The sequence below is a fragment of the Homo sapiens genome, chromosome 8 (genome assembly GCF_000001405.40).
Source record: "Homo sapiens chromosome 8, GRCh38.p14 Primary Assembly".
Classification (NCBI taxonomy): Eukaryota; Metazoa; Chordata; class Mammalia; order Primates; family Hominidae; genus Homo; species Homo sapiens.
Genome location: NC_000008.11, coordinates 30,823,613 through 30,967,791, shown reverse-complemented (window position 1 = coordinate 30,967,791; position 144,179 = coordinate 30,823,613). Strand labels below are relative to the sequence as shown.

At 38.8% G+C, this 144,179-nt stretch overlaps 1 protein-coding gene and 1 long non-coding RNA gene across 3 annotated transcripts, besides 5 other annotated features; one reads left to right on the top strand and one right to left on the bottom strand.

The window, feature by feature from the left end:
• Positions 48,411 to 48,912: an enhancer, noted in NCBI's record as "NANOG hESC enhancer chr8:30776396-30776897 (GRCh37/hg19 assembly coordinates)". NCBI's record gives its function as "activates a minimal SCP1, AML or CMV promoter by ChIP-STARR-seq in naive H9 embryonic stem cells {active_cell/tissue: H9 hESC(naive)}" and the evidence as "EXISTENCE:reporter gene assay evidence [ECO:0000049][PMID:30033119]".
• Positions 54,474 to 55,960: a transcriptional cis regulatory region, noted in NCBI's record as "candidate enhancer chr8.1136 targeted for multiplex CRISPR interference". NCBI's record gives its function as "positively regulates TEX15 gene expression with high confidence in K562 cells {active_cell/tissue: K562}" and the evidence as "EXISTENCE:mutant phenotype evidence [ECO:0000015][PMID:30612741]".
• TEX15 (testis expressed 15, meiosis and synapsis associated) lies at positions 54,784 to 136,248 on the top strand. 2 transcript variants are annotated; one of them, NM_001350162.2, is made up of 11 exons: positions 54,784 to 54,913; positions 68,975 to 69,050; positions 80,481 to 80,625; positions 92,690 to 92,855; positions 100,290 to 100,527; positions 107,735 to 107,881; positions 108,962 to 109,124; positions 118,476 to 125,788; positions 127,828 to 127,886; positions 129,731 to 130,989; positions 134,469 to 136,248. In NM_001350162.2, the coding sequence occupies exons 3-11, from the start codon at positions 80,490 to 80,492 to the stop codon at positions 134,504 to 134,506; spliced, it is 9,519 nt and encodes a 3,172-aa protein (NP_001337091.1). In that variant the 5' UTR covers positions 54,784 to 54,913; positions 68,975 to 69,050; positions 80,481 to 80,489; the 3' UTR covers positions 134,507 to 136,248. The 2 variants fall into 2 exon arrangements, 1 of the variants encoding a protein (NP_001337091.1); NR_146525.2 differs by lacking the exons at positions 54,784 to 54,913; positions 68,975 to 69,050; positions 127,828 to 127,886; positions 129,731 to 130,989; positions 134,469 to 136,248 and adding an exon at positions 79,086 to 79,156 and having other exon boundaries at positions 118,476 to 119,065.
• Positions 55,587 to 55,636: a silencer, noted in NCBI's record as "silent region_19090". NCBI's record gives its function as "represses an Ori minimal core promoter by ATAC-STARR-seq in GM12878 lymphoblastoid cells {active_cell/tissue: GM12878}" and the evidence as "EXISTENCE:reporter gene assay evidence [ECO:0000049][PMID:35858748]".
• Positions 55,657 to 55,826: a silencer, noted in NCBI's record as "silent region_19089". NCBI's record gives its function as "represses an Ori minimal core promoter by ATAC-STARR-seq in GM12878 lymphoblastoid cells {active_cell/tissue: GM12878}" and the evidence as "EXISTENCE:reporter gene assay evidence [ECO:0000049][PMID:35858748]".
• Positions 61,968 to 62,199: a silencer, noted in NCBI's record as "fragment chr8:30763109-30763340 (GRCh37/hg19 assembly coordinates)". NCBI's record gives its function as "represses an EF-1alpha promoter that drives an FKBP-Casp9 reporter gene in an ReSE screen in K562 erythroleukemia cells {active_cell/tissue: K562}" and the evidence as "EXISTENCE:reporter gene assay evidence [ECO:0000049][PMID:32094911]".
• LOC105379357 (uncharacterized) lies at positions 66,114 to 78,782 on the bottom strand. Its single transcript, XR_949636.3, has 3 exons — positions 78,695 to 78,782; positions 68,423 to 68,502; positions 66,114 to 66,417 (listed from the first exon to the last, which is right to left on the bottom strand). It is a non-coding gene; the product is annotated as an uncharacterized LOC105379357 (long non-coding RNA).

Sequence of the window (144,179 nt, the reverse complement as noted above, 5' to 3'; positions counted from 1 at the left end):
GGACACTTAGTAGTCTCCGCCATATTACCCTATATGTATTAGGTTGGCACAAAAGTAATTGTGGTTTTTGCCATTACAAGGAGGCCGGGTGCAGTGGCTCACGCCTGTAATTCCAGCACTTTTGGAGGCCAAGGCAGGCAGATCACTTGAGATCAGGAGTTCAAGACCAGCCTGGCCAACATGGTGAAAACCTATCTCTACCAAAAAACAAAAAAAAATTGGCCAGGTGTGGTGGTGGACCCCTGTAATCCCAGATACTTGGGAGGCTGAGGCAGGAGAATTGCTTGAACCCAGGAGGCAGAGTTTGCAGTGAGCTGAGATCACACCACTGCACTCCAGCCTGGGAGACAGAGTGAGACCCTGTCTCAAAAAAAAAAAAAAGAAAAACCGCAATTACTTTTGCACCAACTATACATGCACACACACACACACACACACACACACACACACATAATTCTTAATTTTCCTAAACACACCTAACATGTGGCTGGCTGGAATATTAGTAAGACTAACTTAGGGGAACAATAAAAGAGAAAAAATAAATGCACAATGTACCACAAAATAACATATCCTGCAAGATACAGTTTGCTTGCTGAAGCCCTCAGGCCCCATCTTTTTCCACCCCATAGTCTATTTCATGAGGTAGGTATTATCTCAATCCAGGCTTTTTACGATTGTCAGAGGAAAAAAGAATCACAGTCAAATTAGCTCTAGTCAAAAGACTTTTTTTGGAAAGAACACACAGGTGCTCAAGAATGCACTCACAGGCAGGAAGCAAAGCCGAGCTGATTGAACTACACAGGAACTGGGAAAAGAAAGATCTGAATTATACTCATTCATTCAATAAAGACTTACTGAGCATCTATCCCAAGCTCCTGGCAACTGTTCTAAATGAGGCAGATACAGCAGTAAAAAATGTCCATGAGCAAACCTTTATCAGAGAGTTTACACTATATGGTGGAATCAGACAATAGTCAAAATAAATAAATAAAATACGTATCATATGACATGGTCTTAAATGTCATGGAAGAAAAAGAATTAGAAGTAGGAAATATCAGAGTGTTTGTAATAAGAAAAAAAATGCTCCCCAAACTCACCTTCCTTTACTTCTGGCCACATAGCTAGATTAACCTCCCCAACCTCCCTTTGTAGTTAGCTGTAGCCAAGTGACTAATTCTGCTCAAGGAATAGTAAATATGTCATCCCCCTTTTGAAGGCCTAACCCACAAAAACCACCTATACACAATCAGCTTCTCTTACCCCATGTGATCACTTAGTGAAAAAAACTCCTGAAACTGTCTTTGCAAAAATTAGGACAGTGAAAGAAATCTGACACTGCTGACTCCATGTTGCTTCTAACCTCACAAGCTAACTGTCTTTGTTAACTTTAAAACAAAAATAATAACAGTCCCTTCCTGTTACTACCTCCCTCCCTGCTTGGGGATGGAAATCACTTTTGTAAAACTAATGAAAAGCCACAAGATTAGGATTATAGGAGGGGCCAGAATTCTGCTAGAACATACGAATAGTTAAATGATAACCAGCCATTGCTCCCTAGGTTGCCTTTCTATAATCACTTACTGCTCAAGAGTCAGGTAGCCAGAGGTCACAAGATTTGTAACTTCCCCAGTTGTTCCTATAGAGCTTTCCTATTGTCAAAACCTAAGGGCTGGGAGTAGTGGTTCATGCCTGTAATCCCAGCACTTTAGGAGGATTGCTTGAGGCCAGGAATTCAAGACCAGCCTGGGCAACATGGTGAAACTCTGTCTCTATCATAAACAAACAAACAAATATTAAAAAACAGACCTGGGGCCGGGCGCAGTGGCTCACGCCTGTAATCCCAGCACATTGGGAGGCTGAGGCGGGCAGATCACGAGGTCAGGAGATCAAGACCATCCTGGCTAACATGGTGAACCCCATCTCTACTAAAAATACAAAAAATTAGCTGGGCATGGTGGTGGGTGCCTGTAGTCCCAGCGACTTGGGAGGCTGAGGCAGGAGAATGGCGTGAACCTGGGAGGCGGAGCTTGCAGTGAGCCAAGATCATGCCACTGCACTCCAGCCTGGGTGACAGAGCGAGACTCCATCTCAAAACAAAACAAAACAAAACCTAAGTTTGATCTTTGAGATATTTTTCAGCCTTTTCCATTCTGGTGACTGACTGACTCCACCCAGATCTGTAACTCATACCAAGGAACTGATCTCACCCAGAAACTCCCACCCAGAAACTGACGTGGCACACAAAGACAGTTTGGACATGCCTAAGATTTCATCCCCGACCAATTAGCAGCACCCATTCCCTAGCCCTCTGCCCACCAAATTATCCTTAAACACGTTAGCCTCTTGGCTCTCAGGGAGGTGGATTTGAGGATTCTCTCTCATCTTTCTGCTTGTCTAGCTTTGTGATTATTAAACTTTCTCTACTGCAACACCGCCGTCTCAGTGTATCAGCTTTTCTGTGCAGCTAGCAAGAAGAACCTGTCAGGTAGCTACACTCTAAGGCCTTAGAAGGAGGTGGATCTATAAGATAGAAGGATTCTGTGTCTCAGAATGACCACAGAGATGGCTGTTCTCCACCCAGAAATCCCAAATTGGAGTTTATATGAGTGAGAAGTAAATAACTATTTTGTCAAGCCACTGTGGTGAGAATTTATCTGTTACAGAGCATTATTCACTCTACCCAGCATATGAACTGGTATCAAAAACATAATTATGAGCCACTAGAGGAGAACAGAGCTTCAAGACAAAAGGACCTTAGGTCCCTGAATGATTAAGTGGAAGGCCACCCACCAACCCAGAGCACCCAGTTGGACCTTGTATAGCTAGAAACAAACTTCTACTATATTAAACTATGGAAACGCATCTGTTAAACCACTAAGTTTTTTGTTTGTTTGTTTTTTGAGATGGAGTCTCACTCCGTCACCCAGGCTGGAGTGCAGGGGTGTGATCTTGGCTCACTGCAACCTCTGCCTCCTGGGTTCAAGTGATTCTTGTGCCTCAGCCTCCCAATAGCTGGGATTACAGGTGCCTGCCACCACACCTGGCTAATTTTTGTATTTTTAGTGAATTTGGGTTTTCACCATGTCGGCTAGGCTGGCCTCAAACTCCTGGCCTCAAGTGATCCACCCACCTCGGCCTCCCAAAGTGCTGGGATTACAGGTGTGAGTCACTGCACCCAACCTGGGTTTTATCTATTATAGCGGCTAGCATTGCCTCCCCTAAGTAATTGGGATGCTGTTTAATCTCTGGTCTCTTTTTGCCTGCATTGCTATGCCATTCTCCTGCTTCTCTTTGAAGACCACCTTTAAGGCTCTCTACAATTTTGGCTGCAACAGGGATTTGCCCCACCCTGAAATCAATTCCATCCCTGAGTGTATATGACCTTTTAGTTCAAGTACACATAATCATCTAGTTGACTCACACTCTCATTGTTACAATTTCAACTTCTCTAAAGCAAAAATCGAACTGGCCCATCCACAAGTTAGTTACCCACAACTTGTGCTACAGCTGTGTTGGAACAGTGTCTCAAAAAAAACCACCTTAAATAGGAAAGTGATAAATGCCAAATTTCCTGTAGATACTATCTTTGCATTTCTTACACAGCAGTCCACACCCAAGCACTTGCCTTCCTGAAAATTCTTTTTAAAATCTATCTAAAAAAAAAGCAAACCCAAATGACACACTCTTCAGAGAAAACCCTCACTCTTCACAGGAGTGTGGGCTACTATTCCCCAACATCTGCAACATATCAACCAAATCAGAATTCAGCACACTGACCCCAATATCACAGAAGAACTGTAGAGTAGGCCAGGTGCAGTGGTGCACACCTGTAATCCCAGCACTTTGGGAGGCTCAGGTGGGAGGATCACCTGAACTCAGGACTTTGAGACCAGCCTGGGCAACATGGTGAAACCCCATGTCTACAAAAAAAAAAAAAAAAAGAATGAGCCTGGTGTGGTGGCTTGTACCTCTGGTCCCAGCTACTCAGGAGGATCACTTGAGCCCACGGAGGTTGCAGTGACCCGAGATTGCACCACTGCACTGCTGCCTGGGCAACAGCAAGACCCTGTCTCAGAAAAAAAAAAAAAAAAAAAAATTGTAGAGTAGCAAGCAGGACAGATTTTTTAAATCATTGTGAGTTACTCTTAAGTGCCTTTGATCCCAGTTCCTTCTATTATCCATGAAGACTTGGAAAAAAATTATGCTTACATTATACTCACTATTAATAAGAACTCTTAGGTGGAACCATTATCATTTCTCCTGCATCTTCCATTGAGGGATGCCTGAGGGCTTGAAATACCAGAACTCCTAAAATCACAATAATCCAATATCTACGAGACAATTTCATGTACATATAATATGAGAACATGATTTCTGACCTCCCATGCAGTTAGTCAAGAGATAGAGTAAATCTTGAGTTTCTTTGAGAAATTAAGGTGATTCCTGGCCTAAATGGACCAACTTTGGATTCTAAGGAGCTTTCAGAGCATTCGTACTTGGTGCCTATCACTGCTTCTGGTAGTGAGTGTGGAATTGAGGCAAAGGAAAGGAAGAAAGAAAAAAGGACACATGTGGAAGCAAAAATTGGTCAGAAGATAGGAGAAGAGAGACAACAGAAAGAGAAAAAGAAAGAGATGTATTTGAAGGTTGAGAAGTGAAAAATCACCTCCAGTAATTCCCTGAAGATTCTAAATGAAGGCCACATTGGTTTGTCTACCCAGATGAAATCTGAGCTGGTTCCCTTATTAGCTTTCTCCAAATACTGCTCCCGTACCTGCCCAGCACACACTCAAGCGCACACACACACACACACACACACACACACACACGAGGCCATCTTACTACATTCTAATATGTATTTCCCAGCAACAATTCACTTCAGTGTCTTGTATTCTCCATTGCTCCAAGTTTTTATGTGCTTTCAAAGTCCCTGTTTAAAGATTACAAAGGGTAAGATCAAAGAATCAAGGACTTAGAGTGGTTTGACTTGCCAATGCAAAGTCAATGGTGTTTATACATCCATTTGTGTCTCTGACTTTGACTCTTAATGTAGTTTCATAACTTAATAAGGTTTCTTTGTACTGGGCCCTTCTACAATACTAACATTAGACTAAGAGGTATTCAGGGTGCAACAAGATTGTGTCCACTCAATATGTATCTGGGAGAAATAGCTCCTCTGTGACCTGTGGATGGGTAATTTCTTTGCCCCCACAAGCATTGTTTTTGTAAATTAATTTCACATAATGGTTTTGATCCAGCATTACTGTAATTGACTAAGCCTCTGTGGAAGTAGATTATAAAGAAGAAAATTTAACTGAAATATTCCTTCTTTAAAAAGGCTGAGCTAAATGGATAATTATGATGGTTGTACAACATTGTGAATGCACTCAATGCCATGAGATTGTACACTTAAAATAGTTAAAATGGTAAATTTTGTTATGTATATTTTATTACAATAAAAAAGGCTGAGTTTATATTAAAAATATTGATACAAGCCAAATAGAGCAATGGAAAGGAGAAGACATTGATTAATAAAAGATTATATTAGAACTCTGGTTCTCAAGCACAAGAAAGGCAACTCAAATTTGTTTATAGAAAAGATAAAAGAAAGAAAATGTATGGGATCATGTAACTGAAAAGTCAAGTAATAAATGTTATATTTCAGTCGTGGCTGGATTCAAATATTCAATGTAATCATAACTTCTTCTGTTTCTATTAGTCATGCTTTCCTCTATGTTAATTTCATTGTTATGTGGGTTCACCCCCAGATGATAGTAAAAATGACTACCTGCAGCTCCAAGCTTACCTTCTATCCCCTTAGCAACCACTTCAGAAAGAGAGTGACTCTCTACAAGTTGCTCCAAAATTTCACTGGCCTGACTTGAATTACAGCCAATTCATCAGCCAATTCTGATGACCAGGAGGATAGACTGTTCTGATTACCCAGGCAGAGTAAACCCCACCTAACCCACATAGAGTGAGAGCATAGAGTACAGTAGAGACTGGGACATTTTTGCCAAAAAAATGAAAACCAAGGGAAACATTTAAAGAGTAAAGACAGAACAAAATATCCTAACTTTATTTGATAATATCCCAGTAAGATGGAGTGCTTGCTTGCTTGCTAGTTTTTTAATGCTGCATTCCTTTTTTTTTTTTTTTTTTGGTGACAGAGTCTCATTCTGTTATCCGGGCTGGAGTGCAGTGGCACGATCTCACACCCTCTGCCTCCTGGGTTCAAGCAATCCTCCTGTCTCAGTCTCCCAAGTAGCTGGGATTACAGGCACCCACCACCACCCCTGGCTAATTTTTTGTATTTTTAGTAGAGATGGGGTTTCACCATGTTGGTCAGGCTGGTCTTGAACTCCTGACCTCAAGTGATCCACCTGCCTCGGCCTCCCAAAGTGCTGGGGTTACAGGCGTGAGCCACCACACCGGGCCTGATGCTACATTCCTTTATGGCTATCATTCTACCTCTCTCCTTTCCTTTTTGGCCAAGATTTTTGAGAAACTAATGTGCCCTTGTGATTTCCATTTAGAATTGTTTTCTAAAGTGATACAAGAGTACACTTCCATTCCCTTTCTCCTTTCCCCTACCCCTAATAATAAATGGACCACCATTTAGCATGGGAGTTACAGGCTGAATTTATGTCTTTGGCCCCATACTTCATAACCTCCTCAGATTGTTTCTATGAGTGAAGGAGAAAATTGACTTTCATTGGTTACAATTATATAATTATACCTTCTGTGTCTTTTCTTCATACCTTCTACCTTCCGGTCACCTTAGAAAAAAGCTACCAACCAAGCAGATGTGGCATTAACTCTCAGCTTTTGGAATTCCTAAATGTAGCGTCAATAATGCAAGATGGCTAATGCACTCCAGACTCATTGACTTTGTCTTTGTGTTATCACCACACACACACACACACATTCTTCTTCTTCCTCTCCTTCTCCTTCTTCTTCTCAACTTCTTCTTCTTCTTCTTCTTCTTCTTCTTCTTCTTCTTCTTTTTCTTCTTCTTCTTCTTTTCTTTTCCTTCTCCTTCTCCTTCTCCTCCTCCTCCTCCTCCTCTTTCTCCTCCTCCTCCTCCTTCTCCTTCTGCTTCTTCTTCATGAGATAGAATCTTGCTGTATTGCCCAGGCTGGAGTGCAGTGGTTCAATCACACTGCAGCCTCAAACTCCTGAGCTCAAGTGACCATCCTTCCTCTACCTCCCAAGTAGCTGGGACTAGAGGCACATGCCACCATACCTAGCTAATTATATATATATATATAGTAGAGACTATGTATATATATATATATATGGTAGAGACTATATATATATAGTAGAGAATGTATATATATGGCAGACTCTATATATAGTAGAGACTCTATATATGTAGTAGACTATATATATATAGTAGAGACTCTATATATATATAGTAGAGACTATATATATATAGTAGAGACTATATATATATAGTAGAGACTATATATATATAGTAGAGACTCTCTCTCTCTCTCTCTCTCTATATATATATATATATATATATATAGAGAGAGAGAGAGAGAGACAGAGAGAGTCTCTACTATATATATACATATATATATAGTAGAGAGGGGGGGTCTCACTATGTTTCCCATAGTGAACTCCTGGCCTCAAGTCATCCTTTTGACTCAGCCTCTCAAAGTGTTGAAATTACAGGTGTGATTCACTGCACCCAACCCTTAATAGTTCTCAATGTCTGACTGTGACCAGAAAGCACACAGGTGCCCGAGAGGAGAGTTGTACAACAGTCAGCAGACACTACCTGACTAGTAATAGAGATAGGACTTGAATCCTCCTCAGCATCCCAAATTGCTTTCTTTCCCTTCTTCACAAAACTATCAGGAAATGTAATCCAAGTGATTTAAGTACGGGGCAGAAAATAGCCCCATGCATAGATAGCCTATCACTCTTGCCTCCATGTTAAACTGAGGATCTTGACATCATTATTCTGTTAGGCCAAGCAGTGATCAGGAATTAAAGGCTGACTCTGGAGAGTTGTGTCGAAGGTATATAAATGCTACCTGGGATGTATTTGTCAGGCAGAACAGACAGGGCCTTGTCTTTTCTCATCAACAACCTGCTAACCCATGGAAAAATTTACCTAGCATCACCTTGGAAATCAGAAAAAAGCATAGAATTTTGGGATTATATAATAATATCAGTAAATATTAATCGAGACCATAAATCATCAGAGAATAGGGAAGGAAAGCCCCAAATGAGTTCACAATCATTGGAAAGATTTTTACAAAGAAGAATCAGGTTGAAAAGAGAAAAAGCAGGCAAAGTAGTTAACAAGAAAGAAGCACATATATTTGTAAATCAGTTTAGAAGAGATGGAGAAAATGGAAGCTAATATGGTTTGGCTGTGTCCCCACCCAAATCTCATCTTGAATTGTAGCTCCCACAATTCCCACATGTCATGGGAGGGACCTGGTGGGAGGTAACTGAATCATGGGGGCGGGTCTTTCTCATGCTCTTCTTGCGGTAGTGAATAAGTCTCATGAGATCTGATGGTTTTATAAAGGGGAGTTTTCCTGCCCAAGTTCGCTACTCCCTGCCGCCATGTAAGACGTGCCTTTCACCTTCTGCCATGATTGTGAGGCCTCCCTAACCACTGGAACTGTGAACCCATTAAACCTCTTTCTCTTTATAAATCACCCAGTCTCAGGTATGGTTTTTTGGTTGTTTTTGTTGTTGTTGTTGTTTTGAGATGGAGTTTCGCTCTTGTTGCCCAGGCTGGAGTGAAATGGCCGATCTCGGCTCACTGCAACCTCCAATCTCCGCCTCCCAAATTCAAGCACTTTTCCTGCCTCAGCCTCCCGAGTAGCTGGGATTACAGGCATGCGCCACCACGCCTGGCTAATTTTGTATTTTTAGAAAAGACGGGGTTTCTCCATGTTGGTCAGGCTGGTCTCCAACTCCCAACCTCAGGTAATCCGCCCGCCTCAGCCTCCCAAAGTGCTGGGATTACAGGCGTGAGCCACCGTGCCTGGCCTCTCAGTTATGTCTATCAGCAGCGTGAAAATGGGCTAATACAGTAGCCAAATAGACAGTCTTCCCAAATAGCCTATTAGGGAAAAAGCAACCAAGACGTGGCTAAAGGAAGTTCATAAAGTGAGAGGATTCTGCCCTGCTCTGCCATGAATCCAAAATCCTGTCTGTAACTTAGAGACTGGCAGGCGATGGGAAAAGCAGTCCGGGGAATCCTCCCTAAGTCAAACCAAATTGAAATTGAAGAGAACACATTAGGGCTACTTGATGTTTTTTCCATCTCAAGCTTGCAAAGTTCTCTGCATCTCTTATAATATTGCAGCAGTTCAAAGTAGATCTGAACTACTAGAAGGTGGGAATGGAGAATGTCATGATCAGTTTTTATGTTTCAGAGAAATCACCATGTCTGAGTTATTTTTTATCCTTAGACCTAGCAAAGTGGCAGGCACATTGTAGGTATTTAATAAATATTTGTTAAACGTTGCAGCACATGCAGTCAGTATCTTGATCTTATCCTCTTTGACCATCCTGAGATCACCAGCAGTGCCAGATGAGATGTCGTGGTCTGAGCTGGACCAGGCTGCCCAGCATTTCTCTGTCAGAGGAATTTCTCTGGCTGCAGGGGGTGTTTAGCCTGAGCACAGAGCAGAACAGAAGTGCCACAGGAACAATGCTCACTGAAGAGGGACAAAAGATGGTGGATGAAAAGCTCAACTCTGGGCCGGGTGCAGTGGCTCACGCCTGTAATCCAAGCACTTTGGGAGGCCGAGGCAAGAGGATGGCTTGAGGCCAGAAGTTTGAGATGAGCCCAAGACGAGGGAAGGAAAGCCCCAAATGAGCTAGCAATCATTGGAAAGATATTTACAAAGGAGAATCAGGTTGAAAAGAGAAAAAGCAGGTAAAGTAGTTAACAAGAAAGAAGCACATATATTTGTAAATCAGTTTAGAAGAAATGGAGAAAATGGAAGCTAATATGGTAACGGGCTATGGGCAACATAGCCTGTCCAAACCATATATATATGTGTGTGTGTGTGTGTGTGTGTGTGTGTATGTGTGTGTATATATAGGTGTGTGTGTGCGTATATATATATGTGTGTGTGTATGTGTGTGTGTGTGTGTGTGTGTGTGTGTGTGTGTGTGTGTATAGTATATCGCCCAGACTGGAGTGCAGTGGCATGATCTCAGTTCACTGCAACCTCCACCTCCCAGGTTCAAGTGATTCTCCTGCCTCAGCCTCCCTAATAGCTGGGACCACACGTGCCCACCACCATGCCTGGCTAATTTTTGTATTTTAAATAGAGATGGGGTTTCACCATGTTGGCCAGGCTGGTCTTGAACTCCTGACCTCAAGTGATCTGCCTGCTTTGGCCTCCCAAAGTGCTGGGATAACAGGCGTGAGCCACCATGCCCGGCCAACAAAAAATAATTTTAAAAAAATAGCCAGGTGTTGTGGTGCACACCTGCAGTCCCAGCTACTGGGGAGGCTGAGGCTGAAGTGGGAGGATCCTTTGAGTTCAGGAGGTGGAGGCTGCAGTGAGCTATGATTGTACCACTGCACTCCAGCCTGGGTGACAGAGGCAGACCCTGTCTCTAAAGAAACAAAAAACAAAACAAAACAAAAAACTCCCTTGCCAGTTCTGAGGTCCAGTTCCTCACATGGATAACAGCTGCGGGTGATGGGCTCTGTCTGCTGAGGCTCACAGCTGTTACCCATGTAAGAAACTGGTTATGAACTTTCCTCTCTTATTTCTCCATGCCCTCAACATGCTTCCTGGGATAAACTCTGAATAAATTACTTGCACCCAAATCTTTATCTCAGAAGTTGGAGGCTGGGAGTGGTGGCTCACGCCTGTAATCCCAGCACTTTGGGAGGCCGAAGTGGGAGGATCGCTTCAGGCCAGGACTTTAAGACCAGCCTGTGCAGAATAGCGAGACCTCATCTCTACAAAAGAATGAAAAAATTAGCCAGGCATGGTAGTTCATACACCTGTAATCCCAGCTACCGGGGAGGCTGAGGTGGGAGGATCGCTTGAGCCCAGTTGTTCAAAGTTGCAGTGAGCCGCAATTGCACCACTGCACTCCAACCTAGGCAACAGAGTAAGATCCTGTCTTAAAAAAAAAAAAAATTGCTCATAACCAGTTTAAATCAAGTGACTTTCTCTTATTATTACCCCAATCTTGTAATTCCTTTCATAGAGTCCTGGGCTCTAAAGTTATTAGTCGGAGAGGAAAGTGGATTTAATTCTCATGAGACAGATTTTGTCATTCATCAGTCAGGGTGAATAAAACCTGAATAATAATCAGATTCTGTTGATTATAAAGCCAAAGTAAGATATTCATTTATTAAAATTTTTTGAGACATCTGAACACCAAACTGTGTTGAACCAATCATTTATAACTCATTTCCAAGAGATTTGTATTAATACTAGTTATGAATTCATCATATAGACTCAACCTATTCTCACCCAAATCACTTATCGTCTCTGTGGCTCCATTTTTCTTATTTGTGAAAGGGAGATAATCACACTCACCAGCTCCTTCACAAGGACATTGTAAGGATTAATGAGTTAATGCTGGAGAAGCATGTTTCTGCCTTAGATGAATGTTGCTATATAAATGCAAATTATTGCATTACAGCTGGGCTTACATGTAAAAATGCAGTGACTTTTAGAACCTAGATTCTTTCATAACGCTGAGCAGTAATTCTAATGTGAACACAGCTTCGTTTAGAGGAAAAGCAATCCGTGTGAAGGGTAGCCAGGAATATTAGAATTGCTCCTGATGCCTTCCCCCACATTCTCCCTGTCTCTTAAGTGCTGGTTAGTTATGCATGTTCTTTCTTCGGCCACTGATCAAGTCGTCCTTCCATTACCTTTTTGCTACTGGATGCTCTTGTCATTCCTAAAACCCTTTGAGGCTTATGCAAATGAGCTTCTATTAAAGCAAAAATATTCTAAGGCCAGGCACAGTGGCTTGAGCCTGTAATCCCAGCACTTTGGGAGGCCATGGTGGGAGGATCAGTTGAGGTCAGGAGTTCAAGACCAGCCTGAGTGACATAGCAAGACCCCGTTCCTACAAAAAATTAAAAATTAGCCAGGTGTGGTGGTGTGCCCCTGTAGTCCTAGATACTGGAGAGGCTGGGGCAGGAGAATCACTTGAGCCCAAGAGTTCAAGGTTATGGTGAGCTATGATCATGCCACTGCATTCCAGCCTGGGTGACAGACTGAGACCCTGTCTCTAAAAAAAAATTTAATAATTAAAAAATAATAAAAGACTATATATATTCTACTTTTTCAATTCTTAAAGAATCCTTCTGTAGCCTAAAAGTTGATGTCCCCCCAAAATGCATTAGTTTCTCCCTATATTAGTTTGTAGGGCTGCCAAAACAAAGTATCACAGACTGGGTGGCTTAAACAACAGAAATTTATTGTCTCCCAATTCTGAAGGCTAGATGTTGGAAATATATTGGAACCTAATACCCAATGTAACAATATTAAGAGGTGGGGCCTCTGGGAAGTGATCAAATCACCAGGCTCCATACTAATGATGGGGTTAGTGCCCTTAAGCAGCTCCCTCGCCCCCTTCCACCAAGCAGCAACAAGAGGTCAGCTTTTAAGCAGAACACACTCACCAGACATGGAATCTGCTGGCCAGTCTGCTGCTGCCTTGATCTTAGACTTCCCAGGCTCCAGAACTGTGAGAAATACATTTCTGTTGCTTACTAATTACCCAGTCTGTGGTATTCTGTTACAGCAGCACAAAGGAACCAAGAGCCCGTCTTCTTCCTAATTCACCCCTTGGAATCCTGAGTGGGTAGATTTCTGGGCAGTGGTCAAAAGAGGAAAGGAGACAAGCCCCTACTATTACTGTAATCAAATTCCCCCTGGATAAAACTTGGGCCACTCTTATTATCTGCAGGCTGACATTCACACCACTTTGCCCAACACTGTGCCTAACCCACTCCCAATCCAACCATGAGGCTCTTTCCATCCCTGTCTCTCACTACCATCCCATACAAAAATAAACCCCCTTCTCGTATTCATCTTCACATAGTGGGCTAGTGAAAAAAAGCACTGAGCTTACTCTTCAGAAGACCTGGATTTAGTCCCCTTTTTTAATCCCTTACTAGCAGTGTGAGCGAGTATAAATTCTTTTCTAAGCTAAGTTGTTTTTGTCTACATGAATGCACCTGGTACAAAATTCAAAAGATACAAAATACAAAATGTGTAAAAGCAAGCATCCCCCCCACACCCCCTATTCCTTTCCCCAGAAGCAACATATTGTGAGAAGTTTCTAATTAATCTCTCTAGCTACAGTCTACACATATGCAAATGCATATATATATATATGTCCATAAAATGACTTGGGATTTTGATTGAGATTGCATTGAATCTATAGATCATTGGGAAATTGATCAGTTGGAAATTGAATCAGTTGGGAAAGAACTAACATCTTGATAATATTGAGAAAATCTTCCTATCTATGTATTTGGGATATTTTCCCATTTATTTACATCTTTGATTTCTTTCATCAGATTTTTACAGTTTTTCTCATGTAGATTTTATACGTATTTTGTTAGCTTTATACCTAAGTGCTTCATTTTTTTGGTGCTGATGTAAATACATTGTATTTTACACTTCAAATTCCAGTTGTTCTCTGCTGGCATATAAGAAATCAGTTCACTTTTATATATTATCCTTGTATCCAGAAACCCTGCTATAACCACTTATTCGTTTTTTTGTTGTTAATTATTTGCATCTTCTACATAGAAAATCTTCTCACCTGCAAACAAAGACAATGTTATGTCATCCTTCCAAATGTGTATACACTTTATTTCCTTTTCTTGTCTTATTGCATTAGCTAGGACATTCAGTGAGATGTTGAATGGGAGAAGTGAGAGGGGACATCCTTGCCTTGATCCTGATCTTAGTGAAAAAGCCTCTGGTTTCTCACTGTATTCATTTTCTAGGGCTGCTATAAAAAGTACCACAGACTGGGTGGCTTAAACAACAGAAATTTATTTTCTCCCAATACTGAAGCCTAGAAATTTGAAATCAAGGTGTCAGAAGGGTTTGTTTCTTCTGAGGCCTCTCTCCTTGGCTTGTAGGTGGCTGCCTTCTGCCTATGTCTTCTCATGGCCTTCTCTCGGTACTTCTGTATGTCCTTGTTTCCTCTTTTTATGACACTAGTTGTATTAGATTGGGGCCCATCCTAATGACCTCAATTTAACATAATTATTTCTTTAACAACTCTATCCCCAAATACAGTCACATTCAGAAGTGCTAGGGATTAGGACTTAGCATGTGAATTTAGAGGGGACTCAATTCAATCTATAACGCTCATCATTAAGTATGATATTAGTTTCTTTGTAAATGTTCTTCACCAAGTTGAGGAAGTTCTCCTCTATTCCTAGTTTCCTGAGAGCATATATGTACATATTGTTAAAAATAACATAAATGACATCATCACATGATTTTTTTTTTGTTTGAGATGGAGTTTCGCTCTTGTTGCCCATGTTGAAGTGCAATGGCATGATCTCCGCCTGCCTCAGCCTCCCAAAGGGCTGAGATAACAGGCGTGAGTCACGGCGCCCAGCCCATCACATGATCTTTTAAAAATGGAAAACTGGGCCAGTGCAGTGGCTTATGCCTGTAATCCGGCACTTTGGGAGGTTAAAATGGGAGGGTCACTTGAGCTCAGGAGTTTAAGACCAGCCTGGGCAACATGGCAAGACCCCATCCTTAGAAAAAATTTTAAAATTAGCAGGGTGTGGTGGCACGTGCCTGTAGTCCCAGCTACTTGGGAGGCTGAGGCAGAAGGATCACTTGAGTCCAGAAGTTTCAGACTGCAGTGAGCTATGATCACACCACTGCACTCCCACCTGGGCAACAGAGCAAGATCCCGTCTCTAAATAGAAAACCCAAGAAAAAACAGAAATCTGATCTCATCACTCCCTTGTATAAAACTCTTCAGTATTTCTCATTTCTGTTAGAAAAAGGATGGATCCTAATTACATCCTTCATGGCCCTGCATGCTCTGGCCTTTCCTTAACTCTCCAATCTCATCTTGTTCAACTTTCCCCTTCCCTCTCCGCTTGGAAATGTATCCCCTAAAATTTATGTTGGAAACCTCATCCTTAATGTGGTAGTATTAAATGATGTACACTTTAAGAGGTGATTGGATCATGAGGACTCTGCCTTCATGAATGGATTAATCAATTTGTAGATTAATGGGTTATCATGGGAGAAGAACTGTTGGCTTTATAAGAGGAAGAGAGACCTGAGCTAGCCCATTAGCACACTCAGCTGCCCACCATGTGATGCCCTGTGCTACCTTGGGACTCTGCAGAGAGTCCCCACCAGCAAGAAGGCCCTCACCAGATGCAGCCCCTTGACCTTGGATGTCTCAGCCTTTACAATTGTAAGACATAAATTCCTTTTTTAAAGTAAATTACCCAGTTGTAGGTATTCTGTTGTAAGCAACAGGCAACAAACGAATATACTGGGCATCCTGACCTGCTTCTGTTTCCTCTGAAAGAAGGGCTTCTGTGTCACACAGACCAGATCATGGCCTCCCTGCTATATACTGTGCATGTATGCTATTTATCATAGTTGTGGTTATATGCTTTTAGGATTTTCTATTTAATGTCTCCCTTGCCTTCTATAGTGTAAACAGCATAAGTCAGGGATCATGTCTGTTTTGGCCGTCATAATAACTTGGCAATTATATAATAAATAAATCTATAAAGTTAAGCTAATTATGATTGACCTACTTATTTTATCAAGTTCTCTAGCTATTGAATTCTTCTTGTTCTCTACTTTCTGAATTCTGTTATGTGACTATGTTTGATGACATATTATACAAATGAAAGGTAGCAGGCCGGCCAGGTACGGTGGCTCACGCCTGTAATCCCAGCACTTTGGGAGGCCGAGGCGGGCAGATCACCTGTGGTCAGCAGTTTGAGACCAGCCTGGCCAACATGGTGAAACCCCATCTCTACTAAAAATACAAAAATTAGCCAGGTGGTGGTGGTCCGCACCTGTAATGCCAGCTACTCAGGAGGCTGAGGCAGGAGAATCACTTGAGCCGGGGTGGCGGAGGTTGCAGTGAGCCAAGACTGTGCTACTGTACTCCAGTCTGGGTGACAGAGTGAGACCCTGTCTCAAAAAGAAAGAAAAGAAAGGTAGCAGGCCAGGCATGGCGGCTCATGCCTGTAATCACAGCATTTTGGGAAGCCTAAGCAAGTGAACCATTTAAATGCAGGAGTTTGAGACCAGCCTGGGCAACATGGCGAAATTCTGTATCCACAAAAAAATACAAAAATTAGCTGGGCATGGTGGTGCACACCTATAGTCCCAGCTACTCAGGAGGCTGAGGTGGGCTGAAGCTTAAGTGAGCTGTGATGGCATGACTGCACTCCAGCCTGGGCAACAGAACGAGATCCTTTCTCCCTTCTACCCCCGAAGAAAGAAGGAAAGAAGGAAGGAACGAAGGAGGGAGGGAGGGAAGGGAGGAAGGAGGGAGGGAGGGAGGGAAGGAAGGAAGGAAGGAAGGAAGGAAGGAAGGAAGGAAGGAAGGAAGGGGGAAGGAAGGATGGAAGGAGGAAGGAAGGAAGGTGGGAGGGAGGAAGGAAGGAAGGAGAAAGAGAGAAAGAAAAAGAAAGAGGAAGGAAGGAGGGAGGGAGGAAGGAAGGAGAAAGGAAGAGAGAGAGAGAAAGAAAGAAAGAGAGAGAGGACGGAAGGAAGGAAGGAAGGAAGGAAGGAAGGAAGGAAGGAAGGAAGGAAGGAAGGAATATTGTGGCCTGAATATACCTTGTGTGTAGGTGTGTTTCATTTCTTCAATGCCACACATGTTCTTCCCTACTGCCCCCTAATATCCCAGCTTTATCTCAGGTGTCCCTCATCCTTAGTCACTCTTCTCCAGCCACTTTGGCATTTTAATATTTAATTTTTATTTTAATCTAATAAAAATAAGACTGTATAACTTTTTTTTAAAGTCAAGTAGCACTGCAGTTTTCCAAAACTTAAAACAGCAGTTTCCAATCCACTCTACAGCCCTATTCCACTTTTCTGGTAGTTTACCTATGTAAAGAATTTTAGGTTAAAAGTATTTTTCCCTGAAGATTTCAAGACATTTCTCCTCTGCTTTCTTGCTTCCAGTGTTACGCTTCTAAGTCTGACACATTTCTGCTTCTTGATCCTTTCTAAAAATTTTAGGGTTTTATCTTTGTTCCAGTGTGAGGGGTTCTGGGAAGATAGCAGCAGAAACATGGCTTCTGAATCTCCCCAGATCCCCGCATATAAACAGTCAGAATAATTATATAGCAAAGTCAAAAGCAAAACTAGGTAACAAGATATCTCCATAAATCTGAGTGCACCAGGTGAGGACAAACTCCCAGCAGCCATAGGCCTGCATGGTGTCTGCGTTTATGCTGGAGCTCAGAGGGAAGCAGCAGGTGTCTAATAGGCCTCGAAGCAGGAGAACCTCAGCAGCCAACAACAGATACTCCCTGGAAAGCACAGGGGACCCAATTTACAACAGCTTCAGAAACTGGGAAAAGGTTTACAGGGTCTGCCCCTGTAAAGCAAGCTGGACAGAACAAATATTAAAATCTTTCATTTAGAGCCGGGAACAGTGGCTCACGCCCGTAATCCCAGTGCTTTAGGAGGCCGAGGCAGGCGGATCACCTGAGGTCAGGAGTTTGAGACCAGCCTGGCCAATGTGGTGAAACTCTGTCTCTATTAAAAATACAAAAATTAGTTGGATATGGTGGTGGGCACCTGTAATCCTAGCTACTCAGGAGGCTGAGGCAGGAGAATCACTTGAACCCAGGAGGTAGATGTTGCAGTGAGCCGAGATCACACTGCTGCACTCCAGCCTGGGTGACAGAGCGAGACTCTGTCTTAAAGAAATAAATAAATAAAATAAAATCTGTCATTCAGGAAACCTTGTCTAAAATTTAAAAACACAGTCAGGTGCAGTTGTTCACGCCTATAATCCCACCATTTTGGGAGGCCAAGGCAGGAGGATCACCTGAGCCTAGGAGTTTATAACCAGCCTGAGCAACGTAGTGAGATCCTATCTCTACAAAAATAAAAAAATTAGCCGGGTGAGATGGCACACACCTGTGGTACTAGCTAGTTGGGAGGCTGAGGCAGGAGGATTGCTTGAGCCCAGGAGGTCAAGGTGACAGTGAGCTGTAATCATGCCACTGCACTCAAGCCTGAGCAACAGAGCCAGACCCATCTCCAAAAATAATTTTCATTAAGCTAAATTTTAAAACAATTTAAAACTACAGGTTGAAAGAGCACACCATGTACCCAACTCTATCAACCCGAGACTCACCAACACCAAGACACATTCTTTAAAAATTACCAGACTTTAAGAAAAAATTATTTGGACATCAAGGCAAAAAACAACAAGGGATGGAAAGGCAAGAAAATTAGATGACCATCAAACTTTTGTCAGCAATGGTTTATACCAAAAGAAAATGGAATAACATATTTAAAATACTCAAGGAAAGAAAATGTGAGTCAAAGATTTTATATGCAATAAAACTGATTTTTAAGTATAAAGGAGTATAGGCAAACTATTATTAACACTCAAAGATTTGGAGTTTCTTGTATGTTATTCTCATGGGCCCTTCCTGTAGAATCTACTGAAGAACAAGCTTCAAACAGCCAACATAACTAGAAAGACACAGAGAAGTACCACAAGGACTCAAACATCCTGGTGCTACACTTTGAGTAGGTATTTCCTCATTCATTATCCTAGAAACTTAGGGGATGGTTTCAATCTTGAAACTCAGTAGTTCAGAATATTTTTGTATTGTTCCTTTGAAACTTTTCCTTTTTTTTTTTTTTTTGTTCTGTTTCTGAAACTCCTAAATGTCAGTCCCAACATTACTATTCTCACTTGGGATGCCAATGGCAAACCTCAGGTTGTGGCCTGGGCTTCTGACTGATTGGCTGTGAATCGGGTTCCAATGACTCCCTCCTCAGGCTCAATTAGTTTGCTAGAGCAGATCATAGAACTAAGGAAAATGCTTTACTTCCATTTATCAGTTTATTTTATTTTATTTTTTCAGATGGAGTCCCACGGTGTTGCCCAGGCTGGAGTGCAGTGGTGCAATCTCGGCTCACTGCAACCTCTGCCTCCTGGGTTCTAGCGATTCTCCTGCCTCAGCCTCCCAAGTAGCTGGGACTACAGGCACCCACGACCATGCCCAGCTAATTTTTTTTTTTTTTTTTTTTTTGTATTTTTAGTAGAGATGGTGTTTCACCATGTTGGCCAGGCTGGTCTCAAACTCCTGACCTCAGGTGATCCATATACCCTAGCCTCCCAAAGTGCTGGGATAACAGGTGTGAGCTACTGCACCCCACCCATTTATCAGTTTATTATAAAGGGTATTTCAAAGGATATAGAGAAACAGCCAGATGGAAGAGATGCACAGGACAAGGTGTGTGTGAAGGGCTGAGCTTCCATGCCCTCTCTGCGTGCACCATGCTCCAAAACCCCCCATGTCTTTAGCTATCCAGAAGGTCACTAAACTCAGGCCTTTGGGGCTTTTTAGGAGGCATCATTATGTTAGCAGGACTAATTACATCGTCGACTATTAAGCATCTCTCCCCTCTCTGGAGGTCGGGGGTGGGACTGCAAGTTCCAACCTTCTAATCACATGATTGTTTCCCCTGGCACCAGCCGCCATCCTGAGAGCATGCAGGAGTCCGCCAAGGGCCACATTTTAGACCAAAAGATGCTCCCATCATCTAGGAAATTCCAAGAAATATAGGAGCTCTGTGTCAGACACTCCTATCACCTCCTATCACTCAGGGAATGACAAAGATGTTAGGAGCTCTGTGTCGGGAACTGGGGGTCAAAGACCAAATATTAGAACAAAAGATTCTCCTAGCACCCCTATCTACAAGGGTTTTAGGAACTGTATATCAGAAAACAAGGACAAAGACCAAATATATATTTCACAATGTCAGGGTAGTATTACAAGAGTTTTCATTGCATAATTACTTGTGTATTTCTTTTGTATATACCTTTCGTGAGGGCAGAAATATAGTCATTCACTTGTATATCTTCAGGCACTCACACAGGGCCTTGCATATAGTAATTCCTCCATTCATTCATTCATTCATTCATTCATTCATTATTTTGAAATGTCTTTCTTCATTTTCTTTAATTCTCCCCATCCTTGATGGTATAACTACAAAGCATTTCCTAATTATTCTAACTATCTTCCTGGACATAGTTGATGACCTGGACCTGTAATACTATAATTACTTTTTACGAGTACATAATTTGTCTCTCCAACTCTACTGTAAGGTCTTGGCATTTCATTCATTCATTCGCTCATCCATAAACATTTAGTAAAAACCGCCTATGTAAACTATACTACCAGCTACTGTTAGAGAGACAAGGATACATGATACATGTCTCTATATCCCAAACTCTGCCACTTGAGTTAAAGAGATAGCACAAATTGTACTATAATATATAATGTAATAAATGCCATGGAAGAGTTAGAATGTGCAAGAAAGAAAATTTAGCTGGAGAGACCGGGAAAGCCTTTGTAAAGGAGGTAGACTTTAAGATCCTATTCCACCATAGCATCTATCATGGGGGAGCAAATATTTGTTGGTGGTGATGGTAATAGCTCCTTCAAGGGTTAGCAATAATTTATCAGCTACTATGGTTAAGTTGTCTTCTTTGTCATAAGCCTTGGGAGGCAGTCAGAGCAGAGGCAACATAATTCTCCCATCTCATCTCTACTTGGGGAAAGATCAGTGACTCTAGGGTCTTCTGTGTAATTTTTTTTTTCTTTAGACAGGGTCTCACTCTGTCACCCAGGCTGGAGTACAGTGGCATGATCACGGCTCACTGCAGCCTCAACCTCCCAGGCTCAGGTGATCCTTCCCATCTCAGCCTCCTGAGTATCTGGGACTACAAGCATGCGCCACAACGCCCCAGTGAATTTTTGTATTTTGTAATTTTGGTACAGATGAGATTTCGCCATGTTGCCCAGGCTGGTCTCAAACTCCTGGGCTCAAGCAGTCCACCTACCTTGGCATCCCAAAGTGCTGAGATTACAGGCGTGAGCCACCACGCCGGGTCTTGTGTCTGTAACTTATTTTCTTTCTTTCTCTTTTTCTCTTTCTTTCTTTCTTTCTTTCTTTCTTTCATTCATTCTTTTCTTTCTTTCTTTCTTTCTTTCTTTCTTTCTTTCTTTCTTTCTTTCCTTCCTTCCTTCCTTCCTTTCTTTCTTTCCTTCTTTCTTTCTTCCTTCTTTCTTTCCTTCTCTTCCTTCCTTCCTTCTTTTTTTTTGACATGGAGTCTCACTCCGTCACCCAGGCTGGAGTGCAGTGGTGTGATCTCGGCTCATTGCAACCTCTGCCTTCTGGGTTCAAGCAGTTCTCCTGCCTCATCCTCCCAAATAGCTGGGACTACAGGCGCACATCACCATGCCTGGCTTATTTTTGTATTTTTTTTAGTAGAGACAGGGTTTCACCATATTGGCCAGGCTGGTCTCGAACTCCTGACCTCGTGATCCACCTGCCTTGGACTCCCAAAGTGCTGGAATTATAGGCATGAGCCACCGTGCCCGGACTTTTTTTTTTTTTTTTTGGCAAATTCTCGCTCTCTTACCCAAGCTGGCGTGCAGTGGCACAACCTTGGCTCAGTGCAACCTCTGCCTCCAAGGCTCAAGCGATCTTCCCACCTCAGCCTCTGGAGTAGCTGGAACTACAGGTGCATGCCACCATGCCCAGCTAATTTTTGTCTGTATTTTTTAACTACTGTTTTATGAAGTATTCCCGAGGCTGCAGCAAGGCATCCTCTAAGCAGCTTACTCTGTACCTTTTCTGAACCTGTATATACCTCTATTTTTGCATGCATACAAAAATATAGTGTAGGTGTTATTAATTCATAAGCTCCAGGAAAAGGACCATGTACTATTCACTATGATATGTCTCTCCCTAATGAAATGCCTGGCAGATCATAGGTGTGCAGCATACATTTGCCGAGTAAGTGAAGGTCACTTATCCAACTGTGTCTTATTGCAAAAGTTAATTCTTATTCTGGATAATTTCTAAGAGTTGACCTTTGGTTTTGTTGGATTTTACAAAACTTTTGTTATACGTGTGGTCATCTGGGGCGTCTATAAATCAGGCCTTAAACTAGATGGGTGCTCATAAATTCTCAGATCTGTATCCACTGTTCTATTAATATTTGCTTTGTGTTTCTTTAAATAAGCATGATGTGGCAATTCATCCACTGTGAAGCAAAGGACAGAATTGCTACCCCTTCCTTTATACCACTGATATTAAAAGGTGGACACATTAATCATGATGGCAATAAATACCAGGGAATACAAGCATGGGCCCAGAAGAAGGCTTCCAGCACTGAGGAATCACAAAGTGCACACACACACACACACACACACACACACACACACGAAAGACTCCTTATCACCTCCAATTCCAAAGGTGTGATGCAAAGACATACTGTCTTGACCCTGCTGTTGTCCATGTGTCTCTCATTTATTCTCCTCCCTCATCCAGAGGACCAACTGCTCAATTAATTAGGGAAGTCTCTTGGAAGAGCTGAAAGATTCACCGCTATGATAACCACCCTCTTTGGTCATGGTAGTGGAAATTTTGGGGTTCTCCTCTCAGATCTCTTTGGATTCTTTTTACCATTTCTAAGGACACTCCCCCCAGCTTCTGTGCCCTTTTGCTTTTGACAGCACACTCCAGTGACTCTCTTTAGAGCACTGCCCAAGGACTGCAAGAGCTGATTTGTCCACATTTACAGAGAGGCAGTTGTGCCTGGGAGGTTAACACTCCCTGGAGGGGCCTATAGCCAATGACTAGTGTGGTATGGGTGTGTGTGTGTGTGTGTGTGTGTAAGCCCATGTTCCTAGTCTTGAGATGGCTGAACTTCAAAGGTAATTTTCACTCCAGTGGTTCCAACAGGGACATGCTGATGCTGAGACTTTGCCCCTGATTGCACACTTGCTTCATTTCTTCCACTTGCATGTCCTGCTTCCCCATTTTCTTATGGGTTTCTCCGGGAGCACCTCATAATTAAATCATTTACTCACAAATCCTTGTCTCAGTGTCTGCTTTTGGGGAACTGAGCCTAAGGCAGTTGATTCTAACAGGGGCCCTAGGAAGCCGATTCTGGCATGGGCTTCTGGAGCTGGGCCACTTGCCTGCCATATGGCAACTGGGACTTCCTCCCTGGTGGGCTAAGTGGAGGGTTGATAACCCCTGCCACATTGTAGAACTGCAAACACTTTCACTGTGGCAAAATGGGATGTGACACAGAAGGACAAGAGGCACTGGTGTCTATAATGTCTCTGTTTGAGAAGTAGGAGGGAAATGGTAACTGAAAGAACTATGAAATTAGTTGACTGTTTCTGGGCATCTGATATGATCTGGTTTTGTGTCCCCACCCAAATCTCATCTTGAATTGTAATCCGAATTGTAATTCCTACATGTTGGGGAAGGGACCTGTGGGAGGTGATTATATCATGGGGGCAGGTCCCCCCAACCCATGCTGTTCTCATGATAATGAGCGAGTCTCACAAGATCTGATGGTTTTATAAGCTTCTGGCATTTCCCCCTGCTGACACTTCTCTCTTCTGCCACCATGTGAAGAAGGACGTGTTTGCTTCCCCTTCCACCATGGTTGTAGGTTTCCTGAGACCTACCTAGCCACATTGAACTGTGAGTCAATTAAATCTCTTTCCTTTATAAATTACCCAGTCTCAGGTATGTCTTTTTTAGCAATGTGAGAATGGACAAATACAGCATTGCTGAGGCATTGAAGAGAAAATGATAGGCTCAGGTGTGAAAGTCAGAAGGGCTCTGAAACACCACATAAAGACACATTCATTTCCAGAAACCAGAAGACACAGTGTGCTGAAGACCAGACCCTGAACTGTAGGAGCAACAGAACTTCAGAGAAGGCTGAATTTGCAGCCTCATCAAGTCTCCTAAGCCAGAGGCAAGGCCTTGTCAGGGAAGGAGTGTGAACTTGAGATTTGGGATGACAACATCCAGGTGAATGCACTTGAGATCCTTGAACCGTCTGGGTCTGCAGAAGGGACCACTTCCCCTTGCTAGAGGATAGAGAGGCCCACCCACGCCCACCCTTCCCACCGCTTGTCTGGAGACTATGTAGAGGCCTCAAATGTGGCAGATGACTTGTGCTCCTCAAGACAATACTTACCCTCCTCAAGTTCAGCAGCCCCCTCCCCTCCTGGCCACTAGACCAATAATGCAGCATAAGTCTCACTCTGGCCTGTTTGGGGAAGTGCTGGCCCTGCCAGGAAAAGAAAGGGAGTGGGCCCCAAAAGAGTCTCAAGGCTTGGCAGATATGTCCAGGAGTGGGTCTTGAGGGTGCTCGAACAAGTTGGGGGCAGTCTGCTAAGCTGGATAAAGGAGATTTTTAATATGAGGGCATTATCCTGTGACTTGGGATTCATGTCCAATCTCTTAGCAAAGTGATAAGAGTGGAATTTAAAAAGCTTGGAGACTAGGCACAGTGGCTCATGCCTGTAATCCCAGTGCTTTGGGAGGCCAAGGTAGGAGGATCACTTGAAGCCAGCAGTTCAAGACCAGCCTAAGAAACAAAGTGAGAACCCATCTCTACAAAAAAAAAAAAAAAAAAAAAAAACTTTTTGAAATTAGTCTGGCATGGTGGCAAAACTTGTAGTCCCAGCTATTGGGAGGCTGAGGTGGGAGGATCACTTGAGCCCCGGAGGTTGAGGCTGCAGTGAACGATGCGTGTACCACTGCACTCCAGCCTGGGTAACAGAGCAAGAACCTGTCTCTAAAAAGTACATAAATACATAAAAAGACCCAGAGAAGAGAACCTGTCAGAATGAGTTTATTTAAGACTCGTGGACCCACCATCTCTCTTTGTTCCTTGCAAGGGCCCCGAGCACCTTCCTGTCACTTACATAATAAGGAATGTGCTAATGAGAGGGGCACCGCACTCTTAAGACACTCAGTTGTGGGTCCCTCCATTGCCTAGAGCTGACAGTTTCAGGTGCATTATGAAACTCTTCTCCCTAATAGGGATGATAAGATTTTGGAAAAATAGATGCCAACTGGTAGCTCTTAACCACCAGAGACAGGATGAACTTAGTTACCATATTGGTTGGCAAGACTGGAATCATTCGTGGATGGGCCAGCTCATTGGTGTGAACCACAAATGGACTGGGTTGCACTATAGTTTCATGCAGGAGTGGTTCTGAAAGACAGTGATGAAGGAAAATCCTCCCAGTGGGCTGAGCTTCATGCAGTTCATCCTATTATGCACTTTGTGTGGAGGGAGATTAAGTGTTCTGGAAAAAGGATATCAAAGACTCTTGGGCAGAGAGAAACCAAGTTGCAGAAAAGGGCAGTAGGAAGAGTCTACTCCAGCATGGAGGAATAGTTTCATATTGACATTGTTTAGAATTGCCACTGCACAGTAATAATACCACACTGGCTGACTTGTAGGCATTTTTATTATTTGTAAATTCTCTGCAGACAATACACACCTTTCTTCCCTGCACAAGAGTGAACCACTTCCATCACCATCCCCCTGGCTCGCCACTGCTCAGAAACTCTGGTGAATAATTCACTTGGTTGGTGAGAGGGTTGGAAGAAGCAAGACTGGGAACATGAAAGCTTCGAGGTCTATTGGAGTAGGCTCAAAGTGTGAGGACCTTTGTATGCCCACCAGAGTGGATCAGTTGCAGAAGAGGCATTAAACAACTCAGGACTTCCCTAGACAGCCTGTATTCCTGACCACCTGTGCCTGAACAAAGATAGACTCCCCTCTTCAGTGCTGATTTAGCTATTGTTGCTGCTAAATGTCTTGTCTTTCAGTGGCAGAGACTGACACATCTCTTAATATAATATGGTACTTTCCCTTAAGGAGACTAGCCAGCCCCATTGTGGCAAGTAGATCACCCCAGATTCCTTCTACCCTGAAAAGGGCAGCGATTGTTCTTGACTAAGATTGACAATTCTCTGGATCTGACTTCCTTGCCCATAATACCACAGGATCCCACATAACAGAGCTACAGACCAAGGAACCCACCTAACAGTGAAAGAGTCACAGCATGGGCCCATGACCACAAGATCCATTGATCATACCACAGACTACATCATCCAAGTATGGCTGGCTTGATGGAGCACTGGAATGCTCTTAAAGATGCAACTATGGGGCTGGGTGCAGTGGCTCACACCTGTAATTCCAGCATTTTGGGAGGCCAAGGCAGGAGGATTGCTTGAGCCCAGGATTTTAAGACCAGCCTGGGCAAGATAGCAAGACCCCATCTCTACAAAAGAATGAAAAAAAACAGCCAGGCATGGTGATGCACGGGCCTGTAGTCCCAGCTACCAGGGAGGCTGAGGTGGGAGATCACTTGAGCCTGAGAGATTGAGGCTGCAGTCAACTGTGATTGCACTACCTCACTCCAGCATGGGACAGAGCAAGACCCTGTCTCAAAAACAAACAAACAAACAAAAACAAAAGATGCAACTACGACACTAGCTAAGAGATGATTGGCAAGGTCAGGGCTCTGTTTTTCAGGAGGTGATATATACCTTAAACTAGTGGCCAGTGTATGATATTATGCCCCATAGGTAGAGCAGAGGGGCCCAGAAACCAAAGAGTGAAAATAGAAGTAGTACTGCTATCAGTTTTAAGTGAACCCCCTGGGGAATCTTTCTTGTCTCTACAAGTTTAGAATCTGTGAGTCTAGATATCCTAGTTGCTGAGAGTGGGAATGTTTCCACCAGAGGACACCATAAGAGTCCTAATAAACTTAAAGCTGTGGCTGCCACATGGTCATATAAAGTTTGCTATGGTTTAAGTGTTTGTCCTCTCTAAAACTTCTGTTGAATTTGGTTGCCCTTGTGATGGTGTTGGAGGTGGAACCTTTGGGAGGTGATTGGGTCATGAGAGTTCCATGCTCATGGTGGGATTAATCTGTTATAAAAGGACAAGTTCAGCCCCCTTTTTGCCTCTTTGCCCTTTGACCTTCTGTCATGTGATGACACAACAAGAAAGCTTTTGTCAGATGCTGGTACCTTGATCTTAGACTTCCCAGCATCCAGAACTGTGAGAAAATAAATTTCTGTTTATTATAAATTACCCAGTCTCAGGTATTCTGTTATAGCAACGCAAAACATAGTGAGACTGAGTTCCTTTTGTAATTACTATCCTAGCAGTTAATAATCTAGCAATCGACCCTATTCATCATAAGAAGATAGAGCTGCTGCTACAGAGAGAGGCAAGAGGAATATCTCTGGGACTCAAAGGACCCATTAGGGGCAATTCCTGGTGCTCCTATGCCAAGTCTTAACTCTAAGTGGGCAATTGCAGCAAAAATGGCCTGGTAAAGTTCTGGTAATCATGTGCTCAGACCCTCTGGTTCACCTTATCAGATAAGCCACCAAGACCAGCAGAAATACTCATCGTATGAAAGAATCTAGAATGAGTGGAAGAAGAGAGATGATGAATAACAGTTATGACCTAAAACCAACTTCAGCATTGAGAGCTTCAGATGATCCCAACATCCCTGTGGTAAGTTTCCCACCCCTCGCAGAAATGTGATGACCAACCACCACCATGAAGCACTTCTAACAGGATGGAATGAACTTAAGTGAAACTCAAGTAGGTCCATTAGAATGAGCGACTGGTAGTGATTATCGTTGGTGATTTACCCAAATCCCTTACGATTCCCTTTTTTTTCCTTCTTTCTCTTTTTTCTTTTTTTTTTTTTGAGACAGGATCTTGCTCTGTCACCCAAGCTGGAGTGCAGTGGTACAATCAGGGCTCACTGCAGCCTCAACGTCCTGGGCTCAAGCAACTCTCCTGCCTCAGCCTCTCAAGTAGCTGGGACTACAGGTCCACATGTTTACACCTGGCTAACTTTTGTATTTTTTTCATAGAGATGGGGTTTTGCCATGCTGCCTGGCTGATCTTGAACTCCTGGGCTGAAGCAATCTGCCTGCCTCAGCCTCCCAAAGTGCTGGGATTACAGGTATGAGCCACCTCGCCTGGCCCCCTATGATTCCTTAATTCTGTGTGCTCCTCTCTCATTTTCTGTATTATTTTGTTCTTAATGGCTTGTGCCTGCAACTTTCTTAGTACGACTGCCTGAGAGCTACGGGAGCCACTGCCCATTGGAAAGCCCAATGTGCCTGAGAGTTTACATCCCAGGAGAAGCCCTTAACCAGTGACAGACTGGTGAAAGAACGTGAAAGTCAACCTTGCCTCAAGTTTCCACAAATTCTTAGAGCTCCATATGGGATCATGCTGAGGCTAGTAATATATCTGTGGTAGGCAGAATTCTAAGATGGCAGCCAATGAATGACCCACACCCTTGTATGATCCCCTTCCCTTGAGTGTGTGCAGGACCTGTGAATAGGATGAAATATCACTCCTGTGATTATGTTGCAGTACATGGAAAGAGGGAAAAGATTTTGCAGATGTAATTAAGGTCCCTAATCAGTTGACTTTGAGTTCATAAAAAAGGAAACCATCTGGAGCAGGCCTGACCTACTCAAATGAGTCTTTCAAAGAAGGCTCAGGCCTTTCCTGAGAGTAAAGAGATACTCTTTTGCCTGCCTTGAAGAAACAAGTCACTGTGAGTCCTACAGCTGCAAGGAAATGAATTCTGCCAACAGTCATGTGAGGTTAGAAGAGGACCTCAAGCCTCATATGGGACCACAGCCCCAGATGACACCTTCATTACAGCCTTGTGAGACCCCATGTGGAGAACTCAGTTAACTGTGCCTGGACTTCTGACCTTCAGAAACTGTGACATAATACACCATTATGTCAACCACTAAGTTTGTGGTACACAGCAATAAGAAATTAACATAGTACCTGAATTCTTGCCTTTTCTCAGCTTTCCTTTCCCTGTCCTTTATCCACCACTCCCTTGCCAGTTTCTCCTGGAAGCATTTCTTTAATAAATCACTTACACATGAATCCCTGACACAGGATGTGCTGCTAGGAGCTCAAACCTATAACAGTCACCTCCTTCTCAAGTATATCTTCAGCCACTGCTCAAAAATAGCCTCATCTCATTTTCCTCTCTCCATTCCTTTAATTTAATTTTTTGTCCTCAAATGCTCTCTTCTTGAAAAGTGTAGCTTTGGAAGTACAGTTAGCTAAGGTCACTTGCTGCCTCATTTAAAATCTGTACAAAAGAAGGACATGACAGTGGAGAACTCTGTCCAAGTCCCCTCTCTTGGCAAATAATTCTAAGGCTGAATTGAAAACAGGCCCATCTAAACCAGGCACAGTGATGTGTACCTGTAGTCCCAGCTGCTTGGGAGGCTGAGGTGGGAGGATTGCTTAAGACTAGGAGTTGCAGACCAGCCTGGGCAACATAGTGAGACCCCCATCTCTAAAAAAAAGAAAAGAAAAAGAGAACAAGCCAATCTAGTCTGTCCCAAGGGGCAAAGGCAGAGTTCCATTTCATAATAATATGAGGTATAGGAAGTAGACATCAGAATTGTGTCCAGGGAAATTTTCAGTTTGGGCTGCGTTTTACATCTAAAGTGGGATGTCACATCAATGATACTTGTGGCAAAAATCAGAATTCAAGTAACTGAGCAAAGGAGAAGGCAGACACCAATGAAGGGGAGCTTAAGGAACACCCCATCAAAATTGGCCAAGCAAAAGGAAGTAATCTGAGCCAGGCATGATGACTCATGCCTATAATCCCAGCATTTCGGGAGGCCAAGGCTGGAGGATCACTTGAGTTCAAGACCAGCCTGGGCAACATGGCAAATCCCTCCCTCTACAAAAAATAGAAAAATTAGCTGGGCTTAGCGGCATGCATCTATAATCTCAGCTACTCAGGAGGCTGAGGTGAGATGATCACCTAAGCCTGGGAGCTTGAGGCTACAGTGAGCTGTGTTCTCGTCACTGCACTCTGTCTCAACAATGACAACAACAAAAAACAGGAAGTAATCTGAGTGACTTACATTTGTAGTAGAAGCCAATTTTCTGAAGTTGGTTTTTACCCACTCCTGGAACATCCTATGTGGGTTAGTTTGATTCATTAAAAGGAGCCAGAATAGGATAAAAAGAAAAACACAGTTGACCTGACTTTCTCTGACTTTTTTTCTAGTTCAGTTTCCCACTCAACATAGTAATTCCTTCAATAGCATCCCTCATAGATCTTCAAACAACTAATTCAATACTGAAGTAATGAAGTATTCATTTTGGGAAACCTCTGATTAGCAGAACCCTATTCTCCATAGAGAGCCAAATCGGCCTCCTATGACTGCCATTTAGTCCTCATTCCAGTCTCTGAAATGGTTGCAGAGAAGTCCATTCCCTCTTCCACTTGCCAAGTGGCAGTCATTGCTTACTCAGGTCCTCTGCTGGCTCAGCCTTGCCCATTTCTGAAACCCATGAAAACGCAGCCTGGCAAGAAATGGGATGCTCTTCCCACTCATGAGTGGACTTTGGAAAGGATAAACCAGAGGTGAAGAGAGCCCTGGATGTCTATGTGAGCACTGAGCAGCAGCCTGCCCATGTCCCTTGCCCCCAGCAAACAGACAGCAGACACACTCACACACTGACTGCTCCCTGGATAGCCAGTCTATCTGATTGGTCTACCGAGGTTCTCTGTCTCCATGCATCTTCCCCACTGGAAACGAAGCTTGGTCCTGTTTCCAGCTTGGTAGACTACAATCCAAATTCCCTTCACCAAGTCTATTCCACCCTCTTCCCTTTAGGACTCTTTGTATTCTTTGCAATGGCTCTATTTGACAGTGCAGTGGCTCTATTTGACAGTCCTCCTTGACTTACAATCCTGGAAGCCTACCTGAGCTAAGAGGAGTCACTGCTGCCCAGACATCCTGCCATGATGCCACGCCCATTGCTCTCAGAATCAAATTTTCCCCTTAGGGTGTACTGCGAGCGTAGATTCACCTGGAGTTGCCACATCCCCATGGACTTGCTGCTGTGTCTGCACACCTTTTCCCCAGGGGGAGTTAATGCACCTGCTGGGTCCTCCACGGCACTGCGCTCTTAGCCCCTGGTTCATGGATCCCACTAGTTGAAATGTTCCAGCGTGCCATGCAGCTCCGACTGTGAGTTATGACCCAGGAGTGAGAGGAGGTTAGAACTTGAAGGAATCTTCAAGATCATCTTATCCAGTGGTTTTCAACTTATTCTCTGAACCACATACGTCAAGGAAAAATACAAACAATAGTGGGGCATACTGAAACCAGTGAGTTAAAGAAACTATTGACAAACAGAAATTCTTGAGTTTACAGGATGGTGGAAATTCTTGAGTTTAGAGGATGGCAAAAACAAAACCATTTACTAAAACGCCAAAATTCCCCCTGTTTGTGAGATTTAAGTAACTGGCTGAAATTGGTTAGAACCAATATGGCCAACTAGAGTCTGCACAGAATGAGCTTGCTGATGTCACAGCCCAAATTTCCATCACATATTTCATGCTGACTCCTCCCAAATTTGCATATATGATCCATGAGGTAGCATGAAGAGATAACTGTGCATGCCTGAGGACTTTCTTGACCTCTACCCTTTCCTTCCACCAATCACCTATGAATCTCCAAATGCACCCCTAAACCTTTTCTTTTCTTTTCTTTTCTTTTCTTTTTTTGAGATGGAGTCTCACTCTGTCACCAGGCTGGAATGCAGTGGCACGATCTTGGCTCACTGCAACCTCTGCCTCCTAGGTTCAAGTGATTATCCTGCCCCAGCCTCCTGAGTAGCTGGGATTACAGCCACGCACCACCACACCCAGCTAATTTTTGTATTTCTAGTAGAGACGGGGTTTCACCATGTTGGCCAGGGTGGTCTCAATCTCCTGACTTCGTGATCCACCCACCTCGGCCTCCCAAAGTGCTGGGATTACAGGTATGAGCCACTGCGTCTGGCCTAAACCTTTTCTAATAAAATTACTACCTTAAAGTTATCACAGGGAGATAGATCCAAGCTAGACTCCTGTTTCTTTGTTGCTCACCCTGCAATAAAAAGCTTTTGTTTTCTCAAAAAACTGGCATCATAGTACTGGCTTCTAGCACATCTGGCAGCAAGCGCTTTTGCTCAGTAGCAATATCTTCTTTTTATAGACAAGGAAACAAACCCAGAGGCTAAGTGCCCTGCCAAAAGTCTTACAGCAAGTTTTGATTTAAAACTAATTACATGACACACAGTAGCATTTTGGGTATCATTACTAGTGACATTCATTTGTATCTTTTTTCTATCAACTTATACAAGGAAAACAATGCAAATGTATACAGAAACTAAGGCATTTTGGCAATTTGGTTTTAAACCAGTGTTATAAGCTGGGGTTTTTTTGTTGGTTTGTTTGTTTTGTTTTGTTTTGTTTTGTTTTTTGAGATGGAGCCTTGCTCTGTCACCTAGGCTGGAGTGTACTGGCACAATCTTGGCTCACTGCAACCCCTGCCTCCTGGGTTCAAGCAATTTCTCCTGCCTCAGACTCCCGAGTAGCTGGGATTACAGCCGCACATCACCACACCTGGCTAATTTTTTGTAATTTTAGTAGAAACAGGGTTTCACCATGTTAGCCAGGCTGGTCTCGAACTCCTGACCTCAGGTGATCCACCTGCCTCGGCCTCCCAAAGTGTTGGGATTACAGGCATGAGACACTGCGCCAGGCCTGAGCTGTATTTTTCTTAATCAGTCTTTTTCAAAGAACAAAATCACATTGTACTACATTTTCCTCATTTTCTTACCTAAAGAGCGTAAGATTCTATTTTAATTAAAGCTAGAGATACAGAATGACCAGAAATGATTGAGAGAGAGCAGGACTGAGTTTGAAAGATAGAGATGAGACTGGAAAGTTGAGCAGAATTCCTTGAAAGAAGATAGCAGGAGATCTTGGCTGAATGAAAGAAGGGTCTTAAGAAAAGTGCAAGAGCACCGATTAGCCTGCTAGGGCTGCCGTAACAAAATATCACAGACTGGGTAGCTTCGACAACAGAAATTTAATTTCTCACAATTCTGGAGTCTGGAAGCCCAGGATCAAGGTGCCTGCAGGGTTGGTTTCCACTGAGGCCTCTTTCTGGCTCCCAGATGACCACCTTCTTCCTGTGTCCTCACGTGCCCTTTTCTCTGTGTTTGCGAGGAGAGAGCTCTGGTGTGTAGGGTGCAGTGGCATGATCGTGGCTCACTGCAGCCTCAAATTCCTGGGCTCAAGCGATCCTGCTGCCTCAGCCTCCTGAGTGGTGGGGACTACAGGAGCATGCCACCACACCCAGCTAATTGTTTTGTTTTTTGTAGAGATAAGATATCACTGTGTTACTTATGCTGGTCTTGAACTCCTGGACTCAAGCAATCCTCCAGCCTCAGCCTCCCAAAGTGCTGGGATTACAGGTGTGAGCCACTGTGCCTGGTATTTTCCCCTTCTTATAAGGACACCAGTCCTATCAGATTAGGGTCCCACTCTTATGATCTTATTTAACCTTCTTTGTCTCCTTGAAGGCCTTATCTCCAAATACAGTGGCATTTGGGGTTAGAGTTTCAACGTATGAATTAGCGGGGGCGATTCAGTCCATAGCAGGCACTGTTTCTGCTTTTGTCAACGTTATGCACTAGCTTCACTTCTTTTCTTGAAAGTTGTCTTCTGTGCTTATAGGAGAGAGGCAAAAAAGAATTAGTGTTTGCCAGGGCAACAGCTGTGCCACTGTGATACAGCATGCATTGTAAGAGTACTGGGCTTAGCAGCCTCCAGGGAGCATGCAGTACCTGAATTCACCTCCTATATTCCATTTAAAATGCAATATAGAGGCCTGCCTTGGCCACTCTTCATCTTCTTGTGACAACTCACTCTGCATTTGACCAAATCAATTATTAACAAACTCCCAACCTTACTCATAATTTTGTTCAGGCCTTGCTGTCACTGGATAAATTGGTTTTATTTTCTTTTTTGGCATACTGCAATTTTCCTACGTAGGGCTACATTGACAGCATATATGTTAAAACCAGACCAATGGATTGTTGATATCTGATACAAAAGAAAAATAATAATATTATGAAGGCCACTTGTAAATGTTGGATTAAATTTCTCCTTTGGACACTAAAGTTTATAGCAATAATTATGTTAGTTAATTTTATCAAGCTCTTTATATAGAATATTCTTCTTTTTTATTAAAAAGTTTAGTTGTGAAGGGTGGCAGAATATGCCACTCCAAAATATGCCACTTTGGGCCAGGCGCGGTGGCTCACGACTGTAATCCCAGCACTTTGGGAGGCCGAGGTAGGTGGATGGCCTGAGGTTAGGAGTTCAAGGCCAGCCTGGCCAACAGGGTGAAACCCCATCTCTACTAAAAATACAAAAATTAGCCATTCATGGGGATGGGAGCCTGTAGACCCAGGTACTCGGGAGGCTGGGGCAGGAGATTCACTTGAACCCGGGAGGCAGAGGTTACAGTGAGCCAAGATCGTACCACTGTACTCCAGCCTGGGCAACAAAGTGAGACTCTGTCTTTAAAAAAAAAAAAAAAGTCACTTTGGCATAAGAATTATTTTGAGCTGAAGGCCCATGTAAAGTAGCAGATATAAAAGGGTCACTCTGAGGTCACTCTTTTTTTTCTGTACAGGATAGAAAAAAAAAATTCTTATCACCAGAGGCAGGGAGTCAAGGCTGACAAAAATCTGCATAAACAGATCTTGTTAAAATAACTCTTATCTTATTTTGCCTTCCCATATATTTTAGGTACTTACTCACAATTGCCACTCTTTGTCCAACCTACGATATAAGCATTTGGGATGTGCCTCTTCTTTGGGTCCTCATTTTCTTATGGGAACTTCCATGTACATGTAAAATAAAATCTGTATGCTTTTCTTTTGTTAATGTGTCTTATGACAACTGAATTTTCAGGCCTAACCTGAGACTCCAAGAGGGCAGAAGTAAAGTTTTGCTTCCCTGCAGTTGGAAAGATAATACATGATGTTAAAAAAAACATTCTGGGTGACATCAGCAACATGGCAGAATAGGAAGCTCCTGATTCCATCCACAGACACACCAAATAAACATGTATTCATGGGTTAACTCCTTCTGGGAGAAAGTCGGAGACCAGTTGAGAGACTCCTACCCACCGGGCAACTGAGAAAGTATCTGCATCGTACAGGTAGGAAGAGCTGAGGCACACTTGTGGATGGGCCCCACCACAGGCACTGTGCCATCAAATTGGGAAGGGAATACCCAGCTTTTCCCTGTGGAGAAGAGGGTTTGCACCTCACATACAGCACCCTAACTCTGAGGTTCCCCATGGTTTGATTCTTAATTCATCAATTCTGGGAGCAAAGGGGATTAGATGTGTGCGAGTTTCTCTAGACTGCAGGGAAAAAGCAGCAGTTTTACATGGTTTCTCAAGAACTTCCAAGGACTTCCTACCCTGGGAGAAATGCAGAAAAGGGACTTTAAAATACAACCTTTGTCTCTCCCTGGATGGGGTTCATAACACACTCTCTCAGTGGCTACTTGGCAGTCTGGCTTCCAACTAACTTGCATCAGGGAGTTAAAGGGATACACAAGTATTAAAGCATCCCTGCCTAGCTGAGAAGCAGGTTGGTACTTTCTGAGCTTTCTCACCCAGCTTACCCAGAAATAACTACATGTCTATTAATCCCTCTTGGAAGGAGTTGGTCCACACATCGAGCATCCCAACTTTTATAGCTTCCACCCAAAAAACGTCATCCTAAACTTTCCAGTTCTGGGGGCAGAGGGGACTGGCATACACATGTCTCTTTAGATCACAAAAAAAAGTGACAGTTTTATACAGGCGTGTAAGAACTTCCAGGGGCTTTATCCCCCAGGAGCAGTGCAGAAAAGGGGCTTTAAAATGCAGCTTCTGGCCAAGCACGGTGGCTCACACCTATAATCCCAGCACTTTGGGAGGCTGAGACAGGCTTATCACCTGAGGTCAGGAGTTCGGGACAAGCCTGGCCAACATGGTAAAACCAGGTCTCTACTAAAAATACAAAAAAAAAAAAAAATTAGCCAGGCGTGGTGGCAGTCCCCTGTAATCCCAGCTACTCTGGAGCCTGAGGCAAGAGAATTGTTTGAACCTGGGAATTGGAGGTTGAAGTGAGCCAAGATGGCGCTGTTGCACTCCAGCCTGGATGACAGAGCGGGACTCCATCTCAAAAAAACAAAACAAAACAAAAGCCGCTCTTTGTTTCTCCCAGGCAGGGGTTTATGCCGTGCATCAAGTATCCAAACTATTACAGCTACCTCCCAGAGGACTCCATCCTGAGCCTCTTAGCTCTGGGAGCAGAAGGGATTAGGCATATATGAGTCTCCCTAGATCATGGAACAAAGAGGGGGTTTTAAACAGGTGTGCAAACACTTCCAGGGGCTGCACCCTGTTGGAGTAGTGCAGAAGAGAGGTGGAAATATGCAGCTCTCATTTTCTCTTTGGAAGGGGCTTACGCTATACACCTCCAGTGGCTACTTGATGGCCAGGCTTCTAATGAACTTGCATCAGGAAACTAATAGGACAAACAATAGCCCTTATCAGCCAGAGCCAGATCTTGGCACTTCCTAAGCCTTCCTTCTGGCCCACCCTAGTGATAAATTCAGGCCTATCAATTCTTCCTGGAAGGAGTTTGGCTACACACCGAATGCCACAACTTCTATAGCTTCTCCTAATTTTAATTAATTAATTAATTAATTAATTTTATTTTTTGAAGTGGAGTCTCACTGTGTTGCCCAGGCTGGAGTGCAGTGGTGCAATCTCAGCTCACTCCAACCTCCACCTCCTGGGTTCAAGTGATTCTCTTGCCTCAGCCTCCTAAGGAACTGAGACTACAGGTGCACAACACCATACCTGGCTAATTTTTGTATTTTTAGTAGCGACAGGGTTTCACCATGTTGCTGAACTCCTGACCTCAGGTGATCCATCTGCCTCAGCCTCCCAAAGTGCTAGGATTATATGCATGAGCCACCGTGCTCAACCTATAGCTTCTCTTTAATGACCTAGATCTGGGAGTCAATGGGCTTTGCATTTCTGAGTGATCCTAGACCACAGAACATAAAGGTTAATATACAATGGACCTGCTTCCAGCAGCTATGTTCCCAGGATCAGAGGGTACAACCTGAACATGAATATGGGCATTTGACACAAATTCTCTCCCCATCGTAGTGCAGAGAGAGTAAGAGAAAATGCCTACACTCAGTTTCACGATGAAGACAAAAGGGAATGGAACACACATTCAACATCCCAATTTTCCCAGCTACCTCTAGAGAGTCTAGCTCTTACCTTCTTACCTCACCAGTCTTGAGGTACTGACAGAAAGTAACATATCCTAAGTTCCAGGAGGGGCCACCAAAAACAGAGATAGCAGTCTGGCCAAACACAAAGATTTGACAGGCACTGAGACCCAATCTCTATAAAAGAATAAAAAATTAGCCGGGGGTGGTGGTGTATGATTGTAATCCCGGTTATTTGAAAGGCTGAGGTGGGAGGATCCCTTGAGCCCAGGAGGTCAGGGCTGCTGCCATGAGGTAGGATTGTGCCACTACATTCCAACCTGGGCAACAGAGTGAGACCCTGTCTCAATAAATAAATAAATAAATAAATATGTCTGGCACCTTAAAATCCCCTGCATGAGGCCAATCTGACAAGACTGGGAGAGGTAATTGTCTTATCTAATATGCAGTAACCAACACAGAGAGTAAAGGAAAATGAAGAAATAGGGCAATATATTTCAAATAAATGAAGAAGATAAATCTCCAGAAACTGACCAGAGTGAAGTGGAGATATGTGATTTATCTGACAAGGAATTAAAAATAGTGGTTGTAAAGATGCTCACCAATGTCAGAAAAGCAACACAAGAACAAACTTGTGAGAATTTCCTTTGTTTTTGTTTTGTTTTTTATTCGAGATAGAGTCCGGCTCTGTCACCCAGGCTGGAGTGAAATGGTACAATATGGGCTCAATGCAACCTCCACCTCCCAGCCTCCAACTATCTTCCCATCTCACCCTCCCCAGTAGCTGGTACTACAGGAGCATGCCACCACGCCTAGCTAATTTTTGTATTTTTGGTAGAGATGGGGTTTTTTCATGTTGCCCAGCCTGGTCTCGAACTTCTGGGCTCAAGCAATCCTCCTGCGTCAGCCTCCCAAAGTGCTAAGATTACAGATTTGAGACACTGTGCCCAGCCCAAACTGAGAATTTTAACAAAGAAATAGAAAATATAAAAAAGTACCAAACAGAAATCATACAGCCAAAGAATACTATAACTGAACTAAAAAATTCAGTAGAGGCATTCAACAGCAGACAAGAGCAAGCAAAGCAAGAATTGATAAACTTGAAGACAGGTCACTGGAAATTGTATAATCAGAGGACCAAAAAGAAAAAAGAATTTTAAAAAGTGGGGAAGTGAGGACAGTTTAAGAGACTTATGGGGCACCATCAAGCATAACAACATATGCATTATCAATGTACCAGAAAGAAAAGAGAGAGAGAATGAGACAGAAAACATATCCGAAGAAACAATGATAGAAAACTTCCCACACTTGGGGAGGAAATAGAAATCCAGATCCAGGAAGAACAAAGGACACAAAATAAGATAATTCCAAAAAGACCCACACTGAGACACATCATAATCAAATTATCAAATTAAACACAAAGGGAGTTTTGAAAGCAGCAAGGGAATAGCAAATTGTTACATACAAGGGAACCGCCATAAGATTATCAGTGGATTTATCAGCAGAAGCCTTATAGGCCAGAGGGAGTATGGGGTGATATATTGAAAATCCTGAAAGAAGAGAAAAAGTCAACCAATAATACTATACCTGGCAACCCTGTATTTCAAAACTGAAGACGTGATAAAGACTTTCTCAGACAACCAAAAACTGAGAGTTTATCACCACTAGGGCTGGCTTACAAGAAATGCTAAAGGGAGTTTTCAAACGAAAGAAAGGATGCTAACTGGCAACATGAAAACATTTGAAAGTAAAAGTAAGTACATTGTCAAATGCATAACACTCTAATACTGTAATGGCACTGGGTAAATCAACTACATCTCTAATATAAAGGATAAAAGGCAAAACTGTTAAAAAAAAAAAAACTAAAACTGCAAAACTTTGTTAAGGATATAAACTATTACTACTGCAAATTGTAACATCAAAAACACAAAATATGGGCCAGGCTGGGTACAGTGGCTCATGCCTGTAATCTCAGCAATTTGGGAGGCCAAGACAGGAGGACTGCTTGAGCCCAGGAATTCAAGACCATCCTGGGCAACACAGTGAGACTGTCTCTACAAAAAAAAATCAAAAAATTAGCCAGGTATGGTGGTGCATGCCTGTAGTCCCAGATTCTCAGGAGGCTGAGGAGGGAGGATTGCTTGAGCCCAGGAGGTTGAGGCTACAGCAAGCCATGACTGCACCACTGCACTCCAGCCTGGGCAACAGAGCAAGACCCTGACTCAAAGAGAGAGAGAGAGAGAGAGAGTCAGGAACAGTGGCTCATGTCTGTAATCCCCACACTTTGCGAAGCTGAAGCAGGAAAGTCACTTGAGGCCAGGAGTTCTAGATCAACCTGGTCAACATAGGAAGACCTTGTCTCTATAAAAAACTTAAATATTAGCTGGGTGTGCTGGTGTGCACCTGTAGTCCCAGCTTCTCAGGAGGCTGAGGCAGGAGGCTTGCTTGAGCCCAGGAGTTCAATACTGCAGTGAGCTACAATCATGCTACTGCATTCCAGCCTGAGTGACTAAACAAGACTCCATCTCAAAACACAAAGAAACAAAAACATAAAATGTGGGGCAAAGGGAGATAAAAGTGTAGTGTTTGTGTATGTTATCCAAGTTAAATTGTTATCAGCTTAACATACTAGTTATAAAGTGTTGTATGTAAGTTTCAGGGTAACTACAAAACAAAAGCCTATAATTTAAAAAATCCAAAAATCCAGGAATATAAAGTAAAAAATTAAATCTTTTTTATAAACTTTTAAGTTCAGGGGTGCATGTGCAGCTTTGTTAAAAAAATTAAATCTTACCTACATTCCCTACCCTTAACTACCTCACTCTCATGCACTACGGAAAATTACTGTTAAAAGAATGATGTATTTTCTTCTAGATTTCCTACTAAGGGCACACACACACACACACACACCACACACACACACACACACACACAGGGTTTGTAACTTTTTAAACAAAAATTGGATGGCACTATGTTTATGTGTATGTGTTTTACACCTCAAATCTATCATGAAAAAAAGAGGCAGATAAAATGACAATTCCAGAAAGTTGATAATTGTTGAAGCTGGATAATGGATACATGGAGGCCCATTATTCTCTTTATTTATGGATTTAAAAATATTATAAACATCCTTCAGTGTGTGTGAATACAAAAATATCTATCAATTTTTTTCATGATTATATAGCATTACATAGTATGAATGTGTTATTTATTTATTTATTTATTTATTTATTTATTTATTTTGAGACAGAGTCTTGCACTGTTGCCTGGGCTGGAGTGCAATGGCATGATCTGAGCTCACTGCAACCTCCGCCTCCCAGGTTCAACAGATTCTCCTGCCTCAGCCTCCTGAGTAGCTGGGATTACAGGCGCCCGCCACCACACCCAGCTAATTTTTTTTTGCATTTTTAGTAGAGATGGGGTTTCACTATGTTGGCCAGGTTGGTCTCGAACTCCTGATCTTGTGATCCTCCTGCCTCAGCCTCCCAAAGTGCTGAGATTACAGGTGTGAGCCATTGCGCCCAGCCTGTGTTAGAATTTTTATTCTCTTTCTAATGAATGTTAATTTTTTCTCTCCCCTCCTTTTTTTGTTTTTATAAATTATACCATGATTCTTATTCATTTATTCCTTCATTAATTCAAAAATATTTATAGAGGGCTTACAGTCTGTTAGGCTCAGATTTTCATCATATTTTTCTATATATACATAAAAATATTCTAGTCTTCACTCAGCAAAGTAGGAACTATATTACTATTTATATTTTGGTATAATAGATAAATTTATTAGTTCTATTATCAATGTATTTCAATGTATGAATTGAACATTTAATTATTTTTAATAGAGATAACATACCACTGTATAGCACCATTTACAAAGGGAGGCTTACAATAGGATAATTGGGTTTTCCACGTATTATGTCAGATTATGCCTGGTATCCCTCCTTCCTGCTACCAACCTTCTACCCTAAATCATGAGACACTGCATCACTAGGGTCAATTCTAATTTAGGAAGAAGATATTCAAGGGATTCTAAGCCAAGAATATTGTATTTGATATCATTACATCTACTATTTTGTACCTCTAATATTTTACCTAAGTTGTAATGACTAGCATTCTTCTCTCTTGTTCCACATTCCTGATTCTTATCTTAGTCACCTTTCCAGGCTGGCAATCTTTTTTAGGATTGGAGACCTGAATTGTTCTCCACTGTTGGCTCCAGTGGTTGACATACCTACTCGAATCTGTTTTCCATTGCCTCCAGAATTCACCTGTATTTATTCCACAAGCATCTTAAAGCACAGGTTACTCTGCATTTGGACTACCCTGAGATCAATCCTGTTGGATTTTCCAGCTGTCTTAAAAACTTTATTCTGCCTACTGGTCTGGCCTTCTTCCCATCCTCCCAGCCATGCCGTTGTATCTGTTATTGCAGTGTAGTGGGATTGATAAGGAATTAGAGAGACTGATGGGGTTGAGGAGGATATTTATTATTTAGGTGCACTGGCCCAGTCGGATTAGAATCCAAAGGACTGAGCCCTGGACAAAGAGTTAAGTTACCTTTTAAGCATTTCGTGGGGCAGTACAATATTGGCTCAATGCAACCTCCACCTCCCAGGGTCCAACTATCTTCCCATCTCAGCCTCCCCAGTAGCTGGTACTACAGGGGCATGCCACCATGCCTACCTAATTTTTGTATTTTTGGTAGAGATGGGGTTTTGCCATGTTCCCAGCCTGGTCTTGAACTTCTAGGGGGAGATCTGTGCAGGGGGAAGCATATTACAGAAGCAAGAAACAAAGACAGTCATTCAATTAATTGAGACATGCATTACATCATTTCTTACTTTTCAAGGAAAAACATATTTTATGACTTGAGTTTATCTGTCTAGTGACCTTGCAGCTGCACAGCTAGAGAAACAGGGTCTTCACAATGCCTGGGAAAGGAGGCGACATAAGGCTCACTAGCCACAGAAAAACAGGCAGTTAATTTTTAAAGGACTCCAGCTTTTTCTCTTTCTTAGGGGGAATTGGGTTTTTTACATACAACTGAGTTTGTGCTTACACATTCTTTCATTTCTTTCAATTCCTGTTCCGGCAGGGCCTATACTACCTTTCAGGTCTGGTTCTAGGTCTGTACAGTTTCTTATCTAGCTGCGGTCTGGATCCACAAAAAGACTCTGAAAGGCTCAAAAGACCATTCTCTACATTTATCAAAAGATTTCATACACGTTTCTAGAAATGGAAAGAAAGTATAAAGGCAAAGTTGTTCTGAAGAAAGAGAAGTCAGTAAATATCAAATTACAGTAGTTCAGGTGAGGTTGGGAAAGACTTGATCTGTAAACAGAGATAATGACAGCCGTGAGTGATCTCATGAGGAAGGTTAATGATGAGTTTTCCAGAATAATTGCAATTGCATCATGTTGTTAGTAAATAATAAATTCTACAAGTAGAAATCCTTGACCAAAATAAAATTTAAAATAGAAGCTATCAACAAAAAGATAGCTTTTTAAAAAAGTAATTGCCTGGAGATATTAAATGACATCTCTAACTCCTGGATAAAAGAAAAGTTAAAACTGAATTTACAGATTATTTAGAAAAGCAACAACGATAACTCTCCTTATCAAAACTTTTGGGATACAGCTACAGCCACATTCAGAGAAAAATTCAAATCTGTAAAAAACAGGAAAATGTGAAAATTGATCAATTATCTCAAGAAACAAAAAAAAAATTCTAACAAAAGTAGAGCCAATGAATGTTCTAACTATTACACTAAACTCGGAAAACTTAAAGGAAAATATTGACAGGTTTGATTACAAAACTTATTTTTAAACTCTAGAGCAAAATATGCCATACATAAAAACAAAATACAAATGACAAACTGGGAAAAAACATCCAACATATGTCAAAAACACAATAATGCACTGAATATGTACAAATATATTTTAAATCAATAAAAATGAACAAACACTTCAATAGAAAATAAATGGGGATTAAACAGAAAATTTCCAAGAACAGAAGCTAAGAAGCAATCACACAGATGAAAAGATGCTTAACTTCACTAGCAATCAAAGAAATACAAATATAAATCATACTTTTTTAATTTACGAGGCTAAGAAAAATTCAGAGGAGGGATCCCACTGAGAACTGGCATGAGAATGAGAAAACTGGCACTCTCCTCTGCTGTTGATGGAAGTGTAAACTGATGCAAATTTTATTTTGGAAGGTTGATTTTGACAATATGCCTTAAAATTTAAAACTTGCATATTAACTCATTCAAGATAGTGGTCTAAGCAAATGTGTTTATCTCATACCTGTCAAAATCTCATTCAAGTGACAGAAAATACATAAAAGGAAGTTCCTTGCCCAATGTAGAAACTATAACTAGAAACCTGCGCCCAAAATAAAGGCCTGATGCACAGCTGAGCACCACTCTCCACGAGGGTTTCTAGGAGAAACTCCAAGTTCACAGTGAGTTGGAGTTGGAGTGAGTCATGAAATAAGATAATTAATTTACTGTTTGTATACAGAATACCTGGTTGAGACATTTGCTTTCAAGTTAGGTATGATAAGAATAAATTTCAAAATGAATTGCAAGACCAACGGTGACAGTGAGGCTTTGCAACTCCACAACAGACAAAAAGGAAAAAAGGAAGTGAGGCAATGTGCTGGGTGAAATATACTATACACTCTGTCTCCATGTTAATGTCTTACTACAGTAAATGAAGGGCCTAAGCTTAGCTGGTCTTTATACACCTGTGCAATCCGCACCCACTCTGAAAGGAATCCTGTCTTGTCCACACATTCCTGCCCACTCTCTTCTAGAACCCTGTCTCCCCTCCTCATCATGAGAAAAGCTATCATGGAACAGACCTCCAGAATTGGAGGCGCTCCAGGTCAGCTTGTGTACTGCACAATCTCATCTGTCATTGAAATGTATGCACGAACAACCTAGAGTCCCCAGACGTTCAAAACAAAACAAGAGCATAAATAAAACATTTATGATAAACAAGCAGAGGAACCCCCTCTAGAAGAAAGAAATATTTCAGGAAGAGAAGAGACCTAAAAACTTCTAATTATTGTCCTCAGGGAAATTTGAAAATTCAAAGAACCTGCAAAAGATACAAGCCGCTATAAAAAAAAAAAAAGGATAAAAAGATGGGGCATACACATTTGTACCCATTTAATAAGAACTGGCTGTAAATAAAATCAGAACACATGGCTGGGCATGGTGGCTCACGCCTGTAATCCCAGCACTTTGGGAGGCCGGGGCGGGAGGATCACGAACTCAGGAGATGGAGACCATCCTGGCTAACATGGTGAAACCCTGTCTACTAAAAATACAAAAGAATTAGCCGGGCATGGTGGTGGGCACCTGCAGTCCCAGCTACTTGGGAGGCTGAGGCAGGAGAATGGCGTGAACCCAGGAGGTGGAGCTTGCAATGAGCTGAGAGCGCGCCACTGCACTCCAGCCTGGGTGGCAGAGCAAGACACCGTCTCAAATAATAATAATAAATAAATAAATAAATAAATAAATAAATAAATAAATAAATAAATAAAATCAGAACACGTTATTCCAAATTTAAAGGAAAGGATCTGAACTCTGAGTGAGAGAAACTATAGCTGGGGTAAACAGAATTGCTTTTAGGGAAAGGAACAAAAATAACTCCCAAGGAAACATACCTATGGCATTTATTTTTAATTTAATTTTATTTTTTGAGACGGGGTCTTGCTCTGTCACCCAGGCTAGAGTGCAGTGACACCGTCACAGTTCATTGCAGCCTCGACCTCTCGGGCTCAAGTGATCTTCCCACCTCAGCCTCCTGAGTAGCTGGGACTACAGGCACGTGCCACCACTCCGGGCTAATTTTTGTATCCTATGGCATTTTTAAGAAACTTGTTTTCTGAAGGGTTTCAATGTGAAATCTACCCCCCAGAGTTTTACCTTTCACTTGAAGAATTTGTAGCAGAGTAGAGCTAGAGACAATGTTTGCTGGAGAACCGGAGGATACATCAAATGTGTCCATTGCCTTCTTCTTAGATTTACATTTATTTCCAAAATCTCTTGCTTCTTAGGCATAAGGTCAGTAATTTATGGGTTGGACTAGGATTGGAGAATCAATCCCTAAATCAAAATATTTATTCAGTGCCATGTATATGCTTAGAACTCTGTATAACAAAAAATTTATTCAGTTAGCAGCATTAATACAAGCATTAATACAGCTCTTTCCAAACAGGTGCAAAAAAACCCTATGGACTCTATGGAAAAAGAAATCTTGTGCTAAAACTTCAGTAAGTCTTTTTAAAAAAGTATTTCAGAAATTTTTTCTTTTACGTGGTTGTTTTCAGTGTGTCTTTTGTATTATTTTATCATGATTTTGTAGGTAAAAGGATAACATGCCTCTAAGACTAAGAAATTTAATCCTTTAAACCTATTTTTAGATAAAATTTACACACCATAAAATTCAGCCTTTGAAATTGTATATTTCAGTGGCTTTCAGTATATTCACTATATTGTGCAACTAACAACACTAATTCCAGCAAATTTTTATCATCTCCAAGAGAAACATTATACATTAGCAGTCATTAACCATCCTCTCCTCACCACAACCAGTAATCTACTTTCTGTCTCCCTGGATTTGCCTATTCTGGACATTTCATACAAATAGAATAGTACAATGTATGATTTTTTGTGTCTGGCTCCTATCACTTTGTGTAATGTTTCCCAGGTTCATTCATACTGTAGCAATGTATCAGAACTTCATTCCTTTTTATGCCTGAATAATACCCCATTGTGTAGATATGCCACATTTCGTTTATCCATTTATCAGTTGATGGACATTTGGGTTGTTTCCACTTTTTCGCTATTATAAATAATGCTGCTATGAAAATTCATGTACAAGTTTTGTGTGGATATATGATTCCAATTTTCTCAGATGTACAGTGGGTATATATTGTGGGGTCATATGGTAATTTTATGTTTAGCTTTTTGAGGAACTGCCAGACTGTTTCCAAAACACCTGCACCATATATTTCTTTCTTCCTTCTTTTTTTTTTTTTTTTGTAGAAATCAAAATATTTATTCACATAATTTTAAACTAAAGTTGAAGCTAATAAATCTTCCATGGCAATGATTTAAGTGCAAGTGATGTTTGGCTTTCTTTCACATTCATTTCTTTTCTTCTGAGTGAAGGCCTATCAGTTATTCTTGAACAAGTCAATACAGCTCTGCAAAAGGGAGACATTGTTCCTGGCATGTTTTATTTCCAGTTCAGACATTTCAATTAGATTCTTTCTAAATGCTGCCACTCTCTTCCGTTTGAAATTTATCAGCTCTTCTTTTGCAGATTTGGAAAGTTGTTCAAATTTCTGGCAGCACTCCTGCTGGTGTACCTCAGCCAACTTGACATCTTTGCTCTTTAACCAGGCCTTATCCAGAGCTTCGTTTGAGTTCTCATAGTCGATGAGGGCTTTGGCACCTGCACCGTATATTTCTAACCAGCAGTATATGAGAGTTCAAATTTCTCCACACCCTCATCAATACCTGGAGGTTTTTTTGTTTTGTTTTTAAACTTTTATTTTAGGTTCAGGGTTCCATGTTCAGGTTTGTTATATAGGTAAACTCATGTCACAGGGGTTTTCTGTACAGATTATTTCATCACGCAGGTACTAAGCCTAGTACCCAATAGTTGTTTTTTCTGATTCTCTCCCTCCTCCCACCCTCCACCCTCAAGTAGACCCCAGTGTCTGTTGTTCCCCCTCTTTGTATTCATGTGTTCTTGTTATTTAGCTCCCACTTATAAGTGAGAACATGCTGTATTTGGTTTTCTCTTCCTGCATTAGTTTGCTAAGGATAATGGCCTCCAGCTCCATCCATGTTCCTGCAAAGGACATGACCTTTTTTATGGCTGCATAGTATTCCATGGTGTATATGTACCACATTTTCTTTATCCAACCTGCCATTGATGAGCATTTAGGTTGATTCCATGTCTTTGCTATTGTGAATAGCGGTGCAATGAACATATGCATGCATGTGTCTTTATGATAGAATAATTTATATTCCTTTCTCACCAATACTTATTACTTAATATTTTTATTAAGGAATTTACACTTGTATATAAATTTAAGTTGAAATTTGAAACTGATCATGCAAATGCTCTGCAGGTACAAACTACATTCCTCATAAAGACAGGATTTAGAAATAAGGAACCCAAACCCCTTAAAGGAGACAGTCATATTGATCTTTAAACTGACTTTGGAATTACGGATCTGAGTTTGAACTCTGTAAGCTCTGTGATTTGAGGTAACTGCCTGAACCTCCATTTTGCTTCCCTAATATGATGACAATAATCATTCCTATTTCCAGAATTGGAGCCAGGATTTGGGGTCCTGAATCTCATACAATTTGAGGACCCATATTTAAGGAAAACAATAGAAAATCATGAATACAAAATTAGGTATACATAATGTCTTAGCTCAGGCTGCTATCACAATATATTATAAACTGGATGGCTTAAACAACTGACATTTATTTTCTCATAGTTCTGGAGTTTGGAAGCACAAGATCAGGTTGTCAGCATGGTCAGGTTCTGGTGAGGGCCCTCCTCCTGGCTTACAGACAGCTACCTTCTCACTGTGTCCTCACATGGCAGAGAAAGACAGCACTTTAGGGTCTCTTCCTCTTCTTATAAGGGCGCTAATTACAAAAATTAGCCAGGTGTGGTGGTGTGTGCCTGTAGTCCCAGCTACTTGGGAGGCTGAGGTGGAAGAATCAACTGAGCCCAGGAAGTTGAGGCTGCAGTGAGCCATGATCGCACTATTGCACTCCAGCCTGGACAATGGAACGGGACTCTATCTCAAAAACAAAACAAAACAAAACAAAAAAAGAAAACCACAAAAAGAATAACACCCATAAGGGAGTAATCATGCTTTTTTCCCTTTCATACAATGTATATCAACATGATTACTTCTTTTTTTAGTTTTGTTTATCTCTGATAGGCAGCTTAATATCTGATATGAACCAAAAAGTCATATGGAACTAATTTTTTAAAGATTCTATTAATGGAATATGTTAAAGGGTAATGGCAATGCCTAGAATATTTAGAATTCTACATAGATTTATCAACCTACAATTGTTATTCAAAAAAGAAGAGATCACCTGGTTGGATCTGTTTTTTCTAGTATTTTCAGACAAGAGAGTTTCTGCATTTCTAAAGAGAAGAAAGGATGGGTTGAGATTAGATTAAGCTTTTCAGCAGAACAATAAGAATCTTTGGCACGGGTATGGGGTTAGGGACCACACTGCTGTTAAGCAGCGAGCTGCAGGTAATAGAGATTTTCGAGTTCGAAAGGCTGCTTCACTCAGCACTGATGTGGGGCTTGCTCTCTGCAGTACTGGGTACACAGCTGCCCTCTACTGGATGAAATGACAATTTACCCAAGTTCATCGAAACTGGAGTTAATTTACTCAAGCATTCATTTAGCTTTCAACAAATATTTATGACTATCTCAGGCACCGTGTTGAGCTTCAGGGATACAGAGGTGGGGAAAACACATTGCCTGCCCTCAAATATCTCACAGGGAATTGAAGAAGACTTATAAGAAAATCAGTGATTGCAACGGAGAGTGTTAAATGCTTTAATAAAGAGTGGTAGCATTTAATAAATGCTTTAATAAAGACTGGCACAGATACTATTGGATTACGAAGAAAACACGATTTATTGTCTACTTTGACTTATTAACTGGTGTGACCCCTATTTGAGACCTCATCTGACAAAAAAATTGAAAATATTCGGTAATTTTACCTTGGAGATGAGGTTGACAGATCAAAAACAAGGCATCCAGTTAAATTTGAATTTCAGACAAATACTGCATGAAATATACTTAAAGTTAAAAACTGCAGTAGTTTTATTTACTTATTTATGGATCTGGTAGTCCTACAAGAAGCCTGCCTCCTCAACCCTGAATTGTTTAAGAACCCCAGGTGGGCTTAATAAGTACCAAGGGACCAACTTTGCTTTCCAAAGGCTATGTGAAGTAAGAACAGGAGTGATCAATCTACTACCATACTGTTATTTTCTGTAGCTGGTGCACTTGTTACTGCCATTCTCACTCCTGTCACTTCATTTTACCATTGAAACAGCAGTCCCTGCATTATCTCTGCACCCCTGCTTATGTTTATGGCAGAGCTACTGATCATCCAGCTTCCTGCAGAGGCCATAGAGATTCTTCTAGGGAGAAGAGTCTCTTTCCCCAAGCCTGTGTTTGTAAGGTTACAGCACCATTGATTGCCCATGCTGGAGTGGCTGGTTTTAGGAAGAGCTTCTGGATGCAGCCTGGGCTGAGTACCGATGCTGGCCACCATTGCCACACTCACCCTGACTTCACCGTGTGCTCATTCATGGAGGTCCTTCGGGGAGACATACTGCCAGCTTTTCCCAGCGGGGACCATCTCAGTTCATCAGAGAAGTTTTAATTATGTTGACCCTAAAGTAGGTCAATGCTTCCCTCTCTTTGCTCTCAGAAGCTCATTGGTTCAGGAGTAAATTTGCATATTTTCTCCCCAGTCTCAAGATTTTCACACCAAAAGAGTATTGGGAGATGAAGCCATTTTCAAGTTGCAGAAAAGTTACCATTACAACCTTTCCCTAGGAAACTGGGTGCATATGTGCCTTTCAATTACGTAACTATTCAAGTGATTCTTTCTACATCACTTACTATACAGAGATGATGCTGGAAATGATTAAATGGTAGCTTTCTCATCAATAAATTAATAATTAACCTCTCAATTGAAGATATCTTTTATTTGGACTTAAGTCAAGAGTATTTGCTGAGCAGCACTTTTTATGTGCCCAGCACTGCCTGGAACTACAGCAATTCGCTCAAAAAAATGTTGAAGACGTGATCTTGTGAAGGTTATAACATCGCTAGGAGCTTAAAATTTGACAAATAAATTATCTGTGCTCTTAGAGTTTGATAAGAAAGTTGTTTATTCTTTTCACTTAGCATAGTACAGTGGGGAAAAAGTGAGGTTTAGAGTCAAAGCCCTTGGATTTGAGTTCTCATTCTACCATTTGTTACCTGTATGTACTTCAGAAATGATTTATCTGTGCTTCAGATTGTTCAACTGCAATATGAGATTAATGGCATTGTTCAGAATTGTTCTGAGGATTAAATGAGATATTAATTTCTTAAAGTTTGGGTCTAACATTCCAGATGACATCAACAATTGATATGAAAATTATGCTAATTTCTTTAATCAATTGAGGAGCCAATAGATACTCTTTTCATTTGTATTGATAATTAGAGAGTACTGGTTTTAGTATTATTTGGTTAACAAAAGTATCCATACCTGCCAAAACACTAGAGGAAAGCAAAAGTAAATATAGCCCACATGACAAAAGATATAAAAGAAAAGAAACAGCAAAGATGCATTAAAAATAGCTAAACCAAGATGACTAATGTCAATGTCAGATATACCTATAAAAGCTTTTGCACTCCTGTTAAAAAAGAAATTAAGCCAGGCACGGTGGCTCATGCCCATTATCCCAGCACTTTGGGAGGCTGAGGTGTGAGGATCGCGTGAGCCTAGGACTTTGAGACCAGCCTGGGCAACACAGGGAGACCTCATCTCCATAAAAAAAAATTAGCTGAGTGTGGTGGTGCATGCCTGTATTCCCAGCTACTGTGAGGCTGAGGCAGGAGGATGGCTTGAGCCCAGGAGTTCTAGGCTGCAGTGAGCTATGATCACACCACTGCACTCCAGCCTGGGTGACAGAGCAAGACTCTATCTCAAAAAAAAAAAAAAGAAAGAAAAGAGATTAAAATGGAATAACATTTAATTGTACACTGTTCATTAGAAATACATGGAAACCAAATGGCACAGAAAAGTTAAAAGCAAAAGATTGGACAGAGAAACAAGAAGCAAATGCAAAGACAGAAGGGGGTAACAATAATAATTCGTTAAAGTAGAATTCAAGAGAGGGAAAAAAACATTTAAAATCTGATAAAGGGATTCATTTTATTTTAATACAAGATCCAATATGCACAATACATAGTATTCATAAAGCTTTATGTACTAAATAATATAGCTATACATATATGAAAAAAGTGACTACAAATTTGAGGAGAAATGGACATTTGTCTAAGACTTAGAAAGATAAAAAGACAAAAATACGAAATATGCCAAAAAAAAGTAAGATTTGAATGGTCTGAATAATACAATCAACAAGATAGATATAATGTGTGTATGTTAAACTTTACATGCTACAGAAGGCAGCAAAAGAAAAAATTAAAAATGCAAATACAAATTATTTTTAAAAAACAATCGTGAAAATAATACTATTTATGAAAACTCATAGGATGAAGCCAATGTATGACCTCAGAGGTAGAGCTATAGTCTTAAAAATGTTTTGTTTTTTAAGAAATGAAAAAGAAAATAAAACATAAACTGGCCAATCAATTCTAGAAAAGAATGCAATGAAACCCCATCTCTACTAAAAAAATATATAAAAATTAGCTGGGTGTGGTGGCACATGCTTGTAATCCCAGCTACTTGGGAGGCTGAGGCAGAGAATCGCTTGAACCAGGAGGCAGAGGTTGCAGTGAGCCAATATTGCACCATTGCACTCCAACCCAGGCGACAGGGCAAAACTCCGTCTCAAAAAGAAAAAAGTAAAGAATGCAAAAGAAGATGAACATTAGCCAATCAATTCAAGACAGTAATATAAGAATAAAGTAAATCTAAGAAAATGATAAGGGATAAAAAGTAATGTTTTAGAAAATAAATTGCAGATTATTATAGTTTTTGTTTCTTTTGGAATTTTAAAAAGAAAAGGATGGAGATAAAGGAAATAGGAGTAAACTGAAGTTGTAGATTTGGTATAGTTTTATAGTGTTGTTCACAAGATACCTCTTTTTTTCAATTTTCTTGTGGCACTCGACCTTGATCCTTTTTTATTTATTTTTGAGAGTAACATCTAGTTTTCCCCTGCTGGTTATAAAGAAACACATGTTCATTGTAGATAATTTGGAAATTACAGAAAAGCATAAAGAAAAAATAAAAATTACCTAAAATCCTATAACACACTGATGACAATTTTCTCTAAAAGATAAGCACTATCCTGATTTTCATGAAAATCACTTCCTTGCTTTTCTCTATCCTTTAGACACATAAGTATGCATACTTACATACCAGTTTGGTTTTGTCTATTTTTAAACTATACAATTGGCAACTCACAATGTACATTCTCTTCTGTCTGACTTCTTTCCCTCAATATTGCTTAGGCAATCCATGCATGTTGTTGCATGTAAATGTAGTTTATTCTGTTTTCATTGCTGTTAAATATTCCAATGAATGAATATGCCGCAATTTTAATTCAGGATATTCCAGTTGTTCCTAGTATTCTGCTATTATGAACGGTATTGCTATGAAATTTTTATACATGTCCCTTGGGTGTAAACTCCTAGGAGTACAATTGCTGGGTACCCTAATTCTTAAGTTGAAAAAGACAGATAATGGTCATGAAGAAGAAAATGAAAAATATATAAATTTTGAACTTTCAATTTATTGTCAAAAATAGATTTTTTTAATTTTTTATTTTTAGACGAAGTCTCAGGCTGGAGTGCCGTGGTTTCACTGCAACCTCCGCCTCCCAGATTCAAGCGATTCTCCTGCCTCAGCCTCCCGAGTAGCTGGGATTACAGACGCATGCCACCACACTCAGCTAATTTTTGTATTTTTAGTAGAGACGGGGTTTCACCATGTTGGCCAGGCTGGTCTCAAACTCCTGACCTCAAGTGATCCACCTGCTTCGCTCTCCCAAAGTGTTGGGATTACAGGGCGTCAGCCACCTTGCCCAACCAAAATAGGTTATTAAGAGGAATAATAAAATTTTATTTCACACGCAGTAAAACTGAAACTTAAAATAAGTTTTTAAAATACCATTGGTTTATAGGAGCATAAACAGAAAACAGAAATTCCGACTGTGTTTTGGTGGGGTAGTGTCATTGACATTAGAATTTGATGATAGTTAAAGAACGTCTTTCCACTAAATTGAACTTATAGTGAAAGAAACATTTTAGGCCGGGCGCAGTGGCTCACGCCTGTAATCCCAGCACTTTGGCAGGCCGAGGCGAGCGGATCACGAGGTCAGGAGATCGAGACTCATCCTGGCCAACATGGTAAAACCCCGTCTCTACTAAAAATACAAAAATTAGCTGGGCATGGCGGCGCCTGGCTGTAATCCTAGCTACTCAGGAGGCTGAGGCAGGAAAATCGCTTGAAGCTGGGAGGCGGAAGTTGCAGTGAGCCGAGATCGCGCCAATGCACTCCAGCCTGGCAACAGAGCTAGATTCCGTAAAAAAAAAAAAAAAAAAAAAATTAATTCTCAGATTTACGGTATTCACAGATCCCTGAAGCTCCTCTTTCAATCCAGTTGTAAAATACACTTAAAACTTGCCTTACAGAAAGTGATTATTGGAAAATGGAATAGTGCATCTTTGTGTGTGTGTGTGTGTGTGTGTGTGTGTGAGAGAGAGAGACAGACAGACAGACAGACAGACAGACAGAATCTCACTCCTTTGCCCAGGCTGGAGTGCAGTGGCGTGAGCTTGGCTCACTGCAACCTCCGCCTCCCGGATTCAAGCAATTCTCCCGCCTCAGCCTTTCAAGTAGCTGGGACTACAGGCGCACGCCACCACGCCTGGCTAATTTTTGCATTTTTTAGTAGAGACTGGGATTCGCCATGTTGGCCAGGCTGGTCTGGAACACCTCAGGTGATCCGCCCGTCTCGGCCTTTCAGAGTGCTGGGATTACAGGCATGAGCCACCGCGCCCGGCCGAATACTGCATCTTTTAAGCTGCCTGTCTTCAGCGTCTTCGCCCCTAAAGGATTCACCCACTGAAGGATGAAGTGACTCTCAGGCCTGCAATTGTAAAACTAAATCTGAGTGACTGGACTGGAAGACTTCGATTCTGTAATCTATATAGCCTCTGAATCAGGCTTTCATAAGCCGCGCTATGAAGTAGAATTAATTTTCTGAGTGCAAGGATTTTTTTTGTTTTTGGCAGAGGAGGTCTCACTATGTTGCCCAGGCTGGTCTCAAACTCCTGAACGCACCTTGGTCTCCCAAAGTGCTGAGATCACCGACCACCGCACCCGACAGAATGAGTCTGGTAAAAATCTTCATGCTTTAGATCCCTGAAACTTGGATGTACTTGTTAGCTCCAAGCTGAAGCCTTAGCTAAGGGATTTGGCCATTAGCTGAGCAACATAAAGTCCTCCCCGATCTTCTAACTCCTTTTGAATTAAATTAGAAAGCCATGACAAAACGATCGTTTTGTTGAAGGCCCACTCCGTGTACACGGAGTAGGCACTGAACACACAGTTTGCTTCAGGACATGGAAAGTCTCTCAGGAGTCCGTTCCTGCGCGGGCCCCACCTACGGGCTTCGAGCTTCCACGTGCAGGGCCTCTGGCTCCGCCCCCGGCGCAGTGCGCAAGCGCCGCTGCTTTCCGAGCTGCCTGCTCACTGTGCGCACCTCGCTGGGGGGTGCTGCTGTGTTCCTGAGGCTTCCAGGGAAGGCAGTGGGCGAAGGTCTGTACCGTGCTAAGATTGAGTCTGAGGAACTGACTGAGCAAAGAAGACAGCTCAAGGTTTGTGGGGAATGTGGCAGATGAGGAGAGGAGGGTTAGCAGCTAGTTTGGTGTGAGGTAAATTAAAATTAAGGAGTGAAGAATGTTAATTATGGGGAGTCTCAGACGCTACTCTTCTGGCTCGGAGCTTCCCGATTAAATTTATTTTTAAAAATAATAAATTTTTTAAAAATGTTAATTATCATTGATTCAGGGACTCTGGGGCCAAAGGTGGGCCTCCGAGGGCCAGGGCAGCCGACTCTACAGGTGAAATGTTTAGCTTTCCTCAGATGCGCGGGTTCCCGCGCTTTCGCTCTCCCTCTGCCCCCGCTGAGCCCCACGGAGCTGGCCCTGCGTCCTTGTTTGCAGCTGAGGAGAAACTCGCTGCTCTGAGGCAGCGAGAGGAGAGAGCGCCACAACTTGGTGGTGGCCTCCGCCTCGCCCTGGCTCCCTGGAGGCGCAGTTTGTAGTCAGCAGAAGGCAGCGCGGAGCAGCCGCGTTGCGCAGGGCGCGTGGGGATCTTCGTGGTGCGTGGGGATATCCGCGGGGGCGGGGAGGGGGCGGGAGCCCCGCCGCCCCGGGACCGCAACTCGGGACTCCTGTGGGACTCGCGACCCTGGAGCGCTAGGGCGGGGAACGCCGCCCGGGTGACTGGCAGTCCGCGCGCCTCATTCTCCCCTGCAGAGCCCGCGCTCGGACCATGCCCGCCTGCGCCGGCTGTCTCGCTGCAGGAGCCGGTGGACGCGGGGGAGCCTCGGTAGGTGAGGGCGGCGCGGGGGTAGCTGGGCTCCGACGCGGGCGCCTGAGGGGAGCGTCCCCCGACTGCAGGAGGACTGGCGCGCCCGGGATGCGGTGCCGCGTGTCCCGGCGCTGTGGCTGTTGTAAGGCTGAGTGGAGGTTTTGCAGGGCTGCTTCGCCCTGGTGGCTCTTGGCTTCCTGGCTCGGCTCAGTGAAGGGAGTGAAACCCCTCGGGTCCCGGCGTGGTGCGGGTGCAGGAAGAGACTCCTGCCTCAGTTTCGTGTGAGCCGCGTCCCAAGCCCAGCCCTGCACAGATCCTTTCAGGCAGTTTCCATCCTCTCCGCGCTCGGGGTTGAGTTTCCGCGTTTGGAATGCTCGGTTTGAGGCGCATGGCCACCGCGCTGGCTGTGTCGGGAGACAGTGCCCAGGGATGATGTTCGAGAAAGTGGAGAGGCTGAGGTCGCTGGCAACTCGGAGACTTTGAAGATACCACGGTTCCCTTCAAGTTTAAAAATGGTGAGCTCTAAGTGCAGTGTGAAGCACCCCAACGCCCTAAGTGCACTGATTGCTTTTGGGGGTGATGGGTGAATATGGGGCTGTTTCAAAGTATGAAGTAGAAGTGATACCATTATTCGCTTTTTTTATTTTTGAATTTCCTTTTTGACGACTATGTGTGTTGGTGGAGAAGGAAGAGAAGTGATACAAGCTTTGGCGAGCGCTGTGGCTCAACGCCTGTAGTCCTAGCATTTTGGGAGGCCAAGGCGGGCGGATCGCATGAGCCCAGGAGTTCGAAACCAGCCTGGGCAACATGGGGAAATCCCGTCTCTACAAAAAATAATAATAATAGTAGTAGTAATAATACAAAAAATACGAAAATTAGCTGATGTGTTGCCACGCGCCTGTAATCTCAACTATTCGGGAGGCTGAGGCAGGAGAATCGCTTGAGTCTGGGAGTTTGAGGCTGCAGTGAGCTGAGATTGCACCACTGCACTCCAGCCCGGGCGACAGAGCGAGACTCTGTCTCAAAAAAATAAAAATAAAGTGGTACAAGCTTTAATTAAAATGTCGTTGAGTTCACATTGAGAAAATGGTTAAATTTATTGAATATTTTTAAAAGATTTTAAGGTTCATCCAAAATATATCATCGCTGCTTGAAAGGGAGAGTTCGTTTTAACAGTTGAAGTTAAGGGAACTGGAGGAGTGAAATCAGTATTTAGAGATACGTTTAATGCTTTGTTATTGCCCACTTTCTTAAAGGCCTTTAATTAAAAAACAAAACATAGATCTTTCTTTACCTTATTGCAAAGATATTTTAAAATCTGAACCCTACCTAATCATAAAGATGTCAAAATTTGAGGGAGAGTGCTTAAGCATCAAAACCCATGTATGTTTTCTTTTTTAAATAAATTATTTGGATGAGTGCCAAATAATGCCATGTAATCCTAGGACTTTGGGAGGCCAAGGTGGGAGATTGCTTGAGGCCAGGAGTTCAAGACCAGCCTGGGGCAACATAGTCCCCGTCTCTACCAAAAAAAAAAAAAAAAAAAAAAAGGCCAGGCGTGGTGGTGCAAGCCTTTGGTCCCCAGCTATTTGGGATGCTAAAATGGGAAGATTGCTTGAGCCCGGGTGGTCAAGGCTGCAGGAAACCGTGATCACATCATTGCAGTCCTGGGCAACAGAGTCAGACTCTATGAATTCTGTAAAAGAATTCATGGAACTAGGCAAACATAAGAAATTACCCGTAGGAGTCTTATTGGCCAGTGGGAAGAAAGCATAAGAACTTCCACTGGCACTTTTTGAAATTTTAATCCTAGCAGCTAGTGATAATTTCCGCTTTAGTATATGGCTTTAGTATGTTAAAAAATGTTTTACAAAATCAGTGAAGTATAATTATATTGCTTTTACTCAATTTCAGGAGATCCGAAGGTCACTTTTTCTCCCAGCACACCTACTAGTGTACTTGAGCACTTTAAAGTTTTTTTTTTTTTATTGTACCGAAGGATGATATACTGTACTGGATTACAAAATTTCTTCAAGTTAGAGAAAACAATCATGATTTTCACAGTACCCAAAAATTTTGGAAAATTGGCAGTTTTAATTTTTGGTAAATGTACTGCTTTGGTCTGCTTTTGCTATGTTCCTATTTCTCATTTATTTCAAAATAGCTTGGCTTCATGAAGGATGATAGAGGGGATTTGAAGTGCCTACATGTTATCCTGTTAGGTCTAATGGAATCTCATTAAATCTCCAGCCCCTGAATGTGTTGCACAGTTGGGATTAGTTTTCCTCTGAATCTATTAAATGTGATATCAAAGGTGAAAAATAACCTCATCTTCTTTCCGTTTATATTTTGTTACTTATCTTTATCAAAGAGGAACTAATTTTTTTGTTCAATTAAGCATGTTTAAAATTGATGTTCTGTGGTGATTTACTCTTGCTTTGTAATAATACTTCCAAGCTTTATAAAGTTAGTCAAGTAGTAGGGCAAGATGATCAGAAATTAACTTTTCAGAAATAGCTCTATTTCACAAAGGGAGGTAAACTCACATGACAAACTAAGCAAAGTTCAGAAAATTTAAAACTTGTATGTAAATTTGATGATTGCTTTAATGAACTACTTTGCTTATTAGGATAGTCCCCGAAGTCTGGTAGCAATCCTATATCCTTGGAATGTGCAATCCACATAATGCAAAGCCTTTGTGATTGCTGCCCTTTGAAAATAATGATAGCTAGCTGCTCCTGAGGGGGGAGTGGGGGCGGGGGGGGGTCTGTCTTTAATTACAGCAGCTGAGACTTTGGCACAGATGCAGTTTCTGCTTTCACCAATGTGACTGAATACATGTGGACAATTAAATCCTTATCCAAACCCAGTTTTGCATAGCTCTGTTCGTGCCTATTAGACCCTAGGTATACAAAACATATTTTGATTTTTAAGGTTTATCTGAGGTTTAATTAAGCTACTGTAACTAAATTTGAAGATTTTTTAGGATAATGATTAATAAAATAACTGATTTGAGTATCTAGTTTGTCCTGATATAAATCTAAAACTACACACAATCACTGTTAATATGCCTCAAGGGGGGAAACTTTGCCAATAAAGATAAAACTTCATTTCTTTTATGTGTTTAAAAGTAAGCTTGTGAGCTCTGGTACATTTACACGTTGCACAGCAAGACTTTAAGGGTGTGTGTGAGAAAGAATATGAATGCGGAAATGGCATTTTTATATTAAAACAGCAGGAACCATTGTAATCTAGTATTCTAGAGGGTTCTTAGGATACATGGACTTGTGTGATTACTTGAAGCCCCTAACTGTATGCAAAAATGTGTGGATTGTGTTAATTTTTGTTGAAGAAAAGATCTATGACTTCATCAGATTCTTTAAAGCATGTGAGACACCCCTCTTATCAAAAACAAAGTTAGCAGTAATATCGAGAGATGAACACATTTCAGTTTTATGAACTGAAGTAGCTAAATAGTGAAAGAGCTAGGATTCAAACATAGGTTTTTAACTGCCAATCCTTTGCTTCTTCTGTTAGTCCACAATTATTGTACCTTGTAACCTCTTTTCCGGATGGGGCAGTGTTCTCCACTCTGTGGCTTACAGTAAAGCTTTGTTTAGAGAGAGACTTCAAGCTCATGTAAGCATTTAATGTAGGATCTTAGCAAGAACTATGAGCAAAAAAAATGAATTGTATGTAAAGGAGATATATAGGCAAATATTTTCTCGATATACATAGATGAAAACATTACTATAAATTTTGTGCCATTAATATAATAGAGCAAGTCAAAAGGGAGAAAGCATGCCAGCACAGTGGCTCACACCTGTAATCCTAGTAATTTGGGATGCCGAGGCAGGAGGATCGCTTGAGTCCAGAAGTCGGAGACCACCCTTGGCAATATAGCAATGCCCTGCCTCTACAAAAAATTAAAAAATAGGGTCAGGCACAGTGGCTCATGCCTGCAATTCCAGCACCTTAGAAGGCTGAGGTGGGAGGATCACTGGGACTCAGGAATTCAAGACCAGCCTGGGCAACGTAGTGAGACCCCATCTCTACAAAAAATTTAAGTATTAATGTGATGCGGTGGCACATGCGTATAGTCCCAGCTCCTGGGTAGAGGGGGTAGGTTGCTGAGGTGGGAGGATCACTTGAGCCTGAGAGGTCAAGGCTGCAGTGAGCCATCACTGTGCCTCTGCATCAGCCTGGGCGATGAATTCTTTTATAGAATTCATAGAGTCTGACTCTGTTGCCCAGGAGTGCAGTGATGTGATCACGGTTTCCTGCAGCCTTGATCACCTGGGCTCAAGCAGTCTTCCCATTTCAGCCTCCCAAATAGCTGGGGACTAAAGGCTTGTGCCACCATGCCTGGCTTTTTTTTTTTTTTTTGGTGTAATTATATATAAATTAGATATAAAATTTTATATCTAATTTATATATAAATTTTATATCTAATTTATATGTATTTTATATATAAAATTTTATATATAATTTATATATAAATTATATATAATATATAAATTAGATATAAAATTTATATATAAATTATATGTAATTATATAATTAAATATAATGTATATTAATTTATATATAATAAATTATATATAAATTTTGTATATACATTTTATATATAATTTGTATATACATTTTGTATATAATTTATATATACATTTTATATATAATTTATATATACATTTTGTATATAATTTATATATACATTGTATATATAAATTAGCCAGGCATCCTGGCATGCGCCTGTAGTCCTAGATACTCAAGAGGCTGAGGTGGAAAGATTGCTTGAGCCCAGGAGTTCAAGCGTGCAGAAAACTGTACGCAAATTTTGAATATTATCCAGTCACCAGGAGAAATAAACTGGAGTACTGATCACAGCATTCTAGGCAGAGAAATGAACTTGACTCTTGTGATGCTGTCAGGCACACAATGAGCCATGATTGCACCACTGCACTCCACCCTCCAGCCTTGGCAACACAGCAAGATCTTGTCTCTAAATAAGGAAAAAGCTTTTATTAAATCAACAACAAATTCTTCAGTGGTATAATTACATAGGGCAATGGTGGTTAGGAAAGTCTATAAACTCTTTGAGTTTAGAATGGTATTCTTACGAAGATTTATACAACCTTTACATCTGTATGGTATGTTTTATATAAAGTCACATTTGGCCAAGGAGTAAGAATCAGCTTAAGTGAACAGCAAAAGAAAAAAAAATTGTTTTAAGTTCCTCAAATCCATTTTTCTCTCTAGAAAATGCAATTTTTTGTGTCTTTCAAGCCCATGCTAATCAATTAAACCTAGTGTCTTTCTGTGCCTTGGTTTTTTCATATGTAAAATGGAAAATTTTCATACGTAAAATGGGAAAATCTGCTTATAAATTATTTTGGTTGACTGTCTTCTGCAATATTGTCTTTTTCATGGGTCTTTCAAGCCTATTCCCAGCAGTTAAACCTAGTGTTTTAGTTTTTCCTAAGGTATTACATGCCTGCTTATCCAAGGTACAAATACAAGCACTTTAATATATGCTTGTTCTCTCTCTCTTTTTTTTTTTTTTTTTCTTTTGAGATGGAGTCTTGCTCTGTCACCCAGGCTGGAGTGCAGTGGCACAATCTCGGCTCACCACAAGCTCCGCCTCCCGGGTTCACATCACTCTCCTGCCTCAGCCTCCTGAGTAGCTGGGATTACAGGTGCCTGCCACCACACCAGGCTAATTTTTTTTTTTGTATTTTTAGTAGAGATGGGGTTTCACCATGTTAGCCAAGATGGTCTTGATCTCCTGACCTCATGATCCTCCCACTTCAGCCTTCCAAAGTGCTGGGATTACAGGCGTGAGCCACTGCGCCCAGCTGCTTGTTCTCTTTTAAGGCTAAAACAGAAACAAAGACTTCCCAGGTCAATAAATAATATAACTATTTGAAGAAGAATGGAGGAATGTTAGATGATTAACATTAAACTGTGAGGATTAAAATATTATGCCTCTTTATTTGATTAAACATACATTAATAATAATAGCCAATACTTATATAGCGCTTTACCATAAATGAGTCACTGTTCTGTGTGTTGTAGTAATCAATATAGCAGAAGAGTGTTGATTAACTGAATTAATCTACTAAATACTGTTATTTTTTTCCCATTTTACGTATGAAGAAACTGAGGCACAAAAGTATAGGTAATGGGTCTAGCGTTGCAGTCAGTAAGGGGCAGATAAAATTTGGGTTTTGGGGGTTTTCTTGTTTGTTTTGTTTTTTGAGACAGGGTGTCACTCTCACCCAGGCTGGAGTGCAGTGGCATGATCACAAGGCTCATTGCAACAGCCACCTTCTGAGCTCAAGCAATCCTCCCACCTCAGCATCCCGAGCAGCTGGGAATACAGGTGTGCCACCATGCCCAGCCTTTTTTTTTTTTTTTTTTTTTTTTGTATTTTTTGTAAAGACAGGTTTTCGCCATGTTGCCCAGGCTGGTCTTGAACTCCTGAGCTCAAGTGATCCACCGGCCTCAGCCTCCCAAAATGCTGGGATTATAGGCGTGAGCCACAGACCAGGTGGTCTGGCTTCACCAAACTGCCACCAAAAATATTATCTCTTATCCATGGCGTGAATAAGTCAAATAATTTTCTCTTAAAAATAATCTATCTGAATTATGCTAAATTTTTTAGAGGAAAATTTTTTGCTTGGTACAAATTTGCAGTCTGAAAATTACTCTATTTTGGTGATCTGGTATTTAATATGACAATTCAAAAGTAGGACTAAAATTTTTAGTCTGACAAAGGAATAGCAGCATCCCAAGAGTTCATTCTCTGCCTAGAATGCTATGACCAGTACTCCAGTTTATTTCTCCTGGGGACTCAATAATATTCAACTTTTGCCTACAGTTTTTTTTTTTTTTTTGAAGTCTTTTTAAGTCTTCAGTTGGTCTATTTGGTATAATTCCCACCAGGTTTGTTGCAGTACTTTGACATTGCACGATCAAACAGTTTCTGAAGAATTTTTGAGAAGCCTGTTTGTTACTAAAGTCAGGTAGAATCTTAAAATGAATGTTAGAAGTAGACAAGTTATATTAAAATTCATTCTTGATAGGGACATTAGTAAGAAGGCACATGAATTGCTAGTTGTTAGCTTTGTTACCCCCACATTTAATGTAAGTACCTAAAGAAAATGTGTAAGTGAACTCTTTCATGAGAAAGATGTATAATTAGATACATTTAGAAATTTATAATTGTGTATTAGTGTTTTTCTGGGCATAACTCCATTACAGTATTAGATAACTTGTTTTAACCTTATCAAGTAATACATTTTTTTAATTTTAGGTTCAGCAGATCATAAAAGGTGAATAATGGTCAGCAGCTATGTTTTTCATACTAAAATGTGGAAAATAAAGCTGTTGACTTCTTTGAATTAACACAGAAAGATAGTTTAATGTTTTAAAATGGGAGGAATATTTTATATGCAAGATGACGTCATGCACACCTCATTGACATTGAAAGAGAAGCTGAGGAATACTTGTGGTTTTTAACCGGAAAACAACTCACAGGGGGAGGAAAAGTTGATTCAGTATTGGTCAATCCTAGTTAGAAATTTATGAATTTCTAGTTAAAAATGTATTACCTATATAGCTATTTTCCTACATTAATCAAAATGAATTGTGTGAATATTTAGTTATGACCAATTTCAGGGTTTAAATAAGGTCCTTTTTTTTTTTTTTTTTTGAGACGGAGTCTCACTCTGTCACCAAGGCTGGAGTGAAGTGGCACCATGTTGGCTCACTGCAACCTCCATCTCCTGGATTCAAGCAATTCTCCTGCCTCAGCTTCCTAAGTAGCTGGGATTACAGGCGCCCACCACCACACCCGGCTAGTTTTTATATTTTTGGTAGAGATGGGGTTTCCCCGTGTTGGCCAGGCTGGTCTCAAACTCCTGACCTCAGTTGATCCACCCACCTGAGCCTCCCAAAGTGGTGGGATTACAGGCGTGAGCCACTGAGCCCAGCCTAAATAAGGTCGTTTTATTATTATTTCCTTTCCAAGACTTGTAGTTATTAATTCCCTTGAAAGTTGTGTCATTATCTTTAATCATCTGATTATTTCTTTGTATTTCCCTAATGTCTTTTAAAAAGCCTCATAACCATAATAGATTAGTAACTAATCCCTGTGCTTTTATGACAATTCCCAACTTCTTTTGCATATAATTTCCATCTGTTTGAGCAGAGAATACACTCAGTTTGGGGTTGTACATGATTGATCTGTCCTCATCTTTCACAACCTATTAGCACAGTCATCTTCCATATTTCATACCCTTCTAACACCATATCTGATTTCAAGGACCTTGGCAAGGTAATTATCTCTCTGTTTATATCTGCATAGGGAAGACAAGTGGCTTTAAGCAGGCAAAGTGGTGACTTTTTTGCCATTCTCAGTTTTTCGCTATCAGTAACACAGAGGATGGCATTTGTTATATTTAATGCTTGGGCTGAAAAAAGAATGCTGATTTGTAGAAGGATAGGTAATCCAGGTAATCTTCCTGGTGGAATAAGATGCAAGTTATCCTGTGCTAGCTTACTTTATGGTAGAGTGGGTCTATTTCAGTCAAGCCAGTCAGAATATGTCCTTTTTGAGAAAGCTGAAGGAAGGACTAGGACTGAAGGATTGAGTGAAAAGTTGAGCTGTTTCTCACCTTTCTCTGCAACCAGGATGACCTTGGCCTTTTTGTGGAACTCAATCTGTTTGTACTGCAGCTCCTAGACTCCAAAGGGAAAGAAACCAAGGGAGTCCTAACCCCTGGGGGCCCCTTAACTTTGATTTTTCCCCGTGATGAAAAGCAGCTGGACTGGAAGTACTCCTCCCCATAGCCTGGGCTCTTGGGACAGTCTTTTAAACATGTAAATTATTTTTAAGTCTGCTCTCATTTGACTATATAATTAGATAGATACAGGATCCTCCTTGGACCTAGAGGAGAGCCTGCCCCAAATTTTTAGAGAAATACATCCATACAGCATAGGTCATTAAAACAAGATTATAATTTGAGTCATCACAAAATCATGGAAATCTTTGAGTGCCAGTTTTGGCTTCTAGTTTGGGAAACCCTTCATAATGGAGGTTGGTTGATTCAACATAGACTATGTAATATGCATTATCAAAATAAAATAGTTTAACCACATAGTTTAAAAGCATAATCCCTCTCTTGCCTTTTCCCTGAGGGGCAACAGACAAAGTCTGTGCAATAAATATGAACACCTTGAGAAATGTACTGGTAATCCTCAGACATTTCCTTCCTGGAATACTTAAATTCTACTGTGCTTCATCACCTAGATTGGTGGTTCTCAAACTGTCGTTTCTCTTCACTATCAATGTCACCTGGGAATTTATGAGAAATAAAAATTCTTGGGCCTTAAACATACAGAATTAGAAACTCTGGAGGTGGGACCCAGTAATCTGTATTTTAATAAGCCCTCTAGGTGATTCTGATACACACTGAAGTTGGAGAATCACCAATCCCTTTGATCATCAAGGATGAACCATAGTTTTTTGCTTTGCTGGTCTGTTACTTCACTATAAATATTTTATTGCCCATGTGGATATTACTGCATGTGTATACCAGGAATTGGCAACCTGTGTTAGTACTACATTGAATGATACCCAAGTTAAAATTGTTAGTGACCTTCACAGTTCTTTTCTACTTCCTTGTCTTCCTTCTTGCAGAGTGCCTGAAACAAGGTAGCCACTGGATAATTTGTTAATTGAATGCCTATCTTCCCCCCTTCCTGCCCTCCCCCTGCAAAAAGCAAAATCACGTTTTCATTTATCTTTTGGTTTCTTCCTCTGCAGGAGCTTTAAGCCTGAAAGTGAAGTTCCCAGTTGCAAGTATTTCTTTTTCCTAATAGTGACTCTGGCTAAAAGAGATTCCTGATACATTAAGGAAAAAAAAAAAAAAAGGAGGAAAAGGAAAAAATAGTTCTTATATACCTGATTAGATGCCTTCCTCAGAATTATCTTAGACCAGCGGATCTCAAACTTATCTTACATCAGAATCACCTGGAGAACTTGTCAAACCACAGATTTCCGGGCCCAGCCTCTAGATTCAGTAGGTCTGGGATGAAGCCAGAGGATTTGCATTGCCAACAAGTTCCCAGGTTGTGCTGATGCTGCTGATCTAGGGACCACAGTTTGAGAACCACTTCCCCTAGTTCACTAGACCAGAAATACAGGTAATTTCATGATGTACTTGTTAGGTGTCCCCCAGCTTGCGTAGCCAGTGATCTATAATTAGGAAGTATAGGACATGTCCAGGTGACAAACTTTGTTAAGTAGTAGTTTTTTCTAGCTCTATGCCTTTCCATATTCCAGAAGTTAAGATCTTCTCTTTCAACATAAGACTTTTTTCAGACTTTGAAAACTTCCTCAGACTTACTTGTCTAAATAATTGAGGTTGAGTGGAATAGATTTTTACCCAACTCTTACCACACTGATTACTTCATTTCTCTGCTTCTGTTTCTTTTTATTTCAAGCTTAATTTTTCCAATATTATTATATACTCAAACATACGTTGCTTAAGTTGATATTGTTTATCTGTTTTCTGTACTCCCATACAATTTCCTGAAGAATGGGAAATGGGCATTTCTTCTGGATTTTTTCTCACAGCTAAACACAGTTGTTACAGACTTGACTCCTTGTCACTTGGATTCTTATTATGAAACACATCCTTAGCATCTCCTTAAACAGAGATTGAAAACAGATGAAACTGAGGCCTTTTTTCCAAACTCTTCTGTAAGCCTTTTTTTCTTGCTAAACAAGTGGTTTTAAGGAGGAAAAATTGAAATGTTAATCAATACAGAATTCTTGTATTTAATAGGAACTTTAGTTAAATATTTTCAACCATATCTATGCAAACACTATATTCCTGTGCAGATTAATCTTCTGCAGATTAAATTTATAGGTACTCTACTAGATAGCTTCTGGTAGAGAAAAAAGCTATTGAAGACCATTTTGGTTTTTCATTTTCTTTTTTTGTTTGTTTGTTTTGAGACAGGCTCTTATTCTGTCAACCAGGCTGGAGTGCAGTGGCACAAACACAGCTCATTGCAGCCTTGACTTCCTAGGCTCAAGTTATCCTCGCACCTCAGCCTCCTGAGTAGCTAGGACTACAGGCACGCCTGGCTAATTTTTTAACTTTTTGGTCCCACTATGTTGCCCGAGCTGGTCTCAAACTCCTGACCTCAAGCAAGCTTCCTGCCTTGGCCTCCCAAAGTGCTGGGATTACAGGTGTGAGCCACCATGCCCAGCCCTAGTTTTTCTTTTCATGGAATATCACCCATGAATTGTAGAAAGGTTTACCAAATCAGTACCTTCTTTGTTAAAACCTGTGGTTGGTGTGGTTCTGTAATTTCAGTGTCCTGTAGCCAACTTTTCTTTTTCCTATTGCAGGGATTTTGTATGCCACTCTTTTGCCATTCCAGAAAGTCTGGAACAGCTCTGTGCAAGTGTCTTTGTGTTGACATCCTCCCTTGAGAACTTTCATGATCAAATTAAGACAATTGGTAACATCTTCATGCATATTTCCTTTCTTATACATGACAGTTGTGTTAACTTACAAGTTTGCTTCAGATTCTTATTAATGTACTAACTTAAAAACTATCTTTCAACTTACTATAATTACAGTAGACATAGAAATGTCATCAGTCATCAGTTTTCAAATACACATATTACTCATATAATTGTTGCTAAATATTTCATGTTACTAATGATATCCTTATGTGAATGCTGGTGAGAGAGATGGATCATCACTATCACAGTACTCAGAATTTCTGGTTCCCAAATTATTTGACATTTTATTTTTATATGCCAGTCTCTCATTTTAATTACCCTGATATTGCATGGTTATATTTGTCCCTGATTATTTCTTTTTATTCTCTACGTTTACTTCTTTGGGTCTCTTAGACAATGACAATTAAAGCACTTGAGTAAAATATACACGAACTAGTAAGTCAGTAAAGGATAAGATGTTCTTTTATTTATATGATGAGTTCTAAAATATTTTCAAAGACCAATCTACAGTGTCAGCTTTAAATAGCTTTTGACCTTTTTTTGGATGCTTAACTTGGAGAAAAGAAAAAAGATCTAGAATTTGGAGTAAATCTCAAATTTTGCTAAATGTTTCACCAATAAAAGTTACCTTTTCTTGAAAATGCATAGCATTTTAAATATATTAATTAGTACCATATAGAGATATACCTTATAATCACTAGTATTATCTTGAAATCACGAAATAAGTTAAAAGTTGTCTAGCTTCACAGGAACATGAAAGCTCATTATAATAGGTCATTAGGATTTGGGCTAATTATAGTTTTCTGTTGTCTCCATGGTGCATACGGTCAGAGTTAGGGTTTAAATGCCTCTAGAAAGAAATACAAGAACGGAGTTGGGGCCAGGTGCCATGGCTTACTCTTGTAATCCCAGCACTTTGGCAGGCTGAGGCGGACAGATCACTAGAGGTCAGGAGTTCAAGACATGGTGAAACCCCATCTCTACTAGAAATACAAAAATTAGCCGGGCACGGTGGCACATGCCTGTAATCCCAGCTACTCAGGAGGCTGAAGCAGGAGAATCGCTTGAACCCAGGCAGCGGAGGTTGCAGTGAGCCGTGAGCCAAAATCATGCCACTGTACTCCAACCTGGGTGATAGAGTGAGTGAGACTGTCTCACACGCACACACAAAAAGAACGGAGTTTGAATAGTGTAGTGGTTTAGATCCATACTTAAGCATCAGGCCTGGACTTGAAAACCAACTTACCAGTTTGGTTACCTCGGATAAGTTTCTTAACCTTTCTGAGTCTGTTGTTCTCATCTGAAAATGAGAGCAACACCATCAATCTGTGAAGATAAAATGAGATACTGTATGTAAGCTACCTATACTGTGTGTAGCATGTATCATAACTGCAGTGATTGACTAAAAATCAATGTTTTGTGCTGTATGTAAAAACACTAGAGCAAGCTCATGTGCTGCGTTACAGGTGGTTTTCCCAAGTAGAGCTGCGTGAGATTGGTGAGCTGACACTGGGACTCTGGATAGCAGATGAGAATGTACTGAAGGGAAGAAAAAGAGAAAAGCTTATTGAGAAAAGAGGAGGGAAAGAAGAGGGAGGAATGGAAAGGCTTGAGAGAAGGAACTGAGATATGCAGAAAACAGACAGCTCCCTCCCCCAGAATGGAACAGGAGTGAAAGGGAGACAGAAACCAGGAGGAAAAAAATGAATAGAGAAGACAATGAAGAGATAATTATTGGGCTGGGGGAGCTTCTGATCATAATTCTCTACATGTTTCTGTTTTTATTTTTATTTTGTAGATGTTCCCTTATCAGTTTTCATGTATGGACTGAGTACTGATTATAACTGTGTAATGCTGGATGCCATTGAAGAGTGGTAAGTATTTCAAATAATGGCTTTGTTACTGCTTTATTTATACCTTGTTGATTTATTTTAACTACTTTACAATTGATTTATAAATAATTCGGCAATAAAGAAGATAGATGAAGAGTGTCTTTTATCACACATTGGAATACTTTAAAGTATGTAAATATTTATTCTTGATGATAATAGTTATTGGGTACTGTCTTAATCTACTCGGGCCACTACAACATAATATAAACTGGGTAACTCATAAACAACATAAATTTATTTTTCACAGTTCTGGAAGCAGAGAAGTCCAAGATCAAGGTGCTGGCAGATTCAGTGTCTGGGATGATGGGTGCTTTCTCATAGGTGGTGCATTTTCATTGTGTTATTGCGTGGTGGAAGGAGGTAGCTAGCTCCCCTGAGGGTCTTTAATAAGTATGCTAATCCCATTCACGAGGGGTCTGTTCTCGACTTAATCATCTCCAAAGGCCTCACCTCTTAATACCATCACTCTGATGTTTAGGTTTCAACATGTGAGTTTCACGGGGGCACGAGCATTCAGACCATAGCAGGTATTTATTTTATAAGGAAGTATACTTTGTGCTGGAGATAGAAAAATGGGTAAATTGTAGTCCAGTGGAGAATATTGTCCCGTACATAATTGACCTTAATTTAGGGTAGGTATTGACACTTTCAATAACTAATTTGAAAGTCAAGCCAATATGCAAATATCGCTTAGAACATTTGTGGTATTCAAGGTTTGGAATTACTGTTTGAACCAATACATAAGCAGGGCAAGAAAATGAGGCCCAGCTTAGTGGCTCATGCCAGTAATCCCAGCACTTGAGAGGCAGAGGCAGGAGGATTGCTTGAGGTGAGGAGTTTGAGACCAGCCTGGGCAACATAGCAAGACCTTGTCTCTCAAAAAATAAAATAAAAAATTAGTCTGGTGAGGTGGCATGTGCTTGCAATCCTAGCTACTTAGGAGGCTGAGGCAGAAGGATTGCTTGAGCCCAGGAATTCAAGGTTACAATGAACTGTAATTGTACCATTGCACTCCAGCCTGGGTGTCAGAGTGAGATCTTGACTCTTAAAAGAGAATTAGTTGCTTTTTAGACAGATTCTTAAAATTTTTATATTTTTAGTCAAAAGTGGTTTTGTCACATTTGGTTACCCACATATTAATCATATGGATTTTAAATGATTTTTGGTTGATTCTAAAGTGAAATTCACTCTCAGCAGATGGGAATTGGACCCACTATTGACATTTAAAAAGCAAAAATACCATAGTCATGGAAGGAAATACTCTAGGCAAATAAATGTTCTAAGTAATTGGAAAGGTAGAGGAGGAATTTGGACTGTTTAATGTAATGAGGCTATCCAATTTTTAAGGCATCGGCTTGCATACAGTGTACAATTTCTTGCATATGCCTATATGTGGAGCCACAGAGAAAATGTAGATAGAGCCTGAAAGTGGTAGGAAGAGGGATAGGTGTTAGGAGGAGGCAAAATATTTTACAGTTTACAATACAACTTTAAACCTTACCAAAACACAAATGAGGAAAGTAAAGCTTAGGAGCAGACATCTAGTGAGTGGCAGAATCAGGACAAGATACCTACGTCTGCCGACTTCTTGTTCAGAATATTTTATTTCATAAATCCTTTCAAAAAAATTTTTTTCAACCCGATTTTGTAAAGACAATTTGGAAGGGAAGTGAAAGGTTGGTTTGTTAAATCACAAAGGTGTGAATTTCCTAGCCAGGTTATCTTTAGCTACTTGTCACTGGTTGGCCCTGAGAATTTAGATACCCTCCCACCACCCCACATATTTTAAATGGTCACTCTGATCAGTTCTAGACTTTTTTGCATTGGGGGAAAAAATTGCTTTCAGTCTTAGAGTCTTCAAAATAAATCTGGAAGAGGCTTTGTTAGCACTTCATAATAGATTTATTACTTTTATCCAGATACTAAGATTTTATTCTCCCCAAATAAATTACTACAGTTTTACTATAAATTTTTAAGGGTTTAGAGATGTGTAGTGCATTCTAATGTATGAGGCTTTCTTTTGATACTGCATATCTTTCTGAGGAAGTGGTCAATATGGGCACTGATTCTAAGAAGCACACAGGTTCTGCTTGTCTAAATCTTTTAAACTTAAGTAAAACAAATATCAACAGAATGGGGGCATTCTTTTGGGGAGTTATGTTGACTTTTTTTTTTTTAATCGTATGGTTCTGGTAGTGAGCTGAGGTAACTACTGGAATTATTAACGTAGTTGCTATAAGCCTTTGTCTCTGGATCACACTAATGCCCTCTAAGGAAGTGGACTGAATAGATGGTTCATCTTCTCCAACAGAATTTGGTAATCTGTTTCTAAAAGACTGAGATTTGGCAGTGGCAAAGTAAACAAGATGAGTGAAAATAGATGAAAAATGGCCTACGTCCTAATAACCATTTTAAATAAAATTAAAAGCGTGATAAAACTACTGCCATGCATTCTTTGCTCTTTGGCTTCTAGTTTTCTATTCATTTGATATAAAGAGGATGGAGATAACCCAGAAACACTTTTTTTAATAACTTCTACCTCATATGTATAAGATTGAGGGGAAGTTTAAAAAAACTTTACGGGTCGTCATTGTCCTGCATTTAGGCATTCCAGATGTTCCAGTCTTCTCCCAAGTTCCAAGGTACCAATAGTCGAACTTCACATTAAAAGATTTGAGAAAAAATGAAAGAACTTCACAAGTCACTGTGATGGTACTGAACTTTCTTTAAATGTATGTGTTTGGCCAGGCATGGTAGCTCACACCTATTGTAATCTCAGCACTTTGGGAGGCCAAGGTGGATGGATCACGAGGTCAGGAGATCGAGATCATCCTGGCCAACATGGTGAAACCCCGTCTCTACTAAAATACAAAAAATTAGCCAGGTGTGGTGGCAGATGCCTGTAGTCCCAGCTACTTGGGAGGCTGAGGCAGGGGAATTGCTTGAACCTGAGAGGCAGAGGTTACAGTGAGCCGAGATCGCACCACTGCACTCCAGCCTGGGGACACAGTGAGACTCTGCTCAAAAAAAAAAAAAAAAAAAAAAAAGCATGTGTTTAAAAGGTGTTGACATGTAAACCCTTGAATAACCTATACATTTACCTAATGGAATGTCACATAATGGCTTCATAGGTGTTGAGTCTGAGCTCCGTTAAAAAAAAAAAAAGATCTAATACTTAACCAGATACTCATGCCTTAATTGGCAGAGAAAGGTCAGCAACATTCTTTAAGTCCAATAAGAGGATTATTAATAGATGGATTTTACTGATAGCCTCTTAGGGGCATCCTCTGACCCTTCAACAAAGCTTGGTTTCAAACTTCTAGTCCATGAAAAGCAATGTATTATTTAACTTTACCCCTTCAGTACCCCATCACCAATTCAGCAGTCATTTGTTGACAGTCTTTTTTTTTTTTTTTTTTTTTTTTTGAGATGGAGTCTCGCTTTGTCGCCTAGGCTGGAGTGCAGTGGTGCAATCGTGGCTCACTGTTGACAGTCATTTTGTGCAAGGTTGACATCTAAGTCATTATACTACATATTTTTTTTGGTATGGGCCTTTTCCATCTTACCATACAGATTATGCTCTTGCTGACTAAAGATCAGTTCAAACTAACCTATAGGAGATCTTCTAAAAATCCTCTGTCTTGGTGCATTCAGGCTGCTGTAACAAAATACCATAAACTGGGTAACTTATAGACAACAGAAATTTCTTTGTCACAGTTCTGGAGGCTGGGGAATCCAAGATCAAGGTGCTGGCAGATTTGGTAGCTGGTGAGGGACTGCTTCCTGGTCCACAGACAGCTGTCTTTTCGCTGCATCTTCACATGGTGGAAGCTACAAAGGAGGTCTTCACAGTCTGTTTGTAAGGGTACCTTCATGAAGGCACCACCTTTCATACCTAATCAGCTTCTGAAGGCCCCACCTCCCAATACCTTCACATTAGGCTTTTTCTTTATGTTTTTTGTTTTCTAACAGTTTGATAGTTTTAACTCTTATCTTTAATCTTTGACCCATTTGCAGTTAATTTTTTTACATGGTTTAAAGTAAGAATCCAACTTCATTCTTTTGCACATGGATATCCAGTTTTCCTGGCACTATTTGTTGCAGACTGTGCTTTCTCCCACTGAATGGTCTTGGCACCCTTGTGGAACATCATTTCACCATATATGTGAAGGCTTATCTTGGAACTCTTCTTCCTATTTTATTGGTCTTAGATGTCTGTCTTTATGCCTGTTCCAAGCTTTAAAGAATATGAGTTATGGAAATAGTGAATGAATTAATAATATATATCAATCATACTGGAAGCAGGGTATTATAAACAAACGATAACACACACAAAAATAGGAGAATTGGAGTTGAGACTTAAGATGTTGGAATTATCAAATACGGATTTTTTTTAGAGACAGAATTTTTTTTCTTGCTACATTGCTATGTTGCCCAGGCTGGAGTACAGTCATAGCTCACTACAGCTTTGAACTCATAGGCTCAAGCAGTTCTCCCACCACAGCCTGCCACGTAGCAGGAAGTACAGGTGTAAACCATCACACCCAGTTTAAATACAGTATATTTTTAAAGAAATGAGAAAGGCTTTAAAATGTGAGAAGCAGATTTTTTTAAGAACCAAATATAACCTTTATTAATGAAGATAGTAATAATTATAGTTAACTCAATGGACTAGAAGCAGATTAGACCTAGCTGAAGAGAGTCAGTGAACCAGATGTTAGATATGAAGAAACATGATATGATTTTTAGATATGAAGAAGGGTTAAGAAACATGAAGAATAAAGATAGAAATTTGAACATAGGTAAAAGAAGTTCTATACTAAGGAAATAGAATGATGTCACAACAATATTTAAAGATAAAGTTTCTGAGAATTTCACATAATTGTTGAAAGATACCAAAAGTTAGATATAAGAAGTTCATCAAATACTTAGCCTAGAACATCATGATGAAAATGCAGGACATAAGAGACAAAGATGATACTAAAAGCTGCCGGAGGAAAAGATTGCCCATAAATGAATGACAATTAAATTGGAGGTGATAACATCTTGAGAGTGCTGAGAGAAAGTAGCAGTCATTCTAGAATTTTCTACCCAGGAAAATTAAGCCTGATGGCAGCAAGTCTACTAAAGAATAGAATTTATCATATTAAATTGTAAAAAATTTAAAACATTCCCTTTAAAATCAAGGGCAAGATCAAGATACCTGTCATTATCAGTTATATTCAACATTGCACTAGGTACAAGAAATAAATAGCATAAGAATCAGATGGGAAGAAACAAAACCGTAAGTCATTGTACTGTCCATTATTCATAGAGGATATGGTGGTTGATGAAGCTAAATTATTACAATTAGTAAGAGCTTAACAAGGTTGCTGGGTAGCCAATATATAGAAATTGGTTTCAGGGAGTCATTTGCCTCGTGATTGAGTGCATTCACTCTGGTGCCACACTGCCTAGCTTTGAATTCCAGATTCTGCCCTTCCTAGCTCTGTGTCCTTGGACATATTATTTAACTTCCCTGCACTTTTGTTTTCTAATTTAAAATAAGGGTATCTCATAGGGATGTTGTGAAGATTAAATGGATCAGTATATATCTAAAGCATTTAGAAAAGTGTCTGGTACCTGGTAAGTGTTATATACGTGTTAGCCATTTTTATTATCTGTATCAACATCTTTTTTTTTTTTTTTTTTGAGGCAGAGTCTCGCTCTGTCGCCCAGGCTGGAGTGCAGTGGCACAATCTCGGCTCACTGCAAGCTCCACCTCCCGGGTTCACGCTGTTCTCCTGCCTCAGCCTCCCAAGTAGCTGGGACTACAGGCGCCTGCAACCACGCCCGGCTAATTTTTTGCATTTTTAGTAGAGACGGGGTTTTACCGTGTTAGCCAGGATGGTCTCGATCTCCTGACCTTGTGATCCGCCTGCCTCGGCCTCCCAAAGTGCTGGGATTACAGGCGTGAGCCACTGCGCCCAGCTACAACATCATTTTAAACATAGTAGTGAATACAATAAGTTTTAAAGATACCATATATAGTAACGTAAAAATTATAAAGTACCTTAGAATAAATACTTTAAAAGAAGTGTAAAAACCCTCAGGGAAAAAAATTATAAAAGTATTGAAAGACATTAATGAACTGAATACCATGTTCACAGATAGGAAAACTAATATAACAGTATAACTTATCTTAAGATCGATCACTGGGTTCAGTGAAGTTCCAGTTAAAACCTAAACAAGATTTATTGTTAGATAGGCCTAATTTAAAATGTGTATAAAAGTGCAAAGAGGCTGTGGAAGAACAAGATTTGTTTTTTTTTTCTTCTGGTTTTGCTCAAGCATGTATCAAGATTTGTTACAATATGGTGTTGATGCATGAATACAGAAAGACACCAATGAAACAGAGCCCAGAGCCCAGAATTCATACATATGTGGAAAATGGGTTTATGTCAGAGATGGCATTACAGATAAATAGGAATAAGAAAGGTTGTTTTAAAAAATGCTAGCAGTTCGATATTCACATGGAAAACTCAAACCTTTATTTTTTACCATAGACAAAAAATGAATTTGAGGCAAAGTAAAGACTTAAAGGTAAAAGGCAAAACTATGAAAGTTTTAGAAGAAAATATATGGGATATCTTTATGATCTTGGGGAGAAGTATTTCTTAAAGTTGATCAAAAGCAAAAATGAAAGCACAAAATATAAAGAAAAATATTCGTAGTTGGGACTAAAATTAAACATACCTATTTTAGAAAATGAAAATACAATTTTTAAAAGTGGGGGGAATTACTTGCAATAAATATAATTAGCAAAAAAGATAGTATCTCATATAAAGATTTCTTGCAAATACATAGAATAAACAAACTGATAGAAAATCAGGTAAAAAACTTGAATGGGTATTTCACAGATGTGGAAACATGACCAATAAATATACTTAGTACATGATCATTCTCAAAAATTGGGGGCTGGATTCAGTGGCTTATGCCTACAGGCACTTTGGGAGGCTGAGGCGGGCAGATCACTTGAGGTCAGGAAGCTGAGACCAGCCTGGCCAACATGGTGAACCTCCCTCATCTCTACAAAAATTAGCCAGGCGTGGTGGCACATGCCTGTAGTCCCAGCTACTTGGGAGGCTGAGCCAGGAGAATCGCTTGAACCCAGGAGACAGAGGTTGCAGTGTGCTGAGATCACGCCACTTCACTCCAGCCCAGGCAACAGAGCAAGACATTGTCGAAAAAAAAAAGGGGGGGTGCGGGGAGAAAATGCAAACTAACCACAATCAGTTATCATTTGCTCCTGTCAGGTTGGCAGAAAGTAAAAACTACCAACATAAGGTGTTGATGAGAATATGGAGAAACTGGAACTCCCATACACTCTTGGTGATGATGTGTAATAAAAGATTCAGAAATAGCCAAGCATGGTTGGCATGTGCCTGTAATCCTAGCTACTTAGCCATTGGGGAGGCTGAGGCATGAGGATCAAAAATCAGTGTGCAGTTAGCCAGCATCTTCCCATGACGGTGCCCTCACTCACCCCACACAGTGCAATGAGGACAAACCAGAATTCTCCAAGGCATTTATTGATCGCTTGAGCTCAGGAGTTTGAGACCAGCCTGGGCAACACTAGTGAGACCTATTCTCAAAGGAAAAAAAATGATTCAGAAATGAGACTATACAGAAATTAGTTTTTCTGTGTGAGGAATCTTCCTCATGTAGAAACAAAATTAAAAGACAAAAATATTAAAATACATATGACAGACAAAACTAATTTATTTGTATATGGAGTCCTTATAAATCATTAACTACAATACTATCTTTGTGGGAAAATATGGACAAAAAGATAAGAACAAGTGATTCACAGAAAAAATAGCTCAATGTCACTGATAATGAATTAAATGCAAACTAAAACCACAGTTCTATTTTTATTTACCAAGTTTTCAAAGGTTAGGTTTGATGAAATATTAAAAAATAAAAATATAAAGAATATTTTCTTTTAAGCAAAAATTAGTAAATAATAAAGGCTAGATACAGACAGGTGAGTTACTAAGAGACCAAGAAAATCAGGATTATGAAGTCATAGAAGTCTGGCAAGCTGTGTTATTTGAAGAACAGAGTGGTCAAGAGTTAAACAGAGAGAGGCCACGTGAGTCATGAACCGCAAATGACTGATGTGGATAATCATTGATGACTTTGAAGATTGCTATTTAGGTAGAGTAATGGAGGTAGAAATCAAAGGAGATTGAGAAGGGAGTGGGAGGTGAGCTAGACAATGGCAAATATTTGCATTTCTGAGATGAACTCAGCTGATTTATGATGTATTATCATTTTTACTTTTATTGAATTTCTACTGATTTAATTTCCTCCTAATAATAACAGGATTATTCATTGTTTTTATTTCTTCTTGAATCAATTTTGGTAGCTTTTTTCCTAAGAATTATTTTGTCTAATATCTAAATGTATTCGCTTAAAGTTGTTCATAACATACATTCTCTTAAAACCTATATAAATAGATGTTTAAATTGTTAGCAAACTCTTGTTTTTGGTTCCTTTGTTCTTTAGTTATTATTTTGAATACCTGTTAAAGTATATGGTATATACTTTATATACCATATGTACTATGAAGTACATGGTATATGTATTGCCGTGTACATTATTTCTGAATGTTTTAGAATTGATTTCTTTCTCTGTCTAGAATAGCCCAGGACTCCAGAAGACAGCCTCAGCATGAATCCTCAGAATTCAAACTTCCTGATTTTACTTATACATATATATATATATGTATATATATATATATATATGTATATAACTAATACATAAATATATATAATCATTGTAGGACTATTTCATATGATATAATTTGTAATATGTAACATATAAATATAAAGGTTATAGGTCTGTGTTGCATGAGCATAAAGAAATATATATCAAAGGTCTAATATCCCACACCAAAAAAACCCAAACAAAAAAAATATGAAGTTATCACTTTAACATGGTTGAAGTTTGGGCTGAAGTTAAAGAGACGTTATTCCTACTTAAAAGGTAATAACTGAAAAATCGCTGAGCACAACTTATTTAATGAAGGATATTGAATACCATTGTGTCCTGATTATTCATCTTTTATTAGTTGTAAACTTAGCTTTTTGTGGCAAAGTATTATCCTAAGTAAGCACTGAGGAACAGAAGTGAACTTCATAAATCTTTCCTTTGTTAGTAAATTATGCTAGAGAAACCCTATAGCTGAAATCATTGAGCTTTCTTGAATATGTAATTTTTTTTTCTTTGAGCCGGAGTCTCATACTGTTTCCCAGGCTGGAGTGCAATGGTGCGATCTCTGCTCGCTGCAACCTCCACCTCCCGGGTTCAAGTGATTCTTCTGCCTCAGCCTCCCGATTAGCTGGGATTACAGGCACACACCACCACACCCGGCTAATTGTTTGTATTTTTAGTAGAGACGGAGTTTCACTATATTGGCCAAACTGGTCTCAAACTCCTGACCTGGTGATCCACCCACCTCGGCCTCCCAAACTGAATATGTAACTTAACTGTAGTTAAAGACAGTATTGAGGATTGTGCTTTGAGGATTGTCCCAGCACTTGGCTGTTCAAGTAAAGTATATTCAACTGATTATTCTTTACCTTTATGTGCTGTTGTTACAGATCATGATTAATCGAAGATGTTTTTATAGCATAAGACATTCTAAACTATTTTCCATTCTTCCCCTTACTAAACTGCGAGGTGAACATGGCAGCCTTGACAAGTATCTCTAGAGCTGGTGCATCTTAGGAGTATTCTTGTTAGAAAGCAGTACCCCACTATTGTCTGTCATTGTGGCTGAATGGAAGAAGGGCTGGCTTTCTTCTCTTTTTTTCTAGAGGTCTTTTTCATTCCCTGATCCATGTTTGATTGGGTGATTGCAAGATCACCTTTCATAAAGAACAGGAGGGGATTAAGAGGGACATCCTTGTGAACCTTCTTAGAACCTTATCCTTTGTGATCTTTCTGTAGAATTTTAGCATCTTTTAATTTGGATTGTGATCTAATGTTGGAACTAAGCAGTTGATAGGTGTCAGGAGGGCCATCAACCATGTTACGAAATGGTACGAAAAATACCTGCTTATATATATTTCCCTGTGTGTATACTCCATAGCTTTCTTTTGAAATCCAGCTTGAGTTCTACTTAAAGAGGTTAAGAATCAATATTTGGCAGGGGATGGAGGTTGCAGGGGAGTTTGGGGAGAGAGAGAAAGGAGAGGGAAAAAGGAAGGGGAGGAATATTTTTGATACTTCTGGTATAGCAATATTTGATGTTGTCTTAAGCATTTATAGAATGATACCATGGAACAGTAGTCAATAAGCGATTGGCTGTTGTTGGCCATCAGCTGTAGGAATAGTCAGCAATAGTTAGTTTACAACTTTTTGAAGTTTCTTCTAAAGCCAGAGATCTTGATTTAAAGAGAGTATCGTTTTAGTCACAGAAATGTATAGGGAAAAAAATGCTTTTTAAAAATGGAGTATTTGGGCTGGGCATGGTGGCTCATGCCTGTAATTCCAGCACTTTGGGAGTCTGAGGCAGGAGGATCACTTGAGCCCAGGTGTTCAAAACCAGCCTGGGCAACACAGAGAGACCCTGTCTCAAAAGAAAGAAAGAAAAAAAAATGGAGTATTTGGTAAGAATTTTACCAAATGTGTATAAAAATTGTTATGGGTGTAAGTTTTTGAGCTTTTCAGGAGCAGGGAGACTTTTGGTTACCTAATAGCAGTTACATGAATTACGAGGAAAAAATGCATTAGAAACAAAAATTCATATATATATATATATATATATATATATATATATATATATGAAATATATATGTGAAATATATATGTGCGAAATATATATGTGAAATGTATGTATAAGTGAAATATATACATATGCGAAATATATATATTGAGATAGAGTCTTGCTGTGTCGCCCAGGCTGGAGTGCAGTGGAGTGATCTCAGCTCACTGCAACCTCCGCCTCCCGGGTTCAAGCTGTTCTCGTGCCTCAGCCTCCCAAGTAGCTGGAATTACAGGTATGTGCCACCACACCCAGCTAATTTTTTTGTATTTTTAGTAGAGACGGAGTTTCACCATGTTGGCCAGGCTGGTCTCAAACTCCTAGCCTCAAGTGATCTGCCCACCTCAGCCTCTCAAAGTGCTGGGATTACAGGTGTGAGTCACCATGCCCAGCTGATATTTTTCATATTATATAAAAACCAAAGTTGTAAACTCATTTTCTTTTTTGGGCAACTGGCAAATTGAGATGGAAACTTTCTGACAGTTGACTAAGAACATTTTACCATTTACTTTTGTTGAAGAACTTTTAAATGATTGTACTGCCATTGCCTTTTATGTATTTATTGACCTTTTTGCTTAATAACCTTGGGTTGATTTTAGGCCAACAAAATGGAAATGAAAGAAACTGCTAAACAGGATACACTGTGGCAAATGAGCTCAACTAGCAAACCCGTGTTGAATACTCGTGAAGTCAATCCTTTGAAGAAATTCACCATTCCTAAGATCAGGAGGACAGCTGAGAAAGGTAATATTTCTGTGGTTGGGAATTTTTTTAGTAACTATTACTGTATTTCTCTGATTCTTAGTTTATGTTCATCTTTTATTTTGACTCTATATAAAATTAGGTTAATTCAGGTCTCTAATTCCTTAAACATACATGTACTTATGTTTCCACTCAAAATAGAATAGATGCACGTTCTGCATCCTTCCCACTAAGTACACCTAAAAACCCTGGACATTTTTATGAAACAAATATGAAAAGACTTTCGAAACTGGAGAGAAGACCAACCAACTAGGGAATGTGAGACTCAGGGAATGGCATAGCAGTAAGTTCCCTCAATTTTCTTTTTGTTTCCTCCATATCTCAGACTAGATGCCCCCAACACAGAAATGCCAGCTGGCACAGACCTCCCCCAAAAGCCCCAAGAAAAACCTCTTCTTTCTTGCCAGTGAACTAAGAAAAGGGCAGCCTAGAAAGTTGGAAACCTGTTTGACATTAAATATACCCCTCCCGTTTCCCACTGGGGTGATGGCAGAGGAGGTTGAGTGGGGATCCTGGACTCTGACCCCCTACCCAGCAGGAACAAGGTACCCCTTTCCTTCCCCATGGTGCCAGTGGTGATCCACGTAGGATCACACAGCAATAATGCATTCCCTTCTGTGCCATCATCCTGCTCCTGCAATGTCAGTTGATATCTACCCTTGCTTTGTGGTGATGAGTTGTCCTTTCCACTAGGGTTAGAGTCAGTGAACAAAGTGGAGAGCCTGGACCTCCACCACATCCAGCAGTAACAAGGCCTCCTACAGTGTTGGTGGAGGATGAGTGGGGACCATGGCCTTCCAGCCCTTTGCAGTGGTAACAGGGATACTCCCCAGGGTATAAATGGAGGCCCTGTGGAAAGCCAGAACTTCACCTCTGCATAGTATTAAAGAGTCAGTGCTCCCCTTTCCCTGCCAGCCATTGTTCCTGCCAGCACAGTTTTAGTAAAGTCTTGCTGAAGTGAAAGATTAAATATAATCTAGAGTCTCATAAAAATGCCCCAGTTGACCAGGATATAGTAAAAATCGCTCATCTTAACACACACCAAGAAAATCTCAACTTGAATGAGAAAAGATAATAGATGCCAACATCAAGATTGACACAGGTGTTGGAACTATAATTAACTGAGAAACTTTTAAAGCAGCTACCATGAAGATACTTGGACAAGCAGTTACAGACACTTTTGAAACAAATGAAAAGCTAGAAAATCTCATCAAAGAAATGAAATATGTAATAACTGAATAGAAGACTTAGAACTGAAAATTTAATTAAAATAAAAACTCAGGCAAAAACTAATAGAACTGCAAGGAGAAATAGAGAAATCCACTATTACAGTTGGAAATACCCCGTTATCAGAAATGGGCGTATCCAACAGACAGAAAATCACTAAGGACATAGTTGAACTCAGCAACACCATCAGTCAACTTGATATAATAGACATCTGTAGACTATTCCATTCAACAGTAGCACGTTAGACATTCTTCTCAAGCACACACAGGACTCACCAAGATAGACCATACCTTGGCCATAATACACGTTAAGAGACTTGAAATAGTGGAAATCATACAGTCACCTCTCAGACCATGTATTAATCCATTTTCACACTACTGATAAAGACATACTCGAGACTGGGCAATTTACAAAAGAAAGAGGTTTATAATGGACTTACAGTTCCACGTGGCTGGGGAAGCCTCACAATCATGGCAGAAGGCAAGGAGAAGCAAGTCACATCTTACATGGATGGCAGCAGGCAAAGAGAGAGAGCTTATGCAGAGAAACTCCTGTTTTTAAAACCATCAGATCTCATGAGACCCATTCACTATCATGAGAATAGCACGGGAAAGACTTGCCCCCATAGTTCAGTCATCTCCCACTGGATCCCTCCCACAAAACATGGGAATTATGGGAGATACAAGGTGAGATTTGGTTGGGGACACAGAGCCAAATCATATCAGACCACAATGGAATTAATTAAGATGATCAAGTAGGGGGCCCACACTAGATATAAGTAACCCAAAGATAGCTGGAAAATACCCAAATTCTTTGAGATTAAACAGCACACTTCTAAATAATAAAAGCATCAAAGAAGAAATCTCAGGAGAAATGTTAAAATACCTTGAACTAAATGAAAAGGAAAACAAAATTTGTAGGATAAAGCAAAAGCAGTACTTAGAAAGAAATTTATAGCATTGAATGCATGTATTAGAAAACAAGAAATATCTAAAATCAGTAATTTACGTTTACACCTTAGGAAACTAGAAAAAAGAGGACAAATTAAATCCAAAATAAGCAGAAGAAAATAATAAAAATTAGAGCAGAAATGAATGAAATTAAAAACAGGAAATTAATAGAAAAAAATCAACAAAATGAAAATCTGGGTCTTTGAAAAGATCAGTAAAGTTGATAAGCCTCTAGCCAGGATAACTAAGAAAAAAAAGGGAGCACAGATTACTGATATCAGAAATCAAGAGAGGACATCACTACAGATCCTATGGGCATTAAAAGGATAAGGGATACTATGAACAACTCTGGGCCCATAAATTTGGTGACCTAGATGAAATGTACCAATTCCTTGAAAGACACTATCTGCAAAAAGTCACACAAGAAGAAATATATGATCTGAATAGGCCTAAATCTATCTATTAAACAAATTGAATCAATAACTAATAACCTTCCAATACAGCACCAGGACCAGATAGGTTCACTGGTGAGTACTAGTAGACATTTAAGGAAGAAGTTACACCAATTCTTTACAATCTCTTTCAGAAGATACAAGTAGAAGGAATATTCTCTGACTCATGCTTTTAGAGGAGCATTATTTTAATACCAAAACAAGTTAAAGAACTTAGAAGAAAACTACAGAGCCAAGAAAAGCTCAACATCACTGATCATTAGAGAAATACAAATCAAAACCACGATGAGATACCATCTCACGCAAGTCAGAATAGAAGTTATTGAAAAGTCAAGAAACAATAGATGCTGGTGAGGCCGTGGATAAATAGGAATTTTTTACACCATTGGGCACTGTGGCTCATGCCCTGAGGCTAGGAGTTTGAGACCAGCCTGTGCAACATAGCAAGGCCCTGTCTCTAGAAAAAGATTTAAAAATCAGCCTGTGTGGTACAGTAGTCCTAGCTGCTTGGGAAGCTGAGGTGGGAGGAACGCTTGATCCCAAGAATCAAGCAAGAATGTAAATGTAAATTAGTTCAACCATTGTGGAAGACAATGTGACAATTCCTCAAGGATCAGAACCAGAAATACCATTTGACCCAGCAGTCCGATTACTGGGTATATACCCAAAGGAATATAAATCATTCTGCCATAAAGACACATGCACACATATGTTTATTGCGGTAATATTTACAGTAACAGAGACATGGAACCAACCCAAATGCCCATCAGTGATATAGACTGGATTAAGAAAATGTGGTATATATACATCATGGAATATGCGGCCATAAAAAGGAATGAGATCATGTCCTTTGCAGAGACATGGATGAAGCTGGAAGCCATCATCCTCTGCAAATACAGGAACAGAAAACCAAACACCACATGTTCTCACTTATACGTGGGAGATGAACAATGAGAACACATGGACACGGGGAGGGAAACAACACACACTGGGGTCTGTTGGAGGGTGGGGGTCAAGGGAAGGGAACTTAGATGACATAGGTCAATAGGTGCAGCAAACCACCATGGCACACATACATCTATGTAACAAACCTGCATATTCTGCACATGCACCCCAGAACTTAAAGTAAAATAAAAAATTAAAAAAAAAAGAAAATACTGAGAAGGAATAGCCAGGAATCGTTATCTCCTGGATATTCAGCTGTGGTCTCTGAATCCATAGGATGAGAGTTGGTTAAATTTAAAGAGCTGCCTACACTTAAACCGTCTAAATTCAACATTATTTGGGAAGCTGAAGCAGGAGGATGGCTTAAGCCCAGAAGTTCAAGGCTGCAGTGAGCTATGATCACAGCACTGCACTCCACTCTGGATGACAGAGTGAGACCCTGTCTCTAAAAAAAAAGATAGAGAAAGAAAAATAAAATTGACATTAAAAAACAAAAAACTACAGGGCCAGTCATGGTGGCTCATACCTGTAATCCCAGCACTTTGGAAGGCCAAGGTGGGAGATTTGTTTGAGCCCAGGAGTTTGACACCAGTTTGGCAACATGGAAAAACCCCATCTCTACAAAAAATACAAGAATTATCCAGCCATGGTGACATGTGCCTGTGGTGCCAGCTACTCAGGAGGCTGAGGTGGGAGGATCACTTGAGCCTTCAGAATATATGAAGCAAAACTGATAAAACTGAAAGGAGAAATGGACAAATTTTGAATTATAGTTGGAGACTTTGTACTCTCAATTGATAAAACTAATCAGAAAATCAGGAAGAATATTGAAGAATCTAACACTGTCAATCAACAGGATCTAATTGACATTTATAGATTATTGTACCTAACAGTAGCAGAATAGACCTTTCAAGCACCTGTGGAACATGCATCAAAACAGACAACATCTTGGGCCATGAGATACATGTCAACATAGTTAAAGGAATTGAGGCTAGGCACAGTGGCTCACGTCTGTAATCCCAGCACTTTGGGAGGCTGAGGTGGGCAGATCACAAGGTCAGGAGATTGGGACCATCCTGGCTTACACGGTGAAACCCTGTCTCTACTAAAAATACAAAAAAATAGCCGGGCATGGTGGCGGCCGCCTGTAGTCCCAGCTACTTGGGAGGCTGAGGCAGGAGAATGGTGTGAGCCCAGGAGGCGGAGCTTGCAGTGAGCTGAGATTGCGCCACTACACTCCAGCCTGGGTGACAGAGCGAGACTCCGTCTCATAAATAAATAAATAAATTGAAATCATACAGAATATGTTCTCTGACAACATGCAAACAGAAAAGTAAATCTCCAAAGACACTTGGAAAGTAAGTAGGGGGCAAGGGGCTTGCTTGAGGCTAGGAATTTGAGACCAGCCTGGGAAACATAGTGAGACCTTATCTCTGCAAAAAGTAAGGTAAATAACACATTTTGAAATAGTCATGGGATTTTAAAGGAAATATATAACTAAAATGAAAATGCAACATACCCAAATTTGAGGGACATGGTTAAAGCATTGCTAACAAGGAAGTTCATAGCACTAAATGTTTACATTTGAAAAGAGGGAGTGTTTCAGATCAATAATCTTAAGCTTCCAACCTTTAAGAAACCAGAAAAAGAAAGGCTGGGTGCGGTGGCTCACGCCTGTAATCCTAGCACTTTGGGAGGCCGAGGCAGGTGGATTGCCTGAGTTCAGGAGTTTGAGACTAGCCTGGGCAACACAGTGAAACCCCTGTCTCTACTGAAATACAAAAAATTAGCCAGGCATGGCGGTATGCGCCTGTAATCCCAGCTACTCGGGAGGCTGAGACAGGAGAATCGTGTGAACCCAGGAGGTGGAGGTTGCAGTGAGCCAAGATCGCGCCATTGCACTCCAGCCTGGGTGACAGAGCAAGACTGTCTCAAAAAAAAAAAATAATAAAAAAAAATAAAAAGTCAAGATGGAAGGATAATTAATGAAACTACAACAAAAAGATGGTTGTTTGGAAAGATCAATTAAATTGACAAACCTTTATCAAGTCTGACAAAGGAAAAAGAAGCCATAAATTACCACTATCAAGAATGAAATGGGTTATCACTACTGGCCCACAGGTTGTATCAAAAGTACAAACTGTTAAACACATGTAGTTCTAAATAGATCATTTAAATAGTCTTACAACAATTAAATGTAATTCATGGTTAGAAAGGAAAGTTTAAGGCCCAGATGGTTTCACTGGAGAATTCTAAAGATTTAAAGAACAGAAACTATACAATCTCTTCCAGAAAATAGAAATTGAGAGAATAATAATATGAGATTAATATTACCATGGTTCCAAGATGAGACCAATATAATATGGAAAACACCCCACAGACCATTGTCCGTGATAATTGATGCAGATATCCTAAACAATATTAGCAAATGGAGTTCAATATTTAAAATGAATTATTGCACACAACTGAGAGGTGAATGTTCTCTTGCACCACTCTTATTCAACATAATACTGGAAGTTGTACCCAGCACAAAAAGCCAAGGAGAGGAATTAGCAGGTATTCAGATTGGAAAAGAAGAAATAAAATTATCCCTATTTGAAGAGAACATGATGGTCTGCATGGAAAATCCTAAGGAATCTTAAAAAAAAAAGAAAGGAAAACTTGGAACTAGTAAGTTCAGCAAGGTCACTGGATACGATGAAAACATAAAAAAACAATTGTTCATTTGACTTATAAACAACCCAGGGGTTAGGGGCACTGATCCCGCCCCCACCCCCTCCCCAAAACACACAGCTGAAAAATCTGCATATAACTCACTCCCCCAGAACTTAACTTTTAACACAAATAGCCTACTGTTGACCTAAAGCCTTACTGATAACATGAACAGTTGATTAACACATAATTTTATGTACGTATTATATGCTACTATGCTTTTACAGTAAGTAAGGTAGAGAAAATGTTACTAAGAAAATCATAAGGAAGAGAAAATATGTTTACTATTCCTTAAATGGAAGTGGATCACCATAAAGGTCTTCATCTTCATCATCTTCACATTGAGTAGGCTAAGGAAGAGGAGGGGTTGGTCATGCAGTCTTAAGGAGTAGCAGAGGTGGAAGAAAATCCAAGTATAAGTTGTCCCACTGTTCAAACCCATATTGTTCATGAGTCAACTATACTTTTAAATACTAGCAAAGAACACATGGAAATAAACAATTTTTAAAATACCATTTAAAATAACTTTGGGCAGCCGGTCATGGTGGCTCACACCTGTAATCCCAGCACTTTGGGAGGCTGAGGCAGGTGAATCACCTGAGGTCAGGAGTTGGAGACCAGCCTGGCCACATGGCGAAACCCCGTCTCTACTAAAAACAGAAAAAAATTAGCTAGGCGTGGTGGTGGGTGCCTATAATCCCAGCTACTTGGGAGGGTGAGTCATGAGAATCCCTTGAACCCAGGAGGGGGAGGTTGCAATGAGCTGAGCTCACGCCACTGCATTCCAGCCTGGGTGACAGAGCAAGATTCCACCTCAAAGTAAAATAAAAGATAATAACCTTAAAATGAAATACTTAGGTACAAATATAACAAAATGTGTAAGGTTTCTATGTTATAAACTATAAAATACTGATTTTTTTTTTTAAAAAAAAAAAGGAAATCTAAATAAATGGAGAGATGTAGTGTGCTCATGGATTAAAAGACTCAACATAATGACATCAGTTCACCACAAATTTATCTGAAGGTTTATTGCAGTTCCTATCAAAATCCCGCTAAGATGTTCATAGGTAGGCAAGCTTATTCTGACACTTACCTGGGAAGGCAAAGAAACTAGAATAGCTAAAACAATTTTGAAATAGAAGAAGTATATGGAAATACTCTATCCACTGTTAAGCCTTAGCATATAGCTGTAGTAAGAAAGACAATGTGACCACAGAAATAGACACACAGATCTGTGGAACAGAATAAAGATTCCGAAAACAGACCCATGCAAATATGCTCAATTGATTTTCTTTCCATTGATTTTTAACAAAGGTGCATTCAGTAGAGGAAAAATAGTCTTCAAGAAATGTTGCTAGAGCAATTGGACATCCAGAGACCAAAAAAATGAACTTCACCCTAACCTCATGCAAAAAATAATTCCGAATGAACCTTGGGCTTAAATGTAAAATGTGAAGCTATAAAACGTCTAGAAGAAAACATGAGAGAACATCTTCAGGATCTCAGCTTGGATAAGGAGTTCTTAGACATGATACCAAAAACACAATCTATAAAAGAAAGAAGAAATTCACTTTCATGAAAATCAGAAACTTTTGCTCTGCGAAAGACTCTGTTAGGAAGGTGAGAAGATAAGCTAGGAATGGGGAAAAAAGCATTTGCAGATCGTTTATCTGAGCAAGGACTTACATCTGGAACATATAAAGCACTTTCAAAGTTCAGTAGGTAAAAAAAAAAAGGCAATCCAGTTAGAAAACAAGAAAAAGACATGAATAGACTTTTCACCAGAGAGAATACACTGATGGCAAATGGGCTTATCAAAAGATGTTCAACATCATAGCCATTAAGGAAATGCATATGAAAACCACAATGAGATGTAACTATATACTTGTTAGAATAGCTGAAAAAGAAAACAATAACAGTACCAAATGCCAGTGAGGATGGGAGACAACAACTCACTTGTGTATTGCCATTAGGGAATGTAAGATAGCACAGCCACTCCAGAAAACAATTTGGCATCATCTTTAAAAACTAAACATGCAGCCATGCCCAGTGGCATGTGCTTGTAGTTCCAGCTACTCAGGAAGCCAAAGCAGGAGGATTGCTGGAGCCCAGGAGTTCAAGGCCATCCTGAGCAACATAGCAAGACCCAATCTTTAAAAAAATAAGTAAGCACGCAGGCCAGGCACAGTGGCTCACGCATGTATTCCCAGCACTTTGGGAGGCTGAGGCAGGTGGATCACCTGAGGTCGGGAGTTCAAGACCAGCCTGACCAACATGGAGAAACCGCATCTTGACTAAAAAAAATAGAAAAATTAGCCCGGCATGGTGGCGCATGCCTGTAATCCTAGCTACTCGTGAGGCTGAGGCAGGAGAATCACTTGAACCCGAGAGGCAGAGGTTGTGGTGAGCCGAGATCGCGCCATTGCACTCTAGCCTGGGCAACAAGAGTGAAACTCCGTCTCAAAAATAAAATAAATAAATAAGCATGCAACTGCCATATGATCCAGCCGTCCTTCCCTTGGGCATTTTTCTCTGGCAAACAAAAAATGATGTTCACACAAAAACCTATACATGAATGTACACAGCAGCTTAATTTGTAATAACCAAAAACTGACAACCACCCAAATTTCTAATGAGTAAATGGTTAAACAAACTGGCACATTCATACCATGGTATACTACTTAGCAATAAAAAGAAACAATCTACTCATATAACAACTTGGTTGAATCTCAGAGGCAGTATGCTAAGCAAAAAAAAAAAAAAAAAGCAATCTTTACAGGTCTCATACTACAAAATTTCATTTACAAATATTCTAGAAATGACAAAAGTATGCATACGGAGAAGAGAGTAATAATTTTCAGGATTTAGGGACAGGGTAGGAGAATGGGGGTGTGGGAGAGTTTCAGTATGAAAAAATATATAAAGGAGTGGCAGAAGGGATGTCTCTGGTGATAGAGCAGTTCTGTATCTTAGGGTGATTGTTACACAAATCTACGTGTGATAAAATTACATAGAACTACACACACAAGTGGATGTAAAACTGGTTGGTAAAGTCTTAATAAGGTCTGTGGCTTGTACCAATGTCATTTTCCTAGTTTTGATACTGGATTATAGTTACATGTTTCCACTGGAGGAAACTGGGTTAAGGGTACACAGGACCTCTGTGAACTGTTTTTGCAACTTCCTGTGAATCTAGATTCATTTCAAAATAAAAAGTTATACATCCACAAAATCATCATGTTATAAAACTATCAAAATTTCTACATCATATGTTATGAAACTATCAAAATTTGTAATAATTATTACAAATACTAAAATGAAAATCATTTTGGGGGTCAATAATAGAATTAAAAATGGGAATGAGGAATGAATTGTTACTGAAATCAGCTGGTTATAGTGTTTTATATTGTTTTTGTCATTATGTTAACTTCTGTTGATAAGCTAAATTTAAGGGGCAAATTGTTAATTAGGTTCATTTATATGGAAGTTGCCTTAAACCTTCTATATAGTCAATCTTCATTATTTGAGGATTCCATGTTTGTGAATTTCCTACTTGGTAAAATTCACAATCAACAGTCAGCAGTGCTTTTTTGTCCGAACTTGTTACTCAGCAATGCTTTCACAGACATGCACGTAGGGCTCTAGAATTTGAGTTACCCAATGCATGCATTCTCATTTAAGGTCAAATGAGGCCATGCCCTGCCTTGTTGTTTCAGCTCTCATACTGCAATAAGTGTTCTTTTCCTAGTGATGGTGCTACATTGTTGTATTAGTCCTATTTTTTTTAATAAAAGATTTAATTGACTCACAGTTCCCCATGGCTGGTGAGGCCTTAGGAAACTTACAATCATGGCAGAAGGGTAAGCAAACATGTCCTTCTTCACATGGAGTCAGGAGAAAGAAGAGCTCAGCAAGGAGGGAAAGGCCCCTTATAAAACCATCAGATCTTGTAAAAACTCACTATCTCAAGACTAGCATGGGGTAACTGCCCCCATGATTCAATTACCTTCCACTGGGTCCCTCCCATGACACATGAGATGATGGGAACTACAAGATGAGATCTGGGTAGGGACACAGCCAAACCATATCAATTGTTAACATTTTTGTTGGTGATTTCACTACTTTAAATGGTCTCCAAGTGTAATGCTGAAGTGTGGTCTAGTGTTCCTAAGGTCAAGAAGGTTATGATATGCCTTACAGAGAAAACACATTTTAGGTAAGCTTCACTCAGGCCTGAGTTCAATGTTAATGTATTTCCAGGGAGAGGAGGAAGAAACTTGCCAATCTGTACATCAGGCCTCACCAAAAAGTGCTAAGGTAACATCTGTAGTGCCTGATGAAACTCTGGGAAAGATAGAAAAGCAGCTAAATTTATAGATTCATGAGATTTCGTTATGGCTAATTAAAAAAACATAGTGGGCAGCATTGTTGTGAAGCTAAAAGCCGGAAGAACTTAGGTCACATTACCCAGAGTCAGGAAAATGTTAAACCCTTCTTGGCTAGTGCTATTTGACTCAAACATTTCAAAAGGTGATAGATGCAATATGAAAAATATTGAACTTGCAGGCAGATGGGTTCTGCAGATCAGGATGTTAAGAAAGAATTTTTTTAAATAACCAGCTAAATGTCACATAGGAAAATGGAAGAACAAGTTTTCAAAACTGATGAGATTGGTTTGTTTTATAAAGATGTTGGCAGAAGAATCTACATAATGCAGATGGCATTTTGGTGGTCAAAAATTTGACCAGGATCAGCACAGTGGCTCTTGTCTGTAATCCCAGCACTTTGGGAGGCCAAGGTTGGAGAGGATCGCTTGAGCCCAGGAATTTGAGACCAGCTTGGACAACATAGCGACCCCATCTCTACAAAAAATAAAAGAAAAGCTAGCTGGGCATGTTGGGCCTGTGCCTGTAGTCCCAGCTACACAGGAAGCCAAGGCAGGAGGATCGCTGGAGCCCAGGAGTTAGAGGTTACAGTGAGAAATGATCATACCACTGCACTCCAGCCTGGGCTACTGAGTGAGAGCCTGTCTCTAAGGAAAAAAAAAAAAAAATTGACCAGATGCCCACAGTAACTTAACCCTTTCCTTTCCCCCAAGAACAGTAGTTTGTGACACAGTGTTTGTGACTCGATGTTGGTGGGAACTTTGTGGAATATAACTACCACCAATAACAATAGTCAATTATATTTGCTCCTTGCTTTCCTCTGAGTTCACTTCCATAGGATTTTATCCTTTTATGCATCTATTTACTACAACAATGCTGGAGATGCTCACTGTCCTAAGAAAGTCTGTTTCCTCTTTCACATGCCACTGTATCAGGCAGCATCTTACACACATGTTCTTGTACTTTTGCAAATCAAAATAACCCAATCATTTTCTAATGTGCAGATTGCCTTATCTTTACTTGGCAAATACTCATGCACTAACAGTAGCTGCCAGATTTGTGTAATGATGTGCATTGTACAGTCAGAGTTGCAACATCTTAAGTTGAAAATTCTGGGACTGTCATATCTGTATGTGTCAACTTTTAAGAACTCTTAATAGGTATGTGGAGAAAATCATGGTTCATATTTTCATTTATATCAAGTATAGGAGGTCTACATTACTGTTGTAGAATCTTAAATACAAATGGTTGCCTTATGTTGTTAATGAAAATTCCAGTACTTAGTTATTTTGTGTCTTAGAGATACAGTTGTCATTGTACAGATGTCCAATAATGTCATTTTAAATACAACTGCTTTCTCTTTTTCTACCTTTAGTTTACTTGTCACCTTGTTACACCAATAGTAGAGAGTATAGTTTTATACATGATACTCTTAACCAGTGCAGGCTTGATGTAAACTGTGATCTGCAGTCGTTATGGCAGTTTGGGGATACAAAACTGGTTCACAATGAGGAACTGGAAAAAAATTTTACTGCTAAGAGGTAAGTTACTATGATCTAAACGTGTTTGAGATTTTGTTGTGTTTGTTACTATGGAGTTTTATGCTAATTCATTTCTACCATATGAGATTTAGTAAGTTATTACTAAGAAAACACAGATTATTTTTTGTTACATTCTCATAGTCTTTTGTAACATTGAAAGCCAAGTGTGAGATTTGATTAGTTTTATGTATTAATGTAGTGAGATTTCAGACACCTCCTTCCAATTTTTTAACCTTGATAAATTTTTCAGAAACATGCATCAGCACCTTTATTAAGCAGGCAATTTGTAGATCCCTCACACCTCCTAGATAATGTAAAACTGCAGTCGAAGTAATCAAAAAGTAACTTCTTTTTACTCTTGAACCCAGCCCTTAAGAGACTGGGTTGATGTTTTAATTTGAGAGGATTGTAGCCAGCTGTTTCCAGCTATTCCACTAGAACTATTCTATGTTGATGCCATTTCTCACACATAATTTTTTAAAGTACTTCTCCAGGTTTTTTGGAAGGCATATTATTGTCATTTTGATAAGAATAAGAGCATATGCAAAGTTCTCATTGTAAGCATTTTTAATTATAGGTATAGATTTTGTGTAAGCACAATTTAGCATTCCTATATTTTCTTCTAACTTGTCTCCTTTGCCATTTCTCACTGTTTAACTTAAAACCTAACTAGAGCTTGATAGACCCACATGTGGAACTCGTTTTGGAATGTTTTGGCTTGTTCATTTTAGAATTGATTCCTCTTGATTCAAACATGCTGCCACACTTGGTGTCTGGAGATTTGGAATTAATGGGAATGACAGAATTTGTTGTGGTATATTGCCTTTCCTCTTAAAAACACAGTTTTGTAGGTAAAAAGGACTGGGTATATCCAATGACTTCCAAGTTGAAAAACACTTTGATCAAAAATGAATTCCTGACACGGTTCTTTGGTTTTGCTTATTTTGGACATTAAAATTTTTGTCCTTTCAAACAAGTTATTTCTCCCTGTTAGTGTTATAGAAAAGTTAGAACAAGTACCCAGTGATAGGGCTGTTAAAACATTGTAAATGACCAACATGTATAGGATTTATTGTTTTCTTAGCTATTTGCCCAATTAGACAAAAACTCATTTGTTTCCCATAGTTATTTATACTCATTTTATGGTACTTACTACAATATATTGATTTGTGTCTCATTCTCCTAGTATATTTTGAGTTTTATCTTGTTCTTGTGTTCAAAGTGCAAAACTGAGTCTGGCAACACAAGCCAGTTTGAATGGGTTTCTGTACTTGAAGTCAATGATAACCCAACTGGAACTGAATTTGGTACTGGGAAAGGGGTACTTGTAGGTAAGAGATTCTAAAATACGGATTTACTTCAAGGGAAGAGGGCAATGAGGAATCCCCACCCCTCCAGTATTCCCAAATGGGAAATTGGTGATAATCTGTACCTTAGGGCACAGATCCTGTGTTTCATGAGGCTGTAGTTTTTGAGAAAATTTCTACCAAAAACTCAGCATATTAGAGTGCCTTGACCATTTCCCGTTTAGACACAAGAAACATTATTTTCTCAATCGTAGAAAATTCAGATTCAATAAAAAAGAATCACTTTGTGGCCTAGTTTCACAGTTCAGCTTTGCAAGATTAGCTTGAAATAGGTAATTAATCCTTTCCAAAGTTAGGGTGAATATGGGTTTAAAAGGAATGAGATTTAACAGGGGATAAAGATGTGGTAAAGCACAAATCTGTTGCATTAAATCTTTCCCAAATAACTCCTTTTAAATATTTTCTGCCTAGTAAGTGGAACTACTCAAGTTTATACAGCAAAGATACACGTTGCTTAATGACAGGAATATGTTGTGAGAAATGCATCATTGGGCAATTTCGTCATTGTGTAAACATCGTAGAGTGGAATTACACAAACCTAGATGGTGTAGCCTACTTATACACCTCAACTATATCGTATACCTGTTACTACTGTAGACATTATAAACACTGTACACTTAGGCTACGCTAAATGTATTTTTTAATTTTCTCAATAATAAACCTTAGCTTACTGTAATATTTTTACTTTATAAACTTTAAAAGTCTAACTTTTTGACCCTTTTGTAATAACATGTAGCTTAAAACACAAATACGTTGTGCAACTGTACAAAATATTTTTATCCTTATTCTATACACTTTTTTCTGTTTTTTGTTTTTTTTAACTTTTAGAACTCTTTATTTAAAAACTTAAGACACAAACACACACATAAGCCTAAAGCTACACAGGGTCAGGATCATCAATATCATTGACTTCCACCTCCACATCTGTCCCACTGGAAGGTCTTCAGGTGCAGTAACGTGCATGGAGCTGTCATCTTCTATGATAACAATGCCTTCTTCAGGAATACTTCCTGAAGTACTAGCCTGAGGCTGTCTTACAATTAATTTATTTTAATAAGGAGAGATCATATACTCTAAAATAAAAAGTATAGTATACTAAATACATAAACCAACAACATAGTCATTTATTATTAACAAGTATTGTGTACTGTACATAATCATACATGCTATACTTTTATATGACTGGCAGTGCACCACCATCACCACAGACATGAAAGTGATGCATTATGCTATGACACTGTGAGACCTAAGCTATCACTAGGCAATAGGAATTTTTCAGCTCCATTATAATCTTACGGGACCACCATTGTATTTTTGGTTTGTCGTTAACAAAAATGTCTACTATGGCACATGACTGTATTTTAAATGCAATCTGGGGGTAGAAATTGATAGTTTCAAGTTGAAATCCACTATATGAAGTTCATTATAGATTGAGGGCCTTGGATGGTGGGAAGGTCCCAGAGGCTTGTTGCCAAGAGACAGACATTCTTACTCTCACCCATTGTCTGAACAAGATCTCCTGCTATAGTTACTAGCCTTTGGAATTTTGAGAGCAAGGAATCCCAGCTACTTCTTTACAGAAGGATATACTTGTGCTAAGGACAAGTTAATACTGACAATTGTTAGCATTCTTTACTTTTTAGAATTTAATTGTATTTTTTCCTCCACCATTGTATTTTGGGTTTAGATAATTTAAACCTAGCCGTAAGTCACCTAAAGGAACGTTGGTTATTTAGATCTATATCCAGATCTATTGGAAATGAAGGCATTTCATCCATGTGATCATCATGGATCTGGAGTTGGATGTAGTAATTCAGTGAGACTTTGGGTTGTTCCCTCCTTGTGAGGTGGATTGAAAGTGCTTTGTGTGAATGAGCGTTTTTGAAAGTATATGTGTTAGAAGAAGGGTATGTGTGAAAAAGCGTAGCCAAATGAGTAGACTGCAGTTTTCCTAACAATTCTAGATCATCTTTTATAATTAGCCTAACCATTTTTTGTCCAATTCCCCTTGCTTTATGAGTTTATTGATGTACAAGCCTAGTCGTTATTTTTAAACAACCATAGCATAAGACTTGCTTGGAAATCCTGGGAAGGTGAAGTCTGTTTCTCTTCTGGTGGCTGTGAGCAAGGAAGCCTCGTTGCTACCAGCTTTCTTCTTGTGACCATCATGGGAGCTGGATGTGGATAAAGATAAAGCTGTGCACAGCAGAGGGAGAGTTGTGGGGAAAAACAAGTTCTTCGTATCATTGAGGGGCCAAGTTCAGAATCTGTGTGTGGTAAGCAGCATAATGCTTCCCCAAAGATGTCCACATCCTACTCCCCAGAACCTGTGAATATATCACCTTACATAGCAGAAAGGACTTTGCAGGTGTGATTGAGGTTACAGACCTGGAGATGAGTGATTATCTGAGGTGATATTAGTGGGCTCAGTTTAATCACAGGAGCTTTTAGTAACAGAAGAGGGAGGCAGAAGAATGGATCAGAGAGCAGAGATGAAAGAAAAAAGATATGAGGGGGACTCAGCTTGCCTTTTCTGGCTTTGAAGATGAAAAAAGGAGATTATGAGCCAAGGATGGTGGGTAACTTCTAGAAGCTGGGAAATCTCCTTGCTGGTAATTCAGTTCTGCCAACTTGGAAAGAGATCCTCCCCTAGAACCTCAGAAAGGAACACAATCCAGACAGATGACACCTTGATTTTAGCCCAGTGAGAGTCATGTCTGACTTATCTGCATAACTAAAATAATAAATTTATGCTTTTTAATCCATTAAGTTTGTGAGAATTTGTTATAACAGCAAAGGAAACAAAGTCTTACATCTGGAGTTGGGTGGCATTAGCACATTTCTTAAATATTGTGGAATCCCAATTTCTCTTAGCTGTCAGCGTTTTGGTTCTTATATTGCACTTTGGGCCAGCTGGATACTGAGTTCTTATCACTAGCAATCTGATGGATTTGAAAATTATTAAGTTATCTTTAAAGATCTCCAAAGAAATAATTTTATTTTCTTTGTTATAAAAAAATACTTACTTGAATACTTTTAATCTCTACTTTAGGCGACCCCCCACCCCATAGCTAAATACCTTGTATGAACTTGTGTTTCCGCTTAAACTTAGAGAAAAAATACTTCCCAGAGTTTTATTTATTGCACAAAAAATTACCTACTATATGTAGGTTGTCTTGGAACCTATTTTAAATGATGTAATTAACTATGACATAGGCATTCCATCCAAAGCACTTATACTTTGTTGTAGTTAGCTTAAATGAGACAGTATGGTAGCACAGAGTAAATTAAAAGTTCCTGGTCTACAAAAAGATATACAAGATTCCAATTCTATTTCATCCACTCAGCTTCTCTATTATATGAGTTTTCTCATCTGTCTTTTACATTTATTTACTTAATATTTAATAAAATATTAGTTAAAAAGTAATGACCAAAATTAAAAACCCACAAGCAAGAGTATAACTACAAATTCTAAGACTTGAGTGTTGTGTTGATTTTGAGCTTTCCACCCCATAGCTTAAAGTACATGCAGGGTTCAGAGGTGACAGACTTTGACATCTATCCCTCATTAGTATTGCTGCAGAAAAACATGGGGAAACATTTCTAGAAAATTATTCTTTTATGTATTTTTAAAATTTAAGATAATATAAATATTATTTTAGCACAGATTCTGATGCTTATTAATGTCTTTTGGTAAAAGAGTACTTTGTATATGCTAGTTCTTCAGATTCTTACCCAGTTACGTTATCAAGCAGGTGAAGCTCCTTGCCTGATGCACTAGAAGTCAGTACTATGATACCGGGTTTTTGAGAAAAGAAAAGCTTTTATTGCAAGTAGACTCACAAGGAGATAGGAGGTCAAGCTCAAATCTGTCTCCCCAAGCTAGCTTTAAAGCAGTAGTTTTATTAGAAATGGTTTGGGGGTGGATCCTAGGATCTTTAGGTGATTGGTAGAAGGAAAGGGAGGTGTAGAAAGTCCTTGGGCATGCACAGTTGTCTCTTTATGCTTCCTCATGGGTCCCATGTGCAAATTTGGGGGGAGTTAGTATAAAACACACGGTGGAAATTCAGGCTGTGATGTCAGCAAGCTTATTGTGTATAAACTTCATTTGGCCAAAATGGTTCCAAATGATTTCAGCTGGTCTTGTTACAAGCGGAGGGAGTTTGAGTATTTCGGTAAGTTTTCTTATATGCCATCCTGCAAGCTTAAGAATTTCTGCTAGTCAATGGTTTCTTTAATTCTTGGGGGCACAGTTTCAATTACATGTTACTGTGTACAGAAAAGAGTCTTTAGGCTCGTTTTACCTATTGTTTCTGAAATGGAAGTCTTGAGACTCAGAGTGTCTGTCATTTAAAATCGTGATTTAGATCCTGTCGTCTGAATAAATTTGGAAAGCCAACCTTTTATGCAATTTTTAGAGCCAGAAATAGATCAAAAACTAACTTTTTTATAGGTCATTTTTTTACTAACATATTTAGGCCCATTTTTTTTTCAAATATAGTTCTGAAGACATACTGAAAAATAAAAAGTATTAGTAGTATAATTACCAATACAAAACTCCAGGGAGTATTTTCTACTTCAATTTACAGAGGATTTTGAGCCCCGGATTAGATTTTTATTGTTATATTTGTTTCATTCCACTGAAACCCTTGTGATGATATAATGGTAGTCAGGAAGATGACCAGGTTAAAAAAAAAAAAAAAAGAATTTAGCCCAAAATATCCCTGGTGCCACTGTGGAAAAACCCTGCTGTAGGGTTTACATTATACATCTTTAATTTATTCTGTGTACCTTCAAATGTTACTTTTATGTATAGTGTAAGAATCTTAGACAGTGATCTTAGTGGTTCACGGAATCTGATGTCAAGTTGAAATCAAGAGCAGGAAATGCCAATTTGTGGAGCCAAAAGTTAAGGCTGACATTTCTAGGAAATAGAAGTGATCATTATCTAATCAGTCAGTCTTGCTTTTGTGGTCCTGCCTACTGTTAATGATGAGTCATTCTTGAAAATAAGTATTAATATACTTATGTGCATGGTATACTTCAAACACATTCTATAAGTGGTGTTCCAGGAAATAAATCTCGGAAGCATGTGGTTCTCAAGAACAATTTTCTTTTTGTGGTATATACATTCCTTTGCTGGGTTCTGTAGGTTCTCCATTGCAGATAATCATTTGGACCCTAGTGTCTGAACCACTCTATTGTACCACCTGATGTGGCAATTTCTGCTGCCACTACTCCTGAGCAAGCCATATAGAATATCTAATCTGCCAATTTTAGGGAAGGGATATATATTTTATATGTTTAAATGGGTTTTGTAATGGAAGTAATAGAATTGGGGATTATCTATACTTCAGATTATAATCTTTTTGAGGTTGATTCCTAATTTTCTTTACCTAAGATAAGATCCTGTAATCAAATATTAGCTTGTTTCTCCCAGCTGTTACCTAAATCCCTGAAGAATGGAGAATGTCCCTAATAATTGATATATTTGTGCATGTGTGTGCGCTTTTGTGTCTATAGATGTGTAGAGATACGTAGATATAGACAAGATACTTTGTTTAGAAAATGCATGTTTTTCCCTCCATAACACAATTAACAAAAAATGTGAGCTCTGGAACCTGACAGACAAGAATTGGCGTGTATAATTCCAACTCTGTCATTTTCCTACTTCGGCAAGATTTAACTTTCTGAACCTCATTTTCCTCATTTTAAAAATGTCGATAGCAACAAAATAAACTATAAAAACTTCTTGGGAAGTTGAGAATGAAATGAGAAGATGCATGTAATGCTTAAGACTTGTACTGGTTACATTAGCAGCATTTAAGAAATGTTAGCCCCTGTTATTTTAGACCAGGAATGATGATAATGTTCATAAATCTTGGCTAAGTAATCCTGAATTTGTTCCTAAGATGATTTTCAACCAAATTTATCATCACAGTGTAGTAATACCTCTGAATATCGCTACTTCTCTTGCTTTCTAACTGTGGTAAGTGGAAATATGTATCTTCTTGAAAATTTTGTTGATATTTATCTTTAACTGTATACATTGTTTGTTTTACTTTAGGTCAGAGATGCGTGAAAGTGGAAGACATTGCAGGGAACTTGAAGAACAGTTCTGCTTTTTAGCACTTCCCCAGAGTGATGTAGCCCAGATATATCAGAATGGAATAAGTACCAGAGCATCTACATTGAAGATACTAGGAAATCCTCTTCTTGGAATTTATATGTTTAGACATGTTGATATTGCCTTGAATTATTCTCATAGTCAAAGCATTACTGTAGAAAGTATTTTAATTTTTAAGGTAGGTATCATAAAACAAATATTAAGTATATGGACAGTTTGCTTTGAATTGACCTGAACATATTATCCTTTCGATATAAATTGTTAATGTTTTTAAACTGCAGTCTATTAAATAAGTAATAATTATATTTATTATTTTTGTCATCATTATTCAAAATTTTCTCCTTTCCTCTTTACCTGGGTGTGCAACACAAAGCAAAAAAAAAAAAAAGCAAAGGCAGCCTTCATCTTTGTCTTCCCAATATGTATATTTTTTTGTTCTGATTTACCCACCTCTCTTTTACTCTTTTTGTTTCTATCATAATAAGTACTATAGTGTTTTACATACCCTCCCCTAAAGCATTATATTAATTTTGGTTTAAGCTAGTTATTTTTAAACTCCTGCAGTTTATTTTAGTTAATAGTATTGTATCAATGTTAAATTCTTAATTTTGGTGATTTTGCTATGGTTATGTAAGATGTTAACGTTAAGAAAAGCTGGGCACAGGGTATATGGGACCTTTGAACTATTTTGTGCATGCGTGTGTGTGTGTGTGTGTATGTGTGTGTCAAAGCCTTGTTTATAGAAGAAAATAGCCACCATGTAAATGTCCAGCAATAGTGTATTATGAAAGTATCATATATTATGTCTCTGGAATAAGAAGTATCCATTGCAGTTAGATTTATGGAGAATTTTTAAAGATATGGGAAAATGCTTATGCAATCATGTTTAACTTTTTAAATTTTTAAAAAATGAGATATCAAGATGATATAAAGTGTGCTTAGTTGTTATGAGTGATGATCTTTGGATCATGACAATATAGTTTTCTGTACTTTCTAGTTTTCCAAGTTAGGGTTTTCCAAATATCCAGTGGTAAGTGTTCCTTTCCTTCCCTTCCCCTTCCCCTTCCCCTTCCTCTTCCCCTTTCTCCTTTCTCCTTTCCCCTTTCCCCTTTCTCCCTTTTTGTCCTTTCTGCCTTTTCTCCTTTTTTCTCCCTTTCTCCCTTCCATTTTCCTTTCCTTTTTTTGCGACAGTCGCACTCTGTCACCCAGGCTGGAGTTCAGTGGTGCAAGCTCAGAGTGCAGCATTTGCAACTGTTGTAAATGAGATTGATTTCCTGATTTCCTTTTCAGATCAATAACTATTATCATATAGAAATACTACTGATGAGTGTTTGTTGATTTTGTATCCTGCAACTTTACTGAATTTATCAGTTCTAAGAGGGTTTTTTTAATGACACTAGGTTTTCCTAAATATAAGATCATGTCATCTACAAACAAGGATAATTTGACTTCTTCCTTTCCCATTTTGATGCACTTCATTTCTTTCACTTGCCTGATTGCTCTGGCTAGTACTTCTAGAACTACATTGAATAGAAATGGTTAAAGTGAGCATCCTTGTCTTCAAGATCCTTGTAAAAAGGCTTTCAATTTTTCCCCATTCAGTATGATATTAGCTGTAGGTTTGTCATATATGAGTTTTATTGTTTTGAGGTATATTCCTTCTGTACCCAATTTGTTGAGACTTTTTGTGAAGGAATGTTTGGTTTTATTGCTTTTTCAGCATCTAATGAAATGATAATATGGTTTTTTTGTTTTTGATTTTCTTGATGTGATCTATCACGTTTATTGATTTGTATAAGTTGAACCATCCTTGCATCGCTGGTATGAATCCCACTTGGTCATGATGAATGATATTTTTAATATGCTGTTGATTTCAGTTTGCTAATCTTTTGTTGAGGATTTTTACATCTCTGTTCATCAGGGGTATTGGCCCATAGCTTCTTTCGTTGTCTTTGGTTTTGGCATCAAGGTAATACTGGCCTTGTGGAATGAGTTTGGAAGTATCTCCTCCCCTTCAATTTTTTTGAATAGTTTGATTAGAATTGGTATTATTCTTTAATGTTGGTTAGAATTTAGTGGTGAAGCCATCAGGACCTGGGCTTTTCTTTGTCTGAAGACTTTATTACTGTTTTGATCTTGTCACTCATTATTTATCTATTCAAGTTTTCTTTTTCTTCATGGTTCAGTCTCAATAGGTTGGATGTCCAGGGATGTATCTATTTCTTTTGGGTTTTCCAATTTATTGCTGTATAGTTATCATACTAGTCTCTAACAATCCTTTGTATTTCTGTGGTTTCAGTTATAATGTTTCCTTTTAGTTTCTGATTTTATTTATTTGGGTCTTCTGTCTTATTTTCTTAGTCTAAGTAACAGTTTGTATATTTTGTTTTTTTAAAAACAAAGTCTTCCTTTGTGGTTGATTTTCTCTGGTAGTATGTTTTAATTCATTGCTTTTTAATTTTAGTATTTCTGCTTTTTGGTTACCCTAAGGCTTACAAAACACATTTTGTAGTTAAAACAAGTTATTTAAAACTGATACAGTTTAACTTTAATTGCAAAGAAAAAAACCTATACACACCAATTTTCTTTTCTTCCCACATTTTGAATTTTTGATAATCCCACAATTTATATTATGTATATTGCTTGTCTCTTAAAAATTGTGGTTAAGTTTTTTCATTTTGTCTTCTTAAAAAAGATGGTTTATACACCATGGTTACAGTATCATATTAGCATCCTTTTGGTTTTGAACAACTCCTTTTAGTATCTCTTGTAGGACAAGTCTGGTAACAATAAATTCTTTCAGCCTTTTTTTTTTTTTTTTTTTCTGGTCTGGGAAATTATCCCTCCTATTTCTTCTTCATTTCTGAAGGATAGTTTGCTGGCTACAGTAAAACCTTTTTCTTTTCTTTTCTTTTTTTTTCTTTTTTTCCCTGAGGACATAGCTTCAAACTCCCAGGCTCTAGCGATCCTCCTACCTATTTTTTAGATGTTTATATATATGTCTTTCATCAGATTTGGGAAGTTTTCAGCCTTCATTTCTTCAAATGTTCTCTCTGCCCATTTTCTCTCTGTCCTCAGACTCCCACAGCATATATGTTCTTACGCTTGATGGTGCCCCACAGGTCCCTTAGGGTCTGTTCACTTTTTTTTTTTTTTTAGTCTTTTTTCTCTCTGTTCCTCAGCCTCAATAATTTTCGTTTTCCAATCTTTAAGATCACTTATTCTCTCCTTTGCCTGCTCATATCTGCCTTTGAACCCCTCTAGAGAGCTGTTCATTTTAGTTACTGTACTTTTCAGCTATTGGATTTCTTTTTGGTTTTTAAGTTTTCTCTTTATTGATATTTCCATTTTGTTCATACATTGTTTTTTTACTATCTCCACATACTTAGCTCTTTGAGCATCTTTAAGACAGTTATTTTAAAGTCTTTGTCTAGTAGATCAGCCATCAGGTCTTTTTCAGGGACAATTTCTGTTTTTTTTTTCCTTTGAATGGGCTCTAATTTTCTGTTTCTTTACATGCCTGGTGATATTTTTTGTTGAAAACTGGACATTTCATCTAATAATGTGGTAACTCTGGAAATCATCTCCTCCCAGGGTTTGGTTGTGGTTTTGTGTTTCTGTTTTTTGATTGTTGTAGGCTGTCTCTGTGCCAAGGATCAACCTGCTGTATAAACTTCTCAGCCTTTTCTGAGCCTGCACTTTTCCCTCTGTGTGCTGATTTTCTAATTTCTCCTGTATCTGTAGTTGCTTTTGAGTAGTATTTTTTTTTTATGTCTGGCTGCAAAATAGGGGAAAAGAAAAAAATGAAGAAGGGAAAAAAGGCACTGGCTCTTTAATCCCCTGGGTGTCATTTCAGCCAGGCAAGGAGGGGCTTGCAACAATGGTATTGATGCAGCAATGCCTGCCACTTCTAGTTGCCACTCTGTTATTAATAGAAGCAGCACTCAGTGATGAGAATACATATACCATATGTTTATTATTGCCCACTCTGGCCCACAAAAATTGTGGCCAAGAACACATGTACAAGCTGCTCCAGGAACACTGTACAGCTGCCTGTCATGGGGCACAAAGGGTGGCTGCCACTGTGCTAAGAACTGAAATTGACTGAAATTAACCATAATACAGGTTTAGCATCCCTAATCCAAAAATTTGAAATCTGAAATGCCCCAAAATTTGAGATTTTCTGAGTGCCAACATTACACTCAAAGGAAATACTAATTGGAGCATTTAGGGTTTCAGATTTCCTTATTAGGGATGATCAACTGGTAAGTATAATACAAATATTCTGAAATTTGAAAAAATTCAAAATCTGAAACATTCTGGTTTTAAGCATTTTGGATAAGGGATATTCAACCTGTATGCTATTCAAGCGTTCCCCTGAAAGTTGCAAGCCTTCAGTAGGTTCCAGAGATCCAAAATAGTTACACCAGACAGATTTTGCCAGTGCAGTTATTGTCTAGGTGGGGAGACAGATGTCTGGTACCTCCTACTCCACCACCTTCCCAATTGACCTCTGAACTATTTTTACAACTTTTCTGAAATTCTAAAAGGTATTCAAAATCTTAAAAAGTCTCATAGCAGAATCGCAGGCATCCACAGATAAATTGGTTAAGATTTATTCTGGTCATTTTTCTTGGAGAAATAAACATAAAGAGAAATCTAAGTGGGGAAGAAAAGAAAAAAAAAGATTTACTCTGGTTAAGCTTTGCCAGGACTATTAAAATCACAGTAGGTATCCTGATTTGCATGAAAACAGCTTGGGATTGTGTGTATAGCTACAGAAAATCAGTGGTTCATGTGGCATAACTCCTTACAATTTTTTTGACCTCAAATATCAAATTAAGCATAATTTACTTTTATATTAAAAAGTAATAGATAAGGATTTTAGAAAATTTGGAATGTAGTAAAAAGTCCAAAAAGCCCAGCAGTAACCACAGAGTTTTTTGTGTATGTGTATTAGTCATCTATTCATGTATATAGACATGCAGGTATAATTGTAATTAAAGTATGTTGTTGCTTTGTATATTACTTGCTTTTTTCACTGATTATAAAATAAACATTTTCCAAGCCCTTAAATATTATTTTGTAATATCCTTTTGAGCAGCTGCATAATATTACACTGTAGACCTGCCATATTTGCCCAACAAATTCTGTAATGTTAGGATATAAGTTATTTGGTTTTTAGTTTGTTTTGTTTTTACACTCCTAAATGCTATGTAGATTATCCTTTTAGGTACATTTTACACACACGAATGATTCTTTGCTAAGAATTAATTGGTTTATTCCTAGGTGTCAAATTAGAAATCAAAAGTATGTACATTTTTACATCTTTTGATTGTGTAATGCTCAACTGTCCTGAGAAAGATTGCACTAATTGACATTTCCATCCACAGTGTGTAAGAATGCCTGTTATCTCACAACCTCAGTAAACCTATATATTATACTGAACTTTAAAAAAAACTTTTGCCAGTCTAATGTGTGGTTTAATTTTTTCTTCATTATGATTACTCCTGAGTTTAAAGTTTCTGTTGAATATATTTACTGACTGTATTTAGTGAATTACTTATTTATATTCCTTGACAGTTTGGGGGGATTTTTTCCCTTTTTCTGCGTTGACTGGTGAGCATTATCTATTGACTAAAGCATATTTTAAGAGCTAGGCTTCTCTCTGTATAATGTTTTATCATTTCACGTTTTTAATTTTTTAGTAAACTTTTTAGCTTAGAATAATGTTAGATTTATAGAAAAGTCACAAAGATAATAAAGAGAGCTCTTATATATAATGCACCCAGCTTCTTCTGATGTTAACATTTTACATAAATATGGCATGATTGTCAAAACTAAGAAACTAACATTGTCACACCATTAACTACATTACAGACTTTATTTGGCTTTTGCTAATTTTTCTACTCATGTTTGTTTGCGTTCCAGGATCCAATTCAGGATACCACTTTATTCTTAGTATTGTTTTGATTGTTGAATGAACGTACTAATCTATTTAAAATAACAGTAATAAAATACCGTCATTTATGTTCATGGTTTTAGTTTTTAAATCATTTGTTGTTTATGGGCAGAAATTTTAGAATATTATGTTGTGAAGTTTATATGTTTTTGTTTCATTTTATTGGCACATATTCTTAGAAAACAGTTGTCACTTTGAGATTGAATAAATATTGGCCTATGTTTCTTTCTACAGTATTTTCATTGTGTTTTTAATACTTAAATATTTAACATGTTAAGAAAAGAATTTAATTTTTTCTGTTGTCTCACATCATTAATTGAATAATCACTTCTTTATTTCAAACGGTATCTTTAATATACTGTATTTTTAGTATTTTTAATACATGTTGGAGCTTACTCCAGGCTTTTTCTTTCATTCTTTTTTTTGTTCATTTTGGTCTTTTCTCTGCTTTTTCTTGTGGTAGTACCATCCTTTTTAAAAATGTTTTTATATGTGTAATTGCAAGTCACTTGTCCTGTTCCATCATTGTCAATTGCTAACCCAGACTTAAAAAAAAAAAATTCTGAGCTATTCGTGTTTGTCTTCCAAGTACATTTTAAAATTAAACCCCATTTTTAAAAGTAGATTCTCGGCTGGGCGCGGTGGCTCACGCCTGTAATCCCAACGCTTTTCGGAAGCCGAGGTGGGCAGATCACCTGAGGTCAGGAATTCGAGCCCAGCCTGGCCAACATGGCAAAACCCCATCTCTACTAAAAATACAAAAATTAGCTGGGCATGTAATCCCAGCCATTCAGGAGACTGAGGCAGGAGAATCGTGGAGCCCAAGAGGCGGAGGCTGCAGTGAACCAAGATCACACCACTGCACTCCAGCCTGGGTGACAGAGTGAGACTCTGTCTCAAAAAAAAAAAAAAAAAAAGTAGATTCTCTGAAATTTTAATTGGTATTACTCTAATCTTAGAGTTTAATTTGGGGGAGAATTGACATAATTGCCATGTTGAGTCATCCCATTCATCTAGAAAATGGATTATCTTTCCATTCATATTTCTACTTCTTAAAAAAAAAAATCAGGGCCTGGCACGGTGGCTCATGCCTATAATCCCAGTGCTTTGGGAGGCCAAGGCAGGAGAATTGCTTGACCCAGGAGTTCATGACCAGCTTGGGCAACATGGTGAAACCTGGTTCCTACAAAAATTAGCTGGGCACGGTGGTGCTTACCTGTAGTCCCAGCTACTCAACGGGGCCGAGGTGGGAGGATCGCTTCAGCCTGAGAGGTCGAGCCTGCAACTCCAGCCTGGACTGAACAGAGTGAGACCCTGTCTCAGAAAAACAAAGCAATGTTAGCCTTTTATGTTTGAAATGTGACAGTTTAGAAACGTTTTGGTATATTTTTACGTACTTTTTTTTTGGCTTTTTTTTTTTTAGGTTCTCTTTGGAAAAGTGAAGAAAATCCAACCTTCTGTGGATAAAAATAAAGTTTCTTTGGATCCTTCTCCTAACTTTGATTGCCATATGTCAAGAAATGCACCTTCTTTGAAAGATACCATTGAACTGCAAGCCTACAGTTCAGCAGTATGTTAATGGTTCATTTGATTTCTTGAAAAGTACATGTTTCACATTGTATGTTTTAAGACTTAAATTCCCAAAATGTTAAATGAAAATCTCTTAATTCGTTCAATATAATATCTTAAGCAAACAGTGAAAGCTATTTTAATATTTGTTGTATGGAATATTAGTGAAGAAGTTTGAAAAATTACATTTAACTCAGTTCAAAGTACAGTGGCTTCTTTTATTTAGATATTATATAGATTAATTACTAACTTTCAAAATATACCAACTTCTCATTTAAACAAGGCTGCACAGCAGGGTGACCATACTTAATAATAATGCATTATTTCAGAATTGCTGAGAGTAAATTTCCAATGTCTCACCATAAAAAGTGATGGGTGAGGTGATGGACATGTTAATTACCTTGATTTAATTACTCCTCATTGTATACATATATCAAAACACCACATTGTGCCCCACAAATATATATAGTTAAGATTTATCAATCATAAATAATATTAATTTTAAAAAACAAGGCTATTTTGAAACAAGATTTTGATCTTCTATACTTTGCAAAAGTAGGAAAAAGAAAAGGCTTATGTATTAGTCATCAGATGAAACAGTAATCTGTCATATTTCACTTATTCTGTGGACCTTTAATTTTATACAGAATATTAAATTATATATGGATTATATATAATCATATTATGATTAAATGAAGATAAATCTTCCCAATGAAAGTATATCCATGCACCCACATGTAAAACAGATTACCTATTGTTATTTTCCTAATTTTTTCTACCAAATAAAATAGAGTAGTTGAAACTTCATGCAAAACATTTAGCTTTTAATGAAAAAATATTTTTTATTTAAAAACGAATTGTGCCTTTTTCTGCAGACATTAGTAGCCTATCAAAAAAAAATTGTGGGGGAGAAAAAGGAATTCTGTACATCTTCAAAAACATTAGGGTTAAACAAGGCAGCTGGAGAAGTTTATATGGAAGTATATAAATAATATGCAATTATATTGATTTTTTAAAAATATGAGCTTATTCAACTCTGATTGCCAAAATTAATCAGCATGAACCTGTTTTCATCTTTCAGGTGTACTTCTATGAATACAGTGTCCTTTCAAAGCCTGTAGATAAACCTAGGCAATGTCTTCCATATGCTGTAGTAACAGTAAAATTTCTTGGTTCAAAAGTAGATAATGGACGCCTTATGACATCTTTGAGATTCCTCTCAACAGGATTTCCTAAGAGAGCTGGTAAGATACACATATGATTGTACTTGATTAATATTTGTGCTGGTCTTAAAATTTCTCAGTATTATTTACTGGCTGGACACAATGGTTCACACCTGTAATCCTAGCACTTTGGGAGGCGGAAGTGGGCGGATTACTTGAGGCCAACCTGGCCAACATAGCAAAACCCCGTCTCTAGTAAAAATACAAAAGTTAGCCAGGTGTGGTGTTGTGTGCCTGTAATCCCAGCTACACAGGTGGCTGAGGAAGGAGAATCACTTGAACCCAGGAGGTGGAGGTTGCAGTGAGTCAGGATCACACCACTGCGCCCAGCCTAGGTGACAGAGGGAGACCTTGTCACAAACAAAAAAAAAAAAAGAAAAAGATAAAAAAAGTAGTGAATCTCCAAGTAAAATAGTTGTGTTTTACCTGTTTTACATTTTATAGATCTAGAATCATACTGCAGGTATTTTGCTCAGTATTAGGTTTGTGTGATTCTTCCCTATTGATATGTGTAACTGTAGTTTGTTCATTTTCTTGGATAAATGGAAAGAGTATTCCATTGTGTAGACACACTGTACACTATCCTACTGAGGATGTTTGGGCACTTTCCAGTCTTCTTCTTATTCCAAACATTGCTATTTTAAATATTCATAAAAGTGTCTCATGGCATATGTGCAAGAATTTTTCCATAGAATATGTATTTACAACAGGAATGTTCAACTTAAAGACAACATCAAATGGTTTTCCAAAGTGGTTTGCATTAGATTACATAATCACTCCATATTCTTGTCAACACATACTATGCTTTTTTTTAAAGTTTTGTTTCTGCCAGTCTAATGAGTGTGATATGTTATTTCATTGTGGTTTTAACTTGTTTTTCCCTAATTAATGAAGTTGAGGATTTTTGTATCCTCACCAAACTTAGTGCTGTCAGACTTTTTCAGTGTTTTTGCTACACTAGTAGGTACAGCATTTAATTGCTTTTGTATTTTACTTTTCCTCAAATGCTAAGTAAGTTAGGTTCTTTTTTGATAGGTGTATTGGCCATTAGTTTTCCACTTTTCTGAAATTCCTGGTCACATCTTTCATCTGCTTTTTCTAATTGAGCTAATTTTTATTTCATTACTGATTTGTAGGAATTCTTTTACATATTGGATATTGGCTCTTGGGTCAGTTGTATGTGTTGCGAGTGTCTTCTCTGAGTTTGTGTCTTCGTATTCTCATTTTTGTCAAATGTTTTTTGATGAACAGGGGTTCTTAATGTCAGATATGTCTTTTTAAGTACTACTACATGTGTCTTTCATAAGAATACTTTTCCTAGGACTTGAAGATATTTTTCTGTTTTTTTAAACTTTATGGGTATGTTTTCCCATTTTTGTTTTATCTACCTGGAAATGACTTTGGTGTGCGATAGGATTCTTTTAAAGTCCCAGTTTATTTTAGTTTACATGTGCTAACCCAGTTGTCTCAGTACAGTTTATTGGAGAATCCATTTTTCCCACTGATGTATACTGCAGTACCACCTCTATAATATATCAGTTGGCTGCAGGTGCTGCAGGGATCTCTTACTGGACTCTCTATTCATCTCTTTGCCTATCCTTTTGCCATGAGCATCTTGCCTTAATTATTGTAACTTCATTAAAAATACTAATACCTGACTTTGTATGAGAGAGAAAAAATACTAATACCTATATAACTGATCCTTCATCTTTTTAAAAATAATTTTTTGTTTCTGGTCCTTTGCTGTCATAGAAATTTTAGAATCAGCTTATCAAGGTCTGCCAACAAATCTATCAGAATTTTGATTGAGATTGATGGAATCTATATATTAATTTGTGGAAAATTGTCTTCTTTATTGAGTTTTCTAATCTATTAACATTGTGTTTCTCCCATGTCAGTTATCTCTAACGTATTTCAATTTTATAATTTTCTCTATAATATCTTACATGTCTTTTATTTTCAAACATTTGATATTTTATGCTATTTTAAATGATAGCTATTTTGTTTTATTTTCTATTGTATGTCAATTCAGTTGATTTAAAAGTATAAGATTCAGTAGCTTTTAGCATATTCACAAATATGTGCAATCATCACCACAGTTTTAAAATTTAAGGTATTTTGTTTTGTTTTGTTTTTGAGACAGGGTCTCACCCTGTCACCCAGGCTGGAATGCTGTGGCACAACTTGGCTCACCGCAGCCTCCGCCTCCCAAGCTCAAGCAATCCTCCCGTCTCCACCTTCAGTTGCTGGGACTACAGGTGCGCACCACCACACCTGGCTAATTTTGTATTTTTTTTTGTAGAGACAGGGTTTCACCATGTTGCCCAGGCTGGTCTCAAACTCCTAAGCTCAAGTGATCCACCTGCCTCAGCCTCCAGAAGTGCTGGGATTACAGTCGTGAGCCACCGAACCCTGCCGAAGCTCACATTTTAAAGAAACTTCGTGCCGGGCACCATGGCTTATGCCTGTAATCCCAGCACTTTGGGAGGCCGAGGCAGATGGATTACCTGAGGTCAGGAGTTCAAGACCAGCCTGGCCAACAAGGTGAAACCCTGTCTCTACTAAAAATACAAAACTTAGTTGGGCATGGTGCCAGGCGCCTATAATCCCAGCTACGTGGGAGGCTGAGGCAGGAGAATCGCTTGAACCTGGGGGTCAGAGGATGCAGTGAGCCGAGATGGCACCACTTCACTACAGCCTGGGTGAAAGAGCAAAACTCTGTCTCAAAAAAAAAGAAGAAACTTTGTGCCCTTTAAAAGCTATTATATCCCTGACCCCCAGCCCTAAGCAACTACTAATGTACTTATTTGCCTAATCTGGGCATTTCATTTAAGTAAAATCATAGTTTTTGGACTTTTTTGCGCCTGATTTCTTTCACTTAACAATGTTTTCCCAGTTCGTCCATGTTGTAGCATGTATCAGTACTTTATTTCTTTTTATGCAGTACCATTTCATTGTATAGATACACCATATTGTATTTATCAGTTGGTCAACATTTGGGTTGTTTCCATCTTTTGACAATTACAAATTCTGCTATGAATATTCGCATACAAGTTTTTACATGGATATATGTTTTCATTGCTCTTGAGTACAGTATATCCAAGAGTGGAATTGCTGGGTTATATGAAGACTCTGTAGTAACTAATCAAGGAACTGCCAGACTATTTTCCAAAGTGGCTGCACCATTTAAATTCACATCAGCAGTGTCTGAGAGTTAGAATTTCTTCATATCTTTGTCATAACTTATTTGACTTTTTTATTATAGCCATCCTAGTGGGTGTGAAGTATAGTTTTCAGAATATGAGTTTTGCACTTCTTTTGTTAAGCTTATTTCTAAGTATTATTTGGTGCTATCATAAATGGAATTATTTATTTTATTAGTGTATTGTTCATTCCAAATGTATAGAAATATAATTGATTTTGTGTAATTATAGTGTATCCTGCAGTCTTGCTGAACTCGTTATTCTAATAGATTTTTTTTAGTGGTCTTTGGGATTTTCTATATATAAGATCATGTCATCTGTGAATAGAGAAAATTTTACTTTTTTCTTTCCAGTCTTTTTTTGCATAATTGCCCTGGCTAAGCACCTTCAGTAAGAGAAGTGGCAAGAGCAGACATCTTTGTCTGTATTCTTGAATTTAGGGGGAAGGCATCCAGTCTTTTACCAGGAAGTATGATGTCCGTTGTAGGAGTTTTATAGAAGCTCTTTATCATGTTGAGGAAATCTGCTTCTGTTTCTGGTTTATTGAGAGTTTTTAGACTATTGGATTTTCTCAATTGTTTTTTCTTTGTTGAGATGGTTGTGACTTTTTTTGTTGTTGTTTTTATCGATATAATGTATTACATTAATTGATTTTAGATGTTAACATCGCATTCCTTGGATCCCATTTGGTCATGGTGTATAATTCATTTTATATGTTCCTGGAATCAGTTTGCTGCAATTTTATTGGGGATTTTTGTGTCCATATTTGTAAGAGATACTGGTCTGTCGATTTTTTGTGATGTCTTTGTCTGGTTTTGGTGGTAGGTTAATATTGTTCCATAGGATGAGTTGGGAAGTATTCTATTCTCTCCTCTTTTATTTTTTGGAATAATATATGAAGAATTGGTATTATTTCTTCTTTAAACATTTGGTAGACTTCACTAAGGAAGCCATCTGGGGATGGGTTTTTCCTTGTGGGTAGTATTCAATTACTCATTCAGTTTCTTCACTTGTTTTAGGTCTGTTCTTATTTTCTGTTTCTTCTTGCATCACGTTCAGTACTTTCTGGTTTTATTGGAAGTTGTTCATTTCAGTTATGTAATTTATTAGCATACATTTGCTTATAGTATTCCTTTAATAGTCTTTTTATTTCTGTTAGTAGTAATGTCCCCTCTTTCATTTCTGAGTCTACTAGTTTGAGTCTTCTCCTTTTTTTTTTTTTTTTTGGTCAGTCAGGTTAAAAAGGTTTATAAATTTTGTTTTTGTTTTGTTTTGTTTTTCAAAGAACCAATTTTGGTTTCATTCTTTTTGCTATTCTATTCTCTATTTCATTAATTTCCTCTCTTTATTTTTTTCTGTTTGCTTTAGATTTAGTTTGCTGTTTCACGTGTGTGTGTGTCTTAAGATGGAAGGTTAGGTTTTGATTTCAAATATTTCTTCTTTGTTAATATAGGTCTTTATAGCTATAAATTTCTAGAAACAACTACTTTAGCTGTGTCCCATGACATATGTAATGTTGTAATTTTCATTTATCTCAAATTTATTTTCTAAATTCCTTTTGATTTATTCTTTAATTCATTGGTTTTTTTCAGACCATGTTTTTTATGTATTTGCAAATTTCCAAAATTTTTTTGTTAACCGATATCTATTTCATTCCATTGTAGTTGGAAAACAGTTTGTCTTATCTTTTTCCTTTAAGTTTATTGAGGTTTGTTGTATAACCTAGCATATAGTCTTTCCTGGAGAATGATCCATGTGCAACTGAAAAGAATATACAGTAGTCCTCCAGTATCTGTCAGGGAGGATTGGTTCCAGGATGTTCCATGAATACCAAAATTTGTGGATGCTCAAATTCCTTACACAGACTGGGTCAATATTTGCATATAACCTACACACATCCTCCCATATACTTTAAATTATCTCTATATTACTTATAATACCAATACCACATTTGTGCTATGTAAATAGTTGTTATACTGTGTTTTTTATTTGTATTATTTTTTATTGTTATATTGTTATTTTGTTGTGTTTTTATTTTAATTTTTCACCCATGATTGGTTGAATCCATGGATTTGGAACCCACCAATACATAGGGCCAATTGTACTATATTCTGCTGTTGCCAGGCAGGGTGTTCCATAGGCTGTTAGGTCTACTTGTTTTATAGTTTGTTCAAGTGTTCTCTTTCCTTGACGATTTTACCTACTTGTTTTATAGGTTGTTCAAGTGTTCTCTTTCCTTGACGATTTTACCTAGTTGTTCTGTCCACATTTCCCCTCAGCCGGAAGGCTTATATTAGAGACAACAGATAGGGACCTTTCCCTACTTCTACTGCAGCCCATCCGCAATGTATTATAGCTTATTGCTTTAATCAAAGGATGATGCCTTTCAGGGTGATTAACTTTAGAGAAAACCTATATTATGCCCACAGTCATAGCCACATGTGTTGGCTATCAGCATATTCATCTCCCTCCAGAGTACACCAGACTACACTATCTAATACAGTAGCCACTAGTCACATGTGGCTCTTTAAATTTAAATTAATTAAAATTAAATAAAATTATAAATTCAATTTGTCAGTCACACCAGGCACATTTCAGTGCTCAGTAACCACATGTGGCTAGTAGCTACCACAGATAACATTTCCATCATCACTGAATATATGGTACTAATAACTATTTGGTAGTGTACTTTATTGATTGTAATCTGGTTTTATTAGTTTCCGTATTGCATTGAAGATGTTGGATTTGTTGGGGGTTTTTTCTTACTACTTTTTTATTTCAATTTTTTTTTATTTCCGTAGGTTTTTAGGGAAACAGGTGGTATTTGGTTACATGAGTAAGTTCTTTAGTGGTGATTTGTGAGAGTTTGGTGCACCCAAGATGTTGGATTTGTTCTGCAATTTTTAATTGTCATTTGATGAGAATGCCAACAAAAAGGGAATAAAGTAAAAATGCCATTATCAAGTTTAAAGAGATAGCATAATATAGAGATTAAGATTCTACTGTTAATAAACTGTGTGATTCTGAGCAAATTGTTCTTAATTTCACTTCCTCATCAGTAAAATGGAAATGTTATTAAGATTAAATTAATGTGGCCAGGCGCGGTGGCTCACACTTGTAATCCTAGCACTTTGGGAGGCCAAGGCGGGCGGATCACGACTTCAGGAGATCGAGACCACGGTGAAACCCTGTCTCTACTAAAAATACAAAAAATTAGCCAGGCGTGGTGGCGGACGCCTGTAGTCCCAGCTACTCGGAGAGGCTGAGGCAGGAGAATGGCGTGAACCCGGGAGGCGGAGTTTGTAGTGAGCCGAGATCGTGCCACTGCACTCCAGCCTGGGCGACAGAGACTCTGTCTCAAAAAAAAAAAAAAAAAAAAAAAAAAGATTAAATTAATGTACATAAGGCACTTAAAACAGGACCTGGCATCCATGTTAAGTATTTTATAAGTTTTTGTTAACATTATGTGTATGTTAAAATGCATTTGTCACACATTTGTAAAAGTGAAATTATTAAACTTAAGCAGTTAGGGTTTTTTTGCTTGTTTGTTTTGAGATGGGGTCTTGCTCTGTCACCCAGGTTGGAGTGCAGTGGTGCCATCTCGGCTCACTGCAACTTCCGCCTCCTGGGTTTAAGCAATCCTCCCACCTCAGCCTCCCAAGTAACTGGGACTACAGGCAATGTGCCACCATGCCTAATTTTTGTATTTTTAGTACAGACAGGGTTTCACCATGTTGGCCAGGCTGGTCTCGAACTCCTGACCTCAGAAGATTCACCCAGTCTAAACTTAAGTAATTAGGTTTCTTTTCCCACATTGGTATATATTAATCCATCTTTTTTTTTTCTTTTTCCTTGAGACAGAGTCTTGCTCTGTTGCCCAGGCTGGAGTGTAGTGGTGTGATCTCAGCTCACTGCAACCTCCGCCTCACGGGTTCAAGGCGATTCTCCTGCCTCAGCCTCCCGAGTACCTGGGACTACAGGCACACACCACCACGTCTGGCTAGTTTTTTGTATTTTTAGTAGAGACAGTGTTTCACCATGTTGGCCAGGCTGGTCTCAAACTCCTGACCTCAAGTGATCTGCCCGCCTCCGCCTCCCAAAGTGCTGGGATTACAGGCATGAGCCACCTTGCCCGGCCATATTAATCCATCTTAATCTTTGTAATAGCTGCATAACATTCTGTCTTCTAGGACATTTGTTATAACGTATGCTCATAGTAATTTTATCATTTTTGATATGTCATTCATTTAGCCAGTCTCATATTGATGTATAGTTAGGTTTCTAGCTTTTAACTGTCTTGGGTTATTTTACTGAAGATCCTTGTCCATAGAACTTTGGGTATTTATACAAGTTTATCAGAGTAGTAAATGAGTAAGAATGGGTTTGCTTTGAATGATTACATATAACATATCGATGAATACTGTCAGCTTGTTTTCCAGGAAATTTGTACGAATTTATACTTCCATGAACCATATTAAAAAGTGCTTACATTTGTATAGTATTAATCATTCTTTCAAATTTTTGCCAGTTTAAAAAGTTTTTTTTAATGGATCTTACTGTTTATTTAGTGGGGTTGGGGCATCTTTTTGTGTTTGTTGACAATTTTACCTATTTTTTTCCTTTGAGTATTGTTTATCATGCATTTTGACCTATTAAAATAATTTATATGTAATTGACATCATGTTTTACTTTTATGTTTTCTGATTTTCAGTCATGCTTTAAAAGTACTTTCCTATGCCAAGATTATAAAAACATCCATTCATTTTTTTTTCTAGTACTTTTATGGAGTTTTTTAAATAGCAAATTTTATTTTGGTGTAGGTGTAGGAATCTACATTTCCATTTTCTTCTCCATTATACTCCCCACTCTAAAGAACTACATCTCTTCATATGTGGTCATATTTCCATGATAGCTTACTGTAAGTAATAAAATCACAAATGGTAGTAGAATTTAGAAATCTTCAACATAGCTCTCTTACTGTGAAAAAGAACCTTATGGTACTTGTCAGTGACATGATAACTTCATATGTTTTATAGATGTCACAAGCAATTTCTCATCATTAATTCCTGTTTTAGGAAAGGTATTTTTAGGGTGTTACTTAGCTATGAATGTTTGGTGAACATTTATGAGAAATTATTATTTACTTGTTAAATATGCATTTTGTAAATTCATTATTACATGAGGTTTCTTAGGAAATTTTAGAAATAATTTTTATAAATTATTTTAAAAGTTTGCTTTTATTTTCCAGGTTTTTATTTGCATATATTATTTGCAGGAACATTCATTTCACTGCAAAAGACGAATAGTAGTTTGCTTTGGCTCCTGGGAAAGATTTTATGGAACTTTTTGGGTTTTCCTTTCCCTGTTTTTCCACCTCACACCCCTTTCCTTTCCTTTTTTTTCTCCCATGGTAGAGGGAGAAGCAAGGTAATGGTAGATAGAGGGAGATTATTTTGCCTTCTTATATGTACATGCTATTATTAAACATCTGAATATAGAAAATTAATATAAGAGAGCTGTTATCTATTGGGAAAATGTTTTTATTCCTATTTAGTTTTATTCTTCCCCACCTCTGCCCCCAGCCCCCGAGATGGAGTCTTGCTCTGTTGCCCAGGCTGGAGTGCAGTGGCGCAATCTCGGCTCGCTGCAACCTCCACCTCCCAGGTTCAAGCAATTCTCCTACCTCAGCCTCCTGAGTAGCTGGGATTACAGGTGCCCACCACCACACCTGGCTAATTTTTTTTTTGTATTTTAGCAGGGTTTCACCCTGTTGGCCAGGCTGGTCTCGAACTCCTGACCTCATGATCTGTCCACCTTGGCTTCTCAAAGTAATGGAATTATAAGCGTGAGCCACCGTGCCCAGCCCCTATTTAGTTTTTTTCTATTATTTGTCATTTTTTTTCTATTATTTGTCAGAATTAAACTTTTATGGCAAATACTCTTTATTAAGGTTTCTAGACGAGGAGAATTTCATGCTACGTCATTTATATTTTATTTATTTGTTAATCATCCCCTTCTCTCTTTGCTTTTTCCGTTGAAAACACATTTTAATCATCATTAGGTTATTAGCTGAACTTTCAATTAAAATTACTGGACACAATGTACCTGTATTAATAGTTGTCTATAGAAACACTTTTTTTCAAATTTGTCTTCCTTATTATTTCCACAGAAAGGACATGCTCTCTGAATAACTGTACAGTGGCCAAAAGATTTGGAAAAGGAAAAGATGCTACTGTCACCTTTGTGCATTTCAAGAAACCTGTAGATCCATTTGTTCAAGAAAACTGTTTATGCAATGCACTAAATTCAGAGATAAATCCTTTCATCTCAAATATTTCTAACTCCTATGGAAATGTACAAAATGGAAACATTTCTATACCTGAAACATACAGTGGACAGACAGAGCACAGTTTAGCAGAAATTAGAGACACTTCTCAAGTACTTGCACATGATTCAGACATTTCACTTATGCCCAGTGATGCCAAAGACAGTGTTAATGGTGACCTTTTGTTAAATTGGACAAGTCTTAAAAATATTTTAAGTGGTCTTAATGCTTCTTTTCCTCTTCACAACAATACTGGCTCAAGCACAGTCACTACTTCAAAATCCATCAAAGACCCAAGACTGATGAGGAGAGAAGAAAGTATGGGAGAACAGAGTAGTACTGCAGGCTTAAATGAGGTTTTGCAATTTGAGAAGAGTTCAGATAATGTTAATTCAGAAATAAAATCGACACCATCTAATTCTGCCTCCTCCTCAGAAGTTGTCCCTGGTGATTGTGCTGTTCTTACTAATGGTTTGGATACCCCTTGCTTTAAAACTTCTGTTAATGATTCACAATCTTGGGCTCACAACATGGGCTCTGAGGACTATGACTGTATACCTCCCAATAAAGTTACCATGGCAGGGCAATGTAAGGACCAAGGTAATTTTTCCTTCCCAATTTCTGTGTCAAATGTAGTGTCAGAGGTTGAGAACCAAAACCACAGTGAGGAGAAGGCTCAGAGAGCCCAACAGGAGTCCGGTAATGCTTATACAAAAGAGTACAGTAGTCACATTTTTCAGGACTCGCAGTCTTCTGATTTAAAAACAATTTATCAGACTGGTTGCCAAACGTCTACAGTTTTTCCACTCAAAAAGAAAGTAAGCATTGATGAATACCTTCAAAATACTGGAAAGATGAAAAACTTCGCTGACCTGGAAGACAGTTCCAAACATGAAGAAAAGCAAACTTCATGGAAAGAAATTGATAATGATTTCACTAATGAAACAAAAATCAGTCCAATAGATAATTACATTGTTTTGCACCAAGAATACAAAGAGAGTGAGAGTCATAATTCTTTTGGGAAAAGCTGTGATAAAATATTAATTACTCAAGAGTTAGAAATAACAAAATCTTCTACATCTACCATAAAGGATAAGGATGAACTAGATCATCTAGCATTGGAATGGCAAATTACTCCAAGTTTTGAGAGCCTGTCACAAAAGCATCCTCAGCACTCTGTGGAGTATGAGGGTAACATTCATACAAGTTTAGCCATTGCTCAAAAGCTAATGGAACTGAAATTGGGGAAAATAAATCAAAATTATGCTAGCATTATAACTGAAGCTTTCCCGAAACCAAAAGACATACCCCAGGCCAAAGAAATGTTCATTGATACAGTTATTTCATCTTATAACATAGAAACAGCTCATGACAGTTCAAATTGCAGCATAACTAGAGAACATATATGTGTCCATAGGAAAAATGAAAATGAACCAGTGTCATTAGAGAACATTCAGAGAGACTATAAAGAAACTGCTTATGTTGAAGATAGGGGTCAGGATCACAATCTGTTCTGTAATTCACAGTTAAGCAATGATATATGGCTGAATGTTAATTTCAAAAAACAAACAGATAGAGAAAACCAAAATGAGGCTAAAGAGAATAGTGCTTCATGTGTAGAAAACAACATAGAGAACATATATGGAGACAAAAAGCAGGATTCTCATACAAACGAAAATTTCAGCAATATAGATGAAAAGGAGGACAAAAATTACCACAATATAGAAATTTTGAGTTCTGAAGAATTTTCTACTAAATTTAACTTGATTTGCAGAGAAGATAATGCAGTGTCAGCAGCAACTGCATTATTAGAGAGTGAAGAAGATACCATTAGTGCCGTGAAACAAAAAGATACTGAAAATACTGGAAGAAGTGTAGAGCATTTGGCTTCCACGACATTTCCCAAAACTGCAAGTTCTTCAGTGTGTGTAGCCTCAAATGCTGCAATACAGATAGCTAGTGCTACTATGCCTGCATTAAGCCTAAATAATGACGATCACCAGATATACCAGTTTAAAGAAACTTGTTCTTCTGAAAGTCCAGATTTTGGTTTGTTAGTAAAACATAGGGTTTCTGATTGTGAAATTGATACGGATAAAAATAAATCACAAGAATCATTTCATCAATCAATAAATGAGAACTTAGTTCTTCAGAGCATTGAATTGGAAAGTGAAATTGAAATAGAATTAGAAGATTGTGATGATGCTTTTATATTTCAACAAGATACACATAGCCATGAAAACATGCTTTGTGAAGAATTTGTGACCTCATATAAGGCTCTGAAGTCTCGTATCAGTTGGGAAGGTCTGTTAGCACTTGATAACGGGGAGATGGAAGTTTTGGAAAGCACCACAGGAAGGGAGAATAGTGATCAGCATTATTCTAAGGAAAGTAACTATTTTTATTCCTCTACACAAAACAATGAAACAGAACTTACCAGCCCAATTTTACTTCCAGATCTACAAATTAAAATTACTAATATATTTAGGCCAGGATTCAGCCCGACAGCTGACTCCCTTGCATTGAAAGATAGTTTTTGCACACATGTAACTGAAGCCACAAAACCGGAAATAAATAAGGAAGATGGAGAAATTCTAGGATTTGACATTTATTCCCAGCCTTTTGGTGAAAATGCAGATTATCCATGTGAAGATAAAGTTGATAATATAAGGCAAGAATCAGGGCCAGTGAGTAACTCTGAAATCTCCCTTTCTTTTGACTTGAGTCGTAATACAGATGTGAATCATACGTCTGAAAATCAGAACAGTGAATCTTTGTTTACTGAACCTTCTAATGTCACAACAATAGATGATGGAAGCAGATGTTTCTTTACAAAATCAAAAACTGACTATAATGATACCAAAAATAAAAAGGAGGTAGAATCAAGAATTAGCAAAAGGAAGCTACATATATCTTCCAGGGATCAGAACATACCACATAAAGATTTAAGACGACATAAAATTTATGGGAGAAAGAGGAGGCTAACCAGTCAAGACTCATCTGAGTGTTTCTCTTCATTATCCCAAGGACGAATTAAAACATTTTCACAGTCAGAAAAGCACATTAAGAGTGTCCTAAATATCCTAAGTGATGAAGCATCTTTATGTAAAAGCAAATGTCTTTCCAGAAAACTAGACAAAGCAGTTGTTCACTTAAAAAAAGCTCATAGAAGAGTTCACACATCTTTGCAGCTTATAACTAAAGTAGGAGAAGAAAGAAAGGGCCCATTACCAAAATCATATGCAATAATATGCAATAATTTCTGGGAAAGTTGTGACCTTCAAGGTTATAGTTCTGTGTCTCAAAGAAAATATTATTCTACTAAGCATTTTTCGTCAAAAAGAAAATATGACAAACGGAGAAAGAAAAGAGCTCCAAAAGCTGATATTTCTAAATCATTAACCCATGTGTCAAAGCACAAGTCTTATAAAACAAGTGGAGAGAAAAAATGCCTTTCTAGGAAAAGTATGGCTAGCAGTGTCTCAAAAAGTCACCCCACCACCAGTCACATGGGAGAATTTTGTAATCAAGAACATCCTGAATCACAGTTGCCTGTATCCTCCACATCCCAAAGTACAAGTCAGTCAGTTTATTATAATAGCAGTGTAAGCAATCCAAGTTTATCAGAAGAACATCAGCCCTTTTCTGGAAAAACTGCATATCTGTTTTCCCCAGACCACTCAGATGAGAAACTAATAGAAAAAGAAAATCAAATTGATACAGCATTTTTATCTAGCACTAGTAAATATGAAAAGCTTGAAAAACATTCAGCAAATCATAATGTTAAAGATGCAACTAAAGAAAACAGTTGTGACGCTAATGAAGTAATAAATGAAAGTAATTCTGTATCTTTAAGTTGCATAAAAGAAAACATAAATTCTAGTACAGGCAACGATTGTGATGCAACTTGCATAGGTCACACAAAGGCGAAAACTGACGTACTTATATCAGTCTTAGATTCAAATGTGAAGCACTTTTTAAATGATCTCTACCAACAAGGTAACCTTATTTTATCTGATTGTAAAAGAAACCTGGAAGTAAAGTGGACAGATCCTATTGAGAGACCCAAACAAAACATTATTACAGGAAACTTCCTTATGGGCCCATTAAACCTAACTTTGATAGCAAGTAAAAAGTACAGTATTCCTCAGTTATCAGCCGCTGCAGTGACAGATAGTGAGGGAGAATCTTCAAAATCTTACTTGGATAAGCAGAGAATTCTTACTGTAGATTCTTTTGCAGCATCCAGTACTGTACCACACTGTGAGCAGAGCTGTAGAGAAAAAGAGCTTCTAAAGACAGAACAGTGCTCTTCAGGTAATTGCCTCCATACAGATGGGAATGAAACAAATGTCACTGAGAATTATGAGTTGGATGTAGCATCAGGAACTGAAGAAGATAAAAGTTATGGGGAAAATATAGTGGAATTATCTTCCAGTGATAGTTCTCTGCTTTTAAAAGATAATGTAAAAGGCTCCTCTTCAGAAACATGTATTGTGAAGAAAGACACTGAGGACAGAATAACGTGGAAAGTTAAACAAGCGGAAAAAGCAAAAGATTCTGTTTACAAAAGAAGCATGACTGAAGGATCAACTGTTAATACTGAGTACAAAAATCAAAAGAATCAGATCTCAGAAGAATCCTGCTTAAATGAGAAAATTATTACAACTAACTTGATTGATTCCCATCTGAGCACTAAAAATACTACCACTGAGTCAGTCCCTTTGAAGAACACAGTTTCTAATCCGCTTAACAAAAGAGAGAAGAAGGGGGAAATTAAAGTTAGTAAAGACTCGCAGTCTGACTTGACATTACATTCAGAAATAGCCTATATTTCCAAACCAGGAATTCTAGGAGTTAATCATACGCCTATTTTACCTGCCCACTCTGAAACCTGTAAAGTCCCTACTCTTCTGAAGAAACCTGCGTCATACGTGAGTGATTTTAAAGAAAAACATTGCTCAGCTAATCATACGGCCCTTATAGCTAATCTATCTCAAATTTTGCAGAGGGCAGATGAAGCATCATCTTTGCAGATTCTACAGGAAGAAACTAAGGTTTGTCTAAATATTCTCCCTTTATTTGTGGAAGCTTTTGAAAGAAAGCAAGAATGTTCAGTTGAACAAATCCTGATTTCAAGAGAACTGTTGGTAGACCAAAACCTGTGGAATAATTGCAAACACACATTAAAACCATGTGCTGTTGACACTTTGGTAGAACTTCAAATGATGATGGAAACAATTCAATTCATTGAAAACAAAAAAAGGCACTTAGAAGGTGAACCAACATTGCGAAGCTTGCTTTGGTATGATGAAACACTGTATGCTGAGCTTCTTGGAAAACCACGTGGATTTCAACAGCAGTCTAATTTCTATCCTGGTTTCCAAGGAAGATTAAAATATAATGCATTCTGTGAGTTACAGACTTACCATGATCAATTAGTTGAATTGCTTGAAGAAACAAAAAGGGAAAAGAATTCATACTATGTATTCTTAAAGTACAAACGACAGGTTAATGAATGTGAAGCCATAATGGAGCATTGTTCCGATTGCTTTGATTTTTCTCTTTCTGTTCCATTTACCTGTGGAGTTAACTTTGGAGATAGTTTAGAAGACCTGGAAATCTTAAGAAAAAGTACTTTAAAGTTGATCAATGTATGTGGGGACTCTCCTAAAGTTCATTCGTATCCAGGAAAACAGGACCATCTGTGGATTATCATAGAAATGATCTCCTCAAAGGTTAATTTTATTAAGAACAACGAGGCAGTACGTGTTAAAATATCTCTTTATGGTCTGGAACATATCTTTTTTGATGCTGCAAAAAATCTTGTTTGGAAAGAGAGAACACAATCCTTCAGCAAAAAATACTCACAAAAGAAGGACGAAGAAAGGCTACTCAGAGTGAATAAATGTGCCTTTTCTAAGTTGCAGAAGATATATGATACTTTGTCTAAAGATTTAAACAATGAACCAATTTCCCCTATTGGGCTTGAGGAGGATACTATAATTGCTTCCAGAAAGTCAGATCATCCAATAAACGAAGCAACAATTAGCATAGAAAATTCTAAATTTAACAGTAATTTGCTTGCACACCCAGATATTTGTTGTATTAGTGAGATATTGGATCAGGCTGAATTTGCAGACCTTAAAAAATTACAGGATCTCACCTTGAGATGTACAGATCACTTAGAAATTTTAAAAAAATACTTTCAGATGCTACAAGATAATAACATGGATAATATTTTTATCACAGAAGAAAATGTTTTAGACGTGGTGATAAACCACAGCCATGAGGCTATCATTTTAAAGCCTGAAGCTATTGAAATGTATATTGAAATCGTCATGGTCTCAGAAACAATTCACTTTCTTAAAAACTCAATAGCAAAGAAACTAGACAAACAGAGGTTTCGAGGTATGCTTTGGTTTGATTTGTCACTTCTTCCTGAGCTGGTTCAGTGCCAAGAAAAAATGGCTTCTTTTTCATTTCTTAAAGATAACTCAACAGATGTTTGCCTTTGGAAAGTGATAGAGACTGCTGTTTCCGAACTTAAGAAAGATCTGGATATTATCTGCAAATATAATGAAGCTGTTAATTGCTCATATGCTATTCATTTGCTCTCAAGAGAACTTCAAGAACTTTCAGAAATAAAAAAGCTTCTGAAGAAGTCCAAGTATTTTATTTCCACATATATTGACTTTGTGCCATATATAGCATCCATAAATTATGGAAGCACTGTGACAGAGTTAGAATACAACTACAATCAATTTTCTACACTGCTGAAGAATGTAATGTCTGCCCCTAGGAAAGATTTAGGAAAAATGGCCCACATTAGGAAAGTCATGAAAACGATTGAACATATGAAGATGATATGTACTAAAAATGCTGAACTAACCATTTCCTTTTTCCTATGCCAAATGCTGTATAACAGAAGGAAGATTTTACAGCTGAAGAGAAAAGAAAAAATGAATATTCATATTGTAAAACCTGGGGAAAATAACAATAAATTTAGTATTTCTACGATGTTGCCCCCAGTATCAGAGTGCATAAACAAAAACATCTCAAATTCCTCTAAAAAACGACCGAGCACTGTAGACAAATGTGAAGACTCTCAGGAACAACAGCAAGATACTACTGTTTCCAGTTGTAAAAAGCTAAAGGTATGTATGTTTTAAAACAAAACTTTTATAAGTATTCTTTTTGAAAACAAGTCTACTCATAAGCAAACAAGTAGTTTGCAGAATTCTAAAAGTTAAGAATGGTAAATTGTCTGGCAAAATGAATTTACTAACTATAATATTGATTTAAACAATTCATATTATCTATAAAATGATACATAAATTATATGTATAGGTGATACCTTGCAAATGTCTACTTTTTAAACGTAAATGTTTTAACTTAGAAAACATTTTTTGGAAGGACGTGGATTTTAAAAGCTTCTTAAGAAGGAGTTCAATATTATGAACACTGAGTGAGAGACCAATATTTATTGAGTAGCTTTTCTGTATAACAAGCCTATGCCCCGTGTAGTGAATATTAAAAAGTGGCTAACAAAGCCTGTCTTCTTGACCATTATCATCCCAATGGAGAAATAGGACAGATATTTTTCAAGAGATAATTATCAAGGAGTTAAAAGTCCTATATTAAATACATTTTAACAAATTGTCTAAAGCATTTAATATGTACTTGGCACTGATTTATTTTATACACAACCCCTTATGATGTATTTCCTATTATCTTACTTCAAGATAAGGAAAGTGGGACACAGAGGAAATGACTATCCTGGGGTCACAGAATTTAGTAAATGGGAGCACCCAGATCTAAACCAGGCAGTCTGGCCTCCAGAGCCCTTATTGACAGTTGTCTCAGCACTGCTCTAAGAGGTTTCTCTTACAGCTGTTCAAGACTTCTTAGTTCAGAAGTTTAGAAAAGAAACCTATATGCAGCTGGGTGCGATAGCTCACGCCTGTAATCCCGGCACTTTGGGAGGCCAAGGTGGGCAGACTGCTTGAGTCCAGGAGTTCAAGACCAGCCTGGGCAACATGGTGAGACCTCATCTCTACTAAAAATAACAAAAAATTAGCCAGACATGGTGACATACACTTGTAGTTCCAACTACTTGGAAGGTTGAAGCAAGAGGATTGCCTGAGCACAGGGGCGGAGGTTGCAGTGAGCCAGGATTACACCACTGTACTCCAAGCTGGGAGGACAGAGTAAGACTCTGTTTCAAAAAAAATTTATATATATAATTTTTAAATTAAGTCTGGAACAATTTAACTTAGTGGGTAAGAATAATCTATGGATGGAGAAGGTTATTTCAGATTATGGAATATCTTAAATTAGACCTAAGGAGTTTGACCTTCATTCTGTACACATTGAAGTGTACTGTCATATGAAATTCGTTTTTCTAATGATTTAACAGATAGATTCTGAGTATATAAGTCATATATGTCTTCTGTAGAAGTATATATAGTAATAAGTAGTAGTACTGTATACAATACTACTTACAGTAATAAGTCAGCCATGGCTTAGAAAAAGGTGTTAGAAAGGAAAATTCATATTGACAGACATGACTTAAAGAATCGATGGGGCTTAGCAACTGGTTTACAAGAAAGGACATAAAAGAGGGAGGGAATAGTCATAAATGGACTTCAAGGTTAGTTTTAAGGGCCAGGTGTGGTGGCTCTTGCCTGTAATCCCAGCACTTTGGGAGGCTGAGGCAGATGGATCACCTGAGGTCAGGAGTTCGAGACCAGCCTGACCAACATAGTGAATCCCCATCTCTACTAAAAATACAAATATCAGCTGGGTGTGGTGGTGGGCACCTTTAGTCCCAGCTACTCTGGAGGCTGAGGCAGGAGAATCGCTTGCACCCAGTAGGCGGAGGTTGCAGTGAGCCAATATCGCATCACTGCACTTCAGCCTGGGTGACAGAATGAGACTCCATCTCAAAAAAAAAAAAGATGTGAGGATAAGAAGAATGTTACAAATTTATTTTTTTTAAAGTTACTCCAAACATATATGAAATATGGGAAGTCTAGGAGAGTCACTGCTTTCTGCAGGGAGGTGATAATTAATTAGTTTAACTTTAGATGATGGCAGAACAAGCAATTAAAAATATCTAATATTGAAATAATAATTATTTTTATTATAGTTTGTCATCACTAATGAAGATTTTCTTTGTATCTTTTAAACACAGGTAGACATGAAAGATGTCACAAAAATCAACAGAGAAAAGGCAACATTCAAGCATCCAAGGTAGGAGTTCCCATCAGCCCTATGTGGAAAAAAAATTGAACAAAATTGGGCAAATACTAAACAACTAGAATAACACAATTATTTATATAATGTCATTGGATCATACATGTAACTTAGGGGATGAGAGTAAGCTAAGGAAAAAGAAATTTGTTTGAAATTATACAGTTTCTTAAATTCAGCCTAAGGAGTTTGAACTTCATTCTGTAAGTATTAAAGGCTAAAGTCATGTGAAATTTGCTTTTTCAGTGATGTAAAGGTTAAGAATATTCTGAGTATAGTTAGAAGTAAGTCAGCCAAGGCTTAGAAAAGGGTGATTGTTTCACAGAATAAGAAAGAAAAATTTATATCTTTACAAGATACGATACAATACATAAAGAATTGATGGGGCTTAGTAAGTGGTTTACCAAAAAAAGACTTCTAAAATCAAAAAGGGACTTTTAAAAATAGGACAAGTGATAAGATTACTTTTTTTTTTAACTTGTGCATTTTGAAGAATGGCAAATTTCAAAACTGGCATTTTAATGAGAACCTACATAGTCATCAATTCCCATACGATACTTTGAGCTCTCAGAAAGTATAATTTTGATTTTATCGCATTTCTGGTGATGTTTCAGTGAGGCTGAATTCAGTGAAATATTTGGCTTTTAGTTTGTTGAGTGGGATATGTGAATTCCAGGCCAAAGAAGAATTTCTCTTGACTACAGAGAAATAGTACTACTTTTCCCTTCTCAACATAATATTTCCTCATACAATTTAAGAATTTCATAAAGCACCAAAAAATCTAATTACTGGCTGGGTGTGGTGGCTCATGCCTGTAATCCCTGCACTTTGGGAGGCCAAGGCGGGCGGATCACCTGAGGTCAGGAGTTGGAGATCAGCCTGACCAACATGGTGAAACACTATCTCTACTAAAAATATGGAAACTAGCCGGGCATAGTGGCGGGTGCCTGTAGTCCCAGCTACTTGGGAGGCTGAGGCAGGAGAATCATTTGAACTTGGGAGGCGGAGGTTGCAGTGAGCTGAGATGGTGCTGCTGCACTCCAGCCTGGGCAACAGAGTGAGACTCTGTGTCAAAAAAAAATTCATATATATATATATATATATATATATATATATATATATATATATATATGTTTTTATATATACACACATACACATACATATGTGTGTATGTGTGTGTGTATATATGTGTGTGTGTGTGTGTGTGTATATATATAATTACCTCAGGGACCTATATTAACTGTCTGGCTTTAGACAATTCCCATTTGGATGCTTCTCTCAGCTGCTTGAGACTGTCTGAATTTAGCTAATAATTTCAAGGCTATTAAATTGGGCAAGAAATTTTGGAGATCTGCTTTTCCTATTCTCAAAGATGAACAGACAAAAACGTATTAGTCTGTTATAACAGAGAGGGAAGAAATCTTTGGTGGGAAGGCAGGGGTTACAGCTGGTAGTTTACCAGTTATTTATAGCTATTTACAAGTAATGAAGATCATCAGGCAGGAGGCATATGAATTAAAAAACTATACTGAACAATTGACTAGTGATAGTTTTCTACTTTTAAAAGCCTCCATTAGAAAATGTCTAATGCACAAAATAGTTTATTACAATATTGGAAATATATTTAAAATGTAGAGCATATCATCTTCAGTAGGAAAAGTATCTAAATCCAAACCACGGCAGTCAAACTAGGAAAATGTTAACTTGTATAGTGCCAATAGAATGGGAAAACGTAAAGCTTAAGAACTCTTCCCCTGGATAAAAATTTCAAATATATATTTCCATTAAAATTTTATGACCCTATATATTTAAATTCATTTTTATGTATGTGTTGCACCTAATAGGACTACAGGATCTCATCCCAAAAGCGAAAACAAAATAGTACCAAGTTCATGTGACAGTCTGAAAAGAAATCATTTAACGCCAAAAAAGGTTGAAATGCAAAGATCACTACCTGGCTCACTTTTACCCTTAGAGAACCCAAAAGACACTTGCGCATCAAAGTCGGAAAGCAAAATAGACTTAACTGTTTCATCTGATCACTTCAGTGGACAACAGGAAAATTTAAATAGCATGAAGAAAAGAAATGTGAACTTCAGTGCTGCTGAAACAAAAAGTGATAAGAAAGATTGTGCTGCTTTTGCAATTTGTGACCAAAAAAGTGTACATGGCACATTTTCACCAGACCATGGGACGCTTTTGCAGAAATTTCTTAAAAATTCCCCAGATCCCACCCAAAAATCCTGCCTTTCTGATATAAACCCAGAAACTGATGTTTCTCTTGTGCCTGATGCGTCGGTGCTCTCAAAGCCAATTTTCTGTTTTGTGAAAGATGTCCATCCTGATCTAGAAATGAATGACACAGTCTTTGAACTTCAAGATAATGATATAGTAAATTCATCTATTAAAAATTCCTCATGCATGACTTCTCCAGAACCCATCTGTATCCAGAACAAAATTCCTACTCTGCAGATAAACAAACTACAGCCTACAGAAACTGAGTCAGAGGACAAATACATGAAGGATACATTGAATCCCAATACTGTGCATACTTTTGGAGCATCTGGGCATATAACCCTTAATGTGAATCAAGGAGCAGAGTACTCTCTTTCTGAACAACAGAATGACAAAAATTCAAAAGTCCTAATGCAGAATGCTGCCACATATTGGAATGAACTTCCACAGTCTGCATGTAACCCAACATATAATTCTTCTGAGCATTTATTTGGAACTTCATATCCATACTCTGCTTGGTGTGTTTATCAGTACAGCAACAGCAATGGCAATGCCATTACCCAGACATACCAAGGGATAACATCATATGAAGTACAGCCATCTCCTTCTGGGCTGTTGACCACAGTTGCAAGTACTGCCCAGGGCACACATTCTAATCTTCTGTACTCTCAATATTTTACTTATTTTGCGGGGGAGCCACAAGCAAATGGCTTTGTGCCAGTGAATGGGTATTTTCAATCTCAAATACCTGCTTCTAATTTTCGGCAGCCAATTTTTTCACAATATGCTTCTCATCAGCCATTACCACAAGCTACATACCCTTACCTTCCTAATCGATTTGTGCCTCCAGAAGTTCCTTGGGTTTATGGTGAGTTTCACATTTTAATGCCTGCTTTATTGAGTTGTTACTTTTAACTGTGTCCATTTATGTAAGTGAAATTCACAGTAAGTGATGAGTTAGAGGGAGAAAGAGCAGTCATTTTTCTGTACAGATTTGTAGAATTGCCAATGGATTGGGCAGAGAGGGTGGAAATCTAGTTGTCAAAAATTCAAGAAAAAAAACTGTCAGTATCACTAATATGTCCTTGACATGTTTGTTCTTCAATAAAACCCAACAGTAGGGAATAGTTAAGTAACTTATAGTTAATCGATACAGTGGGGCTGGGCGCAGTGGCTCACACCTGTAATCCCAGCACTTTGGGAGGCCGAGGGGGGCAGATCACGAGGTCAGGAGTTCAAGACTAGCCTGGCCAACATAGTGAAACCCCATCTGTACTAAAAATACAAAAATTAGCTGGGCATGGTGGCGCACACCTGTAGTCCCAGCTACCCAGGAGGCTGAGGAAAGAGAATCGCTTGAACTCAGGAGGCAGAGGTTGTGGTGAGCGGAGATCCGCCACTGCACTCCAGCCTGGGTGATAGAACGAGACTCGACCTCAAAAAAAAAAAAAAAAAAAAAAAAAAACGATACAGTGAAATGTGACGCAACCATTAAAGGGTTTTTAATGACCTGACTTTTTTAAAACTATATCATGTAAACTTACCTACATAAATGTGGAAATAGATAGAAATACTGAAATAAAATATGCCAACATTTTAATTTGTCTATCTTCAGGTAAAAACTTTAGGGTGTGTAGAGAATTTTTTCTTGCATTTTCTAGATTATCTACTGTGAAACATACATTATTTTGATAATTAGAGGAAAAACAGAGTAAACTAAAGTGGGAAAATAAATTTCAATTAGACAAAACAACCCTTCTGTTTCTCTCAGTTATCTAATACAGTATCTTGGTGTAAGTGAATAGAGTTAATTAAAATGTATTGGTAGAAGAACTTGATAGTTTGCTCTGTAACATGAAATTGTTTCTTTCTAAAATGCTTAATTCTACTTGTAAAATAGCATGATTAGAATATAGGTGTTTTAATGAAATTGAAATGTGCATTTATCAGAGTTAAAGCAAAATATAAAAACAATTATCCTGCAGAAAAAGTTACCCTAACAACCAAATATTCTACCATTGGAAATAAAATGTACTTTAAATAAAAATAACCATCTTTTAATATCTTATACGGAGAAATGCAAGATAATTCTTTTTTAAGGCAGGGTCTCATTCTGTCACCTAGACTGGAGTCCAGTGGCACATTCATAGCTTACTGAAACCTCAAACTCCTGGGCTCAAGCTGTCCTCCCATTTCAGCATCCCAAGTAGCTGGAACTACAGGCATGCATCACCATGTCCAGCTAATTATTTTTAATAATTTTTAATTTTTATTTTTATTATTTTTAATTTTTAGTAGAGGCTGAGCACCTGTAATCCCAGCACTTTGGGAGGTGGAGGTGGGCAGCTCACTTGAGGCAAAACATGGCGAAACCCTGGTATCTACTAAAAATACAAAAATTAGCTGGGAGTGGTAGTACACACCTGTAATCCCAGCTACTCAGGAAGGTGAGGCATGAGAATCACTTGAACCCGGGAGGCAGAGGTTGCAGTGAGCCGAGATCGCGCCACTGCACTCCAGCCTGTGTGACAGGAAGACCCAGTCCCAAAAAATATATATATATTAGTAGAGAGGAGGTCTTACTGTGTTGCCTAGGGTGGTCTCGGACTCCTGGCCTCAAGTGATCCTCCTGCCCCTGCCTTGCAAAGTGTGGGATTACAGGTGTGAGGCATCAGGCCCAGAGAATTTCTTTTAAAAAGTTTCTAAGCCCTGGATATTGTTACAAATGGATATGTAGAAAAAACTGAGAGGCCGTAGGACATAGGTCTGAATTGGGCAAGAAGCAGCCTATTGACATAGTTCTGTTTCTAACTGAGAAATCTGATCACATCAGCTCCTCTGCTTTGGAGTTATATCACTGATTCACTATAACCTACTGGATAAAATTCAAATACTTTAGCCTGGAATGCAGAGCCCTTCACAGTCCTCTATGTCCAACGTCATCTGCCACCACTTCCACCTCTGCATTCAAGCCACGTTGAACAACTTAATGTTCTCCCGTAGGACCATAGAACAATCTCTCTCGTACTTCTGTAGTACTTTTTGTGTGCTTTTCTCACATAAGGTATGTGAGTATTAGGTGGTATTGTAATAATCTCTGTATCTTTCCCTTTCTTCCCTGCCTCAGTAAATGACTTTACACAGGGCTAGAAATTTTTCACCTAAGAACATAAGGAAAACGATAAAAGAGGGGAAAAAAGGCTGGACGCAGTAGCTCATGCCTGTAATCCCAGCACTCTGGGAGGCCAAGGCAGGCAGATCACTTGAGGTCAGGAGTTTGAGACCAGCCTGGACAACATGGCGCAACCCTATCTCTACTAAAAATACAAAATTAGCCAGGTGTGGTGGCACATGCCTGTAATCCCAGCTACATGGGAGGCTGAGGCAGCAGAATGGCTTGGATCTGGGAGGCGGAGGTTGCAGTGAGCCGAGATCACGCCATTGCACTCCATACTGGGCGACAAGGTTAAACTCTGTCTCAAAAAAATAATAAAAGGGGAAAAAGAAAGCAGGAACAAAGTCCATGACTCTGCTTTTTCCTTTTTTATTAATTTGGTATCATTGCTGATGCTGTAATGATAAACACCAAGCATAGTAGATGGGACAAACCTATGAATTAAAGTGGACACTTTAATTTCTGAGATAGGAAATCTTGATTGTAATTGTTTCAGAAGGGTTCTCATAGTTTGGGCTTTCTTTTGTTCTTAATAGTTAAGCTATTTGTGATATTAAAAAAGATAGCTCTGGAATCAAGTCCAGCTATGGCTCTCAAATAATCTGTATTGTTACCTCCTTGGTTATATTAGTCCAATTAAAATAAAAGAAAAAGAAATAATCATTTACTTAATATCCAAAAGTCACTCTAAAAAAAATTAAGGAGGCAATTGCAATGTTATAAGCACATCTTTGAGTTATCATGAGTGTAAATAATCCACAGAAATCACCTCTCACACTTACAGGAACTGCATTCTTAAAAATGTGAAAATCCCTTGGACCCATTTGTCACTATATTGTTCGTGGTGCTTGTATTCAACACCAGAAAATGGAACTAAAGGACAGTGCTTGAGTGAGCCCTGTGTCCAGCCACATTATGTCCTTTATTACATTTAATTTCACAGGATAGCTTAGAGAGATGCAGAGGTGCTGTTCTTTTACAGATGAGGAAACCACTCCTCAGAGAGCCTTAAATTAACTTTCATAGGACCTGATGACCCTATGGCTACTTAAGGGCAAATAAGCACTTTGATCTCTTTAGCTGTAATTTAAACTCAGGTTCTTTCCACTATAGTATCATGTACCATTAGTCTAAATTATTTATTTAAATCTTTGTGGTGTTTTTTCTTCCAGCTCCATGGCACCAAGAATCCTTTCATCCAGGACACTGAAAATAGTCTTCTGTCTATTGAAATAAGACATAACAAGTTTTTCCAAATATTTTTTACTTATATATTTTTTAACATTTAGCGATTTTTAATGTTTGTAAATGTGGTAGGAAATATAAATCATATGGTCCTTTGTAAAATATACAAATAATCTAACACATATCATATAGGACATCAATTTCTAACATCTGATATACCAGAATTATTTCCATGCAATTATAAGGGGAGGGTAATATGATCAAAGTTAAGCAATAGTGGTAAAATCTTTAAAACTAGATTCTTGCTTCTGATATGTTTCAATACATTGTTGATGGCATTGTGCCATTTGAGCTGAAAGCAGGATTTTTTTTCATTAGTCATCAAACCAAGAATTTTATAATTCTTGACACTTTATTATATAATTTACAATTCTATGCCAGATATGGCAAATTTCTTCAATTTCAGTATTTTATAGTTTCTACTTGTAAAATATTTTTAATAAGAAAAATTGGTTTGCATAATCTCAGTGTTTCCTTGAGTAGAGATGTTTTAAATGTTTATGTTGGAAGCAATTGTAGTTAATTATATTGGCAATGAAGCACTTTCAATGCCTTTTTCTACAAGAGCCATTTCCAGAAGATTATTTTGTTTTTGGATTTCACAATTTAAATAGTTATTTTAATGATTTTCTAGCAAATAATAGAGAATAATGTTTATGCTTATGCAGTTAGTCTTTATTACAGTAATTTAAACAATGTGGCACAAACATAGTTTTTTCATGCTCTTGTCATAGACTTTTCTTTTTAACCTTCTGCAAAAGTAAAAACTCTCTTAGTAATAATCATCATAGGGCAACAGGATATAGTATGTAACTGCAGTCTTGAGCTGTCTCTTTTCATGTATTACCTTTCTTGCTCAACAGCTATTCCTGTTTTCTGTAAGATCCTAGTCAGACAGAGCCCTCACAACTGGATAGACCTTTCTCAAGGGTTAGCCCTAAAATGTGACAAGAGAATTGGTTTGGCTGAATCACAACAAATAACTAGCAAAGCTTCAGTGCTTTTGCAAACTTTTTATGTAAGCAAACTTTTTGTGTTATCTGGCACAGGCCTTTGAAAAGACTATAATTCTACTTTGTTTAATGTAGAGTAACTAATTTTTCAATTTAGAAAGACAGTGAGAATCCCCAGGATAAGCCTCTTTATACTCACTTAAACCAACTGGGATGGAATTCAGAATACCTAAGCTGCTTCTTTAACATAGAGATCTTTAAAAAGGGAAGGTCAAGCAAAGAACTGTAACCGAAAGAAGTAAGAGATTTGAAAAGACGATAGAGTTAAAACAATATTTAAAAAACATTTCTATTTGGTCCATGCAGTTTTATTTGAAAATAGTCTGTCAAAATCAGAACTCCTGAACAACTTTGAAAGCAGTAATATTAACTGGTATTCAAAAATGAATAACAGCCAAAAATGAATAACAGCCATTTGATTTATGTTTCCCTCAGTCATTTGGTTTATGTTTGGTTATGGCAAGATGTTACAGCATTTATAGTTAATACTACTACTAATATGTAAACCAAAAGTTAAATATTCTAGTTAAGGATTGTTTCTTTAAACAACTTTCAGATTCTGTTGACATTGTCTTTGTGGTATTTTTATTTCATGGGTTTTAATTTCTCTTAAAGACTTACCTAAATATTCAGTTACATTTTTAAAAAATCTGTACGTGACAGAATATTAAAACATGGAATATTTTTGCTTCAAGTGTGTTTTTTGATTCTAAATAGTAGAAGAAATTAAACCTGAGCAAATTTTATAAGAAAAAAAAACCTGTTTGTAAATATTGTTAAAGAAGAATTATTTGAATAAACTGGATTCCTTCTAATTTCAGGGTTTTTTTCTTTTGTGTTTCTTGAATAGTAAGCATAAATATGGGCCAGGCCTGGTGGCTCACACCTGTAATCCCAGCACTTTGGGAGGCCAAAGCAGGCGGATCACCTGAGGTCAGGAGTTCAAGAGCAGCCTGAGCAACATGACAAAACTCCATCTCTACCAAAAATACAAAAATCAGCCTGGAGTGGGGGCAGGCGCCTGTAATCCCAGCTACTCAGGAGGCTGAGGCAGGAGAATCACTTGAACCTGGGAGGCAGAGGTTGCCATGAGCTGAGGTCGTGCCACTGCACTCCAGCCTGGGCAACAGAACAAGACTATCTCGAAAAGAAAAAAAACGTAAATGTGAGTGGTCCTTGGTTTACACATACCCATTACATTAAAAACAATCCATGAGGAACTGACCTCATGAGTATTTTAGTTCATTTTCTGTTGCCGTAACAGAATATCACAGGCTGGGTAATTTGTAAAGACAAGAAATGTATTTGGCTCACAGTTCTTGAGCCTAGGATGTCCAAGATCTAGGGGGCTGCCTCTTGCGAGGGCATAAAATGGTGAGAGAGAGCAAGAGATTGAGCTCATCCTTTATAGGGAGGCACTGCCACAGACTAGCCCATTCCCACAATAACGACATTAATCTATTCATGAGAGCACAGCCCTCATGGCCTAATCACCTCTTAAAGGTCCCACCTGTCAACAGTGTTGTCATTGGGGATTAACTTTCCAATGTAAGAACCTTAGGGGACACGTTCAAACCATAGCAATTAGATAACTAAATAAACTGCTGGAGCACCTTTTCCACTCCAGCTGTGTTTGCCTTCACCTCTATCCCTCTTTGCTGTCACTTTTAAAAACACATTACAGCCTGCGGTTTCATATGAAAAGCCAAAGTCCCCGCCCTTATATAGTTGTCAATTCCAGTCAAGGGAGACAAGTAATACATACATATTAAGTAATTTTGCATCATGAGAAGTGATATGTTAAAAAAATAAGTAATGGACTAGAGAATGGATGACACATAAGCTGAGATTTGTTGATGGCATCTTTGACAAGGTAAACATCCATGAACCTAGCAAAGTAGGAGGCTATGCCCCATTTTCCCAATAAGATTTCACCAAAACAGTATTTTGGTAAGATTACGTAAGTTGTTAGAGATATAGATGAAGTATTATGTCAGTTGTATGTTATATAAGAACATTGTAGAATATTTTTGCTTATGTTTTGTAGGATAATTTTATTGTCCTTTCATCCATCTTTGACATCAATCTCTTGGTCATCATTAGAGACTTCTTTAGCTCTCTGACCGTGTTTTCCAAAGCATGTCATCCTGTTATCAAAGTTTGAAATAATATCCTTTTTTTAAATGTATTTTAAAAATCTGTGTGTAAATACATGCAAAACTGCTATTAATTGAGGTCATTTCAAACTAATATCTTCCCCAAAGACATTACCTAGAGTAATGGCAGCATAAGGCTTCAAAATAAGATTAAGCTTCCATACCCTTTTCAGTGGGGTAGTTTTAGGGGGGAATATAACTTATATTCAGGCATATATGGTATTTTTAAACTACTAAGTTTGTCGTTGTTGATGCTGTTTTTGAGATGGAGTCTCACTCTGTCACCCAGACTGGAGTGGAGTGGTGTGATCTCAGCTCACTGCAACCTCCACCTCCCAGGTTCAAACGATTCTCCTGGTTCAGCCTCCTGAGTAGCTGGGATTATAGGTGTGTGCCACCAAGCCCAGCTAAATTTTGTGTTTTTGGTTGAGACGGGGTTTCACCATGTTAGCCAGGCTGGTCTCAAACTCCTGACCTCAGGTTATCTGCCCGCCTCAGCCTCCCAAAGTGCTGGGATTACAGCCGTGAGCCACGGCGCCTGGCTGCTATTAAATGTTTGTGCAGGCATAGTTTTCTTTCAATTCATATGATATTTATATTGCTTGAATAACGTGGTAAGTAGACTGGAGTCTACTTAGGAGTTGAGGGTGGGAGAAGGGAGAGGAGCAGAAAAGATAACTATTGGGTGCTGGGCTTAATACCTAGGTGATGAAGTAATCTGTACAATAAACCCCCATGGCACAAGTTCATCTATGTAACAAATCTTCACATGTACCCCCGAACCTAAAATTAAATTTTAACTAAATGTTGGCCACAAAAAAAATTGTTCAGATTTGCAGTGATGCAAAGATGGAAAGATAGTTCTTACATGAGATTGATTAGTAGTCTTTTTGAAACACCTGGCAAGTGATAGTAGATGCTATATATATAAGTCTGTTGTGCCAAACCAAGCCTGGTGTGATAAGGGCCCTGCCTAGAGGGTGGCCGTGGGAGTGGAGGATTGGATTCCAGAGGCATTTGAGAAGGAAAGAGTTGGCAGGATTTTGTGACTTGATATAAGTCGTAACAGAGAGGAAAGCAGCCCAAATGACTGCTAGTGCACCGTAATTTATGTTTTTAGTGTATGAAGAAAGAATAATTTTAAAAAACAGTAACTCATTCTTCGCCAGAACTTGATAGTTCGAATTTATATACTTTGTTCTGTATATGAGAAGGATAATAAAAATTGTAAAAAAATTTTTTAAAAAGGAAAGGAGTTAATTTCTTTAGCAAATTATGAAAGCATATAAATTGCATGCACTAAAAAAATCATCATGTAACTATGGCAACTTAAAATTCAACTGTATTTATTTAGTTATTTAGTTATTTATTTACCCTGAGACAGGGTCTGGATCTGTTGCCCAGGCTGGAGTGCAGTGGTGTGGTCATGGCTCACTGCAGCATTGAACTCCAGGACTCAAGCAGTACTCCCACCTCAGCCTCCCAAGTAGCTAGGACTCCAGGCTCACGCTACTGCGTCCAGCTAATTTTTAAATTTTTTCTAGAGACAGGGTCTTGCCATGTTGCCCAGGCTGGTCTTGAACTCCTGGCCTCAAGTTATCCTCCTGCCTTGGCCTCCCAAAATGTTTGGAATACAGGTACAAGTCACCATGCCTGGCCAAAATTCAACTGTTTTAAAAAGTGTTATATAAAAAGCGAACTATGATGCTAACCAGGACTGTGAATGTCATAAATTCAGCTGTCAAAAGGTGTATTAAAGCTGGGAGCAGGGGCTATAAACTTTTATTCTATTATAAGAGGAATAAAAAAGAACTACAAACAAATATTGGAACCTTTTTAGTAGGTTTATTTTTCACAGTGATAAATAGGCATAGCAATTCTGAAACCATTTTATGTGTATGATAGAATTGAGCAAAGGAGTAAATGTCATTTGATATTTTGGGGAGTCAGAGGTCTCATTGTGGAAGAAGGGAGGATAAGGAAGAATCCTCAAAGGGATGGAGATTTCAAAAGTAAGATATCAGGGCCGGGCACAGTGAATCATGTCTGTAATCCCAACACTTCGGGAGGCCGAGGTGGGTGGATGACTTGAGGTTAGGAGTTCGAGACCAGCCTGGCCAACATGGTGAAACCCCATCTCTACTAAAAATGCAAAAATTAGCAGGCGTGGTGGTGCATGCCTGTAATCCCAGCTACTTGGGAGATGAGGCGTGAGAATCGCTTGAACCCGGGAGGTGGAGGTTGCAGTGAACCAAGATCGTGCCACTGCACTCCAGCCTGGGCAACAAAGTGAGACTCCATCTCAAAAAAAAAAAAAAGATATCAGTATAAATTAAGCTCCCTTAAGTATTTCACTAAGTACTAATTTATGCATTGAGATAATTACCCAGACTGTGTGGGGAAAGAACCATCAGGAAGCTTTGGTGAAACAATCCCCAGGGCTCATCTAGGGCTGGGAATAGTGGGTGTTCCCACCAGCCAGGGTGGAAAGATCTTGTAATATAGAAAACATACAGTAGGGTCTTCAGAAGGATATCATCTAAGTATGGGGCCACATTAGCCCATGACTAAAAGCTGCTCTGAATCCTCCTTTAAAAGCTCAAAAGCAAGCCTTGCCTTGAAAAAAATCCAACTAATTCCAAGTAATCACACACAAGAACAAAGCTCAACACTACTTAAATAACCACAATGAAATCCAGCGATCAACAGTGTAAAATTCATACTATCTGTCATCTAATCAAACATTACTAGGCAGGCAAAACAACACAAAAATATGACCCATTACCAGGAAAATAAACAGTGAAATGATAGAAATGATGAAATTACCAAACAAGGATATAAAATCAGCAATTATAAATATACTTTATGTGGTCAAGAATATAGAGGCAAATAGGCCAGGCGTTGTGGCTTATGCCTGTAATCCCAGCACTTTGGGAGGCCAAGGTGGGTGGATCACCTGAGGTCAGGAGTTCAAGCCAGCCTGACCAACATGGAGAAACCCTGTCTCTACTAAAAATGAAAACTAACCGGGCTTGGTGGTGCATGCCTGTAATCTCAGCTACTCGGGAGGCTGAGGCAGGAGAATCGCTTGAACCCGGGAGGCGGAAATTGCAGTGAGCCGAGATCGCACCACTGCACTCCAGCCTGGGCAACAAGAGTGAAACTCCGTCTCAAAAAAAAAAAGAATATAGAGGCAAATAAAATAGGAGACAAATAGAAGATATAAAAAGTATGCAAATGGAACTCTTATCTGAAATGAAAAATACACTGTATGGGATAAAGAGAAGATTAGACAATGAAGAAGACAAATCAGTAAACTTAAGAACATAACCATAGAAACTATTCAAAATGAAGCACAGAGACAAAAAAGAATGGGGAAAGGAAAACAAAACACCAGAGAATCAGTGCCCTGTGAAACAATACAAAGCAGTTTAAGGTCAAGAGGGGAGTGAGGCAGGAACAGAAAAAAAGATTTTGAAGAAATAATAGATGAAAGTTTCCAAACAATCAAAACTATAAACCCACAGTTCCAAGAAGCTCAATGAACCCAAAGAGAAATAAAGCCTCAATAACACACTCACCTGAATGTCTAAACTTTTTTTTTTTTTTTTGAGACAGAGTTTCGCTCTTGTTGCCCAGGCTGGAGTGCAATGGCGTGATCTTGGCTCACTGCAACCTCCACCTCCTGGGTTCAAGCAATTCTCCTGCCTCAGCCTCCCAAGTAGCTGGGATTACTGGCGCCTGCCACTATGCCCAGCTAATTTTTTGTATTTTTGATAGAGATGGGATTTCACAATGTTGGCCAGGCTGGTCTCGAACTCCTGACTTCAGGTGATCCACCTGCCTTGGCCTCCCAAAGTGCTGGGATTACAGGCGTGAGCCACTGCGTCTGGCCGAATGTCTAAACTTTTAAGACTGGCCATACTAAGCGCTGGTGAAGACCCAGTGTAACTTGCACTCCCATGCACTTTTAGTGGGAATGCTGAGTTGTACAACCACTTTGGAAAACTGCTTGGCAGAAACTTTAAGCAATCACCATATGACCCACAAACCCACTCCTAGACATTTATTTACCCAAGAGAAATGGAAACATATATTTATCCACCACTTGTATTTGAATGTTTATAGCAATTTTATTCATAACCAAAAGTTGGAAACAACCCAAGGATGCATCAACCTATGAATGGATAAACAAATTGAATAAATTACAGGATATCATGGAATACTGGACAATAAAAAGGAACAAACTAATACACCATTTGAATGAGTCTCAACAATTATACTAACTGAAAGAAACCAGACACAGAAGACTTATCCCATTTGTATGAAATTCTAGAAGAAGCTAAACTATAATGTTAGAAGGCAGATCCTTGGTTACTAGGGGTTATGGTTGGGGAAAGGACTGTCCCAAGGAACATGTTGGAAGTTTCAGGTTGAGGGAAGTGTTCTACATCAGTGTTGTGTGGTGGGTGATAGGTAGATGACTGTATGCATTTGTTACAGCTCAACTAAATATCCATTTTAAATTGGTAAATAATTATTGTACATAAATCATACCTCAATAGAGTTGATTTTTTAAAATATACTATATTTTATTGAATCTAAGATTCCATTGATTATGAGATTAATTTTAGAGACAAAAAATGGTAACTTAGACTCAGCAAAATATGATATACAATATGGGAAAATTCAAATGGAAATTAAACCAAGAATCCAGGTAACTCAAGAGTATTAGAATAAACACCAGAAAACTGAGTTGTTAGGGTAGGACCCTTCTGTTAATATCAGCAAGTAACATGTATATGATCAGAAGGTATATATATATTAGGCTAAATGAGGTATTACTGCTTAATGGGTACAGAGTTTCTGTTTGAGACAACGAAAAAGTTCTAGAGATGGTACTAGTGATGGGTGCACAACATTGGGAATGTACTTAATGCCACTGAATTGTTTGCTTAAAAATGGTTTCATGGTAAATGTTTTATTTTACTCCAGTAACCAAAATCTTCAAAGAAATTGGGTTGTAAAGAAATTTTAGTAGAAAATCTACAATAAATTATGTATTTCACTTAAATATATAATACAATATTCATGCAATCTTGGGATGGGGAACCGTTCTAAACAGGCTTATGCAAAATTACTGACAGGATTGGTGAGGGAGAGAATAGAGGGAGAACAGGCTCTGAGTCAGACCACATGGCTTCATTTCCCAGCTCCAGGTGAGTGAACTCAGCCCCAGTCACTTGTTGCCTCTACCTCAGTATCCTCATTTGATTAATCAGAGTGATAATCATAGCCTACTTCTTAGGGTTGTTATGGAGGGAATAAATGAGGTAATAATCTAAGCACTTAGAACACCACCTGATTCATAAGTGCTCTTATTATGATATAAAGATTTAAAACTTTTGTATGGCAAGACTCAAACAAATATAAAATCCAAGTAACACACTGGGTGAAATACTGTAAATATACATACTAAGCAGCCTACAAATCAATAATAAGGAAGTGAAAAACCTAATAAAATAACAATTTGTACACACAAACACATAAGTGTCAAAAAATAAGAACAATTGCTAAATCCCACTAACCACAAAGTATATAATCTTTCAGCTACCGTTTGGTCAAAGCTTAAAATGAATAGTATCCGATTGCATCAGTCAAGTTTATGTTCCAATGTAAATAACAAAGCCCCCAAATGTAGCTTAAATATAAGTTTTATTTTTCTCCTATATGAAATCTAGAGGTACCATATGATCCAGCAATTCCTCTCCTGGGTATTTATCCAAAGGAAATGAAATCAGTATGTCAAAGAGATATCTGCACTCCCGTGTTTATTGCAGCACTATTCACAATAGCCAAGATATGGAATCAGCTTTCATGTCCATCAATGGACAAATTAATAAAACATGGTGTATATACACTGTAAAATATTACTCAGCCATAAAAAAATGAAATCCCGTCATTTGTGGCAACATGGATGAACCTGGAGGACATTAAGTGACATAAACCAAACACAGAAAGACAAATACCACATGGTCTCATTCACAGGTGGAATCTAAAGGAGTTGATCTTATAGAAATAGAGAGTCGAATAGTGGTTACCAGAGGCCAAGGAGGAAAGAAAGAGTGGATGATGGGGAGAGGTTGGTCAACAGGTACAAAATTAGAGTAAGATAGGAGGAATCTGTTCTGGTGTTCTGTAGCACAGTAGGGTGACTATGGTTAACAATATTATAGTGTATATTTAAAAATAGCTGGAAGAGGGGATTCTGAATGTTCTTGCCATAAAGCAATGATAAATGTTGGATATGCTAAAAATCTCAGATGATCATACAATTACATATATCAAAATATCACACTGTGCCCTATAAATACATACAATTATGTGTCAAATAGAAACAATAATAAGAAGAAGAAATCTATAGGTAGACAATTCAGAGCTATTATTCTGGCTTCACGTTGCTATCAGG

Excerpts from the sequence above, each read along its gene's own strand:
- TEX15 (NM_001350162.2), top strand. The coding sequence starts at position 80,490 with ATGGAAATGAAAGAAACTGCTAAACAGGATACACTGTGGCAAATGAGC. Across the intron at positions 107,882-108,961 it reads TGCAAGCCTACAGTTCAGCA|GTGTACTTCTATGAATACAG; the intron begins GTATGTTAATGG and ends TTCATCTTTCAG. Across the intron at positions 127,887-129,730 it reads GCAACATTCAAGCATCCAAG|GACTACAGGATCTCATCCCA; the intron begins GTAGGAGTTCCC and ends TGCACCTAATAG.